Below are 122,374 nucleotides of genomic sequence, written 5' to 3' on the forward strand. Positions count from 1 at the left end.
ATTTATATGGTACACAAATACAAGATCATTTTGTATCTACACCATCTATCTGTTTTTCTAGATCATTTTACTGTATTATCCAAAAAAACGAAGCAGATCCAATCATCAAGTGGACCATACCATAGGAAACAGTGGTGATTGACCATTAATGAGCCACAAAAGAAATGGATCAAACTGATATTTGTTCTTTCCCTTCATCTAGGCTTACGTGACCTTATCAACAGATTGGATGGAAAATAAGCAATACAGAGACATTAAGGTCCAACCTATTAAGTTTTTAATGGCAGATCATTCAATCACAACTGTTTCCTATGGTATGGTTCACCTAATAAGTGGATCTACTTCAATTTTTAGACAATGGCCTGTACCGGGCCTTTATAGCCTTTGTGCATATGGTCCGCCCTATTACTCACTAGGCAATCCGCTTCCCCTCTACTGGGCCCAAATAATCAGTTCGGACCACCATGATGTATGTGTTTTATCCATGCTATACACATGATATATGTGTTTTATCCAAAGCTTAAGTGGACCACACCACAGGAAACAGTGGGAATCGAACATCCACAGTTGAAAACTTCTCGGATGGTTCGAAGTTTTGGATCAAGCTGATATATGTGTTTTCACTTTAGGTAAGTGTGATCTTATGAACTGGTTGGATTAGAAATAAACATCACAGTGGGCCTAAAGGTTTTTTTGAAAATGGATAGATTACGTAAAATAAATACTTCACTGTGGGCCCCACAAAATATTCACACCATGCGCGGGGTGATCCTCAGTACACAATCCGTATCCCGAAATTCCCTGCAGCGAACAGGGAACTCAGCCATGTACTGTGGTAGAACTAAAATTCTTGTTATCCTTAAAATATATGAAGTAAATTGCCTAATGAATGAGTAAATCAATGTAATTAGTAAAATCTTTAGAGCCCATGTTGATGTACGTGTCTTATCCACACCGTCCATTCATTTTACCAGCTAATTTTAAGATATAAGCCCAAAATTGAAGCATATCTAAATATAAAGTGGACCACACCATAGGAACGAAGTGAATTGAATGCCTACCATTGAAAACTTATTGGGACCACAGGTTTTCCCTTCATCTATGTCTGTTTGATCTTATGAACAGATGACAAATAAACATCACTGTAGACTCCAGGAATGTTTCAACGGTGGACATCATTTTTCCCACTGTTTCCTATGGTGTGGTCCATTCGAGCCTTTGATATGCATTAATTTTGGGTTCATGTCCTAAAATAATCTGCAAACACGTATGAACAGTGTGGATAAAACACATAAGTCCATAGTGGGCCGCACCAGCGTACCGTTTTACTCAGTATGCAATCCGCTTCCATATAAGGACGTTACTGGGAGTAGAAACCCGCCTTTGTAGCGGTCGGTGCTGAAAATTTTTCGTGGGATACATGATGTGCGTATTCTATCCATGCCACCTATCCATTTTGCAGGCTCATTTTAAGGAATGAGAACAAAGATCAGACTGTTGGAAATTGGATTTTTGGAAAACTATTTAAATTATATAAAATTAAAATAAGAAAGTTAAAAAACTTATCAATTTGTATAAGTCGAGGCGTGACGTGAGTCACTTGGCTTGAAATCGAATTTGCTCTCCATGGATAGTGTCCCAAGTGCAACAGGTTTCCAGAGCAATCGGCCACCAGGATACAACGACTATGACCTGGTCCCAGCGGTGCACTCACTGTACACGGGCTCGAACCACTTGTAGTCTTAACTCGAACTAGAAAATACTTGAACACATTTTTAAGAGGAAATCTGATTTTGCTAATCCATTTATAAACTTAAAATCAGAAGTCTATTTATAGACTTTGTGAAGATACCCTTTCACAAAGGGTTGTGACTATTGGGTTTAAACCCATGTGGTGCGACCCTTAGGCTTCAAAAGACACAACTTTTCAAAATAAAAGTGAAAGGATATAACATTTCAGTGAAAAGACACATCCGTAGGATATTTTGAAACATTAAATTATTTTAAAATAATTTAAAATACAACAATCCCCCACATGTTTCAAAAGTTTTGACATTTCAGGTTAAGATGGAAGAGTTATGCAATGGTGCCGGTGTCACCATAGACTTGAACCGACATTAGAGTAAACATGACAGGTCTACAGGAATCAGGTGACACCATAGTCTTGAACCTGATTCCTTTTTATGTAGATCACAAGTACATGCCACTCACACAACTTTTCCGCTACAAGTGATTCTGCGGTTCGGTGCGTTTCGACCATGCACCATTACTTGGATTTCATGAGTGCTCTAGAGAATTCGCCTAGATTCTCATAGGAAGCGGCCTCCACCTCCACACCCATATAAGTGAATTCCATCAAGTGTATGCAACAACTGTATACACCACCAAATATATGGCTATGGATTCATTAAGAGTTCTAAAAACTCATCCTTCTGCGTTGCTGCTCGCACTGTACACCATAAAAGTGACTCATTTACATCAGTGCAATCGTCTACCTCGTGTCTTGTTGTTTACCCATTGAACCTATCTAATAGGATCTCTACTCGTATAGGTTGGGTTGCCAACACTGGTAGCTCATATATTAGGCTCAGCCCCATTCCCTTCGATGTATCATTGACTAATCTTTTAGATAGTCACTTGGTCAGAGGATTTATGACCCGTAGGCCTTTTACCTCCACCCGTCATTGTTCCATCAGGCTTCCTTCTAATATGAGTTTGGCCATGTCTTAGTCCCATTGTAGCTAATCATCCTTTCAGATCAGCTAGGGATCATCGTATTGGCAAGCTATTGCCTCACCAACTAGCTACTCATAAATGAGCCTCTGCCTAGGCTGATTCCTCCTTTTGCTCATCAATCAAGTCTTTGACAGTCAGTTGCAGCCTCTTTGATTATTCATATCTCAACCCAAAGTATACTAAACTCATTTATAACCTCACAGAGTCACTTTTATTATGATAGTTGTCGTATCACCGGATCTGAATACAACCAACTTTCTTAGCCTTGAATGTACTCTTACAATTCAAACAACTTCACTAGCCCACCATTCAACTAACTGGTGGTAAAGTCAATCGACCTTATTGTATCTGCAATACAAAGAGGCTGAAGTAATCTGTCATACATAGACATATGACAACTAAAATAGAGTATAACCTTCATGTAATTATATTACAATATTATCATATTATCACATGTTCCCTAACACATGAAAGGTTGGCCAATTTATCAATTGGTGATTATAATTCATTATAATTAATGGATATTTGGCAACTGAATATGCAGAAGAAATGTCCAAGTTCATTATCAAGTATCTTGATTGATGGATTGAACAATGAGCTCTATATGTGAATAAGTTTGGCTATTAGATACATTTGTTGATGGTAAAACAACACAGTTCATTATATAAACTTATAGTCTCATATGAATACCAATCTCAAATGTCCAAATCTAGCCTTCAATGAGAATAAAATATAACATAAAAATCTCATTAATCCAATAATCATCTTATAAATTCAGACTACTACCAATATTCTTTCTACCATTCATTTGATGGCTACCAATTTAATCATTAAAACATGAAATATATTTAATTCCAAACACCTTGTCTCAAAGACATACACATCAATGTAAAACATGTGCATATTGATACATAACATTCAATATATATTTTTCTTAGTGCAAATCTTCAATTTTATGTCAACCCATTTATCAAATACATATTGACTAAACTTGGATTCCATGTGTTAAGTGGTTTATGCATCCGAGTGTACCCCCACAATTTCAGATTTAGCCTTGATAGATATATTTATGGCCCACCTGATAAATCTATTAAGAAAAATCTTTCGTAGGAACCATCATATGAATTGACTAACACATGTCTTAAATTGACACATGATCGGATGAAATTAACATTGAATTAATGTACATTTACTACTACTCAACTTGAAAAACTCAAGTCACCATTTGCTTCATGGTAAGTGAAACTCAAGAAAGACAATCATTCATTTAATATGAGTTTCAAGTACTTAATATTCGTAAAAGTAATACACATGTAAGATCTAGACCTTTTATCTATTGGGCATGCAAAAGGTAATATTTTAAAAATACACTATCCCAATCATCCCACATAGACAAATATAATATTTGTATGGATTTATAATTTTGGACCCTTGTAATGCATCTAAGTACATAACTCTCACAATTTAAAATCTTTATAAATGAGATCTTTTCCACATATGTACAATATCTGAGTGTCTATGTATTAAGAGTCATACATTGTTTAATGTTTCATATTATAATGGAAACAATATATTTTGTACATGTAACACATGAATACAAGACTTAAACATATCAATCATAAATCCACATAGGATGGATTAAAAGCCACAAGATACATACAATGATACAAAAAGAATAATGTGCGTTATCTATAAATACACAATGATAAGTGGGCCCATGGTTTAATAGACTTAGTCATTGATTTGATTAAGTTCAATATAGCATACTCATTTATTCCTTGTGTGCACTCATTATTATAAAGGTTATTCATACTAATGGTTAGTCCATGTTACAACTTAATTTTAGGTCACTATAAATATAAAGAATAACCCACTAATGAACTATTTATATTACAAACATGTGTGCAGTAATGCCTTAGTGTGAAACCGTGCATTCTACTGTATTTCTAAAGATCAACATCAATATAGGTATTCATTTTATGCGAATCAATCATACAAAAATCAACTCCTTAACATGCACTTGATCAAAATGATATGTTATATTTGTTCTAGCACCAATAATATAGTAGGCTCCATTTTTCACGATTTAGACCATGTACTCTTGTGCCACCCACCATTAGTCGCCATCAAATATCTTCTCAAAATCTTCCATCATAAAGTAGACAATAAACCATCCACTTGCAGTCCATAAGTTGGACATGTAAGATTGTCCAATGGAAGAATATTTTAGTGACACATTATACATGGTCCGGCACATTAACTGAATAGTCTTGATCATCAAAATTGAGCTTGGATTAGATTATCCAAAGACATATAGTATATAAAATTATAGATTGCATGTGTATGAACAATGGTACTCTTGTTAAAGTATTAAAAAGTTGCCTAGGAAAGCAAACTTACAATAGAATAAACTCACGAGCAATTAGGATAAATGATTCTAACTGTCCACTTCATTCCCACTGAACAAGGAGTTAAATTATCGGTTCATTATTACTCTTTTTTATTTTTATTTTTATTTTTTTTATATATGAACCATTTCATATTATATAGTAACCAGAGATCCAAACATGACATTTTGACCTCATAACATGACATCAAAGGACACACTTGATGTATGTAACGAATATTAAGCATCAAGAATTTTGGTCCATGCAAAAGTTCAACAATAGACACAACTAGAGGATACACATTAGAATAATCCTAACCGTATAGAACCTTGGAGATGAAAATAGAAATGAGAAAATCTTTTATTTTCTCTTTAAAATCTTAGGGCCTTGAAGCCATTAGATCCCCCCCACATTCACAACTGTCACTCATTCTCACAACGTTACAAATCCGGAATCCGGGTCGGGATTTATACATACAAACAACAACAACAACAACAAGCCCAAGATGAATAGTTTGGATCATCATGTGTGTTTGGCATAAGCAAGCAACGACTTGAGGGAGGATGACTAGCAAGGTTTATAACATAAAATAATCATGATGTTCTTTACTTCTAGTTTGCACATGTATAATAATGTTCATGTGTATAGTACCACCATTGGTTCACATGGTTCCCAACATTTATATTTTAAAGATTCTATGTGAAAGTGGCTCTCATTTGTTTATGCATGCATGGTGGTTGAAAAAGATCCTAATACTTGTGTCCCACCCTGATATCCTAGTTTTATATACATCGCAGATCAATCCTCATTGTATACAAATGGTGAATATTAGTGGATACCTACTTGGTGTGACACCACATATGACTTGATCTTGTTGTGTGTGATAGATTGGCATTGTCAATGACATAAATATAAAAACAATCATAAGCTATAGCATCAGTGCATAACTTTAAGTATTTTAGATGATTTGCACAGGTGGTCCAAAAAATATGACACCAAATATGTATAAGATCCTAACTATTAAATGGTATATGACGGTTCCAGATTATATGGGTTGATCTTTATTGTACAGGGATGTTAAGATCACTGTATATCTTACTTAGTCGGTGCATACGTTCACTTTTGTACATGTAGTCCAAAGAACTTACATAATAAGTATCTATAAGATCCTGACCATTATATGAGATATGACAATTCTAGATTATATGAGTCATTGCCTACAAATCGAGTTGGATTCCAACCAAATAAATGCAACCATAATTCTTAAATAGTTTTCCAAACCAAAAATCGATTTCAAGATTGTTGGAGATTGGATTTTGAAAAACTATTTAAATTATATAAAATTAAAATAAGAAAGTTAAAAAACTTATCAATTTGTATAAGTCGAGGCGTGACGTGAGTCACTCGGCTTGAAATCGAATTTGCTCCCCTTGGACAGTGTCCCAAGTGCAACAGGTTTCCAGAGCAATCGACCTCCAGGATGCACTCACTGTACACGGGCTCGAACCACTTGTAGTCTTAACCCGAACTAGAAAATACTTGAACACATTTTTAAGAAGAAATCTGATTTTGTTAATCCATTTAAAAACTTAAAATCAGAAGTCTATTTATAGACTTTGTGAAGACACCCTTTCACAAAGGGTTGTATTGGGTTTAAACCCATGTGGTGCGACCCTTAGGCTTCAAAAGACACAACTTTTCAGAACAAAAGTGAAAGGATATAACCTTTCAGTGAAAAGACACATCCGTAGGATATTTTGAAATATTAAATTATTTTAAAATAATTTAAAATACAACACAGACGCATCCAAATCTTAGGTGGATAACACTACAGAAAACAGTGGAGAATGAACGCCCATCATTAATAACTTTTAACTTATCGACGGCTCAAAAGTTTTGGATCAGATATTTATGTTTTCCCTTAACCAGGTCTGTGTGACCTAATCAATGGGTTGGATGGCAAATAAACATTTCAATGGGCCCTAGGAAGCTTTTAACGGTGGAGTTCAATCACCACTGCTTGTTTAAAGGGAAGTGGATTGTTCTATGGGCTACACCATGATTTATATTTTTTTATTCACTCCTTTCATCCATTTAAGATAATTTTAGGGCCTGAGCTAAAAAATAAAGCATATCTAAAGTCCACATGGACCACACCATGGGAAACAGTGTGAATTGAACATCTACCGTTGAAATGATATGTTTTTGAAATCCACTCCGAAACATCAGATGTTTAATTACAGTTTAAGCCCCAAGACCAATAATCAGACTACTTAGTGATTTAGGTGGACCACACCAAGGGAAACAATTGGAAGACAAAGGCCACCCTCGATATTTTACTGGGTCATTCTGATGTATACGTTGATTAGTGATAATCCACTCCATCCATCAGGTGCATCGTCACATATTAGACTAAGGACCTAAAAATAAGGCTAGTCTATAATTCAGGTGAGCTACATGAAGGGAAACGGTTAAGGTGGTAGGCATCTTCCCATGTACTTTTTAAACTCGTGTGATTCCTTTGAACCACGGACTCGCCTAACTTTTAGGCCGTGGAGGACGCGAATTTCCGCAAAAGCTTTAGCAGGAAGTTCCGGCGCGGGGAACCGGGTGGGGCATACGGTGATGTTTCTAAGAAATCCATTCCGTTCATCAGTTTTGTGAGTTCATCTAAGGACATGAGATGGAAAATGAGCTGGGTTTAATACTCAACTGGGCTAAAAACGTGAGAATTGAATGTCTATAATTGAAATATTTGTGGGCCACAAGTTTTGAATCAGGCTAATACTTGTGTCTTTAACAGTATGGATAGCATGTAAACATTACTTTCAACCCAGGGAAGTTTAAATGGTAGGAATTTTCCTAACCACCTTTCCTTTTAGTACGGAAATCTTTAGTGTTGGATCCTGCTAAATTTTGGTCAGATAACTTAAAATGATTTCATAAAACGGATGAACAGGGTGGATTTCTCACAAACATCACGGTTGGCCCAGCTAGGTTTCAAGCGCAGGAACTTCCGTAAAAGACTTTCGTAAGAAATCCGCGTCTCCCACGATACGGAGACGGATTGGCTACTCCCCTACCACCAGCTCGGTGGCTGATGGTCAGTGCTCCGTGGCCCCACCATGATGTATGTGGTTCATCCATGCCGTTCATCCATTTTTACATATCATTTTAGGGATTGATCCCAAAAATAAGAGGGATATAAATCTCAGATGGACCACACAACAGGAAAACAATATTGATTGGATATCCACCGTTAAAATACTCCAAAGGCCCACTGTACTGTTTATTTGACATCTAATCTGTTGATTAGGTCATACAGACCTAGATGAAGGGAAAAATAACAAATATCAACTTGATCCAAAACTTTTATGACCCCCAAAAAAAATTTAATGGTCCAAGTTCAATAAACACTGTTTTCTATAATGTGGTTCACTTGAGATTGTGATATACCTCATATTTTGGTTCATACCATAAAATGATCTAAAAAATAGATGGACGGCATGGATGAAACACATATATCATAGTGGTGGCCAGAGAGCACCGACCACCAGCCATTGGCGGGTGGTAGGGGAGTAGCCAATCCGTTTCCCACCCTACTTGCTTGCAGGTGAGTTCTCCTGAGTTTTACATATACACGTATCTATTTAAACTCTCTCTAAATCTCTACCGCCAAAAGATGGAGGGAAGATTAGTTATGTCTAATATATCTTTGTAAACTTTCTCTAGAAATCTCCATTATTAGAAGATGGAGTAAAAATTAGGTATGGCAAGAGTAGGAGAGGGAAGAAAAATCTCCACTATTAGATGATGGAGGAAAAATTAGGCATGGTGAGAGTTCAGAGGGGAAGAAAAATCTACACTATTAGAAGATGGAGTAAAAATAGGAGAGGGGAAGAAAAATCTCCACTATTAGTCTTAACCCGAACTACAAAATACTTGAACACATTTTTAAGAGGAAATCTGATTTTGCTAATCCATTTAAAAACTTAAAATCAGAAGTCTATTTATAGACTTTGTGAAGACACCCTTTCACAAAGGGTTGTGACTATTGGGTTTAAACCCATGTGGTGCGACCCTTAGGCGTCAAAAGACACAACTTTTCAAAACAAAAGTGAAAGGATATAACCTTTCAGTGAAAAGAGACATCCGTAGGATATTTTGAAACATTAAATTATTTTAAAATAATTTAAAATACAACAATCCCCCACATGTTTCAAAATTTTTGACATTTCAGGTTAAGATGGAAGAGTTATGCAATGATGTCAGTGTCACCATAGACTTAAACCGACATTATATTAACCATGACAGGTCTACAAGAATTAGTTGACACCATAATATTGCACCTGATTCCTTTTGACGTAGATGGCAAGTACAGGGCACTCACACAACTTTTCCGCTACAAGTGATTATGCGATTCGGTGTGTTTCCAGTTATGCACCATTACTTGGATTTCATGAGTGCTCTAGAGAATTCGCATAGATTCTCATAGGAAGCGGCCTCCACCTCCACACCCATATAGGTGAATTCCATCAAGTGTATGCAACAACTGTATACACCACCAAATATATGGCTATGGATTCATTAAGAGTTCAAAAACTCATCATTCTTCATTGCTGCTCGCACTGTACACCATAGAAGGGGCTCATTTACATCAGTGCAATCGTCTACCTCGTGTCTTGTTGTTTACCCATTGAACCTATCTAATAGGATCTCTACTCGTATAGGTTGGGTTGCCAACACTGGTAGCTCATATATTAGGCTCAGCCCCATTCCCTTCGATGTATCATTGACTAATCTTTTAGATAGTCACTTGGTCAGAGGATTTATGACCCGTAGGCCTTTTACCTCCACCCGTCATTGTTCCATCAGGCTTCCTTCTCATATGAATTTGGCCATATCTTAGTCCCATTGTAGCTAATCATCCTTTCAGATCAGCTAGGAATCATCGTATTGGTAAGTTATTGCCTTACCAACTAGCTACTCATAAATGAGCCTCTGCCTAGGCTGATTCCTCCTTTTGCTCATCAATCAAGTCTTTGACAGTCAGTTGCAGCCTCTTTGATTATTCATATCTCAAGCCAAAGCATACTGAACTCATTTATAACCTTACAGAGTCACTTTTATTATGATAGTTGTCGTATCACCGGCTCTGAATACAACCAACTTTCTTAGCCTTGAATGTACTCTTACAATTCAAACAACTTCACTAGCCCACCATTCAACTAACTGGTGGTAAAGTCAATCGACCTTATTGTATCTACACTACAAAGAGGCTGAAGTAATCTGTCATACATAAACATATGACAACTAAAATAGACTATAACCTTCATGTAATCATATTACAATATTATCACATTATCACATGTTCCCTAACACATGAAAGGTTGGCCAATTTATCAATTGGTGAGTAGAATTCATTATAATCAATGGATATTTGGCAACTGAATATGCAGGAGAAATGTCCAAGTTCATTATCAAGTATCTTGATTGATGGATTGAACAATGAGCTCCATATGTGAATAATTTTGGCTATTAGATACATTTGTTGATGGTAAAACAACACAGTTCATTACATAAACTTATAGTCTCATATGAATACCAATCTCAAATGTCCAAATCTAGCCTTCAATGAGAATAAAATATAACATAAAAATCTCATTGATCCAACAATCATCTTATAAATTCAGACTACTACCAATATTATTTCTACTATTCATTTGATGGCAACCAATTTAATCATTAAAACATGCAATATGTTTAATTCCAAATATCTTGTCTCAAAGACATACACATCAACGTAAAACATGTGCATATTGATACATAACATTCAATATATATTTTTTTTAGTGCAAATCTTCAATTTTATATCAACCCATTTATCAAATACATATTGACTAAACTTGGATTCCATGTGTTAAGTGGTTTATGCATCCGAGTGTACCCCCACAATTTCAGATTTAGCCTTGATAGATATATTTATGGCCCACCTGATAAATCTATTAAGAAAAATCTTTCATAGGAACCATCATATGAATTGACTAACACATGTCTTAAATTGACACATGATCGGATGAAATTAACATTGAATTAATGTACATTTACTACTACTCAACTTGAGAAACTTAAGTCACCATTTGCTTCATGGTAAGTGAAACTCCAGAAAGACAATCATTCATTTAATATGAGTTTCAAGTACTTAATATTCGTAAAAGTAATACACATGTAAGATCTAGACCTTTTATCTATTGGGCATGCAAAAGGTAATATTTTAAAAATACACTATCCCAATCATCCCACATGGGCAAATATAATATTTGTATGGATTTATAATTTTGGACCCTTGTAATGCATCTAAGTACATAACTCTCACAATTTAAAATCTTTATAAATGAGATCTTTTCCACATATGTACAATATCTGAGTGTCTATGTATTAAGAGTCATACATTATTTAATGTTTCATACTATAATGGAAACAATATATTTTGTACATGTAACACATGAATACAAGACTTAAACATATCAATCATAAATCCGTATAGGATGGATTAAAAGCCACAAGATACATACAATGATACAAAAAGAATAATGTGCATTATCTATAAATACACAGTGATAAGTGGGCCCATGGTTTAATAGACTTGGTCATTGATTTGATTAAGTTCAATATAGCATACTCATTTATTCCTTGTGTGCACTCATTATTATAAAGGTTATTCATACTAATGGTTAGTCCATGTTACAACTTAATTTTAGGTCACTATAAATATAAAGAATAACCCACTAATGAACTATTTATATTACAAACATGTGTGCAGTAATGCCTTAGTGTGAAACCGTGCATTCTACTGTATTTCTAAAGATCAACATCAATATAGGTATTCATTTTATGCGAATCAATCACACAAAAATCAACTCCTTAACATGCACTTGATCAAAATGATATGTTATATTTGTTCTAACACCAATAATATAGTAGGCCCCATGTTTCACGATTCAGACCATGTACTCTTGTGCCACCCACCATTAGTCGTCGTCAAATATCTTCTCAAAATCTTCCATCATAAAGTAGACAATAAACCATCCACTTGCAGTCCATAAGTTGGACATGTAAGATTGTCTAATGGAAGAATATTTTGGTGACACATTATACATGGTCCGGCACATTAACTGAATAGTCTTGATCATCAAAATTGAGCTTGGATTAGATTATCCAAAGACATATAGTATATAAAATTATATATTGCATGTGTATGAACCATGGTACTCTTGTTAAAGTATTAAAAAGTTGCCTAGGAAAGCAAACTTACAATAGAATAAACCCACGAGCAATTAGGATAAATGATTCTAACTGTCCACTTCATTCCCACTGAACAAGGAGTTAGATTATCGGTTCATTATTACTCTTTTTTATTTTTATTTTTATTTTTTTATATATGAACCATTTCATATTATATAGTAACCAAAGATCCAAACATGACATTTTGACCTCATAATATGACATCAAAGGACACACTTGATGTATGTAACGAATATTAAGCATCAAGAATTTTGGTCCATGCAAAAGTTCAACAATAGACACAACTAGAGGATATACATTAGAATAATCCTAACCGTACAGAACTTTGGAGATGAAAATAGAAATGAGAAAATTTTTTATTTTCTCTTTAAAATCTTAGGGCCTTGAAGCCATTAGATCCCCCCCACATTCACAACTATCATTCATTCTCACAACGTTACAAATCCGGAATCCGGGTCGGGATTTATACATACAAACAACAACAACAACAACAAGCCCAAGATGAATAGTTTGGATCATCATGTGTGTTTGGCATAAGCAAGCAACGACTTGAGGGAGGATGACTAGCAAGGTTTATAACATAAAATAATCATGATGTTCTTTACTTCTGGTTTGCACATGTATAATAATGTTCGTGTGTATAGTACCATCATTGGTTCACATGGTTCCCATCATTTATATTTTAAAGATTCTATGTGAAAATGGCTCTCCTTTGTTTATGCATGCATAGTGGTTGAAAAAGATCCTAATACTTGTGTCCCACCCTGATATCCTAGTTTTATATACATCGCAGATCAATCCTCATTGTACACAAATGGTGAATATTAGTGGATACCTACTTGGTGTGACACCACATATGACTTGATCTTGTTGTGTGTGATAGATTGGCATTGTTAATGACATAAACATAAAAACAATCAATAAGCTATAGCATCAGTGCATAACTTTAAGCTTTTTAGATGATTTGCACAGGTGGTCCAAAAAATATGACACCAAATATGTATAAGATCCTAACTATTAGATCGTATATGATGGTTCCAGATTATATGGGTTGATCTTTATTGTACAGGGATGTTAAGATCAGTGTATATCTTACTTAGTCGGTGCATACGTTCACTTTTGTACATGTGGTCCAAAGAACTTACATAATAAGTATCTATAAGATCTTGACCATTATATGAGATATGACAATTCTAGATTATATGAGTCATGGCCTACAAATCGGGTTGGTGTGGTTTCATTTTGGGCTATTCCAATCAAATAAATGCAACCATAATTCTTAAATAGTTTTCCAAACAAAAAATCGATTTCAAGATTGTTGGAAATTGGATTTTTGGAAAACTATTTAAATTATATAAAATTAAAATAAGAAAGTTAAAAAACTTATCAATTTGTATAAGTCGAGGCGTGACGTGAGTCACTCGGCTTGAAATCGAATTTGCTCTCCTTGGACAGTGTCCCAAGTGCAACAGGTTTCCAGAGCAATCGACCTCCAGGATACAACGACTATGACCCGGTCCCAGCAGTGCACTCACTGTACACGGGCTCGAACCACTTGTAGTCTTAACCCGAACTAGAAAATACTTGAACACATTTTTAAGAAGAAATCTGATTTTGTTAATCCATTTAAAAACTTAAAATCAGAAGTCTATTTATAGACTTTGTGAAGACACCCTTTCACAAAGGGTTGTGACTATTGGGTTTAAACCCATGTGGTGCGACCCTTAGGCTTAAAAAGACACAACTTTTCAAAACAAAAGTGAAAGGATATAACCTTTCAGTGAAAAGACACATCCGTAGGATATTTTGAAATATTAAATTATTTTAAAATAATTTAAAATACAACACAGATGCATCCAAATCTTAGGTGGATAACACTACAGAAAACAGTGGAGAATGAACGCCCATCATTAATAACTTTTAACTTATCGACGACTCAAAAGTTTTGGATCAGATATTTATGTTTTCCCTTAACCAGGTCTGTGTGACCTAATCAATGGGTTGGATGGCAAAGAAACATTTCAGTGGGCCCTAGGAAGCTTTTAACGGTGGAGTTCAATCACCACTGCTTGTTTAAAGGGAAGCGAATTGTTTTATGGGCTACACCATGATTTATATTTTTTTATTCACTCCTTTCATCCATTTAAGATAATTTTAGGGCCTGAGCTAAAAAATAAAGCATATCTAAAGCCCACATGGACCACACCATGGGAAACAGTGTGAATTGAACATCTACCATTGAAATGATATGTTTTTGAAATCCACTCCGAAACATCAGATGTTTAATTACAGTTTAAGCCCCAAGACCAATAATCAGACTACTTAGTGATTTAGGTGGACCACACCAAGGGAAACAATTGGAAGATAAAGGCCACCCTCGATATTTTACTGGGCCATTCTGATGTATACGTTGATTAGTGATAATCCACTCCATCCATCAGGTGCAACGTCACATATTAGACTATGGACCTAAAAATAAGGCTAGTCTATAATTCAGGTGAGCTACATGAAGGGTAACGATTAAGGTGGTAGGCATCTTCCCATGTACTTTTTAAACTCGTGTGATTCCTTTGAACCACAGACTCGCCTAACTTTTAGGCCGTGGAGGACGCGAATTTCCGCAAAAGCTTTAGCAGGAAGTTCCGGCGCAGGGAACCGGGTGGGGCATACGGTGATGTTTCTAAGAAATCCATTCCGTTCATCAGTTTTGCGAGTTCATTTAAGGACATGAGACGGAAAATGAGCTGGGTTTAATACTCAACTGGGCCAAAAACGTGAGAATTGAATGTCTATAGTTGAAATATTCGTGGGCCACAAGTTTTGAATCAGGCTAATACTTGTGTCTTTAACAGTATGGATAGCATGTAAACATTACTTTCAACCCAGGGAAGTTTAAATGGTAGGAATTTCCCTAACCACCTTTCCTTTTAGTACGGAAACCTTTAGTGTTGGATGCTGCTAAATTTTGGTCAGATAACTTAAAATGATTTCACAAAACGGATGAACCGGGTGGATTTCTCACAAACATCACGGTTGGCCCAGCTAGGTTTCAAGTGCAGGAACTTCCGTAAAAGACTTTCGTAAGAAATCTGCGCCTCCCACGATACGGAGACGAATTGGCTACTCCCCTGCCACTAGCCCGGTGGCTGATGGTCGGTGCTCCGTGGCCCCACCATGATGTATGTGGTTCATCCATGCCGTTCATCCATTTTTACATATCATTTTAGGGATTTATCCCAAAAATAAGAGGGATATAAATCTCAGATGGACCACACCACAGGAAAACAATATTGATTGGATATCCACCGTTAAAATACTCCAAAGGCCTACTGTACTGTTTATTTGACATCTAATCTGTTGATTAGGTCATACAGACCTAGATGAAGGGAAAAATAACAAATATCAACTTGATCCAAAACTTTTATGACCCCCAAAAAAAATTTAATGGTCCAAGTTCAATAAACACTGTTTTCTATAATGTGGTTCACTCGAGATTGTGATATACCTCATTTTTTGGTTCATACCATAAAATGATCTAAAAAATAGATGGACGGCATGGATGAAACACATATATCATAGTGGTGGCCAGAGAGCACCGACCACCAGCCATTGGCGGGTGGTAGGGGAGTAGCCAATCCGTTTCCCACCCTACTTGCTTGCAGGTGAGTTCTCCTGAGTTTTACATATACACGTATCTATTTAAACTCTCTCTAAATCTTTACCGCCAAAAGATGGAGGGAAGATTAGTTATGTCTAATATATCTTTGTAAACTTTCTCTAGAAATCTCCATTTTTAGAAGATGGAGTAAAAATTAGGTATGGCAAGAGTAGGAGAGGGAAGAAAAATCTCCACTATTAGATGATGGAGGAAAAATTAGGCATGGTGAGAGTTGGAGAGGAGAAGAAAAATCTACACTATTAGAAGATGGAGTAAAAATAGGAGAGGGGAAGAAAAATCTCCACTATTAGAAGATGGAAGAAAAATTGGGTATGGCGAGAGTAGGAGAGGGGAAGAAAAATGAACGGTTTGATGGAGGTGTTCCACCGGGCTACAAGTTCTGTCCCACTGATGCTGAGCTTATCGTTTATTACCTTAAAAGGAAAAACCTTGGCCAACCTCTTCCACCTAATATTATTGGTGAAATAGAGTTGTACAATCATAGCTCAGATGAACTTGTACGTTTATATCTCACCATGCATGGGACTGAAAGAGATGCAGGTACGTATGATGTTGCTCCTTGAAAGGCTTTGTATTTTCAAGTTTAATTATTTTCTTGTTTTGAGTAATATGTGGTATTGTGGTCGTCATGGCCCACTCCATCAATGGTGCATGTGGTATTGGGGTCATCATGGCCCACTCCATCATAAGCAGGTGATTTTTCATTCACCTGCTTATTCAACACTTGTTATTTTTGGAGAGTAAAGAAAAAAAAACACTCTCTTTTCACTGATCCATGTAAGCCCAGGAGAAATACAACATAAGTCAGCCTAATTTTTTGGCACTAACCCTAATTTAAGATTACACATCTAATAGTTAGATTGGAATTTAGATACACAACACAGTGAGCCTGTAGAAAATCATGGGCTTGTTCCTCTCCTAAGTAGGGGGTGTTAATAGGTCAAGTGTCAAAAGGTCAATTTAGGGTTAGTCAATTTCTGCCAAGCTCACAGTCCAGCCGAGCCCGAAATGGTGACATTTCAAATCCATACGATACAATAGATTCATTATGAAGTAGTAACAATGAATTTAGATCACATGCATTATGAAATTGTAATTTTGATATAAGAGATATTTGATATAAAAGATATTATGAAATTACCCTTTGTAAATACTAATGAGTGGGCAGGTTGTGATGTCCAAAATCTCGACCCGGCTTAGAAATAGACTTGAATTTTATTCCCAAGCCCAACCCTTTGGCTTGATACTCTAGCACGAGTCGAGCTCAAAGTAGGTTAGGCTGGAATGCCCGAGAAGCAAATAACACACAACTGTTAAAATAAAAAATAAAAAATTTTTCCTCATTTAAGGGAATTTCATTGGATTCCTAGTCTTGATTTTTTACAGTAATTTCATATATAGAACTCCTAACCTTGATTTTTTAAAGAAATTTCTTAGGACCGTACATTGATTATTATTATTATTATTTTTTATGGAGCCCACTGTAATGTGTATGTAAGATCCACTTTGACCATTAAATGTGTAATCCTATATTTGGCCCAAGAAAAAAATAAAATCAGGCTGACTTATAATCCAAGTGGTCCATGCCAAAGGAAATGGTTGGGAGAGACATTCATCCTTGATTTTTACAATGGTGAATATATGATATCCACTCTAACCATTGGATGTGATGTAGAGCGGGTCGCAGACAGTTACATGGCCAAGATGGATAAAAAAATGCCTGGTCGACGACAGAAGTGATCCAGACCATCGAACCTTAAATCGGGCGTATCTTGCAATCCAGAATGAGTTATTTGACGTAAAATATATGATTTTGGGGTAGAACGAGCTACTGAAGCCAACCAACCCTGCTATGTAGGGTTGCACAGCCCGGAATTGCGAAAAACCCTTGGATCGATGGTCGTTTCCCCATTTTAATTTCGTTTTTACTATAAATAGTAAGTTTTAGTTTGATTATAACTCTTCATCCGTCGGGCTTTAGGAGTTGCGCCCAACGTGAAAAGAGCTTAGAATAATTAGGAGAACAGTTTGGTGAAGCCAAATAGGACACTTACTATTTTTGGCCGAAAACCTTGCGCACTAGTAGACATCACGACCGTCTATAAATAGTAAGTTTACTATTTATAGTAAGTCGCGGATTCTAAGAGTTTGAGTTGTAGTTTGATTCTAATTTCTTTCCCATTGCTTGGTACCCCTATTTAAAGGGTTGTGAACTCATTTTTAATAATCAATTAATCAATTTCGAATTTATTAGAATTTATTTCTATTTTCTGTTTTCTTTCCTCGTGGATTCGAGAAGTCTCTGTGAGGAGTCCAGAGAAGCTCTGTGGATTCGTAGTTATCCTCATCACGTTCATCTCTGCGTCAGGATGCCAAACTAAAATTTATTTAGGTGGGCTACACCATGGAAGAGAGGGTGAGTGTTGCCCTCTATCATGTGGTCGACCTCCATGATGGATGGATCTTAGTTTTGGGCCCTAGACCTAAAAGGGATGACATACCTGACGGTCGGTATGGATTTCACATAAACCTTAAGGCAAGGATGTTGATAAATAACTTCTCCAAGAAGGTACATAACTTAATTTCTATATTAAGTAAATTTATGTAAAATTCCCTACTTTTTAAACTATGGATAGAGTATGCATGGAGGAATCATATGGCTTATATCATTGGATTTTATACTTTTGAAAGTGGGGCTGGTAGATTGATGTAGGCCCTCAATCAGTTACACCCATTATGGGTGCCCAGGATATTTTTTCCAAACCTTTCAATTTGTGGGCATTTTTATGTCAAATATTGATTTTTTATTATTTTTTTAAAAAAAAATTTATGTTGTAAGTTTATGTGTTAAGAGCAATAAAGAGCAACTCTTTTCAGTAATGTGGATAATAAAAAATATTTTTTTTAATTATTATTTTGGATGGTTGTCAATTTTTTTTTTATATGGTATAGCCTACCTAAACACAATCGGCCCACTCAATGATCAATTCAATAGTAAATAAGTAGATGAATAGGCAAGTGGATAAGCAAGCAATTAACTTTTCACAAGAAGATAAATCACTCGTGGAATAAAGTAAGGGTCCAATAAGAGCTAGAACTGTACACGAACCGAGTTACCTCGATGAGCTTGCTCGACTTGACTCGAAACAGCTCGATTCGAAACTAAGTTCGAGTCGAGTCGAGCTGATTTTTTTCGACTCGACTCAGATTGAACCCTAACTCGTATCAAACTCGGATCGAACCAATTCGGTGACTTGGTTATTTTGATATTGATGTTACTTAGCAAGTGTTTGATGAAATGACTCAACAAAGTGTCGGCTGGTAGCAAAAAAGGTATGGATATGAAACAAATACCCTTCTATCTTGATTTTTTATATTGCTTATTGAGTGTTTGATGAAATACATGTAAATCGATGATGATGTTTTACATTCTGTGAGAAATTGAAGGTGCACTCCATGTGTTTGAGAAAATGCCGCAGAGGCTCGATCTTGGATCGAACTCGACTCGAACTGGCCCAAGAGCCAAGTTCAAGCTGGGGTCAGCTAGTGGTCAAGCCGAGTTGACGCAGGGATGAACGTGATGAGGTCGATCACCGTCTTCCTAAAGGATAACTACTCCAAATCCAAGGAGCTTCTCTGGACTCCTCACAGAGACTTCTCGAATCCACGAGAAAAAAACAATAAAAATGGAAATAAAATTATAAAGAAATTCATAATTTTATTGATTAATTGAAATAAACGAGTTCACAATCCTTTAAATAGGGATACCAAGCAATATGAGAGAAATAGAAGTAAACTAAAACTAAAACTCTTAGAAATTTGTAACTTACTATAAATAGTAAATTTACTTTCTTATAGTAAGTTTCCTGTGTGGCTTAACCACATTATTCTCCTAATTATTCTAAGCACTTTTCATGTTGGACACAACTCCTAAAGCCCAACGGATGAAGAGTTATAATCAAACTAAAACTTATTATTTATAGTAAAAATGGAAATAAACATGGAATTTGACCGTCGATATGATGGAATCTCGCAAATTCGGCGTGGGCAACCGGGCTCGCCCTACCCCAAAATCATATATGGTATGTCGAGTAACTCATTCCGGTTTGCGAGATATACTTGTTTTAATGTTTTGACAGTCTGGATGACTTTTGTCTCTGATCGGGCCTTCTCTGATCCATCTTACACATGAAAGTGTCCGCGACTCGCTCTACATCAGTCCCCTCTACTTCAAAAGAACTCATCCTCAAGTTCTCGTGCTGTTTCAGTTTATGATACTCGGTCTGGTGAGCCATAATAATACCCAGATCAAAAGTTACGATCAATTTACAATCCACCTTCTTTTGATCCAACCATTCTGGGAATGTATCTCGATAGTCTCTTTCAGCACGATTTAGATGATCACCCACATGAAATGGTCGTCGGGGAAAGCCTTCATTAAGGTCATCGTCACTAAAACTCGAATTATCTAGTGTAGCCCTAAGATTCACTACTGGTAAGGCTCTACGAAAATCATGGTTGTGTCATACAACAACTACAGGCAGTTGAACATCGCCTTGGGCTCGGGGCGGAATCAACGCATTCGCAAGACAGTTGAGGGTTACATGCAGCCCTTGCATGGTAAACTGACTCTCCCAGTGGAAAGCTTTCATTCTTTTCGAAAGATAACCAATCCCTGGATCACCGTTCATAGGATTTTGGTTCATATCTTCGTTGTTTGCTATCGGTCTGACGGGAGTCCTCACTTTGATACCAATTGACGTAGAGATGAATGTGATGAGGTCGATCATTGTCTTCCTCAAGGATAACTAATTTGAATCTACAAAGCTTCTCTGGACTCCTCAAAGAGACTTCTCGAATCTACGAGGAAAAAGTAATAAAGATAGAAATAAAATTCTAAAGAAAATCATAATTTTATTGATTAATTGAAATAAACGAGTTCACGATCCTTTAAATAAGGATACCAAGCAATAAGAGAGAAATAGAAGCAAACTAAAACTAAAACTCTTAGAAATTCGTAACTTACCATAAATAGTAAATTTAATTTTTTATAGTAAGTTTCTTATGTGGCTTAACCACGTTATTCTTCTAATTATTCCAAGCACTTTTTATGTTGGACACAACTCGGATGAAGAGTTATAATCAAACTAAAACTTACTATTTATAGTAAAAATGGAAATAAATATGGAATTTGACCGTCGATCTGATGGAATCTCGCAAATTCAGCATGGGTAACCTAGCATTGCCAGGTTGGTTGGCTAAAGTAGCTCGTCCTACCCCAAAATCATATATGGTATCTTGAGTAACTCATTCCGATTTGCGAGATATGTTTGGTTTAAGGTTTTGACGGTCTTGATGACTTCTGTCTCTGATCAGGCCTTATCTGATCCCTCTTGGACATGAAAGTGTCTGCGACCCACTCTACATCACGAGTCGAGCTGTGCCAAGCTCAACTCAGTTCGACTCAATCATGTCCAACTCTAATAAGAGCTACTCTAACAATGGGTAGAGAATTATGAGTTTTTATTATGGCTTTTGTTTTAACCACAAAATCACTTTTTTAGAACTATTTATTTTTTATTTGGAATAAGCATGTTTGGTAATACATTCAAATAAGAGCTTTCCTTAAGGATGGTCCCTCATGGTGAGGCACACCTTTAACATGGACCGCCCATCATGTGGACCCGACTTTGAAGTGTGCTCTTTATCATGCAAGGTTGGCCTTGGATGTGGATCATTCATAGTTAGGGGGTGACCTTTAATGTGGACTGTCCATTATTAAGGGCCACCTTAATGTAGGTCATCCATCATGCAGGGGCTATCTATCATGTTGGACATTAGATGTAGATCGTCCATCATGCGAGGCACACCTTTATGTAGACCGTTCATCATGTAAGGCACACCTTTAATGTGGATTATCCATCCTGCGAGGGTGCAACTTCGAAGTGGACCGTCCATCATGCAAGGTGGCCTTGGATGTGGGTCATTCATTGTTAGGGGCCGGCCTTTAGTGTGAACTGTCCATTATGCAGACCCACCTTGATGTAGGTCATTCATCATGCAGGGCCCACCTTGGTTGTGGGTTGTCCATCATGTTGGACATTGAATGGGGATCGTCCATCAATATGCGGACCTTACCTTTAATGCAAGCCATCCATCATGCGGGGCCCAACTTCAAAATGGGCCATCTATCATGCAAGGCCTACCTTGGATGTGGATCATTCATTATTTGGGGTTGACCTTTAATGTAAATCATCCATTATATGGGGCTCATCTTGATGTGGGTCATCCATAATACATAATACAAGGCCACAATCAATTGTAATTGTCTATATATAATGTGTGGCTCACTTTCAATGTCCAGTACACTGCCTGTTATGTGGAGCCAACTTTAGTGTGGACCGTCCATTATGTAGGTCCCACCTTCAATGTGGGCTTGGAGGCTACCTTTGACATGGACTCTCTATCACATGCATAGATAAGAAAGAGAGATACAAGGTTACATGCCCTTACTCTCCAATGACTTGTTGAGGAACTGGCCTTTGAAAACCTGGTCCAGTTTTTTCATTAATTTAGGATCCGAAGACATGCAGGTTATGCATGGTGGCTCCCATGCTTTAGTGGTTCAGATCGTCAGTTCGATGGGCCACCTCACGAATGGCCCATGCCAATAAAAATCTCCATCTTTGCCATGATAAAACCCAATTACTACCCTGCCATCATAAAATCCAAACCAATCACAATCAATGCCCTACAATAAGCGGCTACGAATAACCTTACTTACTGAACCATGAACCCACTTCAACAAACTGAAAACCGCGACCTCCAAATGATATATATATATATAGAGAGAGAGAGAGAGAGAGAGAGAGAGAGAGAGAGAGGAATGCTCAGCTACGCATCGGTTCGCATGTCATTAAGTGCGAACCTTCTTATCAACCGTCAGATAAGGCCGATGGTCTGGATGAAGGTGCTCTTAGCGCGAGCTTGAAAGAGTGAGTTTCCTTCTCTTGCATGCCTCTTTACCTTATCCTCGAACTCTCCGACGGATGCGGTGGAAGCTTTTTTCACATGGAATTCTTCCGCTGGAATGCTAGGTAGGTCTCACCAAGATGTTATTGATAAATCCACGCCGTCCATACATTTTTTAAAATAATTTTATGGTATAAACCTGAAAATGAGGTAGATCAAAATCTCAAGTGGGCCACACAATGTTGATAGAACTCTCACCATTAAAAACTTGCTGGGGCTACTAAATTTTTAGATCAAGTTGATAGTTGTTTTTTTCTATCATCCAGGTCTGTATGACCTAATCTACAAGTTAGATGTCTAATAAATATCATGGTGGGCCTTGAAAAATATTTAACAATAAGAATCATTATCACCGCTGCTTCCTATATCGTGGTCCACTTGAGATTTGGATCTACCTCAATTTTGGGATAATGCCCTAAATTGATAAGAAAAAATGGATGGATGGGGTAGATTTCTAAAAACATTATGGTGGCCCCCACCTAGGTTTCGAGTGCGCCAAAGGCTTTTGTGAGAAATCTGCGTCTGAAAAAATGAACTGCGGATTTTATGCGAAAGCGTTTCGCATAAAATTCCTAGAAACCTAAGTGGGACCCACTGTGATGTTTTTAAGAAATTGAATCTGTTCATCCGTTTTATGAGATCATTTTAGGACAAGCATATAAAAATGAATCGAATCCAATACTCAAGTGAACCATATCCAACTCTCAGGTGTGCCATACCATAGGAAACAGTAGTCATTAAAATGCCACCATTAAAAACTTCCCATGTCTCACCATAATGTTTATTTACCATCCAACCCATTGAAAATGTCACACATACAAGAATAAAGAGAAAAGAAAATACTAGCTTGATCCAAAACCTTTATGGCTCACACTAAGTTTTTAGAGGTCAATCCTATGGTGTTATTTGGACCTGCTTTACTTTCATTATTATAACCCTAATATGAGCATGAAAAACTGATGTACGACATGGATACACACGCATACATCAAGGTGTGCCCCACGGTTAGGGAAACAACAACTATCCTGTTACCATGGTAACACTTGATCCGCTCCCATAGGAAGCGGATTGCGTACTGAGTAACTCAGTACGGTTAGCGTACTGAGTAAACTCTGTGTGGTCCACCTTGACTTATGTATTTTATCCACTCTGTCCATCCATTTTACCTGATAATTTTAGGGCTTGCACCCAAAAATAAAATATATTCAAACCTCAATTGAACCACACCATAGGAAACAGTGTGAATTGAACATTTACCATTGAAAATTTCTTGGGAGCCACAGAAGTTTTGGATCAAGCTTGTATTTGTGTTTTACCTTCTCCATGTTTGTGTGATCTTATGAACAGGTTGGATGAGAAATAAAAATCACTGTGGGCCCTATAAAGGTTTCTACGGTGGAAATCATTATTCGAAGAATTTCATGTGGTATGGTCCACTTGATCTTTGGGTATGCTTAAATTTTGGTCTCAACCCCTAAAATAAGATGGAAAAATGGATGGATGGTATGGATAGACCATATACATTCACGGTGGGCCTAACAGAGTTTACTCGGTACCATAAGAGCGTACTGAGTAACTCAGTACGCAATCCGATTTCACTCCCATACATGTGGTATGTGGACCACTCAAAGCTTCTGCCCGTTCCCAGAGACGGGCAGAGGTAGGACACAATTAGATATTCTCTAATTGACAAGTTGGGTACTCAAGTCCCTACCGAAGTGACGTCACTAAGCTCTGTGGGCCCCACTATGATGTGTGTGTTGTATCCACACCATCCATCCATTTTGAAATATCATTTTAGTGCATGAGCCAAAGAATGAGGCAGATAAAAAACTGTACTGGACCCATCACAGAAAATAGTGGGGAGAGTGATTCCCATCGCTGAAACTATCCTAAGGCTCACCATAATGTTTATTTGAAATCCAACCTGTTCAAAAGTTAAAAAATTAATGACATAAGGGAAAACACAAATATCATCTTGATCTAAAATATTTGTAGCCTTTAGAAGTTTTTAATGGTGGATTTTAATGACCACTGTTTCCTATGGTATGGCACACCTGAGAGTTGGATATGGTTCACTTGAGTATTGGATTCGGTTCATTTTTATATGCTTGTCCTAAAATGATCTCATAAAACAGATGAACGGATTGGATTTCTTATAAACATCACGGTGGGTCCCACTTAGGTTTCTAGGAATTTTATGTGAAACGCTTTCGCATAAAATCCGCAGCTCATTTTTTTAAACGCGGATTTCCCGCAAAAGCCTTTGGCGCATTGAAAACCTAGGAGGGGGCTTAATGTTTTTGAGAAATCTACCCATCCATCCATTTTTTTTCTTATCAATTTAGGGCATTATCCCAAAATTGAGGTAGATCCAAATCTCAAGTGGACCACGATATAGGAAGCAGCGGTGATAATGATTCTTATCGTTAAATATTTTTTAGGGCCCACCGTGATGTTTATTAGACATCTAACTTGTAGATTAGGTCATACAGACCTGGATGATAGAAAAAAACAAATATCAGCTTGATCTAGAAATTTGGTAGCCCCAGCAAGTTTTTAATGGTGAGAGTTCTATCAACATTGGGTGGCCCACTTGAGATTTTGATCTACCTTATTTTCGAGTTTATACCATAAAATTATTTTTAAAAATGTATGGACGGCGTGGATTTATCAATAACATCTTGGTGAGACCTACCTAGCATCCCAGCAGAAGAATTTCATGTGAAAAAGGCTTCCGCCGCATCCATGGGAGAGTTCGAGAATAAGGTGGAGAGGCGTACAAGAGAAGGAAATTCGCTCTTTCAAGCTCACGTTAAGAGCGCCTTCATCCAAACCATCTGCCTTATCTGACGGTTGATAAGAAGGTTCGCACTTAATGATGTGCAAACCGGTGCGTAGCTGAGCGTTCCTATATATATATATATATATATATCCAACTGCGTGTCAATATTTCAATGGTAGAACTTTCACCGTATTGGGTCATTTGCTTAGTAGTCTTGATTGTGGGTGTGTCATTTCTCCTTTGGCCCTTTTTCATTAGTTTTAGCTTTGAAAATATGTTTTTCCCTTATTATGAAAGTATGGTTTTTAAATTGAAAATAATAATAATAATAATAACAGTACTATCTTTCAAAAAGAAAAATGTTTATTTTTTCTCTCTTTATTTTGGCATTCAAATGACAAGTTTGGTGTAGTGGTGTTGGGATTTACTTTGAAAAAATTAGATCATTGGACAGTATATCCTGAAGATAATGCATCGAGAGACTCTGTACCAATCGAAACAGTTTGAGGGGTGTGAACCATCTAAAATAAATGACGACGGCCGCACCTCATCCTAAAGGCAGATTAATTCTATAATCATCATCCAATCAGGTGTGAAGTTCCAAATACACTTTGTTGTTCGATTATTTTCTGCATTTGTTTATTTTAAGTATTTAATAGCTCCAAATAGCAACCCAAGCAAGGAGTTGTTTTGGACATGTGCATCTTTAATTATATAATGTGACATGATATTTTTGAAAATATTAATTTACAATTAATTTTAAATTTAATCATTCATGTCAAGTCGAATCAACTAAAAAGATTAAGTCATGGAGTCGACTCGACTTAACTAGGCATCGAGTAGAGTCGATTCAAGTATTGAGTTTTTGAACTATATATGATTAATACCAGTATTACTTTTTCTGAAGTTTCATTAGATTTAAGAACGTCCTCTTATCACCTTACCTGTGAGAGAGAAATATGAGTTGGATCACTTGTTTTTGTGTGTAGATTACTCGATGAGCAGGAAAAGGAAAGAATGTTACTTCTTTACTTCTAGAGATAAAAAATACAGGAAGGGAGAGCGTCCTAGACGGGACGCCGGAAACGGCCTCTGGAAAGCTACGGGTGCAGATAATCCTATCATTGATATGAATGGTGTTGATACTGGTGGGGTTAAGAAAACATTGGTTTACTACATAGGAAATCACAAGGCTTCGGACAAAAGCAATTGGATCATGCATGAATATCGATTGGAAAAAACACCAGAAACCATGGTTAGAAATGATGGCAATATGAGAGTGAGTCTCCTATTTTTTTTTTAAATTTTTTTCCTTGATTGAGTTTCAATTGCTTATTATTTGAATGTTTCACACATGTTTCATGTTTGATTCACATAAACACAAATACTTTTGTAACTGTCTTTTATATGTAATGCAACCTTGCTTTGATAAAAGCTGTGGGGATTGAACTTCTACTTTTGAAAACCTTATAAAAGTTTTGGATATTCGATGTTTGTTTTCTTCCTTCATCCAGTACCATATGACCTTAACATAATGGTGGGCCCTAGGAAGGTTTTAACGATGGGAATCATTGTAGTGGTGTGGTCCACTTGAGTTTTGAATCTGCCTCATCTTTTACCTCATTCTCTAGCTAAAATGATCTTACAAAATGGATGGACAGTGTGGATATAAAACATACATCATGGTGGGGCCCACAAAACTTGGTGACCTCAACACATTAGAGGTCGTCACACGACACAATCCGCTTCCATTTTGAAGATGTAGCATGTTTAGTTGCATTATATATCAAATATAATTACAAAACTACCCTTGTGTTTACATGAGTTTATACACGTGTGAGATATCCAAGAACTTATTTTTAACCTACAATGATAAGGGTGGACCACCATGGAATTTATAGGTTGCTCAAATACACACACACACACATACAGCACCTACAGTTTTTAGCCACCTAAATTATACTTCAAAGAAAAATGGAAGGTGAACAAGATAAATAGAATAATTGTCCACATTCACTTGGGAAAAAAGGGGCCATGGGTTAGGATCTTCCAATTTAGATGATCTGTTACATCCATAGCAGGGACCAACATACCAATGGCCGGGATGGTCATTATTTCATTGGCCATCATTACATTCGCTTGGGTAAAAAGGGGCCAGGTGTTGGGATCTTCCTATTTAGATGATCTTTGAATCATGTTCCATCCACAGCAGGGACCAACATACCAATGGCCGGGATGTTGCTCATTATTTCATGTGGGCATCATTACATTCACTTGGGAAAAAAGGGGCCAAGGGCTAGGATCTTCCTATTTAGATGATCTTTGAACCATGTTCCATCCACAGTAGGGACCAACATACCAATGGCCAGGATGTTGGTCACTATTTCTTGTGGGCAGTATCTCATATGTTCCATCCACAGGAGGATCATATAGTTCCTCCTCAATCTTGAATTCTACTAAGAAAAACAACTCATGTTGTGTTTTTTTCTTCACTCATTATTTCATGTGTGCATTTTTCTGTTTGTGTTTGTTTCTTCAGTTGGACGGTTGGGTTCTTTGTAGGATTTACGAAAAGAATGAAAAGAAAGATAGCAGTGATAACCTCTGTTGGGGACAAAAGGTACGTTCGGAGACTCGAACTTAATACCTCGGGTCACCAAAGGATGTGTCAGATCCGAGGCATGGTTCACCAAACCGAGACAGAAGTTGAGTCGGTTCGGACGACACATCAGCGATCCGGGCATGCATCGGGCCGATCTTTTTGCCAGATCAGCCAGCGCAAGATAAAGCCTCATCCCGGATGTCTTGGGAGAAGATCCCCGACCCCGAAGCTCACGGGATCGAATGAAGGCTGGGGATGGACACGATCCTATCTCCGCGATACCAAGAGAGAATCCCGCGCACGATATCGGGAGGAGAATCCTCGTACGATTGAATGCTCCAGCAGCTATAAAAGAGGAACCTCCATCGTCTTGGGAGGGAGGCAAAAAATTCTATCTCAAAACCCCTCAATACGCTTAGACCCAGAATCCAGGCCTGACTTTGGCATCGGAGGGTCCCCTGCTTAAGCCAGGGTCTCCTTTGTCCTCTTTTTGCGCAGGTACACGAAGGTCTAAGAGGGCGAACCAGATATTCGCATCAACAGTTTGGCGCCGTCTGTGGGAACCGTACAAAAAAGCCACCTCATATTTTTATATTGAATTCCATGGTGATGACTAGAAGGACGGTCCCAGAAGAAGAAATTGCGATTACAGGGCCAGCGGGTCCAGTCGCGGTCCCCGCAGCCCAGAACCCACCTAACAACCGCCAACGAGGAGCGACCAGAACAAGCAATAATCAGCGGGGTCGCAACGATGGGCGGTTGGACAAGGAGGTTCAAGAAATCCGGTCTGATATGAATATGATGAAGCAGATGCTGGAACGAATGTATCAGCAGCAAATGCAGCCACTCCCGCATCCTCAAGGGGAGACAGCGCACGTACCGACTGTGGCGGTTGATCCTCAACTTTCTGCGCCGCAATCTTTCCGGCCGAGCTAAACCCAAGGCGAATCAGAACCATCTCCAGCGCAGTCGGCCAACGCTTCCCTGCCCCCGACCGATCTTCGACACGAGATAGAGCGAAGAAGGCGCAACCGCCCTTCCATGGAAGGCACAGCGGAGAGCAGTGAACCTTGGAAGGCCGATATTCAAAATTTAAAAAGAGAAGTGCGGGAAGAAATGGCGAAAGAGATGGCAGACATAAAGCATGGCCGGAATATGTATTCGGCCAGATCCGAAGTAAAGGCGTCCCCCTTTGTGGACTCGGTAATGAAGGCTCGGTTGCCCGAGAGGTTTCGCTTACCTCAGATCACTCCTTTCACCGGCAAGACCGACCCGACGGAGCATATCGAATGCTTCAGAACCTATATGGAGCTCCACGATGCCTCGGATGCAGTAATGTGTCGGGCCTTTTCTCTTACATTGACCGATGTAGCTCGACTGTGGTTCAAACAGTTGAAACCAAAGTCCATCAGCTCATTCGTTGAGCTGAGCGACGCCTTCCTCACAAACTTCATCGGCGAAAAAAAGAAATTGAAGCCCCCTGCATATCTGAACAACATAGTCCAAAAGCAGGGAGAGCTATTGAAAGATTATATTAAGCGTTTCAATTTCGAATCCCTTCAGGTTCGAAAACATTCAGAAGAAACGGCTCTCAATGCGCTCATACAAGGAATTAGAGATAAGTCATTCCTGGCATCTCTAGACAAAGCTCCGCCTGATACTCTGGCAGAATTTATGGCACGGTCAGACAAGTATGCAAACGCCGAAGAAACGCGAATTCTGCGTGAAACCAAAACTTTGGTCAAAGAGTCGGCCAAAAAGGAAGCCGACTCGGCCGGAGGAAGGAAACGCAAGGATGATCAAGCGCATGATGAGCGAAGGTGAGGCAAACGGCCAGATTGAAGATTTTCCATATATACCCCCTGAACAAGACTCAGGAACAGGTATTGATGGAAATTAAAAGCGAAGGCTTTGTCAACTGGCCCAGTAAGCTCAGGAGTAATCCTAATCGGCGGGACAAGGATAAATACTGCCATTATCACCGTGATCACGTGCATAACACAAGTGATTGCTGACACCTAAAGGAAGAGATCGAACGACTCATAAGGGACGGCCGACTCAAAGAGCATGTGGTTAAAGCTGGGGTAGCTGAGGGACGTCCGACCGAGAGTCAGCCTATGGAAGAAATTCGGACAATTATCGGCGGCCCGCGAGGTGGAGGCGACTCAAACAATGCTTGAAGGAATCACGCGAGGAAGCTCAGTCAACCTAAGTCCGAGCTTATGATTATAGATCGGCCACCAAAGGAGAAGAAAATGGAAAGATATTGCATCTCGTTTACAGAGGAAGATGCCCGAGGTATCTATCACCCCCACGATGACGCATTGATTGTCACCCTGACTATCGCTAACCGAAAAGTGTTCCGGATACTCGTCGATACGGGGTCATCTGCAGACGTGTTATTTACACAGGCGTTCGACAAAATGGGGATCGAACGATCCATGCTACGCCCAGTTCGGACCCCGTTGATCGGTTTCTCCGGAGGACAGGTACTGCCTGAAGGGATTGTCTCGTTACCACTCACTGCTGGTAGTGCCCCACATCAGACGACGATGATGGTTGATTTCTTGGTCGTCGATCAACCCTCAGTATACAACGCAATACTTGGCCGACCTTCATTGAGTCTCCTCCAAGCCGTGGTATCCACATACCATCTTTCACTGAAATTCCCGACTGAGTCGGGAGTAGGAATTGTCAAAGGAGACCAGCAAGATGCGAGGCGTTATTACATGATAGCTGTAAAGGGAACCGCCGACAAAGGTCCGATCAACATATCAACGATCGAATCATTGGACCCTCGGGGCGAGAATTATGAACGAGGGCAGCCGGTCGAAGATCTTATCTCAGTCCCGTTGGTCGAGACAGATGAATTCGAGACGGTACGAATTGGCTCGTCTTTACAGTCCCCCCTTGAAAGAAAAGTTGATAGCCCTGCTCCGTAGGTACGCCGACGTATTTGCCTGGTGTCATGAAGATATGCCCGGGATCGACCCCTCTGTGATGACTCACCGACTCAACATCGATCCATCATATCGACCGATCCGACAGAAGCGACGACCGCTCGGCCCTGAACGATACGCCATCATTGAAGAAGAAGTCAACAAACTCCTCCAGGCTAATTTCATAGAAGAAATACACTATCCAGAATGGGTCGCGAATGTCATGCTTGTAAAGAAATCCAGCAGGAAGTGGCGAGTCTGTATTGATTATACTGACTTAAATAAAGCTCGCCCAAGGAGCCTTTCCGCTCCGAGGATAGACCAGTTAGTAGATAGTACAGGGCATGAGCTCCTTAGCTTCATGGATGCATATTGTGGTATAATCAAATTGTAATGCATCAAAACAGACAAATCAAAAACTACCTTTGTCACCGACAAAGGCCTTTATTATTACCGAGTGATGCCCTTGTCTGAAGAATGCCGGCGCAACTTATCAAAGATTAGTTAACAAAATCTTTGCTCGGCTCATAGGCCGAACCGTGGAAGTATACATTGACGACATGCTCGTCAAAAGTGTACACGCGGCGGATCATGTGGATGATTTGGAAGAAATGTTCCTCATCCTACGGAAGTTTCGGATGAAGCTGAATCCGAGTAAATGCGCTTTTGGGGTGGGCTCTGGAAAGTTCCTCGGTTTCTTGGTTAGTCAGCGAGGAATAGAAGCAAACCCTGAGAAGATAAAGGCTTTGATTGATATGGAATCCCCTAAAACCATTAAGGACATCCAAAGGTTGACTGGACGAGTCGCAGCACTTAATCGGTTCCTGTCCAAAGCCACGGATAAATGTCTCCCTTTCTTCAAACAGTTGAAAGGAAGACAAACAATGGGTTGGACGGAAGAATGTGAAGTGGCATTCCAACAATTAAAATCATATCTCGGTTCTCCACCTCTCTTATCAAAACCCGAACTAGGGGAGTCCCTGCTCCTTTACCTAGCAGTATCCGAGGCAGCGGTTAGCTCGGCTTTGATACGAGAATCCGAAGGAAAGCAACTGCCGGTTTATTACGTCAGCAAAGCGTTATTGCCAGCAGAAACGAGATACCCAAGCTTGGAAAAAGTGGCATTGGCTTTAATAACTTCCTCTCGCCGACTCAGGCCGTATTTCCATGCCCATACCATCATCGTGATGACCGATCTTCCGCTTCGCCAGGTATTGCAGAAACCAGAAGCTTCCGGCCGACTCACGAAGTGGGCTATCGAACTGAGTGAGTTTGACATTCAATACAGACCGAAGGTAGCAATCAAAGGGCAAGCCGTAGCTGATTTTATTGCCGAGGGAACACCACCAACCGAACTCCCGGTCAACGATATGCCAAAGGATGTTGCAGTTCCAACAACAACCGCTCCCCCGACCCTACCCTGCCCTATTCCCTGGAAACTGTTTGTCGACGGTTCTTCCAACTCGAAGGCAAGTGGGGCTGGGATTGTGCTGGAAACCCCCGATCATACCTATATACAGTATGCCTTACGACTTGGATTCCAAGCGTCGAACAATACAGCAGAATATGAAGCGTTGTTACTCGGCCTCCGACTCGCCGCTAGCATGGGAGTCACGCACCTAAGTATTTTCAGCGATTCTCAGTTGGTTGTTAATCAAATTACCGGTGCATACCAGACACGGAAAGACCAATTAAGAGCATACATGGAGAAAGCGAAAGAACTTATCAATGGATTTCGACTCTGTCGTGTCACTCGGATCCCTCGTACAAAAAACGGCAAAGCCGATTTATTAGCAAAGCTCGCCTCCGCCGATGAAGATGATATACCCAGGTCCGTCCCTGTCGAATACGTCGATAAGCCAAGTATAAATGAACCAATTAGCGGGGCCATCAATACAATCGACTCGGAACCTTCCTGGATCAATCCAATCCGCCAATACCTTGATGAGGGAAAGCTGCCTGAAGATCGTGCCGAGGCTCGACGAGTTAAGATCCGAGCCTCCCGTTACACCATACTCAACGGAACCCTCTATAAGAAAGGTTACTACGCTCCGTTGCTGCGGTGCCTCAAACCCAGTGAGGCGAACTATGTATTACGTGAAATTCATGAAGGAATCTGCGGAAACCACTCTGGAGGGCGATCTCTCCCCCACAAGGTCCTACGACAGGGATATTACTGGCCCACTATTCAACACGACGCTCGCAAGCTCGTCCAAAAATGCGACAAATGTCAACGGTTCGCGGCAATTCCGAGGCAAGCCCCCGAGGCACTGACGCCGATGACTGGTCCCTGGCCCTTCGCACAGTGGGGTGTCGACATCATAGGTCCACTCCCTATGGGAAAAGGTCAGACGAAGTTTGCTGTGGTAACAGTGGATTATTTCACGAAGTGGGCCGAAGCAGAGCCATTAGCTAAAATAACCGAGCAGAAGATCACCGAGTTTGTATGGAAAAACATTATCTGCCGATTCGGAGTACCCCATACCATTATTACAGACAATGGAAGGCAATTTGATAATAGGAGCTTTCGCGAGATGTGCGACAACCTCGGAATCAGAAACGTCTATTCTTCACCGCATCATCCTCAAACTAACGGACAAGTTGAGGCGGTTAACAAGATTATCAAGCAACATCTTCGGACCAAGCTTGACCGGGCCAAAGGAGCATGGGCCAAAGAGCTCCCGAAAATTCTTTGGGCTTACCGAACTACAGCTCGAACCGCCACAGGAGAAACTCCCTTTTCGCTCGCGTACGGCTAGGAAGCCGTCACTCCCGTTGAAATCGGATTACCTTCGGCTCGAATCACTTCGTTCAATGCGGAAGAAAATGAAGAACTCCTTGCACTCGGGCTCGACCTTCTGGACGAACAAAGGGAAGTGGCGCGGCTGCGCACGGAGGCACGGCAACGACAAGTGGCTCGGTTCTACAATACCCGAGTTAAGATCAGGAGGTTTCGAATGGGAGATATGGTTCTCCGAAAAGTATTTTCCAATACCAAGGAATTTGGATCGGGTACGTTGGGGCCCAATTGGTAAAGACCCTATATCGTCTCTGGCACCATCCGACCAGGAACGTATCGGCTAGAAGATCTAAACGGACAATCGTTGCCTCATCCTTAGAACGCTGAGCACCTCAAGATTTACTATCCTTAGTACTCAATGTTTACAAACTCTGAACTAAGAAAGATTGAAGCCGAGTCAAATGAATAAAACTGAGCGTTTCCTTTCATTCATCAATCGCATGCATGCGAGTACAACATGTGAGCACATCGATTTAAAAAAAAATAAAAAAAATAAAAAACACAAGGGGCCCTGGCTACTGTCCTTCGGTAGGAGCGGCACCCGAAGCGTTCTCGCATATACCGACCTCATCCCCAGCAGTGACTTCAGCAGCGGCGTCCGGATTCTCGGATTCTGAGGCTCCTCCTCCCTCGATTTTTGAGAGATCAAGGTCAGGAAAAGATTTCTTTATGTCTTTGACACATTCCAAATATCCGCTTTGGAACAAGCGATCCCTCTCATTCTCGAACTCCGCTGACTCAAGGAAAGCTTGGACGGCTTGGTCCCTAGCCTTCTCAGCCTCCCGAGTCTTCTCGTTGGCCTGCTGAATGTGCTCCGCTGCCTCAAGCTTAGCCCGAGCCAAGTCATCTGCACAAGAAGCATGAGCTGCGAGAACTCGTCGGTTCTCTTCTTCAACTCTGGCAAGGAGAGCCGACACCCGAGCGACCTCGGCCTGCGCTTCATCAAGGGCTCCCTTAGAGAAAGCCGCCTCTGCTTTCGCGTCTTCGGCAGCTTTCCGGGCAAGGGCCGCCTCGCCTATCAGAACGCCGACCCGAGTTTCGGCTTCCTCGCGTCGCCCTTCGGCCTCCGACAGAAGAGCCTGTAGCCGATGAGTCGAAGATAACTCCTTGCTGGCCTTAATCAAGCAGGGAGCGAGTTCAAAAAGTACCCTTGCTGCATGGCCGACGGTTTGCGATGAAGGGGCGTTGTAGAGGCTGATGAACTCTTTTTCGCCCCCATGGGCTAAGGCCCTGGGAACCATCCCCGACACCACCTTCTGCAGGACGGACGGCCCTTCTTGGTTCGTTTCCTCCCCTTTGGAGGATGCAGTCCTCGTCTCTTCTTCCCCTCTGGAAGACGCAGCCCTAGCCTCTTCCTCCTGTCTCGGAACATCCGTCGCAACGTGTCCCGAGTCGGGTGCCGCTTGAGGTTCCGAGGCTGCGGCCATCGCCGCTTCCACCCTTTCTTCCGGGTCAGAAATTATGACGACAGAAGGGGCGGAAGAACTCGCAGGCTCCTTCTCCTTCCGCACCACTCTTTGCCTCTTCGGTGGCCGAGGCTCCGACAGAAGAACTGATCGCGGAGGAGCCTTTAACTTCGTAACCGCCCTAAGAGGAGGACGAGCTCCAGTCATTTCCGAGGAAGCCGGTTCGGGAGCAATCCTGAGATTGGGTCGAGCTTCGGGCAAATCTAAAAATAATAAAAAAGAAAAAAAAAACGAAGTAAGTCAGGGAAAATTCAGAAGATGCATGAAGATACATTCTCAATTACCTGTGACGGCCGAATCTAGACCTGCGAGATGAAGACGCTCCAGCTGTAAAAGCACCTTCCAGGACCTATCTGCTGGATCCAACGCCCTCAACTCTTTGATCCGAGCTGAAGCACTGGAGCCGAGCTTTGGCCGCTTCTTCGGAATATCTGCCAGACACAAGCCCGTCAGACTCAGAATATTACAAAAATAAAGAAGGACAAGGGAAAAGACCCAAGTCACCTGCTCTTTGGAACGCCCGAGGAACACGAGCCTCGCAGGACCCGGACTCAGCCGTCTCCCAGCAACCACAGGCCCAAAACCAACGTTCTCTCCAATGTTTGTTGGAAGTGGGAGGGTCAGTTATTAGGGAGCCGCCTCCGCCCCGCCAAGCAGCGAAGACATAAAAGCCGGGGTAGTTCGGGTTCACGCGCACTTGGTACAAGTGGAGAAACTCGTCGACTGTTAGCAGTGGCTGTTCCATCTCAGCCCACAACACTGCACATCCGAATAAGTTCCTCCACCCATTTGGAACTATTTGTCCCAGGGCAATCTGAATACGAGATAAAACTCCCCAGACAATGGCCTGAAGGGGCAGACGCAAGCCGCATTGCATTGAGACTTGGTAGATCGCGACCGCCCCAGCAGGAGGATGATCCGGCAAGTCATTCGGACGGGGGAGATAAGTGATAACCGATTCGGGGATGTGATACCCGATTCGGATTCTGTCTAAATCCGCCTCAGTCAAAACTGAAGGAACCGGGCCGCTTAGATCATCCCCCGATCCTTCTCCTTCAGACTCGGCGTGTGCCGACTCATCAACAGGAACCGACCCAGAGGTTCCCTCGGCAATCAACATTTCCTCTTCTTCCTCCTCTTCTTCCTCCATGCCCCTTGGAAAATTAGGCCTTCTCGGGCGGGTTAATAAAGACGACCCACCACGAGAAGGATCAACGGGAGCAGGGCGCTCCGCCGGAGCTTCAGTAACCCTCTCAGAAAGAAAAGCAGCGTTCACATCAACTGCTATCTCTGTCAGTAAGGAAGGCGATTCCGCAACATTCCAAAAACGTTGCGCTTCGCCTTCATCTCCGGAAACTCCCTCCTGGGGACTTCGAGGACCTCTAGCCGCCATTATCACTAAATAAAGAGGAAGGAGAGACTCACCGGAGGAAGAAAGGAAAACGGAAATGGCGAAAGGAGGCGCTGGCAGTTAAGAGAGAGGAAAGGAAGAAGACGCAAGACCGAAAAGGCTCCAAAGGAAATGCAAAGCGGGAATGGCAATAGAAGTTCGAAATGCGGGACCCCCACCATTTTATAAAACTGCCATATGGCGGAAGCAATTAATGGGGAAATGATTCGACGCCTGCATCGATTCCCCCACTCGACACGTGGCGCACGTCGACTGACGACAATAATGCCCTTGCTACGTGTCCAGCCCTCATTGGCGGGGTGTGCGATTTGACGGCTGTCGGCGCATGCGATGTCAGAAACTGAACCGTCTCTCGTCAAAGGCGACACAGAATGCATTAAATGACTACTTACTGTCTCGGACTAAGTTATGAACCGACTCAAAACTCGCTACTCCTAAGTGTCATATGAAACACACGGAGTAAGGGGGCTTACTGTTGGGGACAAAAGGTACGTTCGGAGACTCGGACTTAATACCTCGGGTCACCAAAGGATGTGTCAGATCCGAGGCATGGTTCACCAAACCGAGACAGAAGTTGAGTCGGTTCGGACGACACATCAGCGATCCGGGCATGCATCGGGCCGATCTTTTTGCCAGATCAGCCAGCGCAAGATAAAGCCTCATCCCGGATGTCTTGGGAGAAGATCCCCGACCCCGAAGCTCACGGGATCGAATGAAGGCTGGGGATGGGCACGATCCTATCTCCGCGATACCAGGAGAGAATCCCGCGCACGATATCGGGAGGAGAATCCTCGTACGATTGAATGCTCCAACAGCTATAAAAGAGGAACCTCCATCGTCTTGGGAGGGAGGCAAAAAATTTTATCTCAAAACCCCTCAATACGCTTAGACCCAGAATCCAGGCCTGACTTTGGCATCGGAGGGTCCCCTGCTTAAGCCAGGGTCTCCTTTGTCCTCTTTTTGCACAGGTACACGAAGGTCTAAGAGGGCGAACCAGATATTCGCATCAACAACCTCAATGAAATAAAAGATGAAGAAGTAAATGCTGTAATCTCTAACGAACCGCAAAGTACAGAAGCAAGTCCCACAATTTCTAATAACAAAGGCAATTTCCATGACTGGTTAGTTAGAACAAATGCAGCAATTTCTATTGAAGATGGAGGCCAACATCCTAAAAATGAGCCGCGTTTCATTAAAAATTTCAACAACTGGCTAGACAGATCATATGCAGCAATTTCTACTGAAGATGGAGGTGAACATCTCAAAAGCGGCCTGCGTTTGATGACAGCTTATGCAAACCCCATTTCAGCTTTGGCAAGCTCTAGTTGCCAACCTGAGGTAAATCCAACAGCTTCTAACAACAATGAAAATTTCGAGAACGGGCTAGTAGAATCATATGCAGCAATTTCTACTGAAGATGGAGGTGAACATCTTAAAAGCAAGCCGGGTTTGATGACAGCTGATGTTAATCCCATTTCGACTATAGCAAGTAGCAGTTACCAACCTGAGTGTCTTAACCAATATTATGTCCCGTTTGAAGGCTTATTAGCGGAAGAATATGAGTACTTCCATTACTTAATCCATTCATTTCCCTAGATTTTCTTTCTCCGCTCAATCACCATCCACCGCTGGTCGACTGGCAATCGCTTTCCCTATTTTCTTATCTCCACTCGATCACCATCGGCTGCAGGTGGACAGGCAATGGCCTTTTTGAGGTCATCTAAACTGAATCGCTGCATTATCCAAACTTGGAAATTGACTATGGGATGTTTAGGATTAAAGGGGCCACATAGAAAAAGCCTATGTCCTTATAAGATTCTCTCTTCTTTCATGGTTTATGTTCAAATGGAGCTTAAGATTTTCTTTTCTATCATGGTTTAAATGTTGGATTTGAAGTTTTCTATAAGATTTATATATATATTTTATATGATTTATATTCGAATGCAGCTTAAGTAGGATTATTATTATTATTATTATTTAAGAATTTAGAGTTTTCTAAGATTGACTTCATGATGTTACTTTAATCCATCACAACTACTTCTCCCTCAGAATCTCCACAAGGATAAAGTCCATGTCCAAATAAAGTATTGTAGATATGTAACACAGTCCAAGTGCACCACCCCATTACATATTTGAATTGTTTAAATTATAGTGAAGCCCACTAATATGCTTGGGCTAAACATCCAACGGTCAAATAGTCCAAACCATTGATCACATGTGGCCCACTTAATAGAAATCTTACACCTTGACAGAGCGGAATGACTCCACCACAGTTCCAGTGGTGTGGTGACGCAGGGATGAACGTGATGAGGTCAAGCACCGTCTTCTGACAGTACTGCTCGGGTTTAGCATGAAATTTTACAGGAGGTTACATAATTTCTAATCATGGAGAGTTAAATTGAGTGAAAAGAATTTACCTTTGATGTGATGCTCTAAACAATAGATTTAGGGCCTATATGGCCGGTCAGATCCCATGGGATTAATTATGAGGGATGGGATGGATTTTAAGGTAATGATGGTGGTGTCAATGGATTGGTTTAAGATCCATGGGATTGCTATATCCCGGGACAAGTTCACCAAATCTGTTTGGCACAACCGGCATATCCCGGGATTTTATCATCCCAATCCCTTCCAATCCGTTCAACCAAACACGCCCAGGCACGATTGAACGGATTAGGAAGGATGGGATGGATTTTAAGGTAATGATGGTGATTGTCAGTGGATTGGTTTAGGATCCATTGGTTTGCTATATCCCAGGACAAGTTCACCGGGTCAGTTTGGCTCATTTGGCATATCCCGGGATTTTACCATCCCATCTGTCCTAATCCCTCTTAATCCGCCCGGCCAAACAGGCCCTTACATACATACATTTTCCCTAATCTAAGGAATTGTGATGAAAGGAAAAATATTTTTCAAAACTTCTCTTCAGTAATTTGCTTCTCACTTATGTCACGTTTTTTCTCTTCCTTAACATTTTCCTACCTTGAGGCTTAATCGAAACGGGTCCTAAAAGAAACTTATTTTCCATCCAAATTTGTCATTTAAGATGTTATAATAGTGGCAAGCCCTTTACACTAATGACAAACTTGTTTTCTTTATTTAACTTTTAAAAAATTTAAAAAATGATATCATTTTGTTTACACACTCACACGAACCTATAACTCCAAAATTGAAAGGCAAGATATCTACCACTAAGCTATGTATCAAGACCCTTTGCCTCTATTACTAACTATGCATCAAGACCGGAGATAGTACGCTTTAGTTGATGAATGAAAAGTAAAGGCAAACATTAGACTACAATATCAATTGCATGGACAGATGTTAAAATTGCAAATTGATTGCATTTCTTAATTTGTATTATGTTTAAACAGTCCTTAGATAGGCTATAAATTGGCCATTTAAGCCATTTACAGGATATGGAAATAAAAAATAAAAAATCTGTCCTTGGTTTCAAAATTTTGGCTATCCAACAGATAAATAGATCATTTGCTGTCTGAATGTGTGGGCCCAGGTTATACACGGATCCAATCTCAGAGACACATGACAACTAGATCTGCCTTTGGTTTCAAAAATTTTTAGCTATCCAACAGATAAATAGATCTAAATGTGTGGGCCACGTGATAAACGGATCCACACCCAGATCCCTCAACTAGCAGACTAAGTGGAGATACCTCGTTTCAACACTTGAGGTATTGGTATCGATCCCTAGTGGGGGTGGCTAACATGGAGTGTGTGTACTGACATGGGTGTGTACTAACAAGCTAACCTCACAAAAAAAAAAAAAAAAGTCTTCCCAGGCAAATCGGTTAAGATCTCCAGTATCTCACATGTACAGTGAAATTCCCCATGACCATTCTCATCTCAACCACCTCACCCGGTGTGAAAATGCACCTACAGCAAGTGTGTGTGTGTATATATATGTATACATATGTATATATATATATATATATATATATATATATATATATATATATATATATATATATATATATATATGTTGGGAACAAAAAATATAAGTCCGCAGATTCGGACTTAATGCCTCGGGTCACCAAAGAATGTGCCAAACCCGAGGCATGATTCGCAAAACCGAGACAAAGGTTGAGTCGGTTCGGACGACAAAGGTTGAGTCGGTTCCGACGACAAAGATTGAGTCGGTTCGGACGACTCATCAGCACTCCGGGTATGCATCGGGCGGACCACCTTACCAGATCGGCCATCGCAAGATCAAGCCTCATCCCGGATATCTTGGGATAAGATCTCCAACCCTGAAGCTCACGGGATCGGATGAAGGCTCCAGATGAGCACAACCCAATCTCCGTGATGCTATGAGAAGATCCCGCGCACAATATCAGGAAGAGAATCCTCGTGCGATTAAATGCCCCAACAACTATAAAAGAGGGACCCCGATCACCCTGAAAGGTACGAAAGAAATTCTCTCTAAAAAGCTCCTCAATACTCTTAGACCCAGAATCCAGGCCTGACTTTGGCATCGGAGGGTCCCCTGCTCAAGCCAGGGTCTCCCTTGTCCCCTTTTTGCGCAGGTACACGAAGGTCCAAGAGGAGGAACCGGACATTTGCATCAACATATATATATATAGATGAGAACTTGAAATCTTTCCTCATCACCATACAGTCTACATTTAAACTCTTCCCAAAGTACCTAAAACGTGCAACGGTTTACATTTTGAGGCAGAATATGCCCCACCTGATGGACAGCTCAAATCTCACGTACGCATGCAATTCTGGAAAGTGTATTTGCATATGGATGGCTCTACACGCTTGAGGACTAAGAAAACTAAGATCTCTAATTAATGTTTGTTACTTGAACAACTTACCATTATAGTGACTCTTCAGGGCTCCAAACATATGGTCCCAACAGTTTTCTGGAGGTGTGTTGCATGCATATTCTTCTTGGACGACCTAACCCAACACCCACCGCCCCTTTCTAACTTGGGTAATTGCCAATCATGGTCTGGGTACCGTCTTCTATCTGCTCAAAGGATCGAGTCAGGGCCTGCCCTGAATTGTTTTGACATTGGTGGGCTGAGGACAAGCATTCCTTGATGGTCTGGCCCAGGACTCAGGTCATTATTTCACTGGCTGGAACCAGTTATGCTTCAGTCCAGAAGCCCAGCTGAAACCTTACACATGTCATAAGGTTTACCGTAGTCCAATGGTTAAGGCTTGGCTCCCAACCCAGCCCGAAGTCGACCGGCCCATAACCATCTCATGGTCCAAACCAAGCCATCTAAAATTCATTAAGCCCAAGCCCAACAGACCTGCCCCAACCCAACCCGTTAGATTGTAACCAGCATCAGGCTCAATCATCTGGAGCCAACCCGGCGCATCCAAACTCGGGTTGAAGAATGGAATATAGGACTAGAGACATGCCACATAGAAACATACATGCATCATATTCATGTATTTTTATTTATTGTCTATTAATTTGTTTATAGTTTTAGGTTCAATGCAGGCCTCACTAACCACTACCCATTTGAACCCGCATGAGAAGCAACCTAAACCGACCCGTTCCCATCCCACATAATGTTTGGGAGAAATCTATTGTGTTTATCTTAATCAGTTTTGCCCGATCATGTTAGGATATCGTCCCAAAAATAAACATATCTAAACTCAAGTGAGCCCACGGTAGGAAAAAGTGGGCAGGAAAATGCCTACTGTTGAAACTTATTTGGTCCACTGTGATTTTTATAAACTATAATACTGTTCGTCTGGTCATTCCAGCTGAGATGAACTGAAAAAGAAGAAGAAAAAAAAAAAACATTATCCTCATCTAAAACTTCTGTTGCCCTGCGAATGTTTCAATGGTGGACATTCAATTCTCATTGTTTCCCATCGCCCGGCCCACTTGAGTTCTTGAATTAACTCATTTTTGGGCCATGCCCTAACATGATCCGGAAAAAGAATGGATGGAATAGATTTCTCACAAACATCACTGTGGGCCCCACGCAATATGCGTTCCATTTTGACGTACCCGATGGATGCGAAGGATATCCTACACGTGTGCTACGTGCGCACGCACAGCGGGCGTAGGTTAGATTCTTGCCGCGATAGCGGAAGAGGAATACAGACATATATAATTAGAAGGAGAAATGCTCCTTTGCGCGGCCGGAGAAGCAAAGACACTCTAGCTGACTTGAGAAAATCGACGGCTGGATTTCTTTCCTACAGCCAACGACAGTAAGCCCTACCGTACATTTCTTTTCTCTTCTACATATCGTTTCAGAGCTTTTATTTTATTTTCTTTCTGATATGGAAGTAGAAGCTTCTGCAGTAGTCCAACATTTTAAAGGTTCTTTTTAGCTGAAATGCTGAAATTATTTTTTTAGGCACCGTTTGGATGCACTATTGAATTCAATTGCGATGAATTGAATAGGCAACTTGTAAATGCATTTTCTAGGGTTATACAATTCACTGATTGCACCAGAATATATACAAAATTCACCAGAATATATGCAAAACTCCATTTCAGCAGATGGGAATTCTAATGATTTGGATTGATACTGCATGTGCAAGCTGGGATGCTCGTAAGTGGGACCCACCCCAAACATGATCTGACCCGATAATTAAGCCGCTCTGCTCATCCTCTCGCCGTGCTTTTACAGTCAGATTTTTTTTTTAGGGAGTTATTTGATACTCTGGCTGCGTGTGACGCGTGATACGCGAGAACTTAGAAATGGTACGTGTGGCATATATCAACTGAAATATTCCAGTGGACCTCATGAAGTTTTTAATGGTAGGGATTCAGTTAAGATTGTTTCTTGTGGTGTGGTCCACTTGAGAATTGGATCAGCTACATTTTTTGGAACATATTCTAAACTGAGCTTTTAATACGGATGGACGGTGTGGATGTAAGGAAAGTACATCACTGTGGGCCCCGCAGTCAGGGATCCGAAACCGCCCCCTGGCCAAACAGCTCCCCGTTCCGCACTGACGCAAAAGTAAAAAAAAAAATGATGAAGAGGAAAAAGAAAAAAGAAAAACAATCAAGGGTTAGGGCTTACCTTGCTAGAGCAGTGAGAGAGAAGGAGACGCTGAGAGAGAGAGAAGGAGACGCTGAGAGAGGGAGAAGGAAACGTTGTGTCAGAGCAGGTAGGTGCACTTTCAATGCCGCTACATTTCCACCTCTCTCTCTCAAATTCGAAATGGATAGCCATTGCCTTTAACAAAGCAACAAAATAACCCGTGACTTGAAAAACACCTAATTCCTCTGTTACATTTCTTGCAATGTTACCTGATAGAAAGTTATAGTTTGAGACTTTGTTACCTGTAACATTTCTCCCCCCAAACACAAACTGTAAGAAAGTCACCTGTAACTTTCTTACATTTTACAAAAGTTACAGGCATCTAAACGGCCAGGGAGTTATTGTCAAAAGTTTCTGTTTTTTGTTTTAATATTTAGACAAGTCCCATTGATTAAAAAAAATAATAATAAGTCCCAACTGAAAGAATTCATCTTTCTTTCTTTTCTTTTCTTTTTTTCTCTAACCAACAGAATTCATCTTATATAAAAGGTTCCTTCACTGCTTCATTTTTCCTGGAACTTGAAACATTTGCTGCTTCTTCCGCGCAGGGTTCATAGTACGAGAGTTGTGTTGGGGCTTTTGGCATGGCTTGTTTCGGTTCAAAAGTGCTACAATCTAGAAAACCTAAACAGCACAATTTAGCTGATACGATTCAGATGGCTGGGGAGGATAACCTGTCTAAGCACGCTGGAAGGGAAAAGGGTAAGAACAGAAGGCCTAGGAAAGAACATCATGGTTTGGACAAAGATTATTCTAAAGAAATTCTGTCTGGGAGGTTGCCCGAGAAAAATGAAAAAGCTCAAAAATCCTCAAAGCGTCATACTCCATCTGTGCCACAAAAACCAGTTCTCAGGTTTGGTTCCTGCTTTTAGTTCCTGAATTTCAGCATTTTTTAGTCACGTGAAAGCTCAAACTCATGATTGCACTTTTGTTTTGGTTTGGCATATTTACTAATTCCTAGCAAGCAATTTCATTGTTTTTTTTTGGATATGGCTAATTAATAGTGCTGATTAGTTTAATAAATTCACATAGGAAAAGGGTTGACCCGGAAACCGCGAAGTATTTCTCAGAAATTGCAAATCTTTTTGAAGGAGGTGGAATTGAGTTAGAGGAGAGGACTGTTGTATGTGGCAATGCCTTGGAAGAAACTAGGGGGAAGGAGTTGGAGCTTGCAACTGACATGATTCTAAGCCGTATTTTGCAAACTCTTCTTGAAGGCTGTGACCTAGACCAGCTTTGCAGTTTCCTATTAAGTTGTGCAAAGGAGTTTCCATTCATTGCAATGGATAAGTCAGGATCTCACGTGGCCGAGACAGCTCTCAAGTCTTTAGCTTTACATCTTCAGGACGAAGAGGCATATGCTTCCATTGAAGAGACTTTAACTAAGATATGCGAGGTACCCATATTAGTATTTAGGAAGTATCTAGTGTTAAAGGCCAATACCTAAATCAGTTATCAAGTACTCAATCTCTGTACACCTGGTGCACATGTACTGAAGTGTTCATCCATTTTGCACCACAGATGGGCCATGCACCAAAAATCCTTCCAGGGAGAAAATCCTATCCGCCAACTGGAGTGAACCCTGACTGTTGGTTTCCCTTTTTCCTAACTGCCTATTTGTAATCCTCAAACAGTCCAACTAGTGACTGGGAATTGGATCACCAACCGATGTTTTTTGCAGCACAACTTAGACATAGCATGCCTACTAGATAAATGGTTCAGCTCCCTTACATGTGCCCCATGTACAGAAAAAGTGTGCTTCTTAACTGAGATAAACTTCATACCACTGGATCCTCTCTGTTAGGGTCCGTTTGGACGCACCCTCCGAAGGGGCATTTGAGGCCTAAATATCATTTGATCCAAACGGCAATTGAATTTGTGCTTTTTGGATGCACTTTCAAACCCCTATCTCATCTCCTACTTGACAAAATAGGAAACACCAACTCAGTTGGTTTTTGCTGAGTAGACCGAAAAGGCATGCTTTAAACCTCCTTTTGACAAAGGGCGTCCAAATGGGCCTTTAATTGTTGATTATTCATCGACTGATTTGGTTTTCATTTATTTTTTATTTATTTATTTCTTGACAGGTGGTTGTTGTTAGTTCTGTTGATGTGATGTGTGATCGATATGGATCTCATGTCCTTCGCAGTCTTCTTTGTCTTTGCAAAGGAACACCACTCGAATCTTTGGAGGAATTTCATGTTACAAAATCAACTACTATTCTAGCAGAGCGCCTGAACAGCAAGCTGCCGCCCAAATCAGGTGGATATCAATCACCAAATGCTCAGCTGGGATTTCCACATTTACTTAAATTTCTTGTTGGGGGCATGTTCCAATATTCCAAAGAAAGCATCAAAGATCTGTGTGTTAACAACTACAGCAGCTTTGTTCTGCAGGCATGTCACTTATAACCCTTCTACTCCTTGCCGTTTTACTGGTTTTTCCTTTTCAAGGTTAGGGAATAGCCTTCCGGTTATTTTAGCGTGTTTTGCTTCATGATATGGTTCTTATATTGATCGATACAGTTGGGATGCATATTGTTCAAAATTTGCATAATTTTTGTCAAGGTCAATCAGCTGCATCTTTTTTTGTAGTTCTCGAAACTCGTAACTCAACTCAGACATGATGGGAACTCGAGTCCCAGTCAGCCCAGAACTAAGTTGTTCTGGTTCGAGCTTAAAAGATTCTATCATCTGATTTTGCAAGTTTTTCTTCCACGTAATTATCTTTTTTGAATACATGACTAAGTCTTGAATACTTGATTGAGTTCACAATTGTGTACAGAAATGTTAATCTGTACCGATGCGTTGATTGAGATTTGCTTTTCTTTGGCAGACTGCTTTGAAGTTATTAGCAGGGGATGAGCAAGAGTTGCTACATGTAATTCCTGTCCTTCTTGGCTGCCGTGAGGAAAACGATGCAGAAGGGAAGCTCATAGAAATTACTGCAGTGCATGGATTTAGTGATCTGCTTAAGGATACTGCTTATAGCCATTTAATGGAGGTGTTTCTTCTTCTTCTTCTTCTTCTCTCTCTCTTTCTTTTTCTTTTTTACTTTTTGGCATTAGTTTTCAATACATCATAATGTAGATTATTGAAACAATGTAAAAGATAATATAATTCGAATAACTCTGATACTGGTCATGATTATAGAAATGATGTAAAACGAGCACTTGCAACACCATTTATCCATGGGAAAATAGCGTTGATATTTTTTATTTTTAAATGCAGGAAGCAGTTATGCAGCCGCTATCAGTCTCAATAACACAATCTTGATGTTTATAGTGTAGCCACCCCCTGGAAAACAAAAACAATGGGTATTAAAAACTTTGTTGAGAACATCAACAGCAACTTAAGGCTCTGCCAGGGTTCCTTTTCTTGCCCCTAAAAAAACCTTCATGACATGGACAACACCCTTCTCTAAACAGCCATAATCATCATCATCTAAGACTTATACCAACTAATTGGGGTGGCATTGTACTCACTATAAAATAATGAAAATACAAAAATATATTAAATTCCTATATTATATAGCTGTTATAATGGGTCACTCATTACAGTAACAACCATGGACCGTTATGACTGATATGATGGTGACTTAAAACCTTGCTTATGGTGTACCCACCATCAATGGCCTTTAGTGATGCTGGCATGCTGCAAGTGAACTCCTCAGCTGCCATGGTTGATAACAATGAACTGCACTTCTTTTATAAATATTGCCATGATTTACATAAAATCATGATTCATGACTCCGTTCAGACCTTGAAACATGCAGATTTCAGATCTTGACATGGTAGTGATTTATACCGGACATTATTTAGTGGTGCCTCTTGTTTGTTGCTTCTGTTGAGAATTAGCACTTGGTTTATTTTTTTAATGGCACACATACTTAAAGATGTGTTATTTTACTATTGATTCTAGTCTAGGAACCTAGTGGTTTTTAAAAGAATTTGTTTTCCATTTCCTGTTGGGCATCAAACTGCTTGGATTACATGTATTTATACCTTTTAACTTTTTAAGCCCTTCAGTTAACTAAACTGCTTTTGGTATTATTTTCCTTTGGGAAGTGAAATGATTTGACTCTTTTTTTTTTTACTGATTTTTATAGGTTGTCTTGGAAGTGGCACCTGAGACTTTGTATGATAAGATTTTCATGAAAGTTTTTAAAGGGTCGTTATTCGAAATATCCTCTCATCAGTGTGGCAGTTTTGTTATCCAAGCATTAGTTTCTTCTACAAGATCGAAAGGTCAGGTATGTGCTATGACATTTCCATTCATTTTGGAGCTCTTTTTTTTTCCTTCTATTTTCTTATGTTGTTTTGAAGTCCTAATTGAGCCATGATGGACAATTCCATTCTTTTAGGTAAGGTTACTGGTACTGATTAATCATTGTTGTCAAATGCGATCGCATATGCGCATATTGTGGATCGAATCGCATATGCCATGATGGCATATGCGATCTTGGCAAGTATGCCATGGCATACTTTTATATGCGATAAATATGCGATCGCATATTTCCTAATAATCAAAGTGGAATCAATTTTTTTATTTTTTATTTTTTCAATTTGGAGAACTTTTGCCTATAAATAGGCACTCATATCCCCTCCATTTTCACTATTCTCTACTCCAAAGCTCTAAATCTATTACTCTCTCTCTTACTCTAATCTCTCTACAATTACTTCAAGTATGTTTATTTTTTGTATTTTATAAGTTGTGCTTACTTTTTGTAAATTAAGCTGTAAGTTATAACTTGTAAGTTGTTTCAAGTTATCCATTTATCAGTAAAATTTCTTTGCTCAAAGTTGATAATAATTAGTTCTCTTTTAATGTAGCTTGATTGTTTTGTTAAAATTTATATAATATAATATAAGTAATTAAATATACAACTTAATGAAACACTCAAACTATAATGAAATAAGTAAAATAACTCAATCCAATCATGTGTACTAATTAGGCAAGTTTTTCCTATTTTTTTAGATTTTTTTCATTTTAATTTTTTTTTTCAATTTAAAATTTTTTATTATTTTATAAAAAATATGCCATGGCATATGCGATTGTGCGATCGCATATGCGAACAGCATATGCTGATCGCATACAATGGCGTATGCGATTTGACAACATTGCTGATTATATATACATCTCTGATAAGATCTGTTCGCTTGCGTAGAGGCTGCTGAAAAAGTAGGCATTTTTTCATGGGACGTCATGTTTTATGTAATAGTTTGAGGCTCAGTTTTCCATAAAGACCTGTAATGTAGTACTTTTAACCTTGAGTTTTGCATGCATATGCTAACAGCCCTAAATTCTTTTAGTTTTAGTTCTTCATTGAACTCATTTATCTGAAATTGAAGAGCAGACCAATTATTTCTCCTGAAGATAATTCACAACTGTTGATTTAAATTCTGAACCATGCAACTATAAGACTATCTTCCAAAAAAGAAAAGAAAAGAAAAGAAAATCTATGTGACTGTAAAACTTCTTTCACTATTTTTGTTCGCTTTCCTGACCATCCTTTGTACTTGCTTCGCTATCTAGTAATACATGGAGCTCCCATACTCAGAATGCAATTAATAAACAAGGTCTCTTTTATTTTGATGCGAGTTTAGAAAACAGTGTAAAATGTTTTTTGCCTCTTGATATTTTATTACTATCTTTCAGGTGCACATGAGTGGAAACTGAAGAATAATTTATTTTTGTGAGAAATGATTGGCGATTTCCTCACAAATTTTTCAATCTGTTTTGTAGATGGACTTGATTTGGGAGGAACTTGGTCAAAAAATAAAGGAACTTCTAGAGATTGGAAAGTCAGGAGTTGTTGCTTCTGTCTTAGCTGCCTGTGAACGGCTTCATACACATGGACACGAGGTTTTCACCCCATCTCTCTGTGTTTGTGTGCACACTCGTGCATGTGTTTATAATTTAATGCTTCACAGATTGTAACTCTGTACATCTGATGGAAGCTATGTTTTTGAGGTTGCAGAAGTGAGTAATGGCAGACGATCAATTTTAAACTACTTTGATTGCTATTTTTCTATTATTTTCCCAAAGATGATTTCTTAAATGGTTTTACTTCAAAATCATAATGCTTTTACATCTGCCCACGTGAAGGACTTTCAATGAGGAGGCTGGGGTCAATATGCTTTTACATAGCTTCTTTTTTTTTCCTTTTCTTTTTTCTTTTTGTTGCAGTTCCTTGTTTTTCACAATGCCTCAGAGCACTTCAAAAGATTAATGGAATTATGAAATATTCACTTTGCCATCTTTTTAATTTTTCGACCCCTGCTATTTGGTTTACATTCTTTTCCTCATATTGTGACATGATATGCCATGACTTCAGAAGGTTGATCCATGGCTGCAGAACCTCCTCCAGCAACTGAATGGATGGGCATCTCATTATATATTCTGTGAAGCAAATGTGGCTGTGGATATTTTGTCCAAATCTGTTGCTAATCAGTATCAAATATGGAGTAGTTCACCTGATGTCATTGTAAATAATCTCCTTTTGGATGCATCTAGGTTTACCCTTTGACGCCATCCCAATCAACAACGGTGATATTGGTGGGTGATGCTCCAGTGGCTTCATGTATATTTTCATTGCCATTACTTCAGATTCTAACTTCTTGACAATATTGGTTTTGGCAGTTGATTCTTTCAATCATAGTAAAAAACTTTCAAATCTTATTCAAAAGGGATCTTTACCAAAAAAAAAAAAGCTCAATATTTCTGATCTTCCCAAAAAAATCGTTGACTTTTAGAAAGTTCCAAAACAATCTTTTTGGAGGGTGAAATGACCAAAATGGCCTTCATCTATTTTTCTACGAAGTGGGGTCAAGCACTGTCAGGCCTTTGTGGTGTGTAGGACATCCAACCCGTCCAATGGGTGCACCCCACCATGATGAATTGATGACCCAAACAAAGCAAAGACAACCAAAAGCAAAGAAGCTTTCCAAACCAATCACCACAGAAAAAAAAAAAATGTACACCATCCAAGACCTTCACTTTTCACATGTTGTCCACCTTTTCATTGGATCAGCCTGATTTTTGGGTCGTCTAATCATGATGGTGGTGCACTTGTTGGATGGGTTGGATGTCACAGACACATCAAGTGGACTCCTCAAATGCTTGATTTGATAACTTCTATAGACAAAAAACAGGGAGCATTTTGCTCAGTTCTCCCTGTAAAAAAGATTATTTTGGCTTCTAAAAACGTCAAGGGGTGCACCGGTGCACCTCTGGGATTGGTTGGATGTTATAGACACATCAAGTGGGCCCCTCAATGCTTGATTCCACTTGCATCCTTTTTTTTTAAAGGATAATTTTGGTCAGTTCATCTTCCAAAACAGGTTTTTTTTTTTTTTTTAATTACTTCAGAAAAAGTCAATGTCTTTTTTGTGGAAAAAAAATCCTTGCGGTAAAAATCCTTACCGAAAGTGCCAAAAAAAATAATAATCATTACATTCAAATGTAAGTGATGTCACCACACAGTTACAAGAGTAACTAATCATTACCCACTTGCAACCATTTACTGTTGTAATTGGAAAACCAAACAGGCCCTAACTGTTGTCTTGTAAATGTAAATAGGAAAGTTTAGGGTTGAGCGTTGTTTTTTATTTTTATTTTTTAAATTTTTTATGTGCCTATATTTGTCATTCTGCATTATTCGATCATCATCACTTTTCATTATTACTGCAAACCATGTTCAGTAAGCATGAAAATGTAAATCTATAGGTACAGGTTTGTGTTCAGGAATAAAAACTCTTTGAGTTTCGAATCAATGCCTTATTATTGTTGTTAATTCTTGTTTATTTTATTTTATTGTTTTGTAGTGCTGTCTGGCCATTGCTGCTGCAGTACGTTCAGAGCCAGAATCTCCTAGCTGCATTGTTCCACGGCTTCTATTTCTTGAGAGCTACTTCCGCTGTGAGGAAAAGTCCAGCTGGAAATGGGGAAAGGGTGAAAAGATGCATACTTTGGGTTGCTTAATGTTACAAACCATTTTTAAATATTCAACTGTATGTTGAAACTTCCTTTCTGATTTCTTTTCGGATCAATTCTTTTATTTAATTTGTTTTTTCCTTTCTTTCTTGTTTCCTTTAAGATTTTTGTTTGCTTTTGTGAAATATTTGCATATTTTAATAGGTAGCGTAATGGCTTGGTAATTGCTACAAGGATGACTTTGTTCCTTGTGTCTAGGACTAAAGATTGGTTTATTCATTCTTTGGTGCACATTGTCTTTTAGGAGTTATGTCAATGATGCTTCTCACTGTCTGCTATTGATAACAGGAAAACCACTTCTCCTTTTGGTACTAGTCCCTGTCATACTTAGATTCTTTTAAGTTGGTCTTGTTTGCGATCTATCAATATTCAATGTTAAACCTACTTGAGTGTTTCACTAGCATGCCACCATTTTATGGGTTCAATCCCATGCCTCAATGGTAGACAGAGTGCGTTGGAACATTTGAGTTCTCAGGTTCAAGCCCATGCTTACCTATAAAAAAAAAGACATTGTTTTGTTTCTGTGATCAGTAATATTTTATTAAAACAAGAGCTGGAGAAAAACAAAAAAGGCTGTATGATTATCAACAAAGGTAATTGAGAACCCAAAAATAGAGGTAGTTTCTAAGAATGGTGACGAATCTTGTTCGCACCAATTTCTTGGGAGATTTTCAGATTTTTGAGGTCTTTCTCAGGATATTATCGGAAAAAATCTCACCCAAAAAAAACTAGATATTTATTCTAAATTATTAAATAAATTTAAACTTAAAATATATATTTATATAACAAATTCTTAACATTTTCTTCTATTTTCAAGTTAATATCGCTACAATGTTGTGGTAGTTTAAAATCTTAAAGTCTGCCAATATTTGAAAATTTCGCGATAATATCATTTAGTGTATTTCTTGTGACATTATCATGGTATTTTATAATTTGGTAATTTTTGTCACACTGGTCCTAAGTGCTCCTTTCTGTTCAAGAAAGTCCACCTCCAATTTAGCTTCCCTCCTTCATGTGTGAAAAAAGAAAAGGGCGCGTGGTTGCCATGGATAGCAATTGCCAATGCTAGCCCATCAGATAGCCCTTGGAAAGTCCCTCCAATTCTAATGGCCCAAAAAACAATCTCCAAGATATCTTAATACTCGCTGATGCAATCTGGTTACCGAATTAACAGGATTTTGATACCCAAATAGCTAGAATAGAGAAGAATGCACACCATGTGAGAGTATCGAGTAGAGGGATTAACAACTTATTGGTATCAAACTCTTGCATGAGTTTCAAGTACTTGCATAACAATTTCCTAAAAGCTCTAAAAAGTCGAGTGCCTCTACTTCTTAGAACAACCCCTATATATCTTAAAGACATCCTAAAATCCTTATAAATCGTTAACAAGATTTTCCAACTAATAGATTAATTCCATATCAATAATATATATCCAAAATTGTAACAATAAATCTACAGAGATTTTTATCAAATTTATTTGCTTAAGAATAGCTTATGCAAATCCAGAGAATCAGCTCACAAGTTCTTCAAAGAATAGCAAAATCATCAACTAATACCCGCCAAAAACAGCAACTGATCCTAGGATTAGGCCCCAAAATCAATAGCAAACATCCCACATATTCAACACATGGTGAGCCTGGGGTATGCATCACTGCTAAAAGAGAATTCCTGTCTCACCTGAATGTTCTACAGCCAAAGGATCCAAATAAACTAAGAGAATGTCTTCTACATGACTACACCCAAATAAATTATGAGAACACCTTTATAACTATCGAGGAATTATGGGATACTATAAAGGTGTCCTGGAATGCGGACTCAAATCATACAGGCATACAGCTTAGCTGGGAAGTGATGAATTAGGAGTTGCTACCAACTCAATCCAAACATCAAGCATTGGAGGGGGGTTGGAAACCAAAATTCGAGGAAATTATGCTCCAAAAATGTGTGCAAACCAAAGACACTGACTAAAAGCCCCGGTGACAGAGAAGGAAGGTGATACGCACCCTTTTCTGCCCGCAAAAGCGGTCTCTACTCAGTGTCTATGTGAAATTCTTGTCCAGTATCTGCAGGATTTTGTTGATTTTGAAAGGAAATAAGAAAAACAGAAAACAATAGAAAGAGAATGACAGAGAAGTGAAGAATCTTTAGTGGTAATGTGTTGTGGCTCCAGTCTTGATGATCTTGATCTTCAATGGCTCCTCTTGGTCGCTCTTGTTATGGAATTTTGCAAAGAAAAGAGAAATGTTCTGAAGATCCGAGAGATCTTCTTCCTTGAGATAGGTCACTGGAGCTATGTTTCAAAGCCCAAGTGCCGAGGCATACTCAATAACCTCCTCTTGGTAGAAGAGCTCTAAGATCTTAGACCTATAACCCAAATCCCTTGCAATCTTCATCATTTTCATAGTTTGAATTGTTGAGTGACTATTCTTCAATTGCTGAGATTGGCCTAAGCCTGAATTTGGTTGTGGTTTCCAGTTGTGAAAAGCAGGGCCTATGCTTAGTCCATCCAGAACATTATTCCATTGTTTTACACCACAGATAGACCATGCCCCAAAAATCTCCCAGATTGGAAGATCCTGGCCACCAATATTTAGATTTTTTCTAGAAAATATTTTCCCTTTGTTCTTCTAAGTCAACCATACAGCCAACTCTGCCTTTTTTTCTTTTTCTTTTTTAAAAAAAAATTATAAATCACACCGTTGGAGCTTGTGACATTTACATAGCTTCTACCTCTGTTTCCTTTTCACAGATTCCCTCACTGATATTTGATGAATCAAGAGGCAGCCACTTTCCTTATCAAAGTTTGTGCTTTCTCCGTGGAAAATTTTGATATTCTTTTAAAGTTTCCCTCTAAGTTGCATATTGTCAGTACTGAACTCTGTTGGCGATGCTAATTTTGCTGTCTTCACTAAACCTACTATTTGTGAGTTGTGTAATGAGGGTTTTTCTTTTATTTTCATTTACTTTGACTTTTGGCAACGGAATGCATTTTCTTATATCGCTAATTAGGGCTGCAACTTGGGTTCAGGGTCCAAGCCTGATTGACCTAACCTGAGTTTGGGTCGGGTTGGGTTGGTTTGTCAAGGTTCTTGGGCTGGGTTTGGGTTGGGAAATGCCAACCCAATTTGAATTCAGGTTGGGTTTGGGTCTAGGTTGAGAAAATTCGGGTCATGAGTTTGGGTTGAACAAATTCAGTCATGTTACATCTGGTTGGGAATAATCACATGTATTTGGATCAGTTCAGGTTGGGTCGGCGGTTGCAGGTTGGATCCCTTGGAGGTTGGGTTGGGCTTGGGTTGATCCTCAATCATCAACCCAAGAACCTGCCCGAGTTGCACTCCTATCGCTAATTATAGCTTTCTGCCAGTCATGCTTGATTTGTTGATTCTTTCTTTGCTGCTGTTTGTACTTGCCTGAAAGCATTGACGTGCTTGACGTCAAATTCAGTTCCATTTCTCAGAATCTCAGAGTACTCCATTTTGTAGAGTAATCATGGCTCCTGGCCTTCTCTCTTGGAACTAAGGATGGCATCATTTTCAAAATTTTGACAATGTCCATAACCCACACACAGCGTTACACGTGGACATCCAGGTCATGCATTAGGTGGGCCCCACTGTAGATGGCTTAAAAATCAAGCCAGTCAACTCAGCATGTGACCACATTCGTGAAAACAATGGATGGTTTCTAATGAATTATGAGTGGTCCAACATTCAACATCCATGTGTGGCCTGTCGATCTCTTGGCCAGGTCATCTACACAGTGGGGCCTACCAGATACACAGCTCAGATATCCGACCCACATGCTATGTTGGCGCATATGGCTGTGTCGAGGTGGTGTGTGGGCTTAGTGGAGCTCAGGAAATCTAATCTGGTGTTTCTAGCTGATAGCTTTTCAGTTATTTATTATCTAGAACTAATCTGAAGTTTTATTCTTTGGCATCAATGGAGTTGCTATCGTTGCTTTTATGTTATCAAGAGCGTACCCATACACTATTTTACACTAGTCAAAGACAACTTAAACTATTATCTTATGCCCTCATTTCTTGGTCATACCAACAGGAGTTCATCCAGCCATATATCATGAGCCTTACATCCATGGAAGCCGCCAATATTTTTGAAGCTGCAAAAGATTCTGGGGGAGGCAGAGTTATTGAATCTTTTCTTTGTTCTGACGCTTCTACGAAACAGAAGCGCAAAGTAATTGCCCAGTAAGTTACAAAATTGCATTTTGAAGTTTATTTCTTTTTACCCAGTCTTTAGAAACATATTTGTTATGCAGCAATAAATCCTTTTGAAAACATCTCAAAAATTTACTCTTTGGTTATTAGAAATGGGGCTGTTAACTAGTCAGGTTCAGGTCGGATCCTAGGGGTACCTATACCCAGTTTGTTGCAGTTTGGGTCTCACCAGGTTGGTCCATTTTTGTTCGAGTGTTGTTTTTAGGACCCAGACCTAGACTAAGGCGAGGTGTGGGTTGGTTCGTGTCAAATAAGGGCATTTAAATGGTTGGGCCTAAATTGATGGATGGATTAAATCGCACACACCTGTGCCACTTTGCCACATGGTGTGTAAATGAGCTCTTGATTATGCATATGGCTTAGTAAAATATTGCTAGAATATATAATGCATATCTAATATATAACATTTCTAGTGAGATTAACTAGACCTGACTCGATTTTAACCCAGTCCAAAATGGAGGACCTGACCCGAACCCAACTAGACCCGATTTTTAACTGGGTCCAAAATGACAGACATGAACCCAGCCCGATTTCTAAACAGGTCCTAAAAAATGACCTGGACCCATTAAAATCAGGTTGGGTCAACTTGGTGCCCGTTAACAACCTTAGTTAGAAACCCATCTTTCCTAGAGAATATATATATATATATATTAGTAACCCATTATAGGGAGCACTGTTACTTTAAGTAACTAATCATCATGTTTTCCATTTAGGTCATTTGTGATCTGGATTGTTATTTTTACCAACCTGTAATTATGGTTTACGCTCTTATGATGAATTGACCGTCCTGAACCCAGCCTGTTGATAGCCCCCGACTCGGACAATTTCTGGGTCAACCATCAATGTTGCTTCAAATAGTTTAAGTTCCCACTTCACTGATCAAATGCTTTTACACTTTTGGCAGTCGATAGTAGAATCATCCATGTTAGCTTCCTCACAAGGGAACATGCTTAGGGAAAGCAATTGGAATTCTAATTCTTTTGTTATTTTGTTTTTCTTTCTTTGAAGACTTAGGGGTAAATTTGGAGAGCTTTCAATGCATCCTTCTGGTTCATTTACGGTTGAGAAGTGCTTCACTGCTACTAATTTGTCGCTGAGAGAGGCAATAGCATCGGAATTGTTTGCTCTGCAAGCTGAGCTTTCCAAGACCAAGCATGGCCCATACCTGTTAAAGAAGCTAGATATCAATGGGTAAGCTAAATTGCAATGTGTTCTTGTGTGTCTGCATGGTTGTAGCTTATCTATGACAGTTAGGTAGCCTTCAAATGGGGCATGAGGCTGTACCCTCAGGCTTTCTGGCCAGTCAAGGGCCAAGCTTGGGCCTCATTTTTATGTTCAGTAATTAAAAGGGCTGTGCCTGGCCCAGGTTTTAGAGCTTTTCGCTATGGAGCCAGCTAGAGCCATGTCCAGTCTCTTTTGTCTTTTCCATTGGATGGGCTTTGAATTGCAGGTAGGTGCAATAAATAAATGTGCCAGACTGAGCTAGTAATGCAAATTGATCGAAGAAAAGAAAAACAAGATTGTGAGGAAGAACCCAACTATCTTTGTCTTAAACTAGATCACAATAGCCCCTGCTTCAAATCTTTTTCTAAATCAAAGAAATACTAAAACTCTTGCCCGGGTGGTACACTCTCAGGAGTTTCAATTCCCGGTCAAGGGTTTGAGTACCCATAGGTGGTGAAATTCCACCAGCGTGAGTGTGTGTGCGCGTGTAAAAAAAAAGCTTTAGATAAAGCTGATACTAAAACTCAAAGAACTTATTATTTCCAACGCATCATCAAGCTTTTACTTGTCCAAGCATATCCTTATATTTATTTATTTATTATTTATGTATTTATTTTTTAACTTTCCAAGCATAGCCTTATATAAGCTTAAAACGAAAGAAAGAAAGCCTTTGGAAAGACTAAAAATGCCGTTGACATTCCTCACAACCCTATGGGCCTTCTGTAAGTTGGTTGTAACTCAAACGGCATGGAATTGCATGATCTCGGGCTTGTTTGAAACCTTCCTCAACTGCCTATCAAAGGGGATGAATTTCACGTTATTCTGACATCGTTTGATGCCCAAAAAGTGGCCCACCAAAAGAGTGACGAAAATACAAGAAGGGATATTCTTACATAATCCATGCCCTAAAAACTATAAATACTATCAATTTGAGATTCATCTGATTGATCCCCTTAGAACAACAATGTAATTTGGCTGTTGATTTAATCAGATTTATCATTAGACCATGAATCTAGTCCAATTCATCAATCAAGACAACATTAACTATCGGATTTCTCTGATCTTTGATCAAGTGGCTTGCTTGGCTGTTTGATTACATTAGCTTGGCTGAGGCCTGAATTATAAACAGGCTAGGCTCACATGGTGAACTTGTAGATGACAGTCATGTAGTTTCAAGCAATTTGAGAACTCAATAAATACTAAAATATGATTGCGAGATTGCAACTCAGTCAAGGTATGAGTTAATGGGCAATTCATCTGTTCTTTTTGGTTCCATTCAGTAGAAGAGAGAAGGGGCTGTGATCACTAGCACTCGGCCAGTGGATTGTTTGGGTTTTCCCACAATCCTTATTTCTTCGTCTTCTTCTTTTTTAATCTATGTTGCATCTTCTTGATTGCATTAATTCCTCACTAAACCTGTTAGTACTTGGGAGCCTTACTGAGTTAACTTGGCCGAGTTCCAGTTAAATTGGTGAGCTTCCAAACGTCAGGAACGTGCTGCTTTCAACTGCCCTATGCAAATGTCAAAACAAGCTGCTCCACATGGACCAACTCAGGGTGTGTGCAAGATCATAGCTGTTCGTAAGGTGGACGTCGCAGTGAATGTGTGTGTTTGCCTGAACATCGGATTGGTCCACTCTAGGTGGGGCGCGCACACAAAGAAAAGGATGGTTAGAAAAAGAAAACCACTGGTCTATATTCGGCTAGATGTGTTTTCTATTTGATGAATGGACTGTCCTGATTTTTGGGCTAGGGAGCATTCACCTTGGGTCCACCCATGAACAGCCAGGAGCTTGCGATGTTGGCTCATTTGAACTGCTTATGTTTGATGTTTGCAGATTGGCACTTCCAAATATCGTCCTTTCCAAAAATAAAAATAAAAAAACATTGGTTTGCAGGTGACTTTCTGTGCTGATTCCTTTTTCTCATGTATGTTTTGGGTTATGGCAGATACGCAGCACGGCCTGATCAGTGGAAATCAAAGCAGGCATCGAAACAGAATGCTTACAAAGAGTTCGTTGATGTGTTTGGCTCAGAAACAAAATCCCAAAACAAAAGCTTCCCCACCATTCAACGCTCTCACGTGGTGGCAGGGCAGAATAACCTGAAGCAGATGAGAAAGGAGATTGACCAATGCCTTAAGGCTTCCAATCCTGCACCGTCTTCTCATTTGGATTTCCCAGGTCTCGAGATTTCAATGTCGAAACTGGGTTTTCCTGCATCGAAGTGCCGTAAGAAGGACAATTCTGCTGGCACGACTGCTACCAGGGACGAGCATGGAAGCAAGACATTTGCGAAACATGGCAAGGATAAGAAAGCCTACACGAGTAAAAAGAGCAAAGAATGGGAAAAACCTCCTGCGCCCGACAGTGCAGCTTCACTTAGTAAACTGACAACAGATGGCAGCAAGCGATCCAAGAAGTGGTTACCGACAGACAGCGCATCAACGCCTTTAAAGAAACAGAAGAGGTGAGAAAGTATTTTATTTTGTTTTGCCCCCATTTCTAGAATTTTTGGACTGCTCAATGTCCTTTTTCTGGGAGGATTTTTTTTAATGTAAGAGAATGGATGAGCTACATGGGAATTAAGTAATTCCGTAGACAATGGGGGTTTTCGTGATGAACAAACTCTATGATGTTTCTGAGCAATTATAATGAGAAAGTAGCCGCATCCAATTTCAGTTCTATTCTTGCAATTTGATTATTTTGAATTTGCATTTGGATGAGCCATAGCTTGGAGGGCGGATATTCGAGGGACTTCCAACTGTCGTGTACATGTGGGGCCCATGGTTAGTTTATCCAAGCAATTGATCTGATGGGCTCCATCATGGATAGAACATGACCACCAAAACTCCTCCATTGGTAAACTCTTAAACATTTCCATTGTTTGTGTGCAAATACATGATTAAGAAGGCATGCATGCAACCAACAAATAAGATCCAAATTCAATAGAGAAAGGAACACAAATTCAATGGCTAGGATCTTCCAATTTAGGAGATTTTGGGTGCATGGTCCATCCATGACCAAGGGTCATCAGATTAATGGCTCAAATAAAGCAACCATGGGCCTCACAGCAGGAAAGTTGTCAGTTCATCAGCAATGGGGAAGTTGGCCTCAATGAACGGGATCTGAGTTTTGTACATGTGGGGCCCATGGTCTATCCAAGCCATTCATCTGATAAGGTGGAAATTTACCAAATTGCAATTGCCTGCCTTACTAGAGAAGGATGGGATTGCAGAAAAGGTTCTCAGTGTTAGAGATTTTCCGTTGGATGCTAGGCAATGCATGCGTGTCATTCACGTGATGCATTTTACCGTGTTGTGAATGAACCCATTTATCAAAGACTCAAAAACTCGACTCGATGTCCAGCTGGGTCAGGTCGACTAGAAGACTCAACTCATTTGGACTGAATAAAATGTTCACTCATGGTCCACATGGCATGTAGGGGTCCTTTGAATGGATGGTTAAGATCATCCAATCGGTTAGGATCATCAAGATTGGACGTTGGTGATCAGAACTCTCCATCACAGCTGGACTACATGCTGAATATTTCCGGATGTATGGGCCATGCTTCAAAAACATCTTTCCATCGGGTGCTTCAAACCATACTATTGAGTGGCCCACAAATGGACGGTTTGGCCAACGAGCCATAACTGCTGAACGGTCGGTATAGATTTTCAATGGGAGAGATATGTAGCATGACCGTTCATCATGGGTCCCGTTAACTGAACGACCCGGATCAAAGAACCGAATGCTCATCTGATTTGCTGGCTTATATGATACTCAGCCCAGTCTCCAGCGCTTTCAAATGGGCTAGACTTATCCATCTTTCGCTGTTTCAGTTCATTCATCTGATGGGCCCCAATATGGATAGGCACCTGATTTAAAAAAAAATAAAATCTCCAGAACAATCCAGCCGTCTAATGGGTGACCTTTTTCCATTGCATCTGGACCGCCGTCCATCTTTCCTTTTCTTATTGAAAGTCCAGACGGCTAGGATTTGTTCAGTTGGGAAGTTTTGTACAGCATCCCGATCCAGAAGGATGAACTAGACAGATGGTGGGGAATCACAAAAAGGTGGGGCCCACATGTACGGAATGCGGTCCCGAAGGAGAAAGCCAGTCACATGGGGCGTGATGACAAAAGGCCACAAATAGTAGAGTGGTTGGTCAATCGCCCATGGTCGGGAGTCATTCGAGATACTCTGGCAGAGTATGATGCTTGATATGCAGGTACTGATACATTGCACACATGGTATATTAACTGAAATTAAACTGACTAAATTGTGAAACCCACCATCGCTAAATCACAGTCCAAAGATCAGATGGCCAGAGAAATCCTAACCTCTGATTCGAGGACAATTACTCCTTGAAATATCTTTTTCATTTTGAACCGTCCAATAAATGTCCACCAATGCAACAGTCCGATAATTAAAACGAGTGTATTATTGGGTTCATGGTATATCTAAATTTGAACCCCTGATTTGGACAGTTTAATTTGAATTACTTGCATGCGACGTTGCAATTTCCACGCGCCTGCGTATCATCCCTCACACTGCCAGAGTATTAAATGGGATGTCCTATCCTGTCGCTAGTGGGCCCTTCAATGTGGGAGGGCCAATCATCACTCGGCTTCGTTTTCCTCGGTCGCGCTCATCCCTTCTGCAGCAAGGCCAGGGGCATTTTCGGGATTTCTCCACCGGATGATCTTATATCCGCGAGAGATGAAACGGTAGAGCCGTTATAAACCGAATATGGTACACTCATCTCTCTCTACACTACACGTGGCAGGTTAATGTGTCGATCGGGACCGTCTATCTACATAATCCATCATAGATGGACCATTATAAGAAATTATACCTATCATAACATTCCACATATCATTCTATCCACATCATCACTGTGAATGGTGTCTGTTCACTGATTTTGTTTTTAACATATCTTAGATGTTTACTGATCAGGTCATGTAGAATGGAATTTCAGATCTTTTCCATCCATCGGAGGGAAAACTAGATGGACGAACCAAATTAGAAATGATATTGCCACGTGTACCGTATATATTGCTCTACCGTACTATATTCCTATGCACACACTATAAAAAGGCGAGACCTCGCCTCTTCGACTCTATTTTCCAGTTGTAAAGAGGAAGGAAAGGAAGAGAAAAAAATAAAATCCCCATTTTCATTTCCGTTTTCTCTTCTTTTCAGAAATCGAGAAAACAAAAAACCCTATTTCTCCACTGCAAGAACTCGAAATCGAGCGATCCGATGGCTCGAGTCGAAGATCTCGAGGCGAAAACCTTCTCAAATCCCTCCTTCCTCCCGTTCATCTTCGTCTGATCCTCGTTCTCCGTTCCGATCCGATCGGAGAATCAGCGTCCCCAGAAAAAAACTGGTCTGAGGTGAATTTTCTTGATTGTTTTCGTCTTTTAATCTCTGCTTTTTTGGCATTGATTTTCTGCGTCGGATTCGATGTTTCTCTTTTTCTTATGATATTAGTTACCGTCCTTTTCTCAGATTTCTCAATTGTAAAAGTTCTACCAAATTTCCCTTTTGTGCTTTTTTCTTTTGTATTGATTCTGATGGTAGGATTGAGTATTCGGTTTATAGATCAGAACAAAAGAAAACTACATTTTTTTTTTTTTTTTTTTTTTTTTTTTTGTGAGAAAATGTAGTTTGTGCTGATATATAAATTGAAATGTATCTGTGAAAGTCGAGCTGAATCGATTGATGCAGATGGTTAGATGCATGTATTATGAGCCCAAATATCTGGTTCAAATTTATGGTGATAATGATACCTAATTCGTAGTTTGAAATTTATGAAATTTTTATGTCAAGAATTAGGAGCAGAAATGTTTAGAAACTTTCTGATTTTTTATTTTTATTTTTTTAAAAGTAACGATTTTATTAAACGGAACAAAGGGAACAGAAAGGATCTGCTGAGAGGGCAGATCCAAAACTACACGCCCAGAAATAACATATTACAGCCCTTGAGGGAAGGGGCATTAGCGGCCCAATCAAAGAGAAGATTTTTGGCCCGTGATCTGACTGCTTGCACCGAAGACTGAATATTGTTAAAACATTGATCATTCCTTTCCGACCAAACTGCCCACCAAATAGCCAGGATCGCCATTCTCCAAATACGCGTTTTGGTCTTCCCGAAAGAAAAACCGTGCCAGTAATGTAATAAGGTGGAGGCGGTGTCGGGAATGCACCCACAGACACTGAAACGCTGGAAGAAGTCATACATGATGGAAGAGATGAGGGCACAGTGAACCAACATATGATCAACCGTGTCTTCAACATTCATACAGCAAAGGCAGATATTAGGGAGTTGCATGCCTCTCTTCTGCAAGTTATCGATAGTTAGAATTCGCTTCCTAGCCGCCAGCCAACTGAAACAAATGAACTTGGGAGGAGCGTGGTACTTCCAGATAAAAGGGTGCGTCGAGGATGCGGTGGTGGAGGGGAGAGAGAGGAGAGCGTAAAGCGATCTGACTGAGAAAAGGCCAGATTTGTCCCCCTTCCACAATAGGGAGTCGGGTTTGTTCCTGATTGATGGCGCCATGGAGAGACAGTTGAGAAGAGTTGCGTATTTGTCCAACTCCCAATCATGCAAATTCCTGAAACAATTGATTTCCCAAACTATGCCTGTTCTGACTCAGGAGAAAAAGCAACAAATCGGACTATTTTTAAGGACAGCGATTTGATATATATTGTTGAATCTGCATTTGAGGGTTGTATCTCCGATCCAGTGATCCTCCCAAAATCTTATGTCAGCCCCATTCCCGAGCTGAAAACCGATATTCTGAACAACTGGCTTTTTAGCGCGCAGAATTCCTTTCCACAAATAGGAAGACCTGTACCGAGAAGAATCTTTGGTCCACCATCCCCCCTGAGTCGATCCATATTTACCTTTCACCATTGAATTCCAAAGGGCATCCTTCTCTATTCCCATCCGCCAAGTCCATTTACCAAGGAGAGCGCTGTTCATCGCCTTTAGGCTCCTAATATTAGCTCCACCTTCCTTAAAATGGGAACAAACTTCTTTCCAGTCCAATAGATGGAATTTTTTCTGATTCTCCTTGCCACTCCAAAGAAAATCCCTTCGCAGGTTGTCAATTTTGTCCAGAATATGGGAGGGACATTTGAACAAAGACATAAAGTAAATAGGAATGTTGGACATAGCTGCCTTGATGAGCGTGAGACGTCCCCCGATAGACTGGTATCGACACTTCCAAGTGGCGAGCATTTTGTTGAATTTCTCTACCACTCTTTCCCACATAGGCTTCAGAGGGGGACCCAATGTCAACGGAAGGCCCACTAACAATGTAGGAAAGGAAGCGATGGAGCAGCCAAAGATGTTGGCATAAAAAGATAATTTAGAATCAGTATAGTTGACACCGAAAAGTCTGGATTTTGCCATGTTAATTCTTAATCCTGAAACGGCCTCAAAGCAGCAAAGGGTTGTCTGAAGATTTTGCACTGCTTCTGACTCTGCCTCCACCATGATTAGAATGTCGTCAGCAAATTGGATGTGCGAGATCGTCGAATGAACTCCTGGGATCGATGCTCCGTTGAAAAGACCGGCGTTGTCCCCTTTAGAAAGCATATGGGATAAGGCTTCAGCAATCATGAGGAATAGGAGTGGAGAAAGGGGGTCACCTTGGCGAAGCCCTCTAGAGCTTTGGAAGAATCCTTTGGGCGTGTCGTTAAGGAGAATGGAGAAAAGCGCCAATTTGACGCAGGCCTGCATCCACCATTTCCATTTGGCTCTGAAACCCATCCGATCGAGCATATAGGATTAGAATCCCCAATCAGTGTGATCGTAGGCCTTTTCTATATCCAATTTGAGGAATATATGATTTTTCCCCGACCTGTGACAAGAGTAAAGAACTTCGTTAGCTAGCAACGCCCCGTCGATGATTTGTCTACCCTTAATAAATGCATTCTGATATTTGGAGATGAGGTTGCCCAAGGCTGTAGATAGTCTGAAGGAAAGAATTTTGGCGAGGATTTTATAGGGACTACCAATGAGGCTGATGGGCTTGAATTCGGAAAACGAAGAGGCGCCAGCCACTTTGGGAAAGAGAGCAATGAAAGAGGCCCCCAGACCTTTTGACAACTTACTTCTGACGTGGAATTCATGTAAGAAGTTCATAACATCACTACGAACTGTGGCCCAAAAGGTTTGGAAGAAGCTGATGGGAAACCCATCGGGGCCCGGAGATTTGTCGCCACTCATTGCGCTAATAGCCGCTAAGGTTTCTTCTTCGGAGCAGGGGATTTCTAAAAGGTCTGCTTCGGCGGCTTGAAAAGAGTGAAAAGGAATGCCATCAAGCAGAGGTCTGTTCCAGCCCTCCGTTGAATAAATGGAGGAGAAATGGGTAATAGCATACTCTGCGATTTCATCCTTGTCGTCGATAATCCTTCCATCGACTGAAATACTAAAGCTAGCTTTGGCCCGAGCTTTCATACTAGCAATGTTGTGAAAGAACTTTGTGTTTTTATCGCCCTCTGTGATCCATTTCACCCTTGCTTTCAATTTCCAAGATACTTCATCTTCGAGAGCCCTAGAAGATATGTCCTGAATGATTTGGATGCGTCTTGAAAGGATATGCAGAGGGATATCGTTGCCATCCATATTTGAGTCGATAAACTGCAGTTCCGAAAAGAGGGCGTCGGTTTCTTGATCTCTCTTACGAAGCTCCTCAATCTTCTAGAGTTTAATTCTTTAGTTTGCAAAGCAGGCTGTGACCAGCAAAGCCGTCTACATGAAAGGATGACCACCACTCCACAATCCTCTGTTTGAATCCGTCGATAAGGATCCAGGCAGAATTGAATTTAAAAGGTTTCGGTCCCCAGTTGACTTCATCCGACGAGAGAAGGATCAGGCAGTGATCAGAAGTTGTTCTAGGGAGTGCTATCTGAGAGATGGAAGGGAAAGCGTCGATCCAATCAATAGAGAGGAGAAACCTGTCGAGCCTGGATTGAATCGGACGACGACGCCCATCCGACTAAGTGTATTTGGCAGCCGAGAGAGGGAGATCAACCAGCTCCATATGTTGGATCCAGTCCAAGAAAGATTGCATGGCTGGGAGATCTCTCCTGTTACAAGAATGTTCCTCGGCGAAACGGACAGTGTTGAAGTCTCCAACCACGCAACAGGGACCTGAAAAAAGATGTCTAGCTGCAATCAATTTGGTCCAAAAGTTCTACCTGGCAGAATCATCATTCGGACCATAAACAACAATGATTAGACACCAGAAAGTGGATGACTTATCTTGCAGAATGATAGCTACGAAGAAGATGCCTGAAACCGAATGTTGCAGGTCCCACTGAGAAGATTTCCAGGCAACGAGAATTCCTCCTGAAGATCTGTCGACGTCCCTGGTGACAAACTTGGCGTCGTTAACGTGCCATAGAGACGCCAGAAGACGGACAGAGAATGAAGGAACTTTGGTCTCTTGAAGACATAAAACATCCGGAAGCTTGCGCCTGATGGATTCCTTAATGAGGTTCCTCTTCTGTTTGGACCCCACCCCTCTAACATTCCAGGAGAGGATTTTCATGGAGAAACCACTCTGCCCCGAGTGCCCTTTCTGCCGCGTCTAGATGAAGAGGCGGAAGATGCCATTGATTGAGGTTGTAGGCAGGGTGTCCCAAAACGGTTACGTATCGGCCGTAACGGCCGATACGTAACGGTAATGGTGGTACCCGTTACGCGTTTCGGGGTCATATCGGCCGAGTCCATATTCTGTACACGTAACGGCCGTTACGGGCTTGTTACGGGCGTAACGGCCATTACTGACCCGGAACGGCTGTTACGGGCCGTTTTTAAAAAAAAAAAAAAAAAAACATACCTCTTTTCCTTTATTTTCTTCTTCTTCTTCTTCTTCTTCTTCTTCTTCTGCGGCTGCGGCTGCGGCCTTCTTCCTCTTCCTCTTCTTCTTCTTCTTCTTCTTCTCTCTCTCTCTCTCTCTCTCTCTCTCTCTCTCTCTCTCTCTTCCCTCTTTCCCTCTTTTTTCTTCTATCTTCTTTCCCTCTTTTCTTTTCAATTTCCCTCTCTCTGTTTTTTTTTTCCAGGCATACCATGCACCAGCTAGGGGTACGTGTCATGCTAAGACGAGTGCTTACACTCCTCAAGCTCCGAGCTGTACGAACGGTTCAAAGGAGTTCAAAGTTATATGGGCTCCATAGTGAAGTATTTATTACATCTACACCGTTCATCTATTTTCAGAGATCATTTTAGAGCACTACCCAAAAAATGAAATATATCCAAAGATCATCTAGACCGCACCAAAAATAGCAACGGAGATAATATTTTCACCGTTAAACAATTCGTACGACCCACGGTAACGTTTATTTTCCATCCAATCTGATTTGATTAGACCCGAGGGGGCCCCACCATGATGTATATATTTTATCCATGTCGTCCATCCATTTTGCCACGTCATTTTACGTCAAGATCTAAAAAATTAATAATATCCAAATCTCATGTGGACCACACCATAGGAAATAGTGGTTATAGAATGCTCACCATTAAAAATTTCTTAAGGTCCATTGTAATGTTTATTTTCAATCTAACCTATTAATTGGGTCACACTGACGTGGATGAAGAGAAAACACACATGTTAGCTTGATCTAAAACTTTTGTAGCCCCCAATAAATTTTTAATGGTGAACGTTTAATTAGTGTTGTTTCTTATGGTGCAGTCCACCTGAGCTTTGGATGTGCCTCATTTTTGGGCTCATGCCCTAAAATCATTTGGCAAAATGGATGGACGGTGTGGATATAACACATTCATCACGGGTGGGGCCCAAAAAACTTTGACACGTGTGCTACACTTCACAATCCGAGTCCCGCCTAATTCGAGCCTTAAAAAATTGTACATGAGACATATTAACTTAAAATTTAGCAATTAAATTATGAACTGCAATTGCTAACTCACAATGCCAAAATCAAATTGTTTGAATAGTTTTAATTGTTAATTGGTGGACTTTTATTTTTTAAACTAGGGTCTTTTGATTTTTTTCATGATTTATTATCCAATAAATGTCCACCAATTCATAAGTGGGATAATGACATTAAATTGCATGAGTTTGAGGCTGATTTGGTGCATAGATTGGTCCTCCAAGTCAGCCCCAAATTGGCAACGCCATCTACCTGAATTTAATTTCATTTTTTTAGAGAACTATTGGGAGAAATGATATCAAGTTGTTAAGTATATAAATTAGATATTTAGAAAATTAAATATATAAATTTTGTAGTCAAATTCAGGTTATTTGGTTCATAAATTCATTAGACAGTCCGATACAACTTCTCACCAAAGAGTGGACTGTTACACCACCATAAACATGTTCCAATTTATAAATGAATGCATATTTGGAATGCTTAAAATATTCCGGATTTAATCCATATTTTTTTGGCAAAAAAAAAAAATTTTGCGCCGTTACGCCCCCGTATCCGTATCGGTTTCGGAAGGCACCATTACGCCAACCGATACCGATACGGGACACCTTGGTTGTAGGTTGAGAAGCTCCCTGTTGGAGGAGGAGCAAGCCGGATGTTTGATCAGAATCTTGGATGGAGGAAAAGGTCTTCTTCTGTCTTCAATATATTGGAACAGACCAATATAATCCTCTGGCCAGGTTCCGAATGATAAGCCCAAAGACCGTCCAACGTGGCCGACGGCGTCCCTGATCCACCTCTTGTTTTGCATCTTCTTAAAGATCTCCTCTCGGCTTTTTCCTTTCGTAGGAGATAAGGAATTGTCGATCTATTGCTGATGGGAGGGTTCCGCTCTCATCTGGAGCAGTTCAACGATGATGATCTCACTAGGGTCCTCCTCTTGAAAGAGAGTCAAGGGACCCATGTCTGCCCAATCATGTCTCTTAGAAGCTGAGGAGGTAGGCCAAGGAGGACAGGACTCGTCACCTGGAGAATCTGAGAGGAGACTGTCCGAGATATCCCCGCAGGATTGAGAGACATCCGCCAATGGCAGGTGGAGGCTAAGGGAAGAGTGTTTCATGAGGATGGGCAATGAGCGTCAGAGATGGGGTGCGTCCGAAGAAAATTTGGAATTTAGGGGAACTGATTCAGCAACAGTGAGGGAGGCCCATGTGTAATGCGCGAGGCAGAGTCGGGTGGAGGGACCCGCCTCCGTGGACCCGATTTCATTTAGGGAAGTGAGATGCGGCGATGTAGATACGTGGACGGGTGAGATGCATTCAGCAGGACAAGCAGAGGCCGCGTGGCGACCAGATGGGATCGAGGAGATAACATCTTGCTAGCAGAGCGGAAGATGGGATGGAGGCTGGACGCGTGGCTGCGTTTTTGCAGTCAGATCGTCTAAACACAACAGAGGATAGCAAGAGGTCCCACGTGTCACGATCTGCGGGACGCGCCGAACCTTCTCGCACATGGAACGGTGCGATTCAGAGATACGGCCTGAGGGGAGGCTCGGGGTTCCACCACGTAGCATGGGTGACGTCACCAAGCTATCATAGCATTCGGCGTCAGCAGTCGAATTGATAGCTCCCAGATTCAGTACTCCATCGGAGTATGGAGATAGTGCTCCTTCTCCACAGCTCGTCTGAGACTGCTCCGGCTGATGGCGATCGAGATCTCTGGTCCTCCAAACCTCGCCCCATCTGAGATGGCTAGATCCAGACACTTCCTTTTGGACCGGGAGTAATACTACCCGGTTATCCGCCTTAACACGGACGAATCCAGGAAGTGGGGTGCCTTACTTCCTGCGAATCCGCACTCTGATGACTCCGAGCTCGACTCCTAGTTGGGTTTTGGAGTCCATTTCCAGGATAAAACCTAGGGTAGAAGCTGCGGCTATGAGAAATTCATCGTACCAGAATTCCAAGGGGACGTCCCATATGAGAACCCAGATATTTTCTTTGCCAAATATGGAAAATTCCTCCCAGGGCAGAATGCTGGCTACCGGACCAGAAGCGAGAGATTTCCCTACCGTAGAAAGGAGGTCAGGGCTAAGGCCAGGACAGACTTTAACGCAAAGAGAATTAGGACCAATAGGTTTGAGATCGGAATTACCGCATTGAAAGCCAATTTTATCTTTAAGCCAGGCCCTGACGGAAGGGATAGACGCTCCCTTATGCAAGATGATGACAACAGTTTTAGCCAACTCAACTCTGTTCTTATCGAACTTTTCTTGATTGATGGTTAGGGTGTTGTCCGAGGGAGAGACACCGTCTGTCTTGTGAGACTTCTGCAAATAGGAAGGGGAGGGCTCCTCCGTCGTCGGAGAAGGAGGGGTAGAGACATTGATAGGTATACAACCTTTTATCAGGGCTTCTTTGAAAGAGACGGTCGAAGCAGAAGAATGGTTGACGCTGGCTGTAGGGAGAGGCTGGATTTGTTGGGAGGAGGAGGAAGGGATGTTAGAGTGGGAGCCGGACTGTTTGCGAATGGAAGGTTTGGGAAGAGTTTCGGGACCATATCTAGCTCTTTGCACTAATAATTTTCGACCGTCGAAGCTGTCACCATGGAGCATATCCACCGCTCTAGCCAGCTCAGTTTCGCTCCCCATACGAATTAACGCGAACCCTCAATATTCCCCACTATCTCTATCTCTCGGCATAACCACATCCATTACTGCTCCTGCTCGGCCAAAGATTTTTTTAAGGTTGATAGGAAACCAGCCATGCGGATAGCCTTTGACGAAGAGGGTGGGGTAGTTGGCATATTTACTGCGGCTATTGGCCACCTGGAACTGACTGCGTCTTCTGCGAAGGACCTTTGTCCACTGACCTTCCTCGTGATCAGACGACAGAGTGCGATAAGCAGACCGAGAATCCTTCCCGGTTAAAGATTTGTCGGTGGGAGCCATGAACAAAACGCAAAATAAAAGGAAGCTCAAGGGATTGGAATCATCGGAGAAGATCATCGGAAAGTCATCGGAGAAGAAAGAAAAGAAAGAAAATTGGGCAGTGATTATAGATAAAACCCAATAGGAAGTTAACTTTCCAATATCTAAATCTAAGATTCATTAAAGTTTAGAAACTTTCTGATTGATGGACTGAATTTGGAAAAAGGCTCCAATTGGGAGCAAACACAAGCATTTTGATTTCGGACCAAAGGTGTTGTGGAATTCATGAGATTTTCTTTGATTTGACCATATGAATGTAAAAATAAAATAAATAAATAAAATACTTGTCTGTGATTTTGGGCATTGGTTGATAGTTTGCACTTCTTAACCGCTAAGCATTTCCACCTGAATGTGTAAACTATTTATGCCATCAAAACATGGAGGGTTGGACCTTTTGCCAGGAAACATGTTTCCACCTTTTTTTTCAACCGAAATCATCAGTGTTTTATATTATTGCTGATTCAGTCAGGACAATGGAGCTTCTTTGTTGGTAAATGGGAGCTATCCCTAACATTCACAACCGAGATGGAACTTTTTGCCATTTGTGAACTACTGTAAGCTTGTGGTACAGTACTGAAAGATGCAGCTATATGCAAGGTTTTAAATTGGTTTATTGGGTATTGTACCATTCAGCACTGATACATCCCCATATTTTCGCTGCATCAGGCTGTTTCGGGCTGATATGGGCTGAAACAGCTGTATCGTTCATGGGTGGTACCGGTACATAATGAGCGATACGTACCAATTTCAGATGATACTTTAAACCTCAGCTATAAGTTAATGTTATCTTGGGTGTTTGACACCTTGCTTAGTTTATGGTTTTGATTGATGCCTGAACTAGTTGATTTCTGTCGTTGGGATGACATGTTTGATCGAGAATATGAAGACCATCTAGTGATTGGATTTGATTGAAACTGGATAAAATCCTTTAGTGTGAACTGTGAAGAATTTTATTGTGCCTAGATACTTCCCAGTATCTCTACCGCGCATCTCCATGGAAGATAGAGAATATTAAGCGGAGAATCTGTCTTATTCCAAAATATCCATGCCCTAAGAAGGAAGCGTGGGATCATGGTCTGCATATGTAAGATCACTTGCAAAATTGATTTGCTTTAGTTAATTTCAGTAACAAGGGAAAATCAATTGCTTCTTGAATGCGACAGCTTGCAAAGAATCTAAATTTCCAACAATCTTCTTGTGGCACAGGGTGGTTACAGGGAGGGATGGAATGAAATTATGGAGGCTTTGTCTGTTGGCCAGGCTTTGGTGTATTTGGGGAGAAAATAACTGTTGTTTTAGGGATAAGAGCAGTTTGTTTTCATCTGTTTTTGGGGCAGGCTAAGAGCTACGTAAAAGAGTGGGCTTCCATTCTGAAAATTCCCGTAGACTGTATCTTCTAGCTATCTTTGGGCTTCCTTTTGTATCTTTGCGCACATTTTGGTGCTTTCCATCGCCTTGTAGAATGGCAAAGGAAAGAAAAAGAAGAATCAAAACCTGCCTTCAAATTGAGGAATAAGGTATGGAGCTGTACACCAATTTCAACCCTTCTGAATGTTAGGCTTCCATGCTTCATCCACCCTAACAAGTGTGATGGTGTTCCTTCAATATATGGGTAGTGATGAGGTAGCAAATATGAGGAAAAAATTTAGTTGTAGAGGATTTGAGTACAAATTAGAACAAAATCCCATCTTTAATTTTCATAAAACCATTAATCACTTCCATTGCAGCAGAGAGGTAGGGAAAATAGAGAAAAAAAAAATAGGAAGAGAGATAAATATGGAGGCACCGAACGACAAAATGACCTAAAGGAGTATCACCTTTAGAGTTCTGGAAGTGTCTCACTTGTAGAAGTTTTTTCTTACCAATCATAGGAAGCAAAAGAAACTCAATCAAATAGTTCATTGTTCATTCCATACATACAGCTATCTACAGCCTTTTATAAATAAGATATCCCAATAGGATCATAACATTAAACTCTAATCTTATTGGTTGCTAAACATTCCCTAATTTGATTTAAAACAATCCATGCATAGTTGAGACAAAAGAAAGAAAAGCAACTGAGAAATGGAAGCTACCCCTCTAGGTCTTCCATAGTGGTGGCTGTAACGGCCACTGCCATTGCTGTTACATCTTTTCTTTTTCTTTTCTTATGTGTAACTTCAGTTCTCTATTTCATCCACTCGTTTTTATTTGGATTTAGTGACTTATGGGAAGCCATTTGTTGTTTATCTGTTGGTTTCAATATTTTTAATTGAACACACTCTAGGCCTATATGATTCCTTAGGTGCTTTCAACACCTTCTTGGATTTAAACTGTTGTTCTTGCATCAGAGTTCAAGATTCAACATGTCTTTTGATTTCCATCTTATTTGCAAGCAATTTCAGTATTTCCTTTGGGTTCCACATGTATCAAGATGCATGTGTATTAACAAACATGAAAATTATCTGAAACTATAGCATGATACTGTTTTCCCTTTCAACAGTGATTTGTATTATTGTGATAACTGATAACATGCATTTAAACTTTGTGCTAATGCCTTTCCACTTGGTTTTCCTCACAACGAGAACACATCATATTCTTTCTTTTTACTCATTCAGTATCAAAGAGTTCTGTAACTCTGGGGCTTAACTATCCAGTTTTTTTATGTTTCTGAACTGCATGCTCTCTCTATGTGCAGCAGCTAACACATTAAAGAAACCATATAGACTATCCAACTAAGAGTATAAGCTGTTAATCTGTTCACGAATGGCCGAGAGGGCTTGTGTGAAGCGCCTTCAAAAGGAATATAGAGCGCTATGCAAGGTATGTCTTACTGCAGAGTCTTCTTTAATTTTCCACTCACCGGGCATTCATTTGAAACACATCTTCAGCTTCTTTTCCACAAATGATTTACATGCTTACAAGTTTAGCTTTTCACTTTGAACACAATTTATGAAATATAATTACAACGCTCTCTAATTTGTTTCTATGAGCCTTTTGCTGATGCTTCCATTGACGAATTGCAGTGTTTTAACCTCCCTGTCAACTCTCACTCGATAGTCTAATTTATTTGAGAACCTATCACATACGTCCATAAATATGCCAACTTGCAATCTAGCCACTTTTTTCCCACCAACATGCCACTTGTGTAGAACATGTGTATCATCATGCAAATGGTAGGACCCACCATTAAAATCACCCAGTGGAAAAATCAGGCAGGTCCACTCATTAAGTGGGCCACACTTGTATTTGATTTAAACCATTGGTTGTCAATTGAATCCAACGGTGTGGCCCACCTGATGAGAGGACTGGCCTGATTTGTCAAGTGATATTCATGGTGGAGCCTACTGTTTAATTGTACGCATTTCCTACACAGGCAGCAGTTGCCATGAAAGATGTGGCCGGATGACAACTTAGGGACTTCTGGCCATATGAGATTCTCTATTTTCTTTATGTGGCTGATCTACTGGATTTCCTTTAATTTTCTCATGGTTTTCTTATTGCCAAATGAAATTGTAGGAGCCAGTCCCTCACATTGTGGCTCGTCCTTCACCAAATGATATCCTAGAGTGGCGTGAGTAAACTTATTTCTCCATATCACCTGCATTAACTTGAATTTTCAATAACTTATTATTTCGTTGAAGTTACAAATTTTTAGGCCATTATATCTTAGAATGGCATGAGTTTAACTTATTCATCCATGATATTTGCGCATCTATGTGAGTTATCTTCTTTTTGGACCTATTTGCTCCCATATGGGTGGTAATAATTTAATATTTCATTAAAACATTATTTTTTAATCAATTGATATTATTTATTGCTAAACAAGCAAAGGTACTAAGACTGATCAGCAGGCATATTTAGTGTTTCAAGTGTTGGTTTACATGTATCAATGACTAGGGATATGGAGGACGCGGATTTCCTGCGAAAGCCTTTCGCAGGAAGTTCCTGCGCAAGGATGCTGGGTGGGGCCCACCACCATGTATCTCGGAAATATATTCCGTTCATCCATTTCGGGAGCTAATTTTAGGACAAGTGACCAAAAATGAATTGGATCCAAAACTAAAGGGGACCACATCAGAGGGAAAATTGGGAAAAGAAATGCCTACCGTTGAAACCTTCTTGGGGTCTACCTTGATGTTTATATGCCATCCAAACCGTTTATAAGGTCATTACCACAGGGATGAAGTGAAAATACAAAATAAATTAGCCTGAAACAAAGCTTTTATGGTCATAAGAATGTTTCAACGGTTCTCACCGAATCTCCACTGTTTACTCTCATGTGGCCTACTTGAGTCTTGCATCCGCCTCATTTTTTTTTTCTTTTGTACTAAAATGAGCTCACAAAACGGATAAACGGAGTATATTTCTCAGAAACATGGTGGTGGGCCCCACCCAGCAACCTTGCGCAGGAACTTCCTGCGAAAGGCTTTCGCAGGAAATCCGCGTCCGGATATGGAAACATGTATCGATATTGCCGATATTTGGAAAAAAAAAAAATTTATTTCTGACTGGGGGAAACATTGGGGGAAATGTGGAATTTTTCAGTGAAACTTCAGGAGATGTGAAAAGACACATGTTACACATTTAGGAATCAAAATATTGCAAAAAAAAAAGTTTGGAGGGCCATTACCAAAATAGGAAGGGAATCCAACAGGACGGAGCATTCAATTCCAGATAAAGTTGGTGGGTTATTTGAGGAGGGAACATGGTTTGTAGTGGGAAGAGGCGATCAGATCCTGCTTTTGGAAAGATGCATGGGTTGGGGATGCCCCCTTCGCAAGTTCTTTCCTTCTTTGTTCACTCCTGCATTGAGCAAGGAGGCAAAGGTGGCAGAATGCTATGGCTTACGGGTGCCCTCGGAAGAGACCGTAATAGTGATGTAGTAAGATATTATGTGTCCCTTTTGTGTACTGTCAATGAGGTTGAGCATAGATGGGACCGATGATGACAGGAAGATTTGGAAGTGGTCAGCAAATGATAACTTCTCGTCCAAATACCTCTTAAAATTTGGTGATAATGGCAATTATCTGTACAAGGATGCTTATTGTGTCGAAGCTACCTATTCCTCCTAGGGTCCATGTGTTTGTTTGGATGGCAGTGAAGAACAAAATTCTTACAGTTGACAATCTAAAGAAAAGGAATATGGTCTAGCCAAACAGGAACTTCATGCGTCAAAGAGATGAGGAGTCCGTGAACCATCTCTTCATTCATTCTGAGGCTGTGAGAGAGATTTGGGCTCACTTTTATCGGAAGTTTTAGAGTCAACTGGGTGACAAGCACTCAAGCTTCAGAATTCATTGAGGCTTGGAGGGTTAGGCCTTTCTTGAAGCATGCAAAGATGATCTGTTGTGCTATTTTGTGGGGCACATGGAGAAGACTGCCAGTATTTGTTTACAATAAATTCACCCTTCCCTCCCTCAAATGAGGTATTACGTGCATGTTCTCAATTGGACTTATGTTGCTTCCAGATGTCCCAGGGTTGTCCTTCGAGACTATACCAAGGGATTGGGAGTCTATTTTATTTAGCTAGTAGCCTTTTTTGGGCCATGCTATTCCCTTAGGCTGTCTTCCATTCCTTTTTCTTTTTTTTTTTCCTTTGCTACCTTTTGTTTTGTGGTCATGAAGGGTAGGGTGACGAGGATTACCTCTGCTGCTGATCTCAACTTCTCTTTGTTTGTTGGGCTTAATGAAATGACCCAAAAAACTAATTTAAAAAAATAAAAATCCAAAGTTCCTTCAGGTTTGAGCTGGACGACATCCCCACCAACTTTTCCAATTTCTTTATAGATAAGGAATTCTGGGTGGTGTGCAAACTCAGACAAAAAAAAAAATGTTGGCATGACCAAGCTATGAGCTGATCAGCGAATTTCAAACAATATTCTTATTGCAGTTCCAAGTTGTTCATGTACTTCAAGGCCTTTGGCAATAATTTCTCTTTTCTAAATTTTCTTTTCAGATTATGTGCTGGAGGGAAGTGAAGGCACACCTTTTGCTGGTATGTAAAATTTGAACCACGATAAACTATTTACTGTAATGTACTGATGTATATTGGTCATTGCTTGTTTGTTTAGTTGGGAGCAGCAGACGTGTAGCATGCCATACTAGGTTTTCAGGATTTGGCATTAATTTAGGGTCTGTTTGCATGCGGGGCATCACCGATCCAATACCTGTTTTGTTTCAAGCGGAAGAGGAAGGAAATTGAAAAAGGGTGCAGTTTCAAAGTATTTTTGCTTCCATTCCATGTGGGAATGTTTGGTAACCTTAACATGCTTCCATGCGGGGCATCACCAATCCAATACCTGTTTTGTTTCAAGTGGGAGAGGGAGGATGGCAATGGAAAAAGGCTACCGTTTCAAAGTATTTTTGCTTCCATGCCATGTGGGAATGTTTGGTAACCTTAACATGTTTTGAATTGTTATATCAGGACCTAATCACCTGACTACATAACTGAGTTCTCTAGTATAGCACACTGTGAATTTGTAAAAAAACAGACTAAAGCAGTTCTTTAAACTCAAATTACTTGACATAGGTTCGAGTTGTGATGTGAAGCCTTTTGAGTCCGTGTCTATAGTCTCGACCAATCGGCCTTTGTTTTCTGTGCTTCCTGAACGTTCTTTTTTATTCTCATCTCTGACATAGGTGGATATTACCACGGAAAAATCAAGTTCCCTCCAGACTATCCATACAAACCCCCAGGAATCAGGTTCATCTAATGCTTCCCTTAACCAAGTGCTTTTTCATTGGTAATATCCTGTATTTTTAAAGAAACTGACTTGGTTATTATTGCCAATACAATCTACTTTCTGTGAGAAAGCATGATCACTCCCAACGGACGGTTCGCCACACAAAAAAGGATCTGCCTGTCTATGAGCGATTGTAAGTCTTGGGCTGAACTATCTATTGGTGTGATATTTATAAGTTACTTGCGATGTTTCTTAAAACTTGAAAATCTTCTTTTCATCTTCTTTCAGTTCATCCAGAGACTTGGAACCCAATGTGGTCTGTGGCAAGGTAAAGGTGAAACTAAGTTTCAGTTACGTTGCTGAAATGCCGTTTTGTTTGGATTTTGGTAATTGGTTTAACTGCTTTCACATGCTGACATGTTTAAGTTGTGGATGCACAGCATACTTACAGGCCTTCTGTCATTCATGGTAAGTTCATCAACATCTTCTCTTTTCTCCTTTTTTTTTCCATAGTTCATTCTGGAAGCCCCTGTTACTGTTAACAAAGACAAGTGGAAGGAGAAATGCACCAAGTTTCATTATTCAAAGGGAAGGAGAAATGGTAATATGGAGGTTGCTGCATGCCCCTCATGGTACTCATGGAAATGTGTATGGTGATCAGAACTGTTGATCTGGTGGCCACCTTGTTGGCCTGACCAAAATTTGCAGTGATTAGACAACCGTTGACCAACAGTTCCTACTGCCAGACATGTTTGCTGTATGTACACCTTGAGGAGGGAATGACATAAAACTTTCACGTAGCACAGGCCTTTTAACTTGGATAACTTGGGTGCTCATTTGAGTTTCAAATCCAGGTCAAATTTCAGCTTTTTATCCCTTGATTTGAAGTGTTTTTGGTCTCCAGAAGATTCCCTAATTTTGCATGTTTTTTATTTTATTTTATTTATTTATTTGTTTGTTGGCAATATGTTGTGATAAGGGTTAGATGATGACTAGATGATAATGATTTTTTTCCCCCACTCGAGTAGATGGATAACAGTCCAACCACCGGTAGCATCTCAACTACAGTGGCTGACAAGCAACATCTAGCTCAGATGTCTCTCGCATACAACTGTAAGAGGTGAATCCTTTAACCCGCATTCTGAGATTGCATGATTCCAGTGATAGTTGCCATTGTCTCTCTCGTCTCCCCCTTCTAGAACATAGCTCTTTATATACTCTCTTTTCAGATGCTTTTCATTGCTTTTGCTTATTCCTTGAAACTTTCCTGCCTAATCTTGGGGGATTTGCTAATCCCACATGGACCACTCTACACGTCTTCATGTATATAGGACAATATGCAAAAATCCAGTGTATGTGGGTGTTGAAAACTCCTACAGGCCAGTCCACTCATTACTTGGGTGCCCCACACCTATGTCATATATGGGTCCTGGTGTGCATCTAGGCCATTCTTTCAATTACCATTCATATTTTCCATGTGTGGCATCCACCTGATGAGTGTACAACGATGATTTTCTGATTGGGTCTTCTGCACAGGCTAGCTGTCCATATGAGTGGTGACCTGGACCCCGCAATTGGCATGTCTGCGTCATGTAGGGTACAATTGCACCAAGGGTACTTTTTCTTGAATCTGTTATTGGTGCTCATTACCAAGTTTCATGTGGAATCACAGTGCGATCTTCAGAAAGATGTTCCCAGAGTATGTAAACAAGTACAACCAACAACAGGCTGCAGAGCAAATGAACTCGGAGAGGTCATCATCGGGGAAGGATGATGGTGGAACCGCTACTGCACTGACTCTCAGAAATGGGGGCAAAAATGAAGTCCAAGGCAGAGGAGAGATAAAGGCAATTGATGTGAGAAATAGAAGAGGGTCAAAGAAATACCCCTTCTGGCTGCTTGTGCTGCTAGCATCCATGTTTGGTTTGGTCATGGCATTGCCTCTGCTCCAGCCGTGAATTCGTGCAAGGTCAGTAAACTTAAATGGGAGCTTTTGATGAGGGATCAATGTGGGAGTATGTATGGGGGAGGGAGTCAATGTGGAAGGGAGAAGGGCAGAGAAGAGACATTATTTAAAGACATTTTTACATCCTCTTGCTTTTGCATTGGGTGGGTATTGGGTCTCCTCCATTGATGAACAACTTCAGATATCTTTGCATGATTACAACCTAGCTATTGTTTGGCCATTGTCCAAAGGACAATATGAACAGAGAGAGAGAGAGAGAGAGAGAGAGAGAGAGAGAGATAGGATTGAAGATTGAAGTTGCCACCCCTGGGGCAAATGGGCTGGCTATATGACTTTGCTCCAATTCTGCTGTCTATGACCGTAGAGGGGTCATATGGCTGGGCCTGAATTTTTCAGACGTGGGTTACCACTTTCAGCCCTGAAAAATAAACTGGCTGGCCCGGCCATGGGATCACCAATGCACTGACATATTGAATTGCAAGAGGGTGATTGACCTGTTTTTATCCTTTGAACAAATTGAATTGCAAATAATATAAAGTGAAGGTGATGGAACTATTTTGCTATTAAGATGAAAGCTGCATTTAGTTGTTGTTTTCTCTACTTTATGTGATGTGAGCATCAAATGGACAACTTTGCACTTTGCAATTAGACATTACAAGGGCCTACCAACAAAAGTGAGGGATAGTTTAAAAATAAAATAAATAAATAACAATAGAGATGCCTGCATGTAGCCTCACAACCTCAATGCCATATTCATTTATATAATGAAATATCTGAGCTGCACGCAAATAGTTAAATCTAATTTGATCCTTTAAAATCTTACAAGCTGAAACTCTTACAAGATGACAAGAATGCATAGTACCACCTCACATACAGCAATGACAGAAAAATTCAATATGCAGGTAACACACGAACATTTCACCCGGTAAGTAAAACTTGGGACAACTGCCTGATGAGTTCACATAAAATCTCCACCAGGAACACACTTCAACAAGTCCCAACCAACAAGATTAGCCAACTTGGTTCTAATATGGATCATGCTATCATAGGCCACCACACATTGTGGATTGAGCAATACTTATATTTGACAAGTAGTCCCAACCCCAAAATTGGTGTATCTTACCCATCCTTGAAAATAAAATGGGCAATAGTCTCAAGTTCAACCTGTTGAAACCAAATAAGATTGTGCCAACCCATGTGGCTTGAGGCCATGCTCCACACAGTAGCATCATCATCTAAACAAAAGCTTCAATTGCTATAATTATGAGACCACACTCTTATCTGCAAGGTGATCTACACACGTTCAGAAGCAGAGGCAACACAGAACAATCTTAAACACTGGACCACAAACAGATCATTTTTAGGCAAATAATAATAATAATAATAAATAACGGAGCTACCATAGATTTTATTTTTTTTTCAGCAGGCAAAGTGTATTACTCTCTCTCTCTCTCTCTCTCTCAAAATTCTTCCCAATAAGACAGTACCACTACACGGATAGCTCCACTAGCACAAGTGTCACAAGAACTCCAACCCCTCACCCTGCAGCAATTGCAAGTCCTGATGAATTTTCTAGATTCCACTCAAAACAGGGATGGAAAACCAGTGCTCAGTGACTTGAATGACAAGCAACCACGACTCCATGACTTGTTGATTGACGCGCGCTTACATATTTTTTAAAAGGGTTAAAAAAAAAAAACTACTCTCTCAACATAAAGCCGAATTACTCTGGGCCTTGCGTTAGAATTGAGGCAAGCAGCTCAAGCAGCCTTCGAACAGCGGAACATCCATGGGAGGGTAAATGCCTGCAAAAAAAATAAGGTGTTACTTGTCAAAGGTTCACCGAGGGAAAACCCAAGGCCAAAGACAAACAAAGCGAGAGAAGGAAACTGACCTGTGGAGATTACATCAATCATCCAGGTAGTAATAAGAGCCAGCAGATTTCTGCTCCCTGTCCTTGGTGGATTCCAACTTGTTAATTCGTGGCCTATAATTAGTTGGGTCCCGCCTGAATGTAATATTCAGATGCTGCACAAAACGTGGGAGCAAGCAGTCAAAGCCAGTGAAAAGGCATGATGAAGAATCTGTCTCCAGCGAGTGATCATAATCCCATGTGTATAGAAGGATACAATCCAAAACATGCAAATGTTAGGATAAACTGCTATTCATCCAAATAGCAATTGTGCTCGTTTAAAGAGAATTGAACGAACAAGCTCACTAGCCATTTCTGTCTTGGTTTGATGAAGAAACTCCATTCAGCACTTCTCAAACAGCAAGCTGTTCAAAATGCGCATGGCCACCAAAAATTTTGGACAGGATCACCATTTGATCATCTTTCCAAATGGAGACTAAACTAATTTGCCACTTAAGAGGTTACAAGAATAGGAACAATGGGTCTGCAGAGGTTGCATTTACTAGAGGAAAAGCAAGCCGTGAAAGGATCAGGGTACAGTGCTTAACTCAACTCATTAGTTTGAGTTTGGTAAGATAAAAGGGCAAGTCCTGCTACACACACACACACACACACACACAGACTCAAAAGGCAATCAAGGAAAGGGCAGGTGCCACCCCACACGCACTGCCTGCAAAGGCAGTCCGTGGAAGGATCTGGACCTCATCCACTTCCCCTCTTATCTCATAACCCTTTTTTTTTTCTCGGCTCGTAAAAAGTGACGATAAATTGAAAGAGGCATGATGGAGCATGACTGTGAACAGAGTATTGAAGGAAAACAAAAGAAAATGCAGAAAACAAGAATAAAGGCTTACTGATAAAAAGAGGTTCATTCCGGTAACCAAGGATTGAGGAGCATTAGCAGTACAGTCCAGAGATGGAATCCCCTCATAAACAATAACTCTATCAGCAAGGTAGGTTGCCATGATAAAGTCGTGCTCCACGACAAAGGCGGTCTTCTTCGCATGAAGGATGTACCTTTTTATAACCTTCGAAGCAACTATACGCTGCTCCGAGTCAAGATAAGCGCTTGGTTCATCTATCAGATAAATATCTGCAGGCTGCATTATAGAAAGGATAAGGATTCTCAAACTACAGCTTTTATTTCTTTATCGATCAAACTACATTATCATAGAAAATGCATCTCAAACATCATTTTCCTCATGTGCAATGCATTACAAAACACAAAAAATAGAATCATCTGGTGCTTCCAACAAAATATTTCATTTTTTTACTTTGTGCCATCAAATGAAAATCTATCACTATTTACCCATATAGACAGCAGATTGTAGTAGATGGTAGTACATAAACCATACCTTTCCAAGACAGAGACACAATGCAACTCTTTGTAACTCCCCACCAGAGAGATTCACAACTTCTTGGTCCATTAACTGCTCAATCTGTAAGGGCTTCATGACATCTGACACGAACTGCGGATGCATATACGAATCACGGATTTTTTGATGCAGCAAGTGTCTAACAGACGATTGAAATTTGGGGCTGATCTTCTGGGGCTTGTAAGAAACATTGAACTCAGGTATTTCCACATCTGAACCTTCCACCACATCAGGTTTCAACAATCCAGCCTGCAGAAGTTGTATAAGAATCAGACAAAGTAGATGACCCACCAAAGCATCTCAGATGAAAAATTAGTTTGAGGCGATAATATGGCTGACACTTCAACATGTAATGTCATCCTATGGAACTGTGACTAGAAACCCATGCAAGGAGTGCAGTTTTCTTTCAGTAAAAGATGAGAAAAGGTACATAAGAAATGATACACCCATACAAGAAATGCCAAAATGGTGAATAATAAAAGAGTCATACCAGCATGCGAATGAATGTTGTCTTCCCTGTCCCATTCTCACCGAGCATTACAATAATTTGAGAGTCAGTGAATTCACCCTCAATCACTTTAAGCTTGAAATTGCCCTGAGTTTTAATCATGGTTGGGTATTTATAACGTGCGTAAGTTTGAATTTCCTCGGCACTTTCCTGCGGAGTCTCTGCAACCTAACAAATGGAATAAGGTCAACCCCAAACTGTAGATCATAGCATAATAAGGACACAGAAATATGAAATAGTTACCTTAAACGTGAGGGACTCATCCCGGAATCGTAGATTCTCAGTAGGGACAAAACCAGCCAAAAAGATATTAATTCCTTCTCTAACAGAAAATGGAAGGGTTACGACTCCATATGCTCCTGGCTTCCCATATAAGCAGCAAATGAAGTCTGATAAGTAATCTAGGACACTAAGGTCATGCTCCACAACAATCACATAGCTGAAGAAGAAAACATGCAGGTAGTTACTTTCTATTCCATGCCCCAAATGGACATAAAGCAAAATATATAGAAGAGATCTTAGCATAATCAAGCACGGAAGCAACCTAGACCTGTTGGGCCTGAGCAAAGAGCGAACGACTTGTGCAGCTTTAAGCCTCTGTTTTACATCGAGATAGCTCGATGGCTCATCGAACATGTAAATCTCAGCATTCTGTGCTGCAACCACAGCAATAGCAAACCTTTGCAGCTCTCCACCTGATAGATCCCCCACATTCCTATCTATAACTTGATTCAACTCAAGATCACGACAGAGTTCAGCCTTCATATCTCTCTCATCTTTCTGGTCCAGCACTTGCCCAACATTCCCTTGGACTGCTCTTGGAATGTGATCGACATACTGAGGCTTGATGATGGCCTGTTGTACACAGAAAAATCATTAATCGAAGATGTGAAATGGCAAAAAATGGTTTTTCTGCATAGTACTTGAAATTTAAAGAAGAAGAATCTAGATCAAGGGACATGCACGAGCACTTCAAGAGAAAACCAGAATGTGCAGGCAGGGAATACTGAGTACGCTGCTGACATAAGCAACATCTTCCAAATAATGTTCCCTTTGACAAAGAAGGGTACACATAAACACTAATTAATATTCGGTAACCACTTTTGTAAAAGTAGATTATTAGCTAAAAAATACCACCCCCCACCCCACCCCCCCGGGTGATGGACGGTCCACATTGAAGGTGGGTCCCACAAGTTAGATGGTCCACATGAAAAGTGGGCTCCATATGATCGGCGGTGGACATTGAAGGTGGGCACCATACAAAATTCTTGCTAAAGTCCTCGCTTCTCATCTTGCTAAAGTCATCGATAAGCTCATCTCGCCTTCACAAAATGCTTTCATCAAGGGTAGACAGATCACGGATGTTGCGCTAATAGCAAACGAAGTTCTTCGCTCTTGCCATAAGTTAAAATTAAAAGGTATCTTCTGCAAATTAGATGTTGCTAAGGCCTACGACCATGTCGACTGGGACTTCTTGCCATACAGGCTTCGCCGGATGGGCTTTGGGGCAAGGTGGACCTCTTGGATCGTTGCCTGCATAGGCTCGGCCCACTTCTCTGTCATCCTAAATGGATCTCCCAAGGGCTTCTTCAATAGCACTAGAGGCCTGCGCCAGGGTGACCCCCTTTCTCCCTTCCTTTTCTTAATAGTGGGAGGGGCATTGTCTGCAATGTTAGTCAGAGGTCAGCAGCAGGGCCTTCTTTCTGGTATCAAGATGCCTGGGCTCGCCAATCCGATCACTCACATACAATTTGCGGATGATACTCTGATATTTATGGAACACCCGGAGAAATACATCGACAATCTTCTCATTTGCCTTCGCTGCATTGAAGCGGTCTCCAGCCTCAGGATCAACTTGTCTAAATCCAAGATAATGGGCATCAACATCCCCCCTCCCTCCCTCAAATTCTACGCAGATACTCTTGGCTGTCAGGTCGCCACCTTCACAACGCAATTCGTCGGCCTTCCCTTGACCGTGGGGCGTCCGCCGAAATCCATGTGGGATAAGATCATCAGTAAGTTTCAAAAGTTTCTCGCCACCTGGAAATGCCGCTATTATCTATGGGCGGTCGTCTCACTCTGATTAAAGCGGCTTTGTCAAGTCTTCCCCTATATTTCATGTCCCTATTCAGGTGTCCCGCTCAGGTGCTTAAGGTCATTGATAAAATTAGAAGAGATTTCCTATGGTTTGGCAAAGACAACCGGAGGAAATTTCATTTGCTGGACTGGAACAAGGTCTGCAAGGTGTTCAAGGAAGGCGGGGCAAATGTGAAAAATCTCAAATCAATGAATGCAGCGTTGCTTGGGAAAAGGGTTTGGAGATTCGCCACTGAGAAGACAGCTCTGTGGGCGAAGCTTGTCAAAGGGAAGTATGGTTCTTCACCTGGGGATTGGTGGCCTAAAGATGGCCCGCTCTACAACGTTTCCCATATCTGGAAAGGCATCATCAAACAGAATTCCTCCGTTATCCAGCATTCTTCTTTCGACTTGGGCGATGGCTCTTCCATTCGTCTTTGGGAAGATGGATGGCTCAGGGATCAGCCCTTCAAGCTGCAATTTCCTCAAATATATCGGCTATCCCCCTCAAAAGACGCCCTCATCATCAACTGCTACTCTATCCTTTGGCAACACTGTGTGGGATATTAGGACTTACCGAAATCTTACGGATAACGGGGCCTTCGAGTTTGTTGCTCTCATGGACTGCCTAAGTTGTTCGGCTCCTCTCAGTAATCAAAATGACAGCCTCCTTTGGCACCTGGACAAGTCGGGCCAATTCTCAGTCAAGTCGCTATATGCTGCCTCTACCCGGGTGATCCATCAACCTCAAGAAGCTTCCCCTTTCATCTGGAAGTATCCGGCCCCTCCCAAATTTACCTGCTTTGCTTGGCTTGCGGGCCGTAACAGGATCCTCACTGTTGATAATCTCCTCAAGAGAGGAATGCAGATTGTAAACATCTACCTCTGATGTATGCATCATGCAGAATCGGTCAACCACCTGCTTCTCCACTGCCCCTTTATCTCTTCTATTCTGGCCTATTTTTGTCAGCATTTTTCGATTTCTTAGTGTAGGCCCAACTCGGTGGGAGGCTTGCTTTCATCTTGGAATGGGCAGAAAGTTGGGAAGGTTAAATCCATCATATGGCGGTTGTCAATCATCGCTATCTAGTGGGCTGTTTGGGAGGAAAGAAACAATCGTTGTTTCAATGATGTTTCTTCCTCCCACTCGGTAGTTGGATCGAGGGCGAAAAATATGGTGATTGAATGGGCTGGTAATGTTAAAGATTTAAAGGATTTCAACATGTCGTTTTTAGGTTCTTAGGGGCGGTCTGCCTTCTCGGCAACTGCTCCTCTCTCTTTGTTTTGCCTGTTTTCTTTGTTTTTTTCCTTTTCCCCTTGTAGTTCCTTCCCCCGTTTTTAATGATAGTTTGTTGTTGCTTTTAAAATTTAAAAAATAAAAAATAAAAAATAAAGGTGGGCACCATATGATGGACAATTAATATAGTGGGCCGCACATGATGGATGACCCACATCGACATGGACCACATAATGGACAGTCTCCATCAATGTTTCAATCTCATGGAAGATAGCATATTAAATTGGGGGAAGAAAACATTGTGCAAATTATCACCAACAATGACACATTGTATAAATTAGTTGAAAAAGTGTTGATGGATAAGCGAAAACATTTATTTTCATCATCATGCCCACGCACTACATTGATCTCATACTGGATGATATCATAAATAATAAAAACACTGCAAGATTGGTTGTAAAGGTAAGGTCACCAATCCATCCATATTAATAACTAATGAGTTACTTAGGCCAACGATGACTCAATTTGCTATAAATTTTATTGCCCTTGAGAGTTTATACAAGTAGAGTTGAGCGAGATGTTTGCTTTCCAGTAGTGCTCAATACAAACTATAGGAAGAAGACATTAGGGGCACCTAGTGTTTTCATGTGCAACCACATGTGCGATCACATATTGCCCATGGCACATTAAATTTTTTAATTTTATCTTTTACAAATTTTTTTTTTAAAAAAAAAACAACTTTTTTCCTAAAAATGCTTCCAAACCTCCTCCATTTGCAATATTCTTGCCCCAAAACTCTCTTACTCTCTTCTTCTCTTACATTTCTTAATTTCAAGTGGTCTTAATCTCTCTCTCTTACATTTCCTATTTCCAAGTGCTCTCTCTCTCTCTCACACACACACACACTGCCTCTCTGTCAATGTGTGTGTGTGTGTGTGTGTGTGTGTGAGAGAGAGATTTATTCCTATGGAATAAATCTTTTTCTGGAATCAAAGATTCAAGCATCTTTTTCTGGAATCAAAGAAAGATATTGAAAAATATATTGCTCTTGTGACTCGGAATAAATGGATTCTCTGTGGAGGAAGGGAATAGCGATTTATTCCTATGGAGCATCCAGGAACAAGAAGATTCAATAAAAAATATCAACAAATTCTCGTGTGGTCCAAAGGGATAAAAAAGGTCCGCTTCTACAATTTTATCTCTATCCAATTTTAATATCAGAATAACCAATATAGTCATGATTCAATGGCTTAGGTCCACTCTTACCTTCAATGTTCCCCATATTCCATGCAGCAAGACAAACCCTATTCTTCTAGACAAGCATCTTTACCTGCAAGGATCCAGAATAGTGCAAGAATCCTTGCTTCTCACAGCAACTAGGCGTTGTTCAGTGCATCACTTCCGGTGGTAGCAAACCCTTACCCCATTTATTGCTACACCCGGGTTCTGATGCAGCATGTCTCTTAGGGGGGAACGCATAGCATGAGTTTGGAATGTCATGTCATTTAGATTCACGATGAAAGTCACGGCGTAAGTTTGAAGTTGACCGCCAGGAGCCAACTTGATGCAACCCTCCTTTACTTGGGCTGGGTCCGGCAATGAGAGCAGAAAACTCCAATGGGCACAATGTACTAGACGATTACATAGATTGATTACACTCAATCGCTATCTAATAGTCTATTACATAGGTTGATTACATAGTCTATTCCACGCCACAGCATCTCTAATTATTTCATAGAAACTCTTGACAAGACCACTTCTGCACAAGAAAAGAGGGAATAAAGAAGGGAAGTTACATTGAGTGGGTCATCTCCAACCCGGAAGTATCTTCCCAGCTCTCCTGTATCAGATCAACAAATACCCCTTTCAACACACCCACAACCTCTCAAATCAAACAATTTCATCATCTTTAAGATTTTGACAAAAAGTAAGATTCCGCACCACGACATCTCTAATTATTTCATAGAAATCCCTGATGAGACCCCCTTTTTGCACAAGAAAAGAGAACAAAGAAGGGAAATTATGGTGAGAGGGTCCTCTCCAGCCCCAAGCGTCTTCCCAAAATAAAGGAATCCCTGACTCAACTAGTAATCTTACTCCAAACTTCCAAATCTGTGGGACATTCCTGCTCTCCCCAAACTTGTTGCTCTCAAAACACACAAGCCAACACCTCTCAAAACCAATCTTAGAAACAAAACCCTATTTAATACAAATACTTGTTTGCGATGACATTAATCCAAGGCATGTCAAGTTCCTCTGTAAATAGCTGGGAGGAGGCTATGATGATAATGATGAAGTTGGCCCCAAACTTCTTCTTTCTTCTTTTTTTTTACATGTTTAGAATCTCAAGTCCATCCGAGTCCATTGAGGAGCAGAAATTTTACAAAATATAGAAAAATTACACAGAGACAAAGCATTGCACTGCCAATGAAATGAAGCAGGGATTTGCTAGATGTAAAAGCAACTACAGCAGGATATTGTTGGGGAACTGCGACCAAACCAACAAGCTTAGAGGGTTAATTCGCTTAGCTTAAACATTTATTAATCACATGAAATCATGCACAAAAGCACGTAATAATCCTCAGAAAGCTACAATGTGAGCTTTCCCGCGAGCATCCATGTAGTGATAAGAATATCCCTGTCATTGAAAAACCAAAAAAAAAAAAAAAAGGTACCAAGAAAGAATGACAGTAGCTAAATCTTCAAAAAAGAAAAAGGAAAGAAAGAAAGAAAATAAGGGGGGAAAAGGAAAAAGAAAAAGAAAAAGAAAAAAAAAAAAAGGAATGACAGAAGTTATAATGCAAAAGGAACCAGCTCCTAACACCAGTTATGCAAATTTAACCTAGTAAAGAATAAATCTGGAAAGGATAGAACCTTCAAATTGTCTTCAAGAATGCGAGTAAAATAATTCTGAAGCTCAGATCCTCTGAAATATGTCAATATTTCTTGCCAATCAGGAGGATTCTGCAAAGGAAAAAATATATATATATGTAAGCAATAATTCGAACATCAGGGAACAAATACATGTGAGATGGTTTCCTAAGACAAGGGATTACATTGAAGCGACCCAGGTTAGGTTTCAACTTCCCTGCCAACACCTTGAGAGCAGTCGACTTCCCAATGCCATTTGTTCCAACGAGGCCCAAAACTTGACCAGGTCTTGGAACTGGCAACCTACAATTGAATTTCCAGTGATCAGAATTTAAGCCAACAATTAACTCATGTTTATGTTCTGAAGGAGCACAAGCCGTACACTAACCTGTGCAACTTGAAAGTATTGGGCCCATAGCGATGGGTTGTATCTTTATCCAAATCTTTTGGCAGATTAATGATTTGTATGGCCTCAAATGGGCATTTCTGCACCCAGAACACGTAAGGATCAGCGAAGTCATAGAGTATATCCAGCTATCAAACCTTGCAACTCAAATCAAAAAAGGAAAAAGCAATATTGTACAAACCTTAACACAAATACCACATCCAATGCATAATTCCTCAGAGATGTAAGCAATCTTAGAGGCAGGTGTGACCTCAATACACAATTTTCCTACAAAAGTGCAGCAGAAACGGGCAAGGTAAATGAATAATTGACGCAGGACAGCCCTAATTATGATGCATGCTCATGGAGATAATTAAACAGCGGAAATAAAAGGAATAAATGATCTAAAATTCTAACAGTAATCATCATAACTGAAAAAATCATAAAGGAAACATGCAATGGAGTGGGCCATCACTACAACCATGGAGTATGGAATTCAATTACTACTTAGGTTGGATCCGACAAGGGATGAGACCTCCCGATCTTGCATGGTCACACCCAATCGATCAATGAAGATCACTAGTCCGAAGAACCAAGAAGTTTCTCGGATTAGGGATTTGAGAATTTGGGGATTTAGGGTTTAGATCGGTTCTCAAGATTTTGATCGAAGAAGAATTAGCCAAAACTGAAAAATTGAAGGAAGAAAGTTATTACCTTGAGGAAGTTGGAGGGGCACAAGAAGAAATTAGAAGAAGAAGATCAAGGGGAGAGAAAAAGCACCATTAGAGAGAAGAGAGGAAGGAGGCAACCAAAGGGTTTGCTTTTCATTAATCAATAGTTAAAATTCGTGTTTAGGGCTTTAGCCCACTTAAATAAGCAAATAAAGACATAAAATTACTAAAATACCCCTAGAATAAGCAAATAAAGACATAAAATTACTAAAAGACCCCTAACTAAGTCAAAAACACGCAAATAACATAAGTATGAGAAAGTTTGGGCGCTCGGTCTTCTTTCTCTAATCTTCTTTCACATGTGTCTTCCCTAAGTGGGGTCTTCTATATGTCCAATCACATATGAAAGGTCTTCAGCTCCTCAATAGTCGCCTATCCACAAGGACGGCACTTGTGGTTGGCGCTTTCTTCGTTGGTACACCTTGAATGCACTTGTGTCCGCATCAATAATGCAGCACTAGAAGAACACAAAGAAGCAGTATTCTTTCTCTTCAAAAGAAGGAGAGAAAGAAGATATCAATTTGCAACCTAGTAAAGACTACGGGATGTTAGGGAAACTCTTCATCCTATAAACAAAACAAGAAGGCATGTGCTCCCTCAAAATACTCAAGAAACTAATCAAAGGCCACAGAGTCGTAGCAAAGATATTCCTCATCTTGAAAGACAAAGCAACAAAATCTCATAAAACACTCAATAGCTATCCTATAGTCTCAGATCTCTTTTTCTTTGAGAGCCATTCCATATACAAGTTTTCTCTCTCCAAATACTGGTACCTCTTGCATCCCTTGAGAGTTATCCCCATTTCTACCAGCAAAAGATGCCGAAGGTCACCAACTTTTGCATGCAAATTCAAGATTTACCAGTCCCCATGGATAGTTGCTGCCATGCAAGTTTATAGGAGCTGGAGCTGGTTAACTGGGACACAAAAAGAAAGTTCAAACCAGTGTTTTAAATAGCGGTAGCGTGATGCGTAGCGCTCAGCCCTCATTCGTCTTCATGGGAACAAAGCCAACCAAAAGAAAAAATGCATGGTTTAAATTGCAATATTTGGATGACCAGGAGATTGTAATTATGTGTAAAAATCTTGTTGAAGAGATTGTAACAATCTCCGAGTGGCTATTTTCCTAGTTTTCTTGTGCATTCTCTTCCATCTTTTGGCGGCATTTCAATAAAATTTCAGTTTCTTCTTAGGGAAAAAAAAAAATTTATTGAAATGAACTCCCCAATATTAAACCTTACAACCTGTACAGCTTTAACCACCTACTAGGATCAGGTGACAATGGAAAGTTAGCCTTGTGATGCACGACAATTAACCACTTGCTCTAAAAGCTCGAACTGACGAAGCATGGCGAATTAATCCCTTTATCTCATAGCCCAAGCCCCACATCCATAGGTTAGGTCATTAGTTGAACTATCCTCGTGGGCCCCAAATCACATGGCTTCCACATGCCACCCACCTCGAGTGTGCCCCCACATCCCACAGGCCACCCCACTTGAGCCCCGGTGTGAAAATGCCCCTGCATTACCTTGCTTGCTTTAACTTTTTACAAGGTACTTGAATCAAGTGGGATTCGACCAATCGAAGAGGAATGAACCATTTTAGGAACAATTAGAATGGGTAAACCATCACTTTTTTTATGTTTTTCATCCTATTTTTGTTGTATTTCAATTTAATGGGCCTTAATTCACGAAATCATGCTTGATATGCATTTGGTTAGGACATATTTGGTTGACTTTCAATAGGTCGAGCTGATAGACAATGTTCTTTTTAAGATTTTTTGGGCCAAAAAGAAATTCCGGCCAACACCGGCCAGATATGTTCCAATGCGTCCCGTATCATATCATTTTTCTAGTCCTGGCCAATTCACCCACTGATACCATTATTCAGAACCTTCAGCGGATCAGTTTGGGTCACTTTGAGAAGCTCCAAAGGGACTAGACCTGTCCCATTTGACAATTGGGGTTCCATTTTGGAACCAAACCCAACCTAGAAGGTCAAACCTCAAATCTAAACTAGTTTATTATCGAGGCCTAGTCTACCGACCCATCAAGATGACCTGACCCATTTGCACTTCTAGAAGTAACAGTTCTTCCAATACCACCCAATGGTCACCAATAACCTCCACCTAGCATCATTATCAACATCATCATTTAGGTTTTCCCCTAGCAATTTGGGGTTGGCTTTTAAATCGTATATCGGCCAAAGTTTTACGATCAGCTGCCAACCATACATCAACCTTCCTCTTTTACCCAGGATCTTGGGACTGGCCATGGTAGAAGCTCACATTGACACAACTCACATGCCAACACAGCTCCACACCCAATCCTGACCCCCAACTATCACATGCAAGCACCAAAGGCAAGTGGGCAATGTACGGTCGAGGGCAATTGCTAGGCAAAAGAACAACCTCCCAACTAGAGCTGGGCAAAATCCGACCTGATCCAAACCGAACCGAAGGCCTGGATCGATGCGGATCAAGTAGGACCACTCAGATTCGATCGTACATCGAATCGAGTTCGGATCGTGGTCAATCCGGACCGATCTGATCCGAAATCCAAACGAACCCTAACCCCTTTTTCTCTACCCGAAGGAGGTGCCGCACCCACCCATCTCTCCTCTCTCTCCCTATTTCTCTCCCGATTTCCCTCATCTCCTTCCTTCTCTCCTCCTATCTCTCCCAGTTTCCCACATCTTCTTCTTTCTCTCCTCCTCTCTCCCTCTTTCTCCCTAGACTCAACTCGATCCGACTCAATTCGGTTTCCCAAACCGAGTCGGACTCAGTTCGGGTCAAGCTAGCAAGGATTCCGATCGGATCGGATCGGATCGAGTTAGCTCTGCTAGACTTGGTCCCGGATCGGATCGAGTTCAGGTCAGGTTCTTGAAAAATTGGATTGAGTCGAGTTGGACCCAATCCGGTCCGACTCGACTCGATGCCCACCTCTACTCCCAACCATCCCCTTCTTTAATCATTATGCCTACACCCTGAGATTGCTTACAAACTAGAGTCATGATTTTTTTATTATAGAGCCATGAAATAATCCTCCCCAAAACTCCATCAATTAACCCCACTAATGCTCTCCACCTTGTTTAAATGCTTAGAAAAACATGGTGATTGAGCTCCTCCTGAATTAACCGAAAGGCAGAAATAACATATAAATTAAAAAGAATTCTCCCCATGTAGGAGAGTTGAGTTCCAAAGTTCCACAACCTCTAGAAAATTAGTTCCTTAAGCATTGACCATCCCACACCAAATAGATTAAGTGCCACTGAACTGAGCAATGGGTCATTCCCATACCTCCGTCTTTATATAATCACCCTCCAAACTTGAAAATTAGGCAAAAAAAAAAAAAAAACTCTATGTTTCATCGATTAAACCCAAACCCCCTAAATTTGGTATTTCCACCCTACAAGAATAATTTGGTAATGTGAGTTTTCTTTTCTTTTTTTACCCCATGGTTGCTTTTGGCAATCTCCATACCCACATGGAGTGGAAGGAACGGTTTTAGGCATGCAAATGTCATCACTGTCATCACCTACGCCTTATCCCAACTAAATGGGGTCCACACGAATCCTTTACCGCCATTCCACTCTATGAAGGGCTTCAAAATGTCATATTGTTTGGATTCATGTTGGAAGTTATGGCATAAGTTATCCTTCCAAAAGAAAGGAATTTATGGTATAAGTTTGATGCCAGCTACCAACTTGATGCAACCCTCCTTTATCCGGGCTAGCAACTAGCAATGAGAACATAAAACACCAGCAGGCCCAATGTAATAGAATATTACATAGGTTGATTACAAGCAAGTGATATCTAATAGTCTATTACATAGGCGTATTACAACCAACAAGTTTAGGCATAGAAATTTCAATCCCTAAAACAATTTTCATGCTTCAAATAAAAATTACCAATGCAAACCCTAAAAAGATGCAAAGGATCAAAGATAGATGAACAAGATTGTAGGAAAGAACCCTAACAATCCTCTAGCCGAGTGCTAGAGATCACAAAACCCCCCTTCTAAATCCTCTTCCAAAGTAAGATAAAAAAATAAAAATTAGCAAAGATGTTTTATTCAAATCATTATCATAATGCATTCAAACTCCATAACATAGTTTTAAATAGACTTAAACCAAGTAGAGAAGCACTGATAACAGATAATGACCAAAATGCCCCTGAATCACGTCACTACCATATGACCTAATATAAATGGGCCATAACTCACTCAAATGGAGTTAGAATTGCATGATATTGGGCTTGTTTGAAAGCTAACTCAATAGGCTATTAAAAGGGACCAATTTCGTAACATTCGTACATCATTTGGTACCCCCAAAAGACTTTTCGGAAGAAAAAAAAAAAAGGTGCGCCAAAAGTGACCCACCAAAAAAGTGACGAAAATACAAAAAGAAATTATTAAATACTAATCTAATCCAAATAACTATCTAAAAAAATATCCTATAAATATAATGACCATCCATTGATCCTCTCAACCTCACAATGTAATCTAACCATTGATCCCATCAAATTAATGATCAGACCTTTGATCTAGTCCATATCAGCAATCAAGACAGTTTATATGGATGGATTCTTAAAATCTTGATCAATCAGTTTGTGTGGCCATTTGGTTGCATCAATTACACTTCTGAAACAGCAACCTACCCTGAAACCCTAAAATTCAGGTCCATAAAGGAACTATTCTCCTCCGCACAACAGATTACCAATCTATGATTGAAGAAGCAGCTTTTCTTACTAAATCAGCCTTGTCCCATGACATCCAATGCCGGAACCCTAAAATTCACCTCCAGCATAACTATTCCCCTAGGCGCTACAGATAGCCAATCTACGTTTCAAGAAACAGCAGATTTACTAAATCGAGCACAAAAATTCATATATTCCGCACCATCCATTACCGGAACCCTATAATTCACCTACGGAATCGAAACAGAGCAGATCTCGAACTGAACCATTCGGATTCTTAGATCTTCAAACAGATAGCATGAATTGCATCGAGAATCCAAATAAGAATGGAAAAACAGAGGATTCCTGGAGTTTTGAGATGGGACCTGTTTTGACTACAGGGCAGCTCTTCTTGCATTCCTGTTTGCACTTCTTCGGCTTGCATCGATCGGAGCTGACGATGGCGATACGTGTCAGCCGATCCGCCATTGATTCTTAGGGAGAAGGCAGATCGGACGGACAAGAAAATCCCTAGCCGTAGCCCTGCTTTTGGAACTGGAACGAAGGAGAAAAGCAAACCCCAGAATCGCAGTGATATGAGATAGAGAGGCGGTGACAGACTGCCCTTGTAGTCGCGTGTTGGGAACGCTCTCGACCATTATATACGGTGCTAGGGCTCAAGAGGAAGGACGCGGTTGTGTCCTGCCCCTGCAGGACATACTCGGTCCTCGCGTGGGCTCTGTGCGGCCCACCGTCGTGTATTTGTTTTTATCCATGCCGTCCATATATTTTGAAAGATCATTTTACATCATTTTTAGATAATTTTCAGTGAAAAGAGGCAGACTCTCAAGTAGACCACGTTAAAGGAAGCAATGGTGATAATAATGAACACCGGTGAAACCTTTATAGGGCCTACCGTGATATTTAATTGCCATCCAACCTGTTAATAAGGTGGCATATTTCTGGATGAAGGTAAAACACAAATATCAGCTTGATCAAGACTTTTGCAGCTTCTAGGAAGTTTTTAATGGTGGGCATTCAATCTTCGATGTGTGGTCACTTGAGCCTTGAATCCACTTCATTTTTGTGCTCATTATACATAATGATATGGAAAAATGAATGGACGGCGTGGATAAACACATACAACACAGTAGCCCCGTAGATCCCTGTTAGGACCGTGTCCGTCCGGCCTGGGACAGGGGCAATCCGCCCCCTATGAGAAAACGGGCGCGGACCAGGTGTTGCGGGTAAAAGTTTACTGGATGTTGTCATAACCGTGGGAACCCCGTTGATGATTGTATATCCACTCCGTCCATCCGTTTTTACATCTTAAACATTAATCTAGGGGTGTATGCGAAAAGAATTAGCTTGGTTAATTCGCTCTACTGACATGAAAAAGCTTGATTCGACTCGTTCAAAGCTAAGTTCAAGTCTGAGTTAAGCTGATTTTTTTAGGCCGAACAAATTTCAAACCAAGTTGGAGCTTGCCCAAGCTCGGATCTAACCCCAGCCTGAATCTAACTCGAATCGGACTAGTTCGGTGACTCAGTTACTTTGATATTGATGTTGCTCACCAAGTGTATGTATGATGAAATGACTCAACAAAGTGTCGGCTAGTAGCAAGGAAGGTATGTATACGAAACAAATACCATTTTTCTTGATTTTGACGTTACTTATGAGATGTTTGATGAAATACTTGTAAACAACCGCTTCTGTTTTACATACAGCAGCGAGAAATTGAAAGTGCACTACATGTGTTTGTGAAAATACCACAAAGGCTCTATTCGAACTGGCTCAAGCTGCTGACCAAACCGAGCTGAGCTAGCCGGTCAGGCTCGAGGACTGAGCCGAGCCGAGTTCAAGTTGGGGTCAGCTAGTGGTTGAGCCAAGTCGAGTTGAGGCCAACTCGACTTGATTCAACTCGATGTACACCCCTACATTAATCATATCCAAATCTTAGGTGGACCACACTATAAGAAAGGGTGGTCATTGGACATTTACATTAAAAACTTCTAAAGGCTTGCCGTAAACTTATATGTGATTTTTACTTTCCATCCAACCCATTGATAATGTATAACAGAAATGAATACAAGGAAAATTTAAAGATTAGCTTAATCTAAAACTTTTGTGACTTGAAAAAGCTTTTAATGGTCATTCATTACTTCTTCCCATGTGGTCTACTAAAGATCTAAATATGCTTAAGTTTTGAGACATCGTTCTCAAATGAGAAAAAAAATAAATAAATAAAAAAATATAGATGAGCAGCAAGAATATGAAAAAAATTAATCAAGGTGAGTTCCACACAATAAGGGGTATTTGCCATGTAATAGCCAATCCTCTACTTGGGAAAAAGGGGTGCCGATTAAGTGTTATCCAGCAGCAGCTTAGTGGGTGCTGCCCTTACAGTATGACCCACCTTCTTCTCTTCTTCTTCTTTTTTTTGTTTTTGTTGTTAGCTTGTTAATACACACCCATGTCAATACACACACTCCATGTTAGCCACCCCCGCAAGGGATCGATACCAAGACCTCAAGTGTTGAAACAAGGTATCTCCACTCAGTCTGTCAGTTGAGCTATTGATCTAGGTGTAGTATAACCCACCTTAATGATATGTTAATACCTACTTCATTCATCTAATTTTTGTCTCATTTTAAGACAGTTCCAAACATTAAGCATATTTAAATCTTGGGTGGACCATGCTACAAAAAACAATGATGATTATGTAAGTACACTTATTTATCAATTATGTATTAGTGTGTTAGTAAGTCAGTTGAACCATTAAAAGTTGAAAATTGAAGATACATGAAAACTTGGAATATAAAGAGTATAAAAATAAATAAATTAAAGTAACTTGGTGCCCCTCATCCTCCTCAACTTGCATTTTGGAAGTCACTGCCATTTTTCAAATGGTGCATAACTAACATAGTAATCTAAGCCATAGACAAAATAATTTGCTTACTATATACTTTTAGACTACTAAATTACCCTTATTTGTTTATTTACAAGACAGACTATTCATGTTTAGAGGCAACCACAGGTCACTTGGCCTGCAATAATCAACTGCTCGAACCACTAACAACATCGGCTAAAAAAGGTGGTCCATTTGAAAGGTATCTTGACGTAATGAGATTGGGTTGAACCTCCCTATGTGACCTTACCCGCACGTTTGTGGGCAAGCCGATTGTGTAATGAGTAAACTCTGTGGGCCCATAGTGATTTATGCCTTTTCACCACACCGTCTAACCATTTTACCTGTTCGTTTTATTGCATGAGCTCAAAATCGAGGCATATCCAAAGCTCAAGTGGACCACACCATGGGAAACCATGTGAATTGATTGCATACCTTTGAAAACTTCTTGGTGCTAGGCAAAAGTTTTGGATCAAGCTAATATTTGTATTTTTTCTTCATCCATTTATATGTAACCATTCAAACAAGTCAGATGACAAAAAACAATTATTGAGAGCACTAGGAAGGTTTCAATAGTGGCCATCATTATTCCCACTGTTTCCTATAGTGTGGTCCACTTGAGCTTTGGATATGATTCAATTTTGAAATCATGCTCTAAAATAATTTGTACAAATGAATGTAAAGCCATAGTAGGCCCCACAGAGTTTACTCAAAACGCAATCAGATTCCCCATGTGGGTTTACCAATGGGCTGGTCAGATGCCCTTGGCCAGCCCAAAACACATGAAACAAATATTAGAACACAAGTATACATAAATACATGTGTAGGCATGGTTCCAAACTTGACTGGATATTAATGATTAGAAATAAAACATTAATGGTAGTAATAAATAATTAAAGAGAGGATTTTAGATACTCTGGCTGAGTGTGATTGATGATACGCAGGTACATAAGTTGTCAAATAATCTGTCCAAATTATGGCATCGAATATAGATATGATGTGAACCAAAAATTAAGCTTACTTGATTCCATGACTATCAGATTAGTTAACATTTATTGGAGAGTCAAAAAAATAAAAATATCTAAGGGTCCTATTTTTACAAACAAGTGTCCAGGACTAAGGCCTAGGATTACAACCTGATCCATAGCTAAGTGGTAGACTGAGTGGAAGATACCTTGTTTCAACACTGAGGTCTTGGTATCGATCCCTAGTGGGGGTTGCTAACAGTGAGTGTGAACTTACAGTGGAGTGTACTAACCAGCTAAAAAAAAAAAAAGGCTAGGATTGTTCAACCAATCCAATGCTCAGATTGTCTTGGAGAAAATAGGTTACACAATCTAGTTATCATCTCTTCTCTTGGCAGTGGTCAGGGTTTGAATCGCGTCCATTGTAATTTACAGTTTTGCTATTAAAAAAATGTCAATGAACTGAGTGACCCAGCTTGAGTTAACCGTGAGTAGCATCGAGTCGACTGAGTCAGTGAGTAACTCGGCGAACCTAACTGAAAATTATCCGAGCCACACCTGAGTGTAAGTTTTCTCACTAACTTGGCTTGAAATCCGATGAGTCGAGTTGACTCAGAAAAGTTTCAAATCAAGCCAGCAAGTTTTAGAACTATGCACGTATATGTATGCATCCACTGACCCAGCCCCATTTTCATTTTTGAAATTTTGCTGCATCAAACCGAGTCAATCAACTTGATCCACTTACAATTAAATAGATTTGGATAGGGTGGAAATGGGTCTGGCCAAGCTAGGCCCAGGCCCAAGCATAGTCAGAAGGCCTAGCATGGTAGGCTCAAGCCTGGTCCCTGAAAAAATTGTTGGGTCCCAATTTAATAAAATTATTATTTTTCTACTTAAATGTTCCTAATCCATCTAGTGATCGAACGAGCCATATATGTACAAGTAAATTAACACTTGGAATAATGAAACTAAGGGGGCATTTGATTGTAAGTTACTTTATATAAGGTACTTTTGCCTGAAGTAACTTATCTTAATTTCTACTTAATGAACAGGTAAGTATGTTTAGTAAACAACATACTTATCATCCAAAAAGTAAAAAAGCATATTTGGTTTCTAACATCGTAAGTAATTATTCCAGAAGTTTTTTTGGTCCCCCTCACATCCACCATCCATCATGAGGGGCCAACCTTTGATGTGGATTGTACATTGTGTGGGCCGTCCATCATGCAAGGCCCACCTTAGTTATGGGCCATTCATCATTAGGGGCTGACCTTTAATGTGCACAATTTATTAGGTAGAGCCCACCTTTGATGTTAGTCATCCATCATATGGGACCCACTATCAGTGTCAGTCCATCATGTGGAGCCCACCTTTGATGTGGATCATCCATCATGTGGGCCCATCTCTAATGTGGGCCGTCTATCATGCGGGACCCGCTTGGATATGAGTCAGTCATCATTAGGCCAACATTTGATGTGGATTGTCCATCATGTGGGGCCCCCCTTGATGTGGATTGCCCAACATGTGGGGCCCACCATCATTAATTACCCATCATGTGGAGCTCACCATTGATGTGGGTCCCACCTTCAATGTGGGTTGCCCACCATGAGGCTCACCTTGGATGTGGGCCATTCATCATTAGGTGCTGACCATTGATGTGCATCGTCCATCATGCGGGACCACCTCGATATGGGTCATCATTATGTGGGGCCCACTAAATCATCTACCCATTCATTGGATGATTTTCCAATCTCATGAACTTAAAAGGGTTTCATGACCACGGAGAGTATATTCCCTTAAATAAATTCCCAAGTTTTGTGTATCACTGCTGAAAATGAATGAAATAAATTACTTTCAAAAGTTGAAAGGTAATTTTAAAAAATGACTATAAAAATAAGTTACTTTTTCTGAAAAGCTACTTATTTAAATTTAATAATGAAAGTATAAGTTATTTATAAAAATTAACCAATTAACTTACCTAAGTTAAAAAAGCTAGTTATTTAGTATCCAAACAGGCCCTAATTGTTTAGGTTAAAGAGATGCATGAGCTGCCCTGTTGAGGTTGGCATATACCAAGACGTATAGATGGCCTAATCAAGAATCAGAATGACATGCTTGTAAGATATAACACATGTATATATAAATTCAAGCCGAGTTGGACTAGGCTAGGCTAAATTGACTTGAGCCCATAACTGTCTTGAAATTCATTGGGCCATGCATGCATGCCCAATCCCGGTCCATTGACTATGCTAATAGATCCATGCCCAACGCAAAGCAAGGTCAGGCCACCCGGCTGATTGCCACCCTTAGGTTTTGGTTGTGTTTGGGGTGGGTGGGTTCCACCTTTATAACCATGTTTCATCTTTAAACCAAAGTTGGACCGTGATAGGTTGGACTTTCAAACAAGCCCAACCCAAATACAATTAAATGTGAATTGTAAGTGGATCATATTGGGCTTCAAGGGTTGTGTTCGAGTTGGAGCCACAATCATCGACCCTTTAAGTAAACAGGTTAGTCTTGTGCTAACCCCCACTTGATCTCAACTCAACCAATTATCATCGGTATTATGTCACATACAAATCCCGGTCCATTGACTATGCTAATAGATCCATGCCCAACGCAAAGCAAGGTCAGGCCACCCAGCTGATTGCCACCCTTAGGTTTTGGTTGTGTTTGGGGTGGGTGGGTTCCACCTTTATAACCATGTTTCATCTTTAAACCAACGTTGGACCGTGATAGGTTGGACTTTCAAACAAGCCCAACCCAAATACAATTAAATGTGAATTGTAAGTGGATCATATTGGGCTTCAAGGGTTGTGTTCGAGTTGGAGCCACAATCATCGACCCTTTAAGTAAACAGATTAGTCTTGTGCTAACCTCCACTTGATCTCAACTCAACCAATTATCATCGGTGTTATGTCACATACAAATCCACGTATGAGGATGATTGGAAGTGTATGATAAATTTTTATTGACCATGCAGTAGCCTTGTAAAGTAAGTCAACGTGCATTCAACCAAAACCTCTATCAACGTATCCTCAAGTATGGAGATTTTCTGAAGTTAGTGTATATGAAAGTCTTTCCAGTTTTGGCACGACGAATCTCCTAATTTAAATACCTGTCATTGACCTTGTCAATGTAAGTGTTCAAAGGTTATACTAGAATCATTTAATGGACACTCACACTCTCATATGAGGTAAGGCTAAGGCACATTGACTCTAGGTAATGCCTATCGTTGGAAACTAATCATCCTAATATTCTAACACCAAGTCAGTCCCCTCTCATAAGATAGCTAATATTTGAATACCATAAGTTTGTCTTAGAACCTACATGGTCATGGCTAAGGTCCTAAATTCATGGCCAACGACTGTTCTGTCTAATCTCAAGTGCTCAATGACAACTAGAGGAATTCCTCTTTAGCCCCCGTAAATAAGCACATTTTACAAACATTGATGACGCCAATGAATAAATCATCTTGTATTAATCAAGGAAAAAAGTAATGCAATATTGGTTTTCCAGGCACATTTCTAACATAAAGCAATGCATATTTCATATTTAGTCATCCATCAAATAGGCCTACTCATATTCCATTATATCCCAAAATTACATTGACCTAGAAAATACACAAGCCCGAATATCGGGCCACAAGAAGGAAAACATTGTATAATCAAAATTAAAATATCTAAAATCATGGGTTGTGGCCCACAATAATGTTGAATCAACATTTTGAGCTACAAGCATTGATACATCAGTCTAGTGATGTCAATAGATTAGATTAATGTATGTGCCATATGGACAAACTTAATTGCATGTGTATAATTTTATAATAAACTATAATGTATTAGCCTAATAAAGATAATGATGACAACTTTTTTTGTGAGCAGCATGTACAACTCCATATTTATTTGGGGCAAAAAATAGTGTGTATAAAATACACTCCCCTCTGTCAAATGCAAATCATCATATTAACTATACATTTTTATTTTAATTTTTATTTTAAATTAGATCTATTCAAATTTAAAGTGGGCCAAAAGTAAAACAACGCATATTGATAATTAAAACTTTTATACTAAAAATCATAAACCACTAGGTTTTTTAAATCATACTTATTACCGCAACAAATTATTTCAATGATATGAATAAAAAATATGGTGTAACACCCTGAAAATCGGGGGTCGAGCAAAGCTCAACTCCCGAGTTCCAACACATCACTTATGCAACATAGATTATGATGATTATTATGAGTGCATTCGAACATGAGTGAGATCATACTAAAACATCATATCATACTCCAGGGATAACTAAAGTATACAAGTGTTTCATAACTTCTAGAGTATGAGTATGTTACCAGGCTGAATATATACATATATGGTTCCAAAATTACAAATCATCAAAATGTAAATGTCCAACTAATCCATAAGTCCCTGTAATCCCGTCGAATCAGCACGGGGTCTACATAAACTCGTCTGAGAGCTGAACATAAGAGAATCCTTCCTCCTCGCTTACAAAGTCCAACTCTGCTGTATAGACCTCACCATCCCCTGCAACTAAACCAGAGTCTGGGTGGTGTTTTAAAACACCGTCCCAGATGAGAATGAGTAGCTAATTCAGTGGAATTATAACGCAAAGGTTAACATGTTATCAATTCAGTCAAGCAGTAATGATAAAGCAGTACAACAATCAGGTCCTAATTACTCTTGTTAATGCAATAATGATATGCGATAATCATGTATGCCCTTACATGCACTCTCTCTACGACATCATCTCACGATCGCGGCATGCAACACTCCCGCTGTGCTCAACTCCAATGCCAAAGGCACATGTAATGCAGTGCATGTGCGTAATTAGCCAAGTTCTTAATTAAGCATATTCATACAGCAGGATTGGGAAGCTAAGGTACCTCCCTTTATATCATTAACCTAAACAATGATCCATCTAGGGTCGTTAGTCCTAGTTAATCACATACGATAGACAAGTTCGCGAGTTTATACCACAGGTTGCTACGGGAGGCTCGTCACCTCAACGTAAACTTAATTCACACTCAAAGTCACTACCACTAATGCCTTACCAATTGACAGTATATTTTCGAAAGCTCGTCATCAATCCGACTGGGGACCACAGCCAGGCTATGCCGAGATAGGCCTATTTTATACTCAAGGTCACATGGCAAGGCTCGTCACCTTAGCATAGTCCTAGTATATACTCGAGGTCACTACGGGAAAAGCTCATCACCTTAACATAAGCCGACAACTCGAATATAGTTTCTCATACCACCGTATTCGGCTTACGAGTTTGGTTTGCTCACTGGACACTACGGGGAGGCTCGTCGCCCTAGCGTAGGCCGACAGCTTGACCACGGTGTCCCATATTACCATGCCCGGCTCATGAGTCTTAGCGGATCGATGTACCAAGGTTAAATGGACTTTTCATTAGTAAGTTTGGTACCTTAGGTTCAAGCAGTAGCGTTCATACATGGTGAATATATATTGGGCCAATTGGGTTACTTGACAAGCTCGACTGGTACGAGCGTACGTTGAGTTGATCGACATGGAGTGCATACACACTCCTCGTGGCCTAACTACTGTCGATAATCACCGTACGACTCGGATTCATCGGACGTATCCGTCGTGGCTAAAACAGTTCGGCCACCGATAGTAAACCATTACCGATTGCCTGGACTACATCATAGCCCCAATCACACTCCAAACAATAGCATTCATATGTGATAGTCAAAGTCAGCATGTGACAACCAAATCTAAATATAAATCTCATTTAAGCATTTCAACAAACAAATAGTACACATGTTATCATACATAGGCATTTCATCCATAAATCACATAGTAGTGGGATAGGTTACATAAAGGAAACTGTAACTATGAATAAGGGAATTGAGAATCTCATCTCAACACCATCATTACATACATTTAAACAAGCATTTTCTCATTCAGACATTTTATCAAACACTTAGACTGCATACATCACATACATGTAATAATTTAGTTAAAACACATATTATAGTAAATCCTTCCACATAGGAGTTGCCATACGTACAATAATCATGTATTCCCAACTATCAATCCTAACAAGCACCAATCATAATTTCATATTCATTCAGACATTTTAACAAACACATGGAATGCATTTAAAACTAACATAGTTTACATATATGTGAAGTATATAGAAAACGTCATATCTAAGTATATGTGATAGCAATCAAGTCAGACATAAATCATTGCTGACATTGAAAGCCTTGAAAACCATAACCTAAATGTTTATAGTCCGCACCTTTCGCCGGTAAACCCGTACTGAGCTCAGTTTGAACACTATGTCACTGTTTATGACACAACGGCTACCTGAATCACGAAATAGGTTAGCTATTTCGCCGATTTACCTATTTGGATACCTAAAACAGATTAGGGTTAGGATTTCTTACCCAACAACAGGATCGGAATCGCTGGTATGGCGATAAGAAAGCAATGGTTAAGCACGTGGAAGGGTGGGATCGAATCCCAGCAACAATCACCAACTCTCTCTCTCTCTCTCTCTCTCTCTCTCTCTCTCTCTCTTCTCCTCACTTTTTTCTTCTTTTTTCTTCCTCTTTACTCTTTTCTTTCTCCTAGGGTTTGCAAATTCGTATGTGAAGGGAGAGAGAGGGTTTAAGGCCCTTATATAGGCCCAGAAATGATCTCAATGGCCCCAGGGCCATGTTATACTTAGGTTATAGCCAAAAGTTGACTGTTTCGATCCAACGGAGCACATCTGGAGGCCCCTTTTCTGAGTACGGTCTGGAGAAAGTTCTCTGATGATGGATCTACGCCAGGTTAAGTTTTCGGTCCGATCGGATTTACAGATCGACCGCGGAGGTCCAATTTCAGTTCAACAGTCACCGTCATTCGATCATGGCTACAAGTACACTGACATGTGTTGAAAATTTTTCCTGATCCGAGGGTATAGTTGGTTTAGAATCTTTTGAAACCTTAAATTTGGCGTGCAAGCGAATGGCTCAATTCACTTAAGTTTTAGTTCATTTTCTAAAGATATTCGCGTTTCCCACACACTTCACTTGGGGCTCAAGTTGTGCATTTCTGGACACTATCTATATTTGATTTCTGAGATGGTTGTCAAGTCCAGTAAGGCGGTCATAATCGTATAGTTTTGCAATAATCGGACTTCCGACGTGCTGTCCAGGTCCGATACGGAGTTTCAATGTGCTCCCGAGAGCAACTGGGTTTTGAGATTACTCCTAGGTTTTTAAGTAATGTTGAGTTAGTAATTTTAAAGGTTTTGGGTCTTGCGGTTCATATAGAAAGTGGTTTAAGCTAATTCTACTGATTATTTAGTTTAGTACTTAACTAAATTATGCCCTAATTATGACAGATTAAGATCGTAGGGCAGTTCTATGCCCCTTTCTGGTACTTTTAGTTAATATATTATTTTAATTATTTTTATAGTAGTTTGTCATCAAGTCTACTTCATCTCTGCCAAATTTCATTAGATTTCGTAGTGTAGAAAATTTCTAAAAATTCTAGAAGCAGCAGCTGTCCAAACTAATGATTTTTGAATAGTTGTCACAACGACCTACGTTTAACTACATTACAATTTTTATTATATTTTTTTACTTATTTTTATACGAAACTAGACTTATCAAGATTCAATCTAGATTTTGAATCACCTAAATCGGAGTAATAACGAGGGAGATATGACTTTTTAAATTCAAACAAAAATTGTAGAAAATGGGACATAAAATGGGCCGCCCGGGCCGCTGGCCGGTGATGCATCCCCGGTAGCTGGACAGTGGGGAGATGCCTCCCTAAACCAGCGATGTTATCTCTCCCACCACCCCGGGACACCGGATGTGTATGGGACCCACCTCGGGTCCCCCCCGATTTGCGTCGTTTGGGCCTCCGAGTCTGTTTGATGTGGTTTCGTCATTTGATATTTGAAATAGGTGTATCTTTCAATTCGGGATGAATTACGTGACATGAAATATATGATTTTGGGGTAGGAGGAGCTGCTCTATCCAAATCACTTACTTATTTCATGAGATTCCAAAATTTTAATGATCAAAAACCCAATTTATTTACATATTCACTATTTATAGAAAATTTTTATTTCATTATTATTCTTCATCATTTAAACTTTAGGATTAGTGTCTAATATCAAAGTACTTGGAAAATTTTGAAGAATAAGGTGGTGAAAGGTGAGATTTTGAAGAAAATTGGTTGAAAGGGGGTTTGAGGCTTTAGGATTAAGTTCTGAGAAGTCAATTAAGGTGTTATGATCGATTCATTGCCCAAGGACATCTAAGCCCAAGTTGGCAAAAATCCGAGGCGTTACATATGGTATTACACTAGTAAAATTTTAAAGAGATGTACAATATTTTAATACTAATTCAAACTACCAAAATGATATTCATACTTTTCAAGTGCAAGTGGCTATTGCTTTTTCTTTCATTTAATAAACTACAACGTTTAGAGAATAAACTTACTCTATAAAGTTTTGTAGTGGATATGGACTTAACTAGGGGTGTACATCGAGTCGAATCGAGTCGAGCTAGCCTCAGCTTGACTCGACTCGGCCACTAACTGACCTCAGCTCAAACTCAGCTTAGCTTGGTCCGCGAGCCTGACTGGCCAGCTTGGCTCAATTCAGCCAGCAGCTCAGGCCAATTCGAGCCAAGATCGAGTCGAGTTCGCCTGTGCTGCATTTTCACAAACACCCGTACTGCATCTTCAAAATCTCATTGTATTTGAGACAACAACAATGGTTTTACAAGTATTTTATCAAACACCTTCTTAGCAACATAAAAATCAAGAAAAAAATGATATTGGCTTCATATACATACATTCCTTGCCACACTTCGTTGAGTCATTTCATCAAACACTTGGTGAGCAACATCAATATCAAAGTAACCGAGTCACCGAACAGGTTCGGTCCAAGTTCGATTCGAGTTGGGTTCAATCCGAGTCAAGTCGAGCCGGGGCCAGCGCAAACTCGGCTCGAACTCATTTTCGAGTTCAAAAAATCAACTCAACTCAGCTCTAACTCAGCTTCGAACCAAGTCGAATCGAGCTTTTTCGAGTCGAGTTGAGTGAGCTAACCGAGCTAGCTCGGTTTGTGTACACCTCTAGACTTAACATAGAAACCTTATTGGAACATCCTTGTTGTTTATATGTCATCTAATCCATTGATCAAGTAAGAACCATCAGAACGAAGAGACACCCCAAAACTTGACTTGATAAAATAATAAGTGGGTCACATTTAGTGACTTTAGGAGTTTTAAGCATGATTTTATGCTGTTCCAGTGGCATGGCTTCCTTGAATTTTGGATATAATTGATTTTTATTTTGTAGAGTAAGTAAAAGGTGGATTAAGATATGGATGGAGCATGTGTTATACATGTTTTATACATACGTAGTGGTCCAACATAACTCAGATATTTAGTGTGCTTCCCATGATAGAGAACGCCGGTCTAAGCGTGGCAATGTCCAGGTTTGGGCCAGGCTAGGCTAAGCCCAGACTAGAAGCTCGAGTCCAGCCCAAGACTGGCACTAGCCTAGCATAATGGGTCTAGCCCCAACCAAATATTGTGGCGCAGGGAGGGACATAATGACGTCGATAACCATCTTCCTTGGGGGATTACTTCGAAACCATGGAGCTCTTTGAACTCTTCACAGAGCTTCCTCGAATCCACGAGGGATAAAAGTAGGAATAATTCATAATAAATTCAAAATAATTTGATTAATAAAAAATAAAATAAAATTACGAGTTTTTAAATAAGGAACTCAAATATAAGATAGAGTTTTAGACTTAGATTCTAACTCAAACACCCTAAAAGCATGACTTACTATGAATAGTAAACTTATTATTTATAAACGAACTCTATTCCTACTAGACTTTCTGGTTTTCAGCCAAAAATAATAAGTATCTGATTTGACCCAACCATGTTATCCTCCTAACTTTTCCAAGTCATTTTCATGTTTGTAACACTTGGTCCATTCGGTACTATTTTTCATGCTTATGATGATTGAAGCCCTTAGCTAGACATGGATTGATCATTCATAGTACACACCCAACTGACCGGAACCCCAAGACCTTGAAACATATCTCATATCGACCGCCCCATCGCCGCGATCGTGGAGGTATCACCCGTGTGTCAGTATGATACTCCGTTAGTGAGATACACCGTGAAGAATAATAAGTGTATCATGTGCGCATGGCACCATGTATTTCATTTCACACATATGCACAACACATGTCAAGCACACATGTACATGCCACACATGGGTGAGAGAATCCCTACCCATGTGTGTGATGTCACATACCCATACATCTTCTCTCTCATGTGCATAAAAGTCAACCTTTCTCCATGTCATACACTATGCATGACATCACCACACCATGCCATCCCATGCTCCTTTAATCCACCATTAATTGCAAAGAATGAATTAAGTACCATAATCCTAGCCTAAACTAATATTAATCACATTAGCTTAACTTAACCAAAATTTTATCCATTTCTTTATAAATACCCCTCCATCCCTTAGCATTTCACCATTTTTCCATAAGAGAGTGAGTGAGAGAGAGAGAGAGAGGAGTGATCTTGGTGGGCCATCAACTCCATCAATCTCATACCTTCCATCCATCTCAACCATCAATTCCATCCCTTCCATCCATCTCAACCATCCATCTAATTCATTAAGGTGAGTACACCCACTCCACTCTTGGTTTGTTTATTTTTTTTTTAATTATTTGTATGATTATTAGTGGAAAAGATTTGAGAATAATGATGTGATCAATGGTGTGGATACATAAGAGAGTACATATAAATAATAATAATTAATACTTGTGATGATATGATGATAAGGATGTGATTAATGGTATTAATGCATAAAAAAAATAAAATAATAAATAATAATTTATTATAGGCTTTATGTGGGACCCATTGATAGTGGGCCCCACCAGAATGTTGTAGCCATCCAAACTGTTCAAGTATGACAATTTGGTTACCCACACGCTCACACATGCACACGTCCATACACACCAAAGGAAAAAAAAAAAAAGAAAAGAAGGCAGGCGTCCCGCCGTTTGAAAGAAAAAGAAGGGAAGAGGTGTGGGTCCACAATGGGCCCCACCCATGATGTATGTATTAAATCCACGCCGTCCATTCAATTTTTCAGATCATTTTAGGCGTTGAGCCAAAAAATGAAGCCAATACATTTCTCTGGTAGGTCACACCATCAAAACTCATGTAAAAACAAGCTAAAACATATAAAAGTACTTTCTGGGGGGCCCACCTGAAATTTTGATGCATTTGAAACTTGGAATGACCCCTTAACTTAGTGGGACACACGCAATAGACGGACTAGATCATCCTGTTGTGGGCCCCATATATGAGAAACAAAAAACAAATACAAAAAAAAATAAAAATACAAAACAACACTCTACGCTGCATGCTGCAGCGTCTCTGTTGACGCTGGAAAGAGGTGGCCCCACCACAGGCCCTAGCTTGATGTATGCTGAACATCAGCACCGTGAATTTGATGGGTCCCCTCTTAAGAAAGGGTCACGCCAAAAATCAACCGTACAAAGAACTTAGGTGGCCCACACCGTCTAAAATAATGTGCAGACATGGCTAAAACATATAAAAGCACTTGCTGGGCCCCACCTGAAATTTGGATGCATCTGAAACTTGGACTGTCCCCTCCATCAAGTGGGACACACACAACAGATGGACTGGATCGTCCTGTTGTGGGCCCCATATATGAGAAATAAAAATAATAATAAAATAAAATAAAAAGATAAAAACACAACAGCGGTGACGTTGTTGCTGCCAGCGTCTCCACTGACGCTGGAAGGAGGTGGGCCCCACCATAGGCCCCACCTTGATGTATGTCGAACATCAGCACCCTGCATTTGATGGGTCCCATTTAAAAATGGGTCACCCCCAAATTTCAGCCGTACACAGAACTCGGGCCATATATATATATGTGTGTGTGTGTGTGTGTGTATATATATATATATATATATATATATATATATATATATATATATATATATATATATATATATTTTAATAATAAATAATAATTACAAAAAAAAAAAAGATTTGGATCAATCTGATCATGAGGTATGTGTTATATCCAAACCGTCCATCCATATGGCAAGTTTGTCTTAAGGCTTGAGAAGAAAAAAATAAGATAGATCTAACTATCAAGTGGGCCACACTACAAAAGTGGCAGGGATTGAACGTAAACCATTAGAACCCTTTTTGGGTCAGAAATTTTGGAGCAATATGAAATTTGTTTTTCCCCTTAATTCAGGTCTTTATGACCTTATGAACAGATTGGATGGAAAATAAACGGTATGGTGGGCCCTGTAAATTGTTTAACGGTGAAATCATCATCTCCACTACTGTTTGTGGTGAGGTCCAGATAATCTTCGGATATGATTTATTTTTGGATGGTGCTATAAAATGATCTCAAAAAAAAAAAAAAAAGAAATAAAAAAATAATAAAAATAAAAATAAAAATAGATGAACTGTGTATATGCAATGAATACATCTCTCTGCACCCATGTAACTTTGATCTCCTTAACTGTCTGTACAACTCGAAGCTCGAGCATGTAAAATCATGTGTTAGGTCCACCTGAAATTTGGATGTATCTGGAACTTGGTCTGACCCCTCAACCAAGTGGGACACACATAATGGATGGGCTGGATTTATGAACCACACCTCTGCGGGCCCAATAAATAATTATGAATATTTAAGGGAGGGTAACCCTCTCAACTTGTATGTGGTATGGCCCACTTTGATGTAGGTGTTATGCCACTTAATCCACCATGGTTATGACATGATTTATATTCAAGATCATCATCGTTTATTTATTTTATCAATCACTTTGACAGTATGTTACCAAGACTCAGGCCCATCCAATGATTAGATAGCCGTTCATTATGAAATAATGTAAATTGAACTCTCATCACAAAAAATTTATTATGGGCCATCCTGATGATGCATTAAATATTCAACCCATCTAGCCTATGTACCGGGTCCCCTCTAGGGCATTGTCCCAAAGATCAGTCAATCCAACCTGAATTGGACCACACAATACAAGGCTGCGAGAATAAGGACTTAACTATTGAATCCAACCTAAGGCCACCATGGTGTATCTATTTAATCCATGCAGACCATCCACTTCCTCATATCATTTTAGGACTTGGACTAAAATAATCAAAGCAGACCTAAGTCGTAGGTGGGTCACACACAACTCAACCTCATGGGAAATCCCCATGGACTCTACTGCATAGGACCCATTATGAATTCCATTGATATGTGAGCCCAAGAATGTTAAGGCCCATTTTGAGTGAACGCCATGTGGGTCCATCAGTGATAGCCTTGTTTGGGCCAACCATTGGGCCTCTTCGATAAGAGTTTGTAAATTCCATGTGTGGAATGTATGATGAACTGGTATTGTAATTTTTGAAGTAATGATGATTAATCCTTTAAATGGGCTGATTGTGGACATCCCTTGATCACTTGGCACTTTGGTTAGAGTGCGGCCCCAAGTAATAGGATCATGATACTTGTGTTTAAACTCTTAAAAACATGTTTAATTATAACAAATATATAAACTCAAGTGGTGTGAGGGTGTGATATTACCTGTTTGGCCCATTGATCATGTGGGTATTTGATGTATGTATAGCCACCTAATCATAGGCAATGGTGGAGTACATGTAGTATACGTAGTCATCTAATTGTATGAATGTGAAATACGTACAAGGCTACCTAACCGTATGAAATCAAGTGGCATTGATGGCCATTCAATGACGTAGGTTTCTGCTTATCGATATAGATACCGCCACTTGAATCACATATAACTAAGTTGTACACTAACCGAATGTGATGTAGAGTTATATTACCCAAGCTAATGCTATTAAGGTCCTGGATTCTATACGCTGTGATCGCTAAACCGTAAATGGTACGATGAAACGTGGCTCTTGGCCCTTAACTATGCAGCACCAAATATGAGCCATTAACTATGTGACGTGTGAAGTGGTTGTAATATGAGACTTTTCATAATTAGTGTAGCCATGTATTTGTGGCCTATGGGCATTGAGATATATTTCTGGCCCATATGATGAGGCTCATTGTGATGTATTTGAGGCCCATGTGTAGGGTCCACCTATTGTGTATTTGAAGCTCATGGGTCGTGAAGCCTGATGTGTTGTATTCATGGCCCATGAGCCAAGGCCCATTACGGTGAGTAGTGCACATATGATACGGTCCAATGTGGTGTATATGCGGCCCATGAGTGAGGCCTAATGCGATGAATGTGCGGTCCTTGTGTGAGACCCGAAGCGATGTATCTGAGGACCGATGTGGTGTGATTTCACCATGATGTATGTATTGATATTTGTGTGGGTCATTCCTTGGGGACAATGTTGGTTAAATGTCTACATTGTCGAAGCCGATTGTTGAGGCCGGTTATTGATACTGATTATGAGTATGTGACAGCACAACATTATCATACATGCCCATACGCATCATCTGCATGTTTGTTATGAGATGTGGTTGACCATTGCATATGTCGTTGGACAAATTGTTATGAGACTCCTTGATAGGCGGAGGTTATCTCGCATGAGTACACGGTATGCGCAGGATTGATGCATAACTACATTGTATGACTCATGCATCTTGCATTATGTGCCCTAGCGACATCACGGCCGTAACCTCCACAGGCATATCGTGGATGGCCAGATGGGACCCCAGAAATGTTTGGTTCTAGCATACGGGGGCTATAGATGTCTCTGGGTGAAAATATCTAAACCTCCGAGGCCAGGAGACGCCCCAATGTTGAGACCGAGGGAAAACATGAGTGCCCAAGTGCCGAATACCAAGAGGCTGCATCTCCCACTATGTTATGGTCGGTTGGGAGGGGGTGTGGCCTTACCCGCCCGAGGGCAGGGGCATTACTAGGCTGAGTTTGACCAGCTCGTGAATGGGTCCGCTATCGACGTGCCGGATAGGTATTGGCAGACTATTGGCCAGGCGGATAGTGAGGTTTCTTACGCTCACTTGGACTGTGCCGCTGGGAGAGGGGTAGTGCCATTTGGAGTGTACTAAACCCCGGTGATGATCCCAGAGAGGAACTGTACTGATATGTGGACTTATTGAGCAGGAGTTGCATACTCATTCATTCATTCATTCACTATTCACTCCGGCTGGTGGTGCGCAGCTATTTGTTGTGTGTACCTTCGCAATGGCCAGGATTTCGGTTGGGGCGCGCAACTAACCTGAGATCAGGAGTTTACCACATTGAGTTTGACTATCCAAATTAGGTATGAGACTATTTTGGATAGAAGTCCCTTGTGATAGACCCCATAGTCTGCGATACTACGTACTACCATCCCGACTTCACTCCAGCATAATCATTTCATTTGCACCACATATTGCATTGCATCCTTGAATCTGATATTTGGCTCTTTATAACTCCTCATTTACATGCTGATTTATATTGCGTACTCTGATATTGTATGATTCATGGACTTGTCAGTATTTCCGATATTGTATAATTATGGCATGACAATTTGATGATGATGACGTGATTACGGATGCATGTAATATGGTTATGGCTGTGGTATGATTTTCTTGTAGTATATTTATCTTGCCTGCTTGTAGGACACACTGCACACACGTGTGTACTCACTAGGCTTTTTGCCTAAGCCTCCTATTTCTCATTTTTTTCAGGGTTGGAGTAGCTTGGAAGACTTAGCTTTCTCGATGCATTGCATCTATTCTTCGATTTGGCAATGTTGACGTTACGTATCTTTTGTAAAGCATTATACTTATAACCATCGGGACTTATGATGGGGAGTATTGCTTGGTAGTTTGATCATGGATCTTCATGCTCAGGTATTACTATGTATATAAATTAAAAAAAAAATTCAGTCAAAAATCTTCCTTGTGGTGCGCCGAACTCGGGACTTGGTGTATGGAAGTCGAGTGCCGAATTCGGGGCATCACGGAAGCTGTCCGTCCCCGGGTTTGGGGCGTGACAATGTTGGCATGACTTCTACCACCCAACTAAAACTTACTATTTGTAGTAAAAATGAAACTAAATGGGACTTTTGACTTTTGATTTGATGGAATCTTGCAAATCCAACATGGGCAACATGGCATAGAGGGGTTGGCTGGCTTAAGTATGTCCTCCTATCCTAAAATCATATATAATATGTTGAAAAACTCGTACTAGTTTATGAGATATGATTAATTTAATATTCCGACAGTCTGCATCATATCTGCCTCCAATCAAGCTTTCACTGGTCCATGATCTTTGCTATGAAAATGTTTGCGACCCGCTCTGCATCATATGGCTAGCCTAAAAATTGATAAATCCCTACTTCCATTGGAATGTTCCCAATCTATATATTGATCAAGTGGGTCATACGTGCACAAAGAAATGGACATTTATAGAGGAATGAAGTCAACCATACATTTAAGATGGATTGCCTAGTGGAGGATTGGAAAAACCGGGTTGAGTTAAAATGACTTGAGCTTAAGCTCGATACAAAATTTGATCAGGCCATGCATGGGAGGCCCAAGCTTGAGCCACAGTATAGTTTAAGTTAGGTAAGTCATTAAGCTGACTCAGTGAGTCAACTTGCTGAATAAATATATTTTGGGTCTACGAGAGCAAAAATCCTAGATTAGGACTCATGTAACTAGTGTGTATGTTTTTATACAGAGATTCCATCAACCGAAAGCCTACCTGAGTCACCTCAAATATAGCTGAGTCCAATTGAGTTTTGAGTGGAAACGAACCCCAATCGAGTATGCCTAATTTTCAGCAATCATCGCATACCATCTCGCACCTATTCAAGTAGATATTGATCCTCCCGATGCATGTTATTTTTTATTTACATTATTATTTTGAATTATCTACAACCATATGCCATCTTAGAGTGAATCATTTACAATTTATATATTGGTAATGGATAACCTATGTAAACCTTGTGTATGTCTTTAAATTTAGTTACTTGTGATTTAATTTTGAGTTAATTAATATAGACAGGATGATGAATTAAATATGTGTTTACGTTGTGTTAGAAAAAATGAAAAATTTATGAATTGTTTACGATGCATTCACGACACTAGGAAATAGCATGTTACACTAAAAAATGAACATGGTGCTCTGGACTTCTTAATAGCATATGTACGGGTACTCTACCCTGAAAGATCTATGCTCTGCCTTGAATTCTCTAAAATCCACAATACATAATTTATCTTTTTTATGTCGAGCACTACATGCATGATGTATATGTTGATTATAAATTTATTCATATTTATATTATTTATCTGCTAACCCAAAATTTTCAAGGATTGGAAGGATGTGATCCCACGGGGCTGTTGTGCTCACCCTATTTTAAATATATTTTCATGTGTCGAGTTGGTGTGCTTCAAGCATGCAGATATCTTTTATAAACTCTTTAGATGCAGGCTTGGTTAAATTTTTCGTCACCATTGTAATAGAAAAGTTTTATTAATTCATCCAATGTGACAGGCTAGTTTGATTTTCAGTTGTTAATATATGACTAACGGACATTAGTTTGATTAAAATTTAATTTATTTCATTCTTGTTTATCTTTGAATATGAGTTAATTGTATTTGTTATAAAAATATTCATATAATATAATTCATGGGCTTGGGATTTGAGTTTCAGGCAGCTTACTTAGGCACCCAAATTTTAATGTCAATTTATGTGAAATTCACTTTGATCACCTCATGTTAGGCTAAGGCCAAAAAATCAGCCTCATTCATGATTTAAGTAACCCACATGATTAGAAATATTGTACAGGCAAGGTAGACCCTACAAACTCTTTTCCTTGGCGTGGCCTACCTCATTCGGGCCTGATTTTGGGGGCCAAAATTCTTGTGTGATATCTAATGGTTGGAGTTGATTTCATATGATCATCACCGTTCGCTTAGTAAAATCAAGGGTGGATGATTCCTCTTCCAGTTATTTCCTTTAGTGTGACCCACCTTAATCACATGTAGGCGTCAATTTTTAAGCCTGGGTGTAACGTTGGATGACGCATCAAATAGAAGAAAATTGTAGGTACACTTTGACCGAAATTTAACGGTGGAGAAATTGAGTTTGCTTAACCTGCCGTGCACGTCTTCGTCGCTATTTGGTGTTATCCCAGACAGTGCACTTACCATGACGTATGCATTGTATATCTGAGCCATACCTCATGTAACAGGGGGATTGAACGCCCACCGTTGAAAACTTGGCGGGGGGACAGAAGTTTTGTATCAGAATGATATTTTTTCCTACAGTTTATATAAGTGGTAATAACCCTGTGAACGGTTTGGATGTCATATGAACATCATGGTCGGCTTCAAGAAAGTTGCAACGGCTTCCATTCCCACTGTTTTGTTTGGTGTGGCCTACATGAGCCTTCCATCTAACTGATTTTCAGATTACTATCTTATTGTGGTCTTGTAAAACTGATGGACGAAGTGGATTTGTCATGGGAATTTCTGTGGGCCCCACGCAGCTTCCAACTACAGGAACTTCTTGTGCCGCATGACACGCAAACCGCGTCCGTCGCAACAGGCTCTCCAGGCGGTCGATGAATATAGTAAGATGAGGGGAAACGGATCGGCTACTCCCCCTGCCACCAGCCAGGTGGCTGATGGTCGGTGATCTTTGGCCCCATCATGATTTATATGTTTCATCCATTTTTACAGATCATTTTAGGGCTTGATCCCAAAAATGAGAGGGATATAAATCTCAGTGGACCACACCACAGGAAAACAATAGTGGTTAGATATCCATCATTAAAATCCTCCTAAGGACCATTGTACTGTTTATTTTACATCCAATCTGCTGATTAGGTCATACAGGTCCAGATGAAGTAAAAAACAAATATCAGCTTGATCCAAAACTTTTACCGCCCACAAAAAGTTTTTAATGATCGATGCTCATTCAACATTGTTTCCTGTGATGTGGTCCACTTGAGATTGGGATATACCTCATTTTTGGTCTCATATCATAAATGATCTGAAAAAAATAGATGGACGGCATTGATGAAACACATACATCATGGTGGGGCTCACAGAGCACCGACCATCGGCCATTGGCTAGTGAAAGGGGGAGTAACCAATCCGTTTCCTGGATGAGGGCGCAAGTGGCCCTACATGGACAAAATTCAATTTGCCCACCAGGTGCTTCACCCATGTTAGGCTCAACCTCCAAAGTCTGCCTCATTCCTGATTTAGGTTAACTACCCGATCGAAAAGAGTGTAAAAGTAAGGTGGACACTTCAAACCGTTTTCCTTGGTGTGGCTCACCTTAATCATGAATAGGCTTGTTTTTTAAAACTCACACCTAATTTTTTGTCATACACTTAATGGTTGAAGTCGATTTCATATAATCATTATGGTGTGTTTCTTTTGGTGTGACCCACCTTAATCACGTCATCCTGAATACTTTTGGTGTGGCCAAGTTTCTCTACAGGCCGGGAATATATAAAGAAACTTGGCTGGTGAGATATAAAATAAATTCTTTAAAATAAATAGACTCCTCAAAATATAATTAGTGGCCAGGAGAGAATTTTTTGACAGTAAGGTCAATTAAGTAAAATATGGAGTTACGTACAGAGCCAACTCTCATCAATAAAAGTGAGAAATAGGTCAATCGGGTCCGCCCATCCAGTCTCTCCTACTTTTGATTGATGGTGTTTTTAGATCCAAAACTAACCGATTATGTCATCCATGTAAAAGGCAACCTTCAAATTGACGGTTTTAAATGAAACAAATTAATACCCAAACATGGGCTCTTTGGGGCCCACCGTGATGTATGGGTTTTATCCACTCCATCCATACATTTTTTTTTCAGATCATTTTAAGGTATGAGTCTAAAAATTAGGCAGGTCCAGTGCTCAAATGGATCGCACCATACCAAGCAGCGATGATAATGAAACTCACCATTGAAACCTTCTTAGGGGCCAATGTGACGTTTATTTGCCATTCAACCTCTTTAAAGTGATATAAATCCGGATGAAACGGATATTAGATTGATCCAAAACTTATGCAGCTCATAAAAAGTTTTTAATGGTGGGAGTTCAATCCCCACTATAGGGTGTACTTGAGCCTTAGATCTACCTTATTTTTGAGTTCACATCCTTAAAATAATCTTAAAAAAATGGATGGACAGCATAGAGACCCATACATCATAGTGAGCCTCATATAGCCTTGCTTGGATGGATGATCCTGGGGCAGGACGCAATCAGCTTAGGTTGGGTGCATCCCCGACTGGTCGATCCACAACTGTCCATCGTTTTGGAAAGCTCATTTTAGAGAATGATTTTAAAAATAAGCAGATCCAAATTATAGGTGGATCATACCACAAGAAAAAAATTAGGATTAAATCACCTCCATTAACAACTTTAGCGGGCTTTCAGTATATTTATTTACCATCTAACCTATTTATAAGGTTACAAAGACCTCTAAGAAGAAACCACACAAATATCAGCTGGACCAAAACTTTTGTAGCCTGAATAAGGTTTTAATGGTGTTTCTTGCATCATGGTATATCTGAGATTTGATCTACTTTACTTTTGACATTATGTCCTAAAATGAGTTTCCAAAATGGGTGGCCATCATGATATAAAGAAAATGTGTCAAGGTGGGCTCCACGGTCAGGGATCCCACTCACCTCAGTGTATCACGGATCCACCCGTGCCCTATTAAATACTAAGGCGACTTTAGTAGATCCTCGGATTCACCAAGTTGAGTGTTGGGCATATATGTTATTTACATTTAAGCTATCCATCCGCTTTAGAAACTCAATCTAGGGTATGATTTTAAAAATGAGTTAGATTAAACTCTTAAGTGGATTGGATCCACTGAGGTGGCTGGGACCTGACCATGGGGGCTGACGGTGATTTATGTGACTTACAACCATTTTGAAAGCTTCAGAAAAGAAAATGAAGCATGCCGAGAATCATACTACAGGAAACAGTCGTGACTGAATTGTACTACCAAAAATTTCTTACGGTCTACCCGGAATGTTTATTTGCCCTTCTAACATGTTGATAAGGTCACCGAGACTTAAGACTTATATATGAATATCATATTGATCCAAAACTTTTGCGGTCATAAGAAGTTTTTAATGGCCAATTACTAAAATCTCCTGTATTATGGTCCATATGAGATTTGGATCTGCTTCATTTTTTGGATCATGGCATGAAATGAGTTTGCAATTAAGATGGATGGCCTGGATGTAGTCACATACATCACAGTGGCCCCACAGTCAGGAGTCCTACCCACCTCGGATCCACCACACCCCTCGTGTGGCCACCAAGAAGTCTTTAATGGTTTAATCAAACATGTTTTATGTGGTGTGGCCCAACTGAGATTTGAATATGCTTCATTTTTAGGATCGAAAACAGATGGACAGGATGTAAGGCACGTATATCAAGGTGGGCCCAATAGTTATAGATGCACCGCTCCGCCATTTAAATGCCATCTGAGCCAGCCCCTGACACGCACCGATGGAGGAGTGGAAAGCATCCACGTCAGGGTCCAATGATATGCGTCCGTACCTACCTACCGCAGTGGGCTTCTTCCGGCTGATAGCGGATGGATGTTATCCAGGTAACACGTCAGCAGGTGTTACCCTGACCGTGTGGCCTACTTTGATGATTTATTATTATTATTATTATCATTATTTAAAATTTTATATAGCAGTCAATTCATCTATTTTTTCAGTTAATTTTCGAGATTGGTACAAAAAATGAAGTAGATCAAGACCTCAAGTGGGACCAAACCAATAGAAACAGTGGTGATTGAACACTAAAAACTTATTGTGGACACAGGTTTTGAATCAATCTAATATGTGAATTTTCCTTTAATCTAGATCTGTGTGGCCTTATGAACGGTTTGGATGAAAAATAAATAACATGGTGGGCCTCAGGAAGGTTTTAACAGTGGGAACCATTGTCCTCACTTCTATATGTGGTGTGGTCCACTGAGATTTGAATCTCCTTAAGTTTTGGAACCAACTTGTAAAATTAGCTGGAAAAAACGCATGGACGGTGTGGATATAAAACATAGTAATCATGGTGGGCCCCACGATCAGGGTAACACCCACTAACGTGGTACCCGGGTAACACCTAATACACTCCCCTTCGGACACTACCATGTTATCACTACCATGTTATCACCCTTTTAACGTCTCAATCATTCGCTGCAATGCGGGGCCCACGGCCCCCCTCTAACAAGATCCGATTTGCAGGGAAAAGGATTGGCTACTCCCCCGCCACCAGCCAATGGCTGATGGTCGGTGCTCTGTGGGCCCCACCATGATGTATGTGTTTCATCCATTCCGTCCATCTATTTTTCTAGATCATTTTATGGTATGAGACAAAAAATGAGATACATACCGATCTCAATTGTACCACATTACAGTAAACAGTGTTGATTGAATGTAGACCATTAAAATATTTTTGGGGGCCATAAAAGTTTTGGATCAAGCTGATATTTGTTTTTTCCAT

At 40.2% G+C, this 122,374-nt stretch overlaps 4 protein-coding genes and 1 long non-coding RNA gene across 8 annotated transcripts; 3 read left to right on the top strand and 2 right to left on the bottom strand.

Moving 5' to 3' along the window:
* Nucleotides 1-16,400: 16,400 nt before the first annotated feature.
* Nucleotides 16,401-38,738, top strand: LOC131250727 (NAC domain-containing protein 2-like). Its single transcript, XM_058251007.1, has 4 exons — nt 16,401-16,647; nt 26,914-27,203; nt 28,464-28,544; nt 38,130-38,738. The coding sequence occupies exons 1-4, from the start codon at nt 16,401-16,403 to the stop codon at nt 38,736-38,738; spliced, it is 1,227 nt and encodes a 408-aa protein (XP_058106990.1).
* Nucleotides 38,739-43,198: 4,460 nt separating this feature from the next.
* Nucleotides 43,199-60,327, top strand: LOC131251810 (pumilio homolog 23-like). The gene is made up of 11 exons (XM_058252770.1): nt 43,199-43,340; nt 44,734-45,038; nt 45,218-45,581; nt 46,273-46,581; nt 47,021-47,188; nt 48,293-48,436; nt 49,930-50,049; nt 52,011-52,196; nt 56,241-56,389; nt 57,428-57,610; nt 59,594-60,327. The coding sequence occupies exons 2-11, from the start codon at nt 44,770-44,772 to the stop codon at nt 60,114-60,116; spliced, it is 2,415 nt and encodes an 804-aa protein (XP_058108753.1). The 5' UTR covers nt 43,199-43,340; nt 44,734-44,769; the 3' UTR covers nt 60,117-60,327.
* Nucleotides 60,328-62,761: 2,434 nt separating this feature from the next.
* Nucleotides 62,762-80,360, top strand: LOC131251811 (ubiquitin-conjugating enzyme E2 34-like). Of its 4 annotated transcripts, none has more exons than XM_058252771.1 (10): nt 62,762-63,042; nt 74,218-74,342; nt 75,039-75,093; nt 77,479-77,517; nt 78,162-78,225; nt 78,337-78,398; nt 78,494-78,533; nt 78,646-78,673; nt 79,234-79,325; nt 79,878-80,360. In XM_058252771.1, exons 2-10 carry the CDS (start codon nt 74,286-74,288, stop codon nt 80,161-80,163), a joined length of 723 nt encoding a protein of 240 aa, XP_058108754.1. In that variant the 5' UTR covers nt 62,762-63,042; nt 74,218-74,285; the 3' UTR covers nt 80,164-80,360. The 4 variants fall into 4 exon arrangements, with proteins under 4 accessions (XP_058108754.1, XP_058108755.1, XP_058108758.1 ...); XM_058252772.1 differs by having other exon boundaries at nt 74,221-74,342; XM_058252775.1 differs by lacking the exons at nt 62,762-63,042; nt 75,039-75,093 and having other exon boundaries at nt 74,223-74,342.
* On the bottom strand, nt 77,702-78,158 carry LOC131251812 (uncharacterized). The gene is made up of 2 exons (XR_009174034.1): nt 77,919-78,158; nt 77,702-77,782 (listed from the first exon to the last, which is right to left on the bottom strand). It is a non-coding gene; the product is annotated as an uncharacterized LOC131251812 (long non-coding RNA).
* A 1,180-nt stretch (nt 80,361-81,540) lies between the features above and the next one.
* LOC131251813 (ABC transporter E family member 2) lies at nt 81,541-96,581 on the bottom strand. The gene is made up of 12 exons (XM_058252776.1): nt 96,327-96,581; nt 90,739-90,824; nt 90,540-90,637; nt 90,337-90,454; nt 90,155-90,244; nt 84,518-84,822; nt 84,211-84,406; nt 83,950-84,135; nt 83,439-83,708; nt 82,938-83,183; nt 82,066-82,199; nt 81,541-81,976 (listed from the first exon to the last, which is right to left on the bottom strand). Exons 1-11 carry the CDS (start codon nt 96,427-96,429, stop codon nt 82,080-82,082), a joined length of 1,818 nt encoding a protein of 605 aa, XP_058108759.1. The 5' UTR covers nt 96,430-96,581; the 3' UTR covers nt 81,541-81,976; nt 82,066-82,079.
* Between the last annotated feature and the right edge of the window lie 25,793 nt (nt 96,582-122,374).

The sequence above is a fragment of the Magnolia sinica genome, chromosome 7 (genome assembly GCF_029962835.1).
Source record: "Magnolia sinica isolate HGM2019 chromosome 7, MsV1, whole genome shotgun sequence".
NCBI lineage: Eukaryota > Viridiplantae > Streptophyta > Magnoliopsida > Magnoliales > Magnoliaceae > Magnolia > Magnolia sinica.

Coding starts and splice junctions, on each gene's coding strand:
- LOC131250727 (XM_058251007.1), top strand. CDS start 16,401: ATGGAAGAAAAATTGGGTATGGCGAGAGTAGGAGAGGGGAAGAAAAAT. Junction 27,204..28,463: donor GAAATGATGGCAATATGAGA/GTGAGTCTCCTA, acceptor TTGTTTCTTCAG/TTGGACGGTTGGGTTCTTTG. Junction 28,545..38,129: donor ACCTCTGTTGGGGACAAAAG/GTACGTTCGGAG, acceptor AAGGTCTAAGAG/GGCGAACCAGATATTCGCAT.
- LOC131251811 (XM_058252771.1), top strand. CDS start 74,286: ATGGCCGAGAGGGCTTGTGTGAAGCGCCTTCAAAAGGAATATAGAGCG. Junction 77,518..78,161: donor TGAAGGCACACCTTTTGCTG/GTATGTAAAATT, acceptor TCTCTGACATAG/GTGGATATTACCACGGAAAA. Junction 78,399..78,493: donor CTGCCTGTCTATGAGCGATT/GTAAGTCTTGGG, acceptor ATCTTCTTTCAG/TTCATCCAGAGACTTGGAAC.
- LOC131251810 (XM_058252770.1), top strand. CDS start 44,770: ATGGCTTGTTTCGGTTCAAAAGTGCTACAATCTAGAAAACCTAAACAG. Junction 47,189..48,292: donor CTTATAGCCATTTAATGGAG/GTGTTTCTTCTT, acceptor TGATTTTTATAG/GTTGTCTTGGAAGTGGCACC. Junction 52,197..56,240: donor CCATTTTTAAATATTCAACT/GTATGTTGAAAC, acceptor TCATACCAACAG/GAGTTCATCCAGCCATATAT.
- LOC131251813 (XM_058252776.1), bottom strand. CDS start 96,429: ATGGCGGATCGGCTGACACGTATCGCCATCGTCAGCTCCGATCGATGC. Junction 90,245..90,336: donor CTAACCTGGGTCGCTTCAAT/GTAATCCCTTGT, acceptor TTTCCTTTGCAG/AATCCTCCTGATTGGCAAGA. Junction 84,136..84,210: donor ATGAGTCCCTCACGTTTAAG/GTAACTATTTCA, acceptor TCCATTTGTTAG/GTTGCAGAGACTCCGCAGGA.